At 45.8% G+C, this 144,179-nt stretch overlaps 1 protein-coding gene across 2 annotated transcripts; it reads right to left on the bottom strand.

The window, feature by feature from the left end:
* Positions 1–25,691: 25,691 nt before the first annotated feature.
* CDC14A (cell division cycle 14A) lies at positions 25,692–126,909 on the bottom strand. 2 transcript variants are annotated; one of them, XM_040408040.1, is made up of 16 exons: positions 126,732–126,909; positions 123,951–124,041; positions 110,688–110,763; positions 84,343–84,435; positions 76,741–76,820; positions 67,574–67,640; positions 65,525–65,587; positions 61,288–61,375; positions 59,367–59,597; positions 54,501–54,639; positions 52,260–52,419; positions 42,734–42,843; positions 42,258–42,305; positions 40,388–40,516; positions 33,046–33,325; positions 25,692–26,156 (listed from the first exon to the last, which is right to left on the bottom strand). In XM_040408040.1, the coding sequence occupies exons 1-16, from the start codon at positions 126,778–126,780 to the stop codon at positions 26,127–26,129; spliced, it is 1,734 nt and encodes a 577-aa protein (XP_040263974.1). In that variant the 5' UTR covers positions 126,781–126,909; the 3' UTR covers positions 25,692–26,126. The 2 variants fall into 2 exon arrangements, with proteins under 2 accessions (XP_040263974.1, XP_040263975.1); XM_040408041.1 differs by lacking the exon at positions 33,046–33,325.
* Positions 126,910–144,179: the final 17,270 nt, after the last annotated feature.

Below are 144,179 nucleotides of genomic sequence, written 5' to 3'. Positions count from 1 at the left end.
TCAAAAAAATAATGGGAACACTTAAACAACACAATGTAACTCAAAGTCAATCACACTTCTGTGAAATCAAACTGTCCACTTAGGAAGCAACACTGAGTGACAATCAATTTCACATGCTGTTGTGCAAATGGGATAGACAACAGGTGGAAATTATAGGCAATTAGCAAGACACCCCCAATAAAGGAGTGGTTCTGCAGGTGGTGACCTGACCACTTCTCAGTTCCTATGCTTCCTGGCTGATGTTTTGGTCACTTTTGAATGCTGCTGGTGCTTTCACTCTAGTGGTAGCATGAGACGGAGTCTACAACCCACACAAGTGGCTCAGGTAGTGCAGCTTATCCAGGATGGCACATCAATGCAAGCTGTGGCAAGAAGGTTTGCTGTGTCTGTCAGCGTAGTGTCCAGAGCATGGAGGCGCTACCAGGAGACAGGCCAGTACATCAGGAGACGTGGAGGAGGCCGTAGGAGGGCAACAACCCAGCAGCAGGACCACTACCTCCGCCTTTGTGCAAGGAGGAACAGGAGGAGCACTGCCAGAGCCCTGCAAAATGTGGGGGTTTTGCTTACAGCCCAACACCGTGCAGGACGTTTGGCATTTGCCAGAAAACACCAAGATTGGCAAATTCGCCACTGGCGCCCTGTGCTCTTCACAGATGAAAGCAGGTTCACACTGAGCACATGTGACAGACGTGACAGAGTCTGGAGACGCCGTGGAGAACGTTCTGCTGCCTGCAACATCCTCCAGCATGACCGGTTTGGCATTAGGTCAGTAATGGTGTGGGGTGGCATTTCTTTGGAGGGCCGCACAGCCCTCCATGTGCTTGCCAGAGGTAGCCTGACTGCCATTAGGTACCGAGATGAGATCCTCAGTCCCCTTGTGAGACCATATGCTGGTGCGGTTGGCCCTGGGTTCCTCCTAGTGCAAGACAATGCTAGACCTCATGTGGCTGGAGTGTGTCAGCAGTTCCTGCAAGACGAAGGCATTGATGCTATGGACTGGCCCGCCCGTTCCCCAGACCTGAATCCAATTGAGCACATCTGGGACATCACGTCTCGCTCTATCCACCAACGTCACGTTGCACCACAGACTGTCCAGGAGTTGGCAGATGCTTTAGTCCAGGTCTAGGAGGAGATCCCTCAGGAGACCGTCCGCCACCTCATCAGGAGCATGCACAGGCGTTGTAGGGAGGTCATACAGGCACGTGGAGGCCACACACACTACTGAGCCTCATTTTGACTTGTTTTAAGGACATTACATCAAAGTTGGATCAGCTTGTAGTGTGTTTTTCCATTTTAATTTTGAGGGTGACTCCAAATCCAGACCTCCATGGGTTAAAAAATTTGATTTCCATTTTTTTTTGTGTGTGATTTTGTTGTCAGCACATTCAACTATGTAAAGAACAAAGTATTTCAGAAGAATATTTAATTAATTCAGATCTAGGATGTGTTATTTTTGTGTTCCCTTTATTTTTTTGAGCAGTGTATTTACTTCAGGCAGGGGCGTAGCTAGAAATGCATGGGCCCCATAGCAAAAAAAAATTATGGGCCCCCCCCCCTCTGTGCCATCCACAGATCCCCCTCCCCTAAATAGTGCCATCCACAGATCCCCTTCCCCTAAATAGTGCCATCCACAGATCCCCCTCCCCTAAATAGTGCCATCCACAGATCCACCCTCCCCTAAATAGTGCCATCCACAGATCCCCCTCCCCTAAATAGTGCCATCCACAGATCCCCCTCCCCTAAACAGTGCCATCCACAGTATCAGGTGCCTCCCCCCCCTTCCCCATGTGCCAGTATCAGGTCAGGTGCCAACCCCCCTCCCCCCATGTGCCAGTATCAAGTGCCCCCCCCCCCCGCTCCCCCCATGGCAGTAACAGTCAGGTATTAAAAAAAAAAAAAAAAAAACACTTCTATTTACCTCCATGTCAGCGATGCGATGCAGCCTCTTCCTGTGTCCCTCCCTGTATTGTGTCCCGCCCTGTATGTCCATATATGGAGTCACTGCTTGTATTTCAGAAAAGGTTTCTGCTGGGATTCGAACCCACGACCTTCTCTATCAGAGGCAGAGCACCTAACCTCAAGACCATAACAGCTGCCTTGCTGCTGACTGAAAAATTATGAGACTTCTACTGTCATAGCTGGCTAAGTGTACATCTATACACATGGCAGCTGCTCATATATAGAGATATAGCAGAGCTGAGTGTGCTGGGATAGCTGTCATATAGAGATATAGCAGTGCTGGGTGTGTTGGGGCAGCTGTCATGTGTATAGATGTACACTTAGCCAGCTATAATAGTAGAAGTGTCAAATTTTTTTTCAGTCAGTTGCAATGCCTCCTTTATGGCTTGCCTCTGATATACTGATACATTGGAGGTTGTGGGTTCAAATCCCAGACACATCAGGAGACTTTTGAATACAGTAAGATTAGAGCACATTAGCGAGGGGGCCTGAACATTAAGACCGCTGCTGTGAAGGGGCCCTGAACAGTAAGACATCGATATTTAACTAACTTGAAAATAAACTGTCGGGCCCCGAAGCAGCTGCTTCCCCGGTAGTTACGCCACCTTCTGGCTGCCTGTGTGTAGTGTCTGTGTGTGTTAATAAAAATAAAAAAAAAATAAAAAAAAAATGAATGCGGTCGGACGGGCCCCCTAGTGGCGTAGGGCTCCATAGCCACTGCTATGGTTGCTATGGCGATCCCTACACCACATAAAGGGGTTTGAATTAGGCATTTGAAATACAGCCTTTTTGTGCAAAGATATATTTACTTCAGGCCTACACAGGTTCAGACCGTGTGAGATACCCCCCTACATACAGGGGTTTGAATTAGGCATTTGAAATACAGCCATTTGGAATACAGCCTTTTTGTGCAAAGATATATTTACTTCAAGCCTACACTGATTCAGGGCGTGTGAGATCCCCTCTATACATACAGGGGTTTGAATTAGGCATTTGAAATACAGCCTTTTTTTGCAAAGATATATTTACTTCAGCCTACACAGGTTCAGACTGCGTGAGATACCCCTCTACATACAGGGGTTTGAATTATGCATTTGAAATACAGCCATTTGAAATACAGCCTTTTTGTGCAAAGATATATTTACTTCAGGCCTACAGAGGTTCAGGCCCTCTGAGAAACTACCTCTACATACAGGGGTTTGAATTAGCCATTTGAAATACAGCCATTTCAAATACAGCCATTTTGGGCAAAGAAATCTTTAATTGAGGCCTAGTCTGGTTCAGGCCGTGTGAGATACACCCATTACATACTGTCGTTCTTTTTTACTATTAATTAAACACCCATTTAGGGTAAGATCATAAATTCAAAAAATATGAGGAGAGCGTCAAATAAGGGACGTGGCCCAGGTTGTGGTGCTGCTGGTGGAGTTCCTGTTGCAGGGAGAGGACGTGGTCGATCTGTGTCAGCTACAAGCAAAAGTGAAACCCCTTCCTCAGGTGCGAGTAGGCGACAAAACCTGCAGCGGTATTTGGTCGGGCCTAATGCTGCTCTACGAATGGTGAGGCCTGAACAAGTACAGGCCATAGTAGATTGGGTTGCTGACAGTGGATCCAGTTCCTTCACATTGTCTCCCACCCAGTCTCCTGCTGAAAGACCACAGTTGGCACCTGCAGCCGATTTTCATCAGTTTTTCACCTCACCCCCTTTGCAAATCAGCTAAGCAGTCTGAGCCCCAAGTCATGCAACAGTCTCTTCTGCTTTTTGATGACTCTGTTAGCAGGGTTTCCAAGGGCCATCCACCTAGCCCTGCCCCAGAAGTGGAAGAGATTGAGTGCACCGATGCCCAACCACTTATTTTTCAAGATGAGTACATGGGAGGAACATCGCAGCACGTCTCGGATGATGACGAAACACAGGTGCCAACTGCTGGGGCTTTCGAAAGCGTGCAGACCGACAAGGAAGTCCGGGGTGAAGACTGGGTGGAAGATGATGTGGAGGACGATGAGGTCCTCGACCCCACATGGAATCAAGGTCATGCGAGTGACCGATGTAGTTTGGAGGAAGAGGCGGTGGTCGCACAGAGCCACCAGCACAGCAGAAGAGGGAGCAGGGTGCAAAAGCGGAGCGGCCATCCTCTAGACAGTACGTCTCCTACTGCCCAACGCAGCAAGAGACCGAGCACACCAAAGCCAGCTCCAAGGAGTTCCCTGGCGTGGCAGTTCTTCAGACAATGTGCTGGCGACAAGACACGAGTGGTTTGCACGCTGTGCAATCAGAGCCAAAAGCGTGGCCAGGGGCGGAATGAGCGGAGGGCCCGGCCGGGAAGGGGGCCCGCCGGCTGGCCTTTGGGGTGTGCGGAGGGCGGAAAAAAATGAATGACCTTTTTTTTTTTTTTCTTTACCTCACTTGCTCAACGCGCCTGCAGCTTCCCGAGTCCCGCCCATCCCCAGTCTGCTGCTTGTGATAGGTAGCCTGGCCGCCACTGGCACTGCCCTCTGCCTCAGCAACATGGGCTCAGGGCAGGCCACGGGGGCGTGACGAGCGGTGCCGCGGCGGCGGGAAGCAGGAGACAGGAGTGCAGCCGCAGGTCCTACCTAGAGGTGAGCTGACTGACTGTGTGTCAGCCGCCCTCAGCCAGAGCCCCAGATTGAAGATGCTGAACGCAGGTCACATAGCCAGCAGCAGGAGACAGCTGGACAGGAGAGTCAACTCAGGACAGCTGTTAGGGTAGGTGGTGACGTGGTGTGATGATGATGAATCATACAGTGTCTCAGATGTCTGAACTCTGGACTGGAGTCTGTCGGTGATCTTCTAAGTTGTAAATTATGAGAGAAGTCTTCCATTAAATGCAGGCAGGCAGTGGCCTAGCTAGCAGCCATGAAAATGTACTAAGGGCCTGGGCAGGCACAGCAGCATCCATTAAATGCAGGCAGGGGGGCCTAGCTAGCAGCCATGATAAAAATGTACCAAGGGCAAGCACAGCAGCATCCAACTAAGTGGCCTAGCGCTCATCTTCTCAGAGAAGATGAGCGCTAGGCCACTTAGTTGGATGCTGCTGTGCCTGCCCTTGATACATTTTCATGGCTGCTAGCTAGGCCACTGCCTGCATTTAAGGGCCCATTCAGACGGCCGTATGAACGGATCCGTAATTTTGCGGAACGGGTACAGACCCATTCATTTCAATGGGGCCGCAAAATATGCGGACAGCATGTCTTATACTTGTCCGCAAAAGAATAGGCATTCTCTATATAGAGCCGGCCATGTGCGCTCTTGCAGAGGTCAGCAGGGAGACCATGACCGGTCTGTGGGCTATACAGCCCCATACAGCAAGTCATGATGCCTTGTGATGTGTTCTTCTTAGGCCACGGCCGCCTAAGAACACACAAGGCATCATGACTTGCTGTAGATGGGGCTATATAGCCCACAGACCGGTCATGGTCTCCCTGCTGACCTCTGTGAGTGAAGACCCTAGACCAAGTTCCAATTTTTTGGTTCTATTTTAATAGTATGGGCATTTTCGGTCGGGGTGATACCCATGATGTTTATATTTTATTGTTATTTAGGTATTTATATTTTTCATTATAGCCAGCCCCAGCCCCAGAGCCAGTCAGCCCCAGAGCCAGCCAGGCCTCAGGCCCAGTCAGAGCCAGCTAGGCCCAGAGCCAGCCAGGTCTCAGGCCCAGTCAGAGCCAGCCAGGCCCAGAGCCAGCCAGCCACAGGCCTACAGCCAGCAAGCCCACAGCCTGCCAACCAGCGAGCCCACAGCCAGCAAGCCCAGAGCCTGCCAATCAGCAAGCCACAGCCTGCCAGCCACCAACCGTAATTAAGGTAGGAGCCAACTTGGCCTAGGTATCAGTGAGCTATGTTGTGTTGTTATATTGTGAATAGGAACCATAGTGTTGGAGAGACCCCCCTCCAGGACCCATTAGACGCCATTGTAGTCTCTAATGTGACCTGGGGGGGACTCTTTCTAAAACACTCTCTGAGATGTCCTCTGCCAGAAAGGCCGCCCTTGATGGCCCATTAGAAAGAGTCCCCTCCGTTGTAGTCTCTAATGGGGGCTGGAGGGGATTATTTCTAATGGACACTGAGATGGCCTCTGTTAGAAAGATCAGGAGACTTTAGAATACAGTAAGATTAGAGCACATTAGCGAGGGGGCCTGAACATTAAGACCGCTGCTGTGAAGGGGCCCTGAACAGTAAGACATCGATATTTAACTAACTTGAAAATAAACTGTCGGGCCCCGAAGCAGCTGCTTCCCCGGTAGTTACCCCACCTTCTGGCTGCCTGTGTGTAGTGTCTGTGTGTGTTAATAAAAAATAAAAAAAATGAATGCGGTCGGACGGGCCCCCTAGTGGCGTAGGGCCCCATAGCCACTGCTATGGTCGCTATGGCGATCCCTACACCACATAAAGGGGTTTGAATTAGGCATTTGAAATACAGCCTTTTTGTGCAAAGATATATTTACTTCAGGCCTACACAGGTTCAGACCGTGTGAGATACCCCCCTACATACAGGGGTTTGAATTAGGCATTTGAAATACAGCCATTTGGAATACAGCCTTTTTGTGCAAAGATATATTTACTTCAAGCCTACACTGATTCAGGGCGTGTGAGATCCCCTCTATACATACAGGGGTTTGAATTAGGCATTTGAAATACAGCCTTTTTTTGCAAAGATATATTTACTTCAGCCTACACAGGTTCAGACTGCGTGAGATACCCCCCTACATACAGGGGTTTGAATTATGCATTTGAAATACAGCCATTTGAAATACAGCCTTTTTGTGCAAAGATATATTTACTTCAGGCCTACAGAGGTTCAGGCCCTCTGAGAAACTACCTCTACATACAGGGGTTTGAATTAGCCATTTGAAATACAGCCATTTCAAATACAGCCATTTTGGGCAAAGAAATCTTTAATTGAGGCCTAGTCTGGTTCAGGCCGTGTGAGATACACCCATTACATACTGTCGTTCTTTTTTACTATTAATTAAACACCCATTTAGGGTAAGATCATAAATTCAAAAAATATGAGGAGAGCGTCAAATAAGGGACGTGGCCCAGGTTGTGGTGCTGCTGGTGGAGTTCCTGTTGCAGGGAGAGGACGTGGTCGATCTGTGTCAGCTACAAGCAAAAGTGAAACCCCTTCCTCAGGTGCGAGTAGGCGACAAAACCTGCAGCGGTATTTGGTCGGGCCTAATGCTGCTCTACGAATGGTGAGGCCTGAACAAGTACAGGCCATAGTAGATTGGGTTGCTGACAGTGGATCCAGTTCCTTCACATTGTCTCCCACCCAGTCTCCTGCTGAAAGACCACAGTTGGCACCTGCAGCCGATTTTCATCAGTTTTTCACCTCACCCCCTTTGCAAATCAGCTAAGCAGTCTGAGCCCCAAGTCATGCAACAGTCTCTTCTGCTTTTTGATGACTCTGTTAGCAGGGTTTCCAAGGGCCATCCACCTAGCCCTGCCCCAGAAGTGGAAGAGATTGAGTGCACCGATGCCCAACCACTTATTTTTCAAGATGAGTACATGGGAGGACCATCGCAGCACGTCTCGGATGATGACGAAACACAGGTGCCAACTGCTGGGGCTTTCGAAAGCGTGCAGACCGACAAGGAAGTCAGGGGTGAAGACTGGGTGGAAGATGATGTGGAGGACGATGAGGTCCTCGACCCCACATGGAATCAAGGTCATGCGAGTGACCGATGTAGTTTGGAGGAAGAGGCGGTGGTCGCACAGAGCCACCAGCACAGCAGAAGAGGGAGCAGGGTGCAAAAGCGGAGCGGCCATCCTCTAGACAGTACGTCTCCTACTGCCCAACGCAGCAAGAGACCGAGCACACCAAAGCCAGCTCCAAGGAGTTCCCTGGCGTGGCAGTTCTTCAGACAATGTGCTGGCGACAAGACACGAGTGGTTTGCACGCTGTGCAATCAGAGCCTAAAGCGAGGCCAGGGGCGGAATGAGCGGAGGGCCCGGCCGGGAAGGGGGCCCGCCGGCTGGCCTTTGGGGTGTGCGGAGGGCGGAAAAAAATGAATGACCTTTTTTTTTTTTTTTTTTTTTTTTTCTTTACCTCACTTGCTCAACGCGCCTGCAGCTTCCCGAGTCCCGCCCATCCCCAGTCTGCTGCTTCTGATAGGTAGCCTGGCCGCCACTGGCACTGCCCTCTGCCTCAGCAACATGGGCTCAGGGCAGGCCACGGGGGCGTGACGAGCGGTGCCGCGGCGGCGGGAAGCAGGAGACAGGAGTGCAGCCGCAGGTCCTACCTAGAGGTGAGCTGACTGACTGTGTGTCAGCCGCCCTCAGCCAGAGCCCCAGATTGAAGATGCTGAACGCAGGTCACATAGCCAGCAGCAGGAGACAGCTGGACAGGAGAGTCAACTCAGGACAGCTGTTAGGGTAGGTGGTGACGTGGTGTGATGATGATGAATCATACAGTGTCTCAGATGTCTGAACTCTGGACTGGAGTCTGTCGGTGATCTTCTAAGTTGTAAATTATGAGAGAAGTCTTCCATTAAATGCAGGCAGGCAGTGGCCTAGCTAGCAGCCATGAAAATGTACTAAGGGCCTGGGCAGGCACAGCAGCATCCATTAAATGCAGGCAGGGGGGCCTAGCTAGCAGCCATGATAAAAATGTACCAAGGGCAAGCACAGCAGCATCCAACTAAGTGGCCTAGCGCTCATCTTCTCAGAGAAGATGAGCGCTAGGCCACTTAGTTGGATGCTGCTGTGCCTGCCCTTGATACATTTTCATGGCTGCTAGCTAGGCCACTGCCTGCATTTAAGGGTCCATTCAGACGGCCGTATGAACGGATCCGTAATTTTGCGGAACGGGTACAGACCCATTTATTTCAATGGGGCCGCAAAAGATGCGGACAGCATGTCTTATACTTGTCCGCAAAAGAATAGGCATTCTCTATATAGAGCCGGCCATGTGCGCTCTTGCAGAGGTCAGCAGGGAGACCATGACCGGTCTGTGGGCTATACAGCCCCATACAGCAAGTCATGATGCCTTGTGATGTGTTCTTCTTAGGCCACGGCCGCCTAAGAACACACAAGGCATCATGACTTGCTGTAGATGGGGCTATATAGCCCACAGACCGGTCATGGTCTCCCTGCTGACCTCTGTGAGTGAAGACCCTAGACCAAGTTCCAATTTTTTGGTTCTATTTTAATAGTATGGGCATTTTCGGTCGGGGTGATACCCATGATGTTTATATTTTATTGTTATTTAGGTATTTATATTTTTCATTATAGCCAGCCCCAGCCCCAGAGCCAGTCAGCCCCAGAGCCAGCCAGGCCTCAGGCCCAGTCAGAGCCAGCTAGGCCCAGAGCCAGCCAGGTCTCAGGCCCAGTCAGAGCCAGCCAGGCCCAGAGCCAGCCAGCCACAGGCCTACAGCCAGCAAGCCCACAGCCTGCCAACCAGCGAGCCCACAGCCAGCAAGCCCAGAGCCTGCCAATCAGCAAGCCACAGCCTGCCAGCCACCAACCGTAATTAAGGTAGGAGCCAACTTGGCCTAGGTATCAGTGAGCTATGTTGTGTTGTTATATTGTGAATAGGAACCATAGTGTTGGAGAGACCCCCCTCCAGGACCCATTAGACGCCATTGTAGTCTCTAATGTGACCTGGGGGGGACTCTTTCTAAAACACTCTCTGAGATGTCCTCTGCCAGAAAGGCCGCCCTTGATGGCCCATTAGAAAGAGTCCCCTCCGTTGTAGTCTCTAATGGGGGCTGGAGGGGATTATTTCTAATGGACACTGAGATGGCCTCTGTTAGAAAGACCCCCATCCAAGTCTATTAGACTGACTCCATTGTAATGGGGCCTGGAGGGGATTATTTCTAACACACTCTCTAAAGGACACTGAGATAGCCTCTGCCAGAAAGGCCGCCCTCGATGGCCCACGATCGTTGCCTCTGCCTTGTACCCCCCTCCATGTTAAATAAAGACCCTTTATTTACTTAACTGATCCCTGCGCCAATATCCCTCAGCACTGATTATTATTGCACTTTTGTTCTTTGTGTAGTGCGTGGCTGGAGGCGGGATAGGGGCGTGGCTGGAGGTAGGACATGGGCATGGCTGAAGGTGAGACATGGGTGGGGCCTGGAAGGGGGCCCTTGATTTATTTTGCCCGGGGCCCCTGAGGGTTCTCAGTCCGCCCCTGAGCGAGGCATAAACGTTCTCAACCTAAGCACAACCTGCGTGACCAGGCATTTAAGTGCAAAGCACGAGCTGCAGTGGAGTAGACACCTCAAAAACCAAGAAAGGTCTCTGGCTCCTCCTGCTTCCTCTTCTGCTGCAGTCGCGGCCTCTTCATCCACCTCTGGAGTGACAGTGCCACCTGGCACCCCACAAACAGAGGATCTGCCAGCAACACCAACACCTGGGTCACCAAGCATCTCCACAATGTCACACGGAAGCGTTCGGCTCTCCATATCCCAAACGCTGGAGAGGAAGAGGAAGTACCCCCCTAACCACCCGCGATCCCTAGCCCTGAATGCCAGCATTTCTAAATTACTTGCCTTTGAAATGCTGTCATTCCGTCTGGTGGAGACGGATAATTTTAAAGGCCTTATGGCGGTGGCTGTCCCACAGTACGTCGTGTCCAGCCGCCACTACTTTTCAAGGCGAGCCATCCCTTCCCTTCACAACCAAGTAGGGGACAAAATCAGGTGTGCACTGCGCAATGCCATCTGTGGCAAGGTGCACCTGACTACGGATACGTGGACCAGTAAGCACGGTCAGGGATGTTATATCTCCATAACAGCACACTGGATAAATGCAGTGGCGGCTGGGCCTGAGGCGGATAGCAGTTTGGCGCATGTCCTTCTACCACTGAGGATTGCATGGCACTTCAGTTTGCCTCCTGTTGCTTCCTCCGCCTACTCCGCTTCCTCATCCTCTACCAGCTTCTAATCTGGTCAGCGTAACACCTTCACCACTAACTTCAGCACAGCCAGAGGTAAACAAATTTTTAACCAAATTGAGTAAGGTTAACTTGGATGGGTTTGAATCAGTCACTTTGGTCTCATTTGATGTCACATCCCTATATACCAACATTGACCATCAGAAAGGTATTGAGGCTGTGAAAAGTATGTTGGATGTATCATCAATGACACCTGAAGCTTGTTCCTTTATTGTTTCACTTCTTAGGATAGTTTTGGAACATAATTACTTCCTTTTCCAGGACACGCATTATGTCCAGAAACGCGGCGTGGCGATGGGGTCCAATGTGGCCCCCCACGTACGCCAATATTTTTATGCGCCGGTTTGAGGAGGATGTCGTCTATGGCTCCCACCATGCCCAACACATTTTGGGATGGTGGCGATACATAGGCAACATCTTCCTCATCTGGTCAGGGTCAGAACAATAATTGTTTAATTTTCACCGATATCTCAATGGTATTGACGTTGATTTACAGTTCACCATCACTGTGACAAACTCCCCTCTTTTGAGGTTGCCACGAGTGCTTGGAGAGGACTATTTGCCAGCCTCTTACCCTGTGATTATGGTCCCATGTTGAATGCACCGGTTTTGTGCAGAAAAGCCATAAGTACAGCCAGGCCAAAGAGACTTGTACTAACTTTTGAATTCCTGGTCTAATTCGTGCCATTTTGGGATGTGTTAAATGTCTATGTGTATTGTAAAGGGTGGGACATTGTATGTTTGAGTAAGTGATGTCTGTTCCATTGTCTCTCTGTGTGTATTGGCGATTGTCCTCTGTCCTGGAGACAACCGAGTTGCAATTCGATTGTCTCTCAAGACAGAGGGCAATGTGTATTCTCCTGCCTGTGTTGATTATGTTAACTATGGTGTACCATGATTATATCACAGGCCGAGGGGAGGAGTCTATGTGGTTTGTAACCTTTGTGTTATGGGTTAATGTATGTTTGTTGTGGGTGTCTCCCTTGCATGGGAGCAGGGGATAAAAGCAATTGTATTTTTTCAATGTGAGGCCTTCCAGTAAAGTATTTCTAGCATTGAGCTTGGGCTAATGTATAGACTTATTTGGCGATACCGGCGATAGCAGCGATACTAGCGATAATAACGATTTATTGCTCTGTGGATTATTGGCGGTGCTATTTCAAGGGGAGAAGGGAATACTAGACAGTGACACGGATGATACCGTCACTTCACAACTGGTGGCAAGCAGCGGGATTTTCCCTTCTTTTTCCCTGCACAGAGGATTCAAGGAAGGCACTAGTGTATGGTGCATGGAGGGCAACGCTGGCACTCGTGCAGCGACCCTGGCTTTGAAGGAGCTCAATGGACAGAGCTAGCTACCGGGCAGCGTTCCTATCCACAGCAACATGGAAGAGGAGTTTCGCTGGAGGTTGCAGCAGTACTTGGCCCAACAGGATGGGCCTGTTATAGAGGAGGGCATACTGGACTACAGAGATGACACTCGAAAGGGGCTGTGGTATGACGCTTTGGAGGAGGTACAGCGGCATCGGAGAGAGAGTCTTCCCAGTGAGGAACAGAGGCTCCAGGTACTCGTGGCCCTGCGGTCACCCTTCCTAGGAAAGCAACCCTTGGCTGAGTGGGTGACGGAACTGTGGACCCTGAGTTGGAGGGAGTTGTGGCTGGACAAAGCGTACCGGGCACTAAAGTGGTATGCCACCCAGCGCAACCCATGGATGACTAACCACTATCTGCCGGAGGTAGAGGATTATAATGGTCCGGGCTTACTGTGGGAAGCCTTTGATGAGGGCAATGACTTTGGATGCCCCACAGAATGTCGGTTCTGGGACATCCACGACATCAGGGAAACCGAGCTGGACCTTCCCCGAGCGGACGACCTGGGGCCAGACCTGATTCATCTAGTCACCATGGAGTGGGAGCTGGAGCAGAGCTACCGTCAACTGTTCAACCTAGCTCAACCACTATCCCTCAGCCCAGAGGATTGCCTGGAAATTATACCCTCTTTTGCCCAACCAACCTCAGAGGTGAGCAACCTCATAGACTTGTCCTGGGAGGACCCACAGATGGCAGGTGGAGATGGGATCGAGGTCTCTCTACCAGCCCTACAGGGATGCTGGGCTGCCTGCCCAGATCTCCAGCGGCAGTGCATATCACAGGGAGAGGAGACAACCGGTCTCTCTCCCCAGCGGCAACCTGAGTTCCAGGGGGAGGAGATGCTGGGTCCCTCTGCCCTACAGCAACCAGAGTCCTGGGAGGATAGGCAACCGGCCTCACCTTCCAACAGAAGCCGGAGATACCGGGAAAAGGGGAACACAAACCCCTCTACACGGGCGCAGATGAGACCGCGGGCTCTGTGCCAGTCCTACAGGGATGCTGGACCGTCGGTCCAGATCCCCAGCCATCTCCGCAGGGATACCAGCAGGAGGAGGTAAGCGAGCCCTCCCCTTCCCAGCTACTTCCCAACCGAGTTCTGGGGGCAGGGGATGAGCCTGCGATGCCCACTGATCCCTCCAGCCGAGTTCTGTTGGCAGGGGATGAGCCTGCGATACCCACTGATCCCTTCCCAGCGGAAGAGCTGGCATCCGGGCAGAGCGCCGCTAGCCTTTGCTCCACCGACCCCCTTGTTACAGGGCTGGCTTGCACCCCCCTCACCCCAGCAGAAGAGCTTGCATCCGGGCAGAGTGCCGCTAGCCTCTGCTCCACCGACCCCCTTATTACAGGGCTGGCTTGCACCCCCCTCGCCCCAGCAGAAGAGCTGGCATCAGGGCACAGCGCCGCTAGCCTCTGCTCCACCGACCCCCTTGTTACAGGGCTGGCTTGCACCCCCCTCACCCCAGCAGAAGAGCTGGCATCAGGGCAGAGCGCCGCTAGCCTCTGCTCCACCGACCCCCTTGTTACAGGGCTGGCTTGCACCCCCCTCACCCCAGCAGAAGAGCTGGCATCCGGGCAGAGCGCCGCTAGCCTCTGCCCCACCGACCCCCTTGTTACAGGGCTGGCTTGCACCCCCCTCGCCCCAGCAGAAGAGCTGGCACCAGGGCAGAGCGCCGCTAGCCTCTGCTCCACCGACCCCCTTGTTACAGGACTGGCTTGCACCCCCCTCGCCCCAGCAGAAGTGCTGGCATCAGTGCAGAACACCGCTGGCCGCTGTTCCCCAAGTAGCCCCCGGTTTGCCTAGCTGCACCAGGGAGACTGAGGATGCGGAACTGTTTCACCACAACCTGGGACCTACAGACCAGTACAGTCCCTGGTGGGTGAGCTACCCTGTTTACCGTGGGTGGGCAACTCTACTAATGTTTCGTTGTGGGTGGGCTTCCCGACTAATCTAGGTACTGACCGACAGGAGGTCAGATACCTGTTTAGTCTTAACCCCAAAGGGAAGATATGTGACAAACTCCCCTCTTTTGAGGTTGCCACGAGTGCTTGGAGAGGACTACTTGCCAGCCTCTTACCCTTTGATTATGGTCCCATGTTGTATGCACCGGTTTTGTGCAGAAAAGCCATGAGTACAGCCAGGCCAAAGAGACTTGTACTAACTTTTGAATTCCTGGTCTAATTTGTGCCATTTTGGGATGTGTTAAATGTCTATGTGTATTGTAAAGGGTGGGACATTGTATGTTTGAGTAAGTGATGTCTGTTCCATTGTCTCTCAGTGTGTATTGGCGATTGTCCTCTGTAACATAGCAACATAGTACATAAGGCCGAAAAAAGACATTTGTCCATCCAGTTCGGCCTGTCATCCTGCAAGTTGATCCAGAGGAAGGCAAAAAAAACCCTGTGAGGTAGAAGCCAATTTTCCTCACTTTAGGGGAATAAACAATTCCTTCCCGACTCCAATCAGGCAATCAGAATAACTCCCTAGATCAACGACCCCTCTCTAGTAGCTATATCCTGTAATATTATTACACTCCAGAAATACATCCAGGCCCCTCTTGAATTCCTTTATTGTACTCACCATCACCGGCTCCTCAGGCAGAGAGTTCCATAGTCTTACTGCTCTTACCGTAAAGAATCCTTTTCTATGTTTGTGTACAAACCTTCTTTCCTCCAAACGCAGAGGATGTCCCCTCGTCACAGTCCTGGGGATAAATAGATGATGGGATAGATCTCTGTACTGACCCCTGATATATTTATACATAGTAATTAGATCTCCCCTCCGTCGTCTTTTTTCTAACGTGAATAACCCTAATTTTGATAATCTTTCAGGGTACTGTAGTTGCCCCATTCCAGTTATTACTTTAGTTGCCCTCCTCTGGACCCTCTCCAGCTCTGCTATGTCTGCCTTGTTCACTGGAGCCCAGAACTGTACACAGTACTCCATGTGTGGTCTGACTAATGATTTGTAAAGTAGTAGGAATATGTTCTCATCACGGGCATCTATGCCCCTTTTGATGCAACCCATTATCTTATTGGCCTTGGCAGCAGCTGCCTGACACTGTTTTTTGCAGCTTAGTTTGCTGTTTATTAAAATTCCTAGATGCTTTTCCATGTCAGTGTTACCGAGTGTTTTACCATTGTGGATTACTTGGCGGTGCTATGTCAAGGGGAGAAGGGAATACTAGACGGTGACACGGATGATACCGTCACGTCACAATCACCTATTCAGATACCGCCGTACAATTTATGGACACCAATGTATTATTTTCTAATGTGTCTCTTATTACACAACTCTATACCAAACCAACTGATAGAAATACGATGTTGAGGTATGAGAGCTGCCATCCTCGTAGTATGGTGAAACATTTACCATACTCACAATTCTTGAGGGCAAAGAGGATTGTAACAGATAATATCACTTTGGACAAGACAATAGATGACATGGTTACCAAATTTAGACAGCGAGGTTACCCTAGCAAATTGCTTACTGAACAAAAACACAAAGTTTTGGCAATGGATAGGGATTCCATACTTCAAGGGACTAGAGATAGGAATGTTCAAAGGAGAATTACATTCGTATCTACTTATTCTGAGTGTAGCGGCGAAATCAACAAAATTCTGAAGAGGCATTGGCCTATATTAGGCAGTTGTTTGAAAGCGGTACCTGAATTTAGGGTATTACCTATGTTTTCATATCGCAGATGTAAAAACATTAGAGATCAGTTAGTGAGAGCAGATGTAGGCCCCAAAACAACTATCAGACAGTCGACGTGGGCACCATCGGGCACTGGTTGTTTTCCGTGCTTGCACCTAAGGGTCGGAGTGGGTGCACCTAAGGGTCGGGGTGGGTGCACCTAAGGGTCGGGGTGGGTGCACCTAAGGGTCTGAGTGGGTGCACCTAAGGGTCTGAGTGGGGGCACCTAAGGGTCAGAGTGGGGGCACCTAAGGGTCAGAGTGGGGGCACCTAAGGGTCAGAGTGGGGGCACCTAAGGGTCGGGGTGGGTGCACCTAAGGGTCGGGGTGGGTGCACCTAAGGGTCGGGGTGGGTGCACCTAAGGGTCGGGGTGGGTGCACCTAATCGTTGGGGTGGGTGCACCTAAGGGTCGGAGTGGGTGCACCTAAGGGTCGGAGTGGGTGCACCTAAGGGTCGGAGTGTGTGCACCTAAGGGTCGGAGTGGGTGCACCTAAGGGTCGGGGTGGGTGCACCTAAGGCCTCATGCACACGACCGTATTTTTTTGCGGTCCGCAAAAACGGGTTCCGTTTTTCCGTCATCCGTGACCGTTTTTTCGTCCGTGGGTCTTCCTTGATTTTTGGAGGATCCACGGACATGAAAAAAAAGTCGTTTTGGTGTCCGCCTGGCCGAGCGGAGCCAAACGGATACGTCCTGAATTACAATGCAAGTCAATGGGGACGGATCCGTTTGACGTTGACACAATATGGTGCAATTTCAAACGGATCCGTCCCCCATTGACTTTCAATGTAAAGTCAGGAGTTAATATATTAATATACCATAGGATCGGAGTTTTCTCCAATCCGATGGTATATTTTAACTTGAAGCGTCCCCATCACCATGGGAACGCCTCTATGTTAGAATATACCATCGGATTTGAGTTAGATCGTGAAACTCAAATCCGACAGTATATTCTAACACAGAGGCGTTCCCACTAAAAGAACTGTGTACATGACTGCCCCCTTCTGCCTGGCAGGTGCTGCCAGGCAGCAGCCCCCCCCCTGTAGTTAACACATTGGTGGCCAGTGGGCCCCCCTCCCTCCCCTGTAGTTAACTCCTTGGTGGCCAGTGGGCCCCCCCCTCCCTCCCCTGTAGTTAACTCGTTGGTGGCCAGTGGGCCCTCTCCCCTCCCTCCCCCTCCTAATTAAAATCTCCCCCCCTATCATTGGTGGCAGCGGAGAGTACCGATCGGAGTCCCAGTTTAATCGCTGGGGCTCCGATCGGTAACCATGGCAACCAGGACGATACTGCAGTCCCGGTTGCCATGGTTACTTAGCAATTTGTAGAAGCATTATACTTACCTGTGGGCTGCGATGTCTGCGTCCGGCCAGGAGCTCCTCCTACTGGTAAGTGACAGGTCTGTGCGGCGCATTGCTTAATGACCTGTCACTTACCAGTAGGAGGAGCTCCCAGCCAGACACAGACATCGCACCTCGCAGGTAAGTATAATGCTTCTACAAATTGCTAAGTAACCATGGCAACCGGGACTGCAGTAGCGTCCTGGTTGCCATGGTTACCGATCGGAGCCCCAGCGATTAAACTGGGACTCCGATCGGTACTCTCCGCTGCCACCAATGATAGGGGGGGGTAGAAGATTTTAATTAGGAGAGGGAGGGGAGATGGCCCACTGGCCACCAACGAGTTAACTACAGGGGAGGGAGGGGGGGGCCCACTGGCCACCAACGAGTTAACTACAGGGGAGGGAGGGGGGGCCCACTGACCACCAACAAGTTAACTACAGGGGAGGGAGGGGGGCCCACTGGCCACCAACGAGTTAACTACAGGGGAGGGAGGGGGGGCCCACTGGCCACCAGCGAGTTAACTACAGGGGAGGGAGGGGGCAGTCATGTACACAGTTCTTTTAGTATATTCTAACCTGAAGCGTCCCCATCACCATGGGAACGCCTCTGTGTTAGAATATACTGTCGGATCTGAGTTTTCACTTCGTGAAAACTCAGCTCTGAAAAAGCTTTTATGCAGACGGATCTTCGGATCCGTCTGTATTAAAGTAACCTACGGCCACGGACACGGATGCCAATCTTGTGTGCATCCGTGTTCTTTCACGGACCCGTTGACTTGAATGGGTCCGTGAACCGTTGTCCGTCAAAAAAATAGGACAGGTCATATTTTTTTGACGGACACGATACACGGATCACGGTCTCGGCTACAAAACGGTGCATTTTCCAATTTTTCCACTGACCCATTGAAAGTCAATGGGTCCGCAAAAAAAAACGGAAAACGGCCACGGATGCACACAACGGTCGTGTGCATGAGGCCTAAGGGTCAGGGTGGGTGCACCTAAGAGTCGAGGTGGGTGCACCTAATCGTTGGGGTGGGTGCACCTAATGACTAGGGTGAGTGCACCTAAGGGTCGGAGTGGGTGCACCTAAGGTTCAGGGTGGGTGCACCTAAGAGGCGGGGTGGGTGCACCTAAGAGGCGGGGTGGGTGCACCTAAGAGGCGGGGTGGGTGCACCTAAGGGTCGGTGTGGGTGCACCTAATCGTTGGGGTGGGTGCACCTAATGACTAGGGTGAGTGCACCTAAGGGTTGGAGTGGGTGCACCTAAGAGTCGGAGTGGGTGCACCTAATGGTCAGGGTGGGTGCACCTAAGAGTCGGGGTGGGTGCACCTAATCGTTGGGGTGGGTGCACCTAAGTGTTGGAGTGGGTGCACCTAAGAGTCGGAGTGGGTGCACCTAAGAGTCGGGTGGCTGCACCTAAGAGTCGGGGTGGGTGCACCTAAGAGTCGGGGTGGGTGCACCTAAGAGTCGGGGTGGGTGCACCTAAGAGTCGGGGTAAGTGCACCTAAGGGTCGGAATGGGTGCACCTAAGGGTCGGAGTGGGTGTACCTAAGGGTCGGAGTAAGTGCACCTAAGGGTCTGGGTGGGTGCATCTAAGAGTCAGGGTGGGTGCACCTAATCGTTGGGGTGGGTGCACCTAATGACTAGGGTGGGTGCACCTAAGGGTCGGAGTGAGTGCACCTAAGGGTCAGGGTGGGTGCACCTAAGAGTCGGGGTGGGTGCACCTAATCGTTGGGGTGGGTGCACCTAATGACTAGGGTGAGTGCACCTAAGGGTTGGAGTGGGTGCACCTAAGAGTCGGAGTGGGTGCACCTAAGGGTCAGGGTGGATGCACCTAATCGTTGGGGTGGTTGCACCTAATGACTGGGGTGAGTGCACCTAAGGGTCGGAGTGGGTGCACCTAAGGGTCGGAGTGGGTGCACCTAAGGGTCGGGGTGGGTGCACCTAAGGGTCGGGTGGGTGCACCTAAGGGTCGGATGGGTGCACCTAAGAGTCGGGGTGGTTGCACCTAATCGTTGGGGTGGTTGCACCTAATAACTAGGGTGAGTGCACCTAAGGGTCGGAGTGGGTGCACTTAAGGGTCGGAGTGGGTGCACCTAAGGGTCGGGGTGGGTGCACCTAAAGGTCGGGTGGGTGCACCTAAGAGTCGGGGTGGGTGCACCTAAGAGTCGGGGTGGGTGCACCTAATGACTAGGGTGAGTGCACCTAAGGGTCGGAGTGGGTGCACCTAAGGGTCGGAGTAAGTGCACCTAAGGGTCAGGGTGGGTGCACCTAAGGGTCGGGGTGGGTGCACCTAATCGTTGGGGTGGTTGCACCTAATGACTAGGGTGAGTGCACCTAAGGGTCGGAGTGGGTGCACCTAATGGTCGGGGTGGTTGCACCTAAGGGTCGGGGTAAGTGCACCTAATCGTTGGGGTGGGTGCACCTAATGACTAGGGTGAGTGCACCTAAGGGTCGGAGTGGGTGCACCTAAGGGTCGGAGTGGGTGCACCTAAGGGTCAGGGTGGGTGTATGAGTGACAAACGTTTGCATTTTTCCAATAAAACTCTGTGGGAAAAAAAGAGGTTTTCGGGGGCCCGCCCCATGGGCCCGGAGGGTGGGATAACAAAGCACAAGCAAGATACTCGGGTATGTGCCGACCAAGAGTGCAAAGTTCGGTATTTATACTCCTAAATCTGTGGGAGGAGTAGCGTATAGAAAACACGGCTAAGAATAATAATAATAAGAAGAATAAGAATAAGCTGAAACGCATTTTGACAATCGAATAACAATATGTTGGCTTTTGCAAGCCAACATAATAACATCTTTGGTGATGCAACTGTCACAAAACTGCACCCAGATGAACACATTTCTTTTATAAATTGCTGTATGAACACACATGGACACTCCTGCGTAATACAATTTCACTTTATTAAATAAAATAGTTAAATCGAGAAAAACAGTTTGACGTTTTCCATTTGAAGGGGAGGTAGAAATAGATTTCCACTGCTGTACATTTATTACAAGCTCATGTATTAAGCTGTACAGAATGTTCCAGTTTCTTTATACACATTTTCTTTCTAACACTTCTTGAGTCCAAGCACTTCATAGCCTCCCAGGGAAACAAGATTGCTGTGACTCTGATTGCCAGATTCACATTTCCCAGATGTATAGATCCGTAGATTAGGAGATAATCCACATAATGGCTGCCTTTGTAGTTACGGCACCACAAAGTTAAAAGGCTGCATTTAAAGGGTATTAACACTTTGTAGGATCAAAACTACTTCCTATTCACCAGTCTTGGAAGGAATTTTGGAATGGAGGGTCAGCAGCCTGGCTATGACGCATGGGTGTACGCACAAACCATTAGCTCTAATGGTAGGCTAACAAAATGTTTTTTGCGTTCAGTGTAAATAGGGCTGGAGGGGTTAAAAAAAAAAATTATAATAATTTAACTCACCTCATCCACTTGTTCGCGCAGCCCGGCTTCTGATTCTTTTTTTCTTCTTTGCTGTTCAGGAGGAAAAGGACCTGTAGTGATGTCACTGCGCTCATCACATGGTCCGTCACATGATCCATCGCCATGGTGATGGATCGTGTGATGGACCATGTGATGAGCGCAGTGATGTCATCAAAGGTTCTTTACCCAGGTCCTGAAGAAAGAAGAGAAGCCGGGCTGCGCGAACAAGTGGATTAAGGTGCGTTAAATAAAAAAAAATGAACCCCTCCATCACCATTTTACTAAACATTCTGTATTAAGAATGCTATTATTTTCCCTTATAACCATGTTATAAGGGAAAATAATAAAATCTACACAACACCTAACCCAAACATGCAGATTTTTCTCACGCGCGTGCAAAACGCATTAAAATGTTTTGCACTCGCATTTTTCCGTGACGCACCCGCATCTTATCCGGCCCAAATCCATGACATCCGTGTGAAAGAGGCCTTAGGCTTTTATTGAGGAATGCTATGTACATGCGGGGATTTCAACCATAAGCGTCAGACTCTGAGGATAATGAAACGATTGGATAGCTATCCAAGTTATATAGCCACCTTAATAGTGTTACAAAAGTGCGACAGGTTACTGAAACGAATACTTCTTGCCCCTTGATGTGGGGACGGAAGGCGACATAGGAAAATTACCTCTTGTATTTTTAAAGAATATTTGGTGGTTACTTACTTTTTAATTTTCCATGTCACTAATCTATAAAATCCTGCAGTCTTTGCACTAGCTTAACAATAAGTGCCACTTCTTGGTCTGTAGGGATCACTTTTCAGCAGGCATTTCATTATCATCACAGGCAGGATTACAATGACCGATATCTACACAGCATCCACCATTCACAATAGGTCATGTTGTAAATCTGACTTGGAGATAGTCTTTTCCATGCCATCAGAGCACTTTCTCCTAGCGGTGATTACACAGTGGTTTTATTGCTGTGTTACTTTGGATTACTTCCAATACATTTATATCCATATGAGAATCACCTTTGAAGTGCCAGGTTCTCTGTGAATACTGCCATGGGGAATAGAGTCCTACAATGATGGCACAGTACTTCCTGGACAGGTGCTCAGGTAACAAGGGTATTGCCCCGCCGTGTGGCTATGGTGCGGGCGAGTACTGCGTGGCCCTACAAGCAGCATGATATCAACTAATTAGAACCATAATTGTTTATTCTAGGTTCCCCCGCAAAACTGTATGCCCAATAACAATGAACACTGAATAAACAATTCGGTTCTAATTAGTTAATATGATGCTACAGTTTGTACAGCCGCCGTCCCAACCGCAGTACAGCCATGCCGTAAGGCAGTACCCACAACATACAACTAAGCTGTGGACTACAAGGGAAGTATGTGTTTATTTGCTTTTAATACTGTGCATCTGGAAATCACATTCATAATCACAGAAACATCCCTACAAAATCTCACCCAAGGGATTGATCCCCTTACTTCAGCTTTATATTGCATGATTTGTATTGCTCTAATGTGGTAATATACAGAAAGCAAATATCCATTAGGCCCTTTTGAATGGAAGGGTGAGATCTGCAGAAAATCCGCATGAAATCCACACCAAAAACTGCAAGTAACACGTGTGGTTTTAGAGTGGATCTAGTACGGAAACGCACAAAAAAAAGTTTTTTTCTGTCTGGATTGTATCCGGATTGCATGCATTTTTCACGCAGGTGAAGAAAAAGTGAAGAATAACAATCTACCTCTCGTTTTTCAAGGAAGCCCCATTCACTTCCATGGAGCCAGGGCTGAGTGAACAACGCACAATATAGAACATGCTGCGATTGTTTTCCTGAACGCAGAGATGATGAATGAAAAAAACGACAGAGCCATTCAACTGAATGGGCCAGGATTCAGTCCGGATGCTATGCGTTCACTACACGCATCATATCCAAACAGAAACTCATTGTCAAACGGTCTGAAAACAAGGCAAATCAAAATAAAAATCCAGATAAAACTCTAATTTCACACGAGCGAGTTTTCCGTCCAGATGCGATTTGTGTGTAGTAAACGCATAGCATCCGGACTGAATCCTCACCCGTCCATTTTAATGGGTCTGTGCACATGAGCGTTGTTTTTCATGCATCATCTTTGCGGTCAGAAAAAATTGCACCGTGTTCTATATTGTGCGTTTTTCCCGCAGGTCTGGCTCCATAGAAGTGAATAGGGCTTGTTTGAAAAACGGACAGCATCTGGAAGCAATGCATTTTTTACTGATGGTTGCAGGGAGATAATGAGTGTTAGGGCTCATTCACACCACGAAGGTATGTGTTCCATTCCGTGCACTGGGGCCGCAATTTGCGGTCCCAGTGCACGGAGAACGTTCGTGAGGCCTCCGGGACGGATCCGGACCCATTCAACTTGAATGGGTCTGCATCTCTCCGTTCCGCAAAAAGATAGGACATGTTCTATCTTTTTGCGGAACAGAAGTACGGAACGGAACCCCCAGAAGCAATCCATAGTGCTTCCGTGGGGTTCCGTTCCGCATCTCCGGATTTGCGGACCCATTCAAGTCAATGGGTCCGCATCTGTGATGCGGAATGCACATGGAACGATGCCCGTGTATTGCGGATCCACATATGCCTACAGTTGTGTGAATGAGCCCTTATTCTGCAGTTTCTCTCCACGCGTCAAAAACTGATTGCATCCGCATTGAAAAAAATTACGCACTAAACACAATCGCAGACAAAACGTATTGAACTTGCAAGCAAAAACCATCAGTTTTTCCCTAAACAGATCCTGACACAATCTGTATCTCTCATGTGAAAGAGGCCTCAGGTCAGTGAATCACGGATGTGTGCTGTCCGTAGTCTCCACAGGCCACTCACGTTTCCATTGATTTTAATGTGTGTATTCACACATCAGGATACAGACCACTGTTCTAGCGAATACACATAAAGGGGTTGTATGAGATTAGAAAAACATGGCCCCACTCCTACCCATCGCCTGCAGTTCAGTTCAGCACCACTGAATTGTAATACCAGACCTAGCCTATGGACAAAAGTGGCGCTATTTTTGATAAAAGCAGCCATGCTCTTTTAATCTCATACAACCCAATAAACTTAATTTCTGCACATTATTAAATGGTACAGATCAAAACACATGATATATGGGAGAGCTGTTACCAGACCTATTTAATAACACGGTATGAATAGAGCACATGTACAGCATCCTATTAAAGACAATTACCTTCATTTTAAGCAAACAAGGTTGATCTAGGTTAAAAGTGAATTGGTTGCTAGGGCATTTGACCCATTTATATCATGTTATTAATTCAAATTTGCCTCTGTATGAAAAAATGTTGACTGGAAAGAGAACCGAAATAGGAATTCTACACTACCGCCAAATGACATGTCCCAAGATGCTCATCCTGGATCAAGATGAACATCTACGTTTATAACAATTCTATATATAAAAATCTGCACATAATCCTTCCACTCTCCAACAACCACTGGTTTCCAGGACACTCCTACCACCGCCCTAATAAGGTTATTCTAATATTGCATTTTTATAAAAATCTACCTGCACCAACAATGCAAGTAAAAAAATAATCCACAGCAAACATTATTATAAAAATATGATTCTAGACAGAAAAAATAGATCTTCTAATTTTTTTGGTTACAAAGAATTGCTAAAATTGAAAATATATATCATAAAGATATGTCGCTCTAACTGTCATCTATATAATGTATGTATATATACACATATACGAGTGTGTGTGAGTATTAATATATACTATATAAACCTACAATATATATATATAAATATACAATATATATATAGATATATAAATATACACACACAGTGACAAATAGTTCCAATGCCAGATTGTTGTGATCTAGCCTTTCAGGACATTGTACACATACACAGCCATCATAAGGGGGAGTGTAGCGCCTCTATTATATCCGCAATGAACCAGACAGAAATCATGATGATCTAAAGGGTCCTTTACACAGGCTGAGAATTCCATAGATCATCGCTAATAAGCGTTTGTAGTAACGCTCGTTAGCGATGATCTGGCAGTGTAAATAAATGTACTGCCGATTAGCGAAACGCTCGTTCATCGGGTAATCGGATCGTTTGTGTAAACACAAAAATCCTTGTTTCCCCGACAGTAGATTGTGCTGTGTAAACATAATCTGCGGCAGGGAAACAAGTCGTTATGGGGATGAGCAATGGCATTAGCGATCGCTCCTCCCCACCAGCAATCAGCAGATTGTCGGGAAGGAACGCTTCCTTCCTGACAATCTGCTGTAATATCATCCCGTGTAAAGGGACCTTTAAGTCAGTTTAGTCTGCAGCAGGTCCTTATATTCTGGCTGTAATACAGATGCTAAAATGTGCCCGTATTATGGTTGTGTAAAAGAGTTTTTAAGGGGTTACTGAGTTATCGTAAAACTTAAGATACGTCATAGAGACATATGAAAAGTTTTGATCGGAAAGGGTCTGAGAGGTGTCGATCGTGCGGAAAAGAAGAGAGAAGTGCTCGCATAGCATGCTCTTTCTACTCGCTGCAAAAGACGGAAACGAGACGGCTCAACAGACTTTCTATCGAGTCTGTCTCACTTCCAAGGAGAGAGAGCGCGATATGCAAGAGTTCTCTCTCCTCGTTCTAGCAATAGGCGGGGGTCTCGCCACTCACACACTGAAAACTTTAGATATGTCTCTTTGAAAACTCAGGGACCCCTTTAAGTGCAAAGTACTGGGGAGTGCTGTATGGACTCTCTTACACAGTATGTCGGAAAGATGCACTCCTTCCTATACCGCTAAGCTCCTTCCTTACTACATCTACCAAGGCTTTGCAGTAGGTGCATAAGTAGTATACCAGTAGGAAACCTTGGACCCTAATCAGTGGGGAAGTATTGGGAAAGTATTTTTCAGCATTTGTCTTCACACCACGCACTTGAGGTCTAACCTTCCCACTGCTATACTACACATGCCGTTGTAGACTTCCAATGGACTGGCAATCCAGCATTCTAGCTACATGGTCCTAAGCGGGCCAATTTACTATATATGTACATACGCCTAAATATACCTCAGTATTTTCCTATTCGCACATTCATATTTTCAAACCAAATATGTACAAACCACCGTTGAATTCTACAAAAAAAAAAAATTCTATATAAAATCCAGTTCATACGATAAAAATTAATCAGACGTGATAATAAAAAAAACAGTCAGTAGCAGGGAAGCGTATGTCAGTAGTGGGCAGATAGCACGCTTTCATTGGCTTTCATTAAGCTTCAAATGCTATCTGGACAATGGATTCCTTTTGTTTGCTTCACTTCCGTTTCTCCACGGCAAAGGATTCGTGACGGGGAAGGGGTTAACGGCTGCGTGGGAACCTTTAGAACTGAACAGATTCAGACTGAAGGGACTGGAAGAAAAGAGATGCATAGTCATTACTTAGCAGAACCACAATCAATACAGAAGTGAAGGTTGCAGGGGGACTTTGGAGGGAAGCTGAGGGAACACACTAATTGAACATTTTGGTCCAATGAAATGTTTAGGGTCCATTCACACGTCCGCAAAATATATCCGTTCTGCAATTTTGAGGAAGCACACAGTGTGCTGTCTGCATCTGCACTTCCGTTCCGTGGCCCTGCAAAAAAATAGAACAAGTCCTATTCTTGTCCGCAGACAAGGACAAGATAAGGCATTTCTATTATAGTGCTGGCCATGTGCAGTCCGCAAAATGCGGAACGCACATGGTCGGTGTCCGTGTTTTGCGGATCCGCACAGTTGCGGACGTGTGAATGGTCAGGACAAAAATGGAAGAAAACTCTAGTTGGTATTTAGTAGTTATAGAATACATGAGTTAAAGCAGTGCAGGTTGACATATCGTATGTTTTATCATTACATAGGTATGTTCTACCCATTATTATAAATCGGTTCCTACAACTGGTTTTTATGGGGTTGGCCAATTTGCACTGTAAGGCTAGGGCTACACGGCGACACTGGTTAGCGGCCAGGATCGCAGAGTAGTGGCGATCCCACAGAAGTTAAAGGGGTTCTACGGGAATTAAGAAAATGAAAATACTTAAATACTACTTTATTATAAATATATTCCCAATTACCTTTCATTATTTATAATGGCTCGTTTTGTCTAGGGAGCAATCATCATGGGAAACAAAATGGCCGCTGTCCCATTAGTTCACACAAAACCTGTCCTGATCACACATGAGGACAAGTTACTTTACAACACTGAGGAAAAGAGCTTCCTCATCCTCCTCCTCCTCTCTACTTGTCAGAGATTATGAACTTTAGCTGAAACTGTGGGGAATTTAGTTCATGAAGAGACATGAAGTACAGAGAGGACAGACAGGACAGACTGTGGTAATGGAGACTGTAAACAAGAGCTGCTGCTCATTACCCACAGCCTCACTCTCCTCTCATGTCTCCTCATCATCTCCATTCACACAGATTCACCTGTATTCAGGATCATGATTCCTGACAAGCAGAGCAGAGAGGAGGATGAGGCAGCACTATAGCTCATTGTGGTGAAGTAACTTGTCCTCCTGGGTGATTAGGACAGGTTTTGTGTGTACTAATAGGACGTCGGCCATTTTATTTCTCCTAATGATTGCTCCCTAGACAAAACAAGCCATTCTAAATAATGAAAGGTATTAGTGAATATATTTATTATAAAATAATATTTAAGTATTTTCATTTTTTGAATTCCTGGAGAACAACTTTAATTGGATAGCAGCACAAGTCGCAAAAAATCCAACAATGTTGGATAATTTGCAACTCAAGCTGCAATCCTATTAATTCCAATGGTATCATCGCTATTATGCGATCCTGGCCGTGACAGCTGTTGCATGACCAGTGTAGTTGTGTAGCCCTAGCCTAATTGGTCATAATTCCATATGCAGTCACGTAAGCTCTATATAAGCATACATGACTGTATACTCTACCCCAGCTGTCCTAATGGAGGGTTCCAGCTGCCCCGGTTAGAACTAAGCCAACATATTCACCTGTCATCCTCTGCGTTCCTGGGCTGCAAGATGGCAGCGATGGCTTTGTCTGGCTGCTCCTCCTACCTTCCATCCTTTTGGATGCATCCAGCGCATGCGCAGATACGGGGAATTCTGCTGCCTGTATCTGAGCATGTGTCGGATGCAACCATTTGCCATTCAGAACCTCCACAGAATAGAAGATACCCAAAAGCAGTTTGAGGAAGCGGTGACCACCACCTTGCAGCCCGTGAAGAGCGAGTACATTTAGTTCACTCAAACTGGGGCAGCCGGGGGCCTCCATGGAACAAACATGACTGTATATGGCATTTTGACCAAATACATTGCAAACTCGCCAACCTCTTTAAAGGGGCTGTGCAAAACTAGAAAGACATTGTAGATTTTTTGTTTTCCAGAAACAGTGCACACCTGTTCACACACTGTGGTATTGCAGCTCAGCTTCATGTACGTAACTTGGGCTGAGTTGCAATTCCACACTCACCCTGTGAACAGGCGAGGCACTGTTTTTTTTTGTAGGAAGTGCCCATGTAGTTTTCTAATCCCGCTCCGGAGGTTGTCCATGATCAGATAAACGTGGCTGCTCCTCTTAAAAAAAAACAACAACAGCGCCATGCCTGTCTATGGGTTGTATCTGGTATTGCAGCTCAAAATCCATTGGAGTTTTTGGAAGAAAGAAGCCATGTTTATTTAATTCTAGACAGCTCCTCTAATGATTGCCGACACAAGAATAAGAAGTACATGGGAACACCCTCTTGTATGTACTATCTACTAATGCTCAGTTATGTACTAAACCCATAAAAAAAATGCACCAACATAGAAAAATACGTATTCCCTAAAATATAAAACTAGAGAGTGTCATACTGGGTGAAAATGAAAAGCCATATATTTAGAAAAAATGGTAATTTCAAATTTAGTCTCAGTTATCATAAAGATTTGTTTTTTTACACCGTTCACTTGATGGGGTGGATCATGTGATATTTTTATAGATCCGGTCATTACGGACGCAACGATATCAAATATGTCTAGTTTTTTTTTTATTTTTACGTTTTATACAATAAAAACATTTTTAGAAAAAAAAATCATGTTTTTGTGTTGCCATTTTCTTAGAGCCATATTTTTTCCATTTTTCTAGCTATAGTCTTGTGTGAGGGATGGTTTTTGCGGGACGAGGTGACGTTTTTACTGCTACCATTTTGGGGTACATTTTTGATTGATTGATATTATGTTTTTTGTGAGGTGAGGTGAGAAAAAAAAACTGTTTTGGCATCATTTTTGTTTTTTATTACACCGTTCACTTGATGGGGTAGATCATGTGATATTTTTGTAGAGCCAATTTTACGGACGCGTTGATACAAAATATGTCTATTTTTTTATAAATTTCTTTACATTTTACACAATAAGAGCATATTTAGAAAAAAAATATCATGTTTTTGTGTTGCAATTTTCATAGAGCCATCTTTTTTTATTTTTCTGGCTATGGTCTTGTATGGGGGCTCATTTTTTGTGGGATGAGGTGACGTTTTTTATTTCTACCATTTTGGGGTACATACCACTTTTTGATTGATTAACATTATGTTTTTCGGGAGGTGAGCTCACAAAAAAAAAACAGTTTTGGCGCAATGTTTATTTTTATTTTTTTACGGCTCACCTGATGGGGTAGATCATATGATATTATAGAGCAGGTCGTTGCGGACGCAATGAAATATGTCTATTTTATAATTTTTTCTACTATTTTTTTAAATAATGCACTTGGGGGGATAATTTTTTTTTAAATGTGAAACTTTTTATTTTATTTTACACTTTGTGTCCCCCATAAGGTTATGGGGGACACAAAATAAAAAAATTAACTCACCTTCTCCTCTTGTTCGCGTAGCTCCCGGTCTCTTCTTTACTTCTCAAAAGATGAACTATCGGCTAGGACCTGTGGTGACGTCAGATCACATGCTCCAATCACATGGTCCATCACCACGGTGATGTACCATGTGATTGGAGCATGTGATCTGACGTCACCAAAGGTCCTTTAGCCGATAGTTCATCTTTTGAGAAGTAAAGAAGAGACGGGAACTACGCGAACAAGAGGAGAAGGTGAGTTAATTTTTTTATTTTTTTTTAACCCTCAATTGATCACCTACTATGCATTCTGTATTCAGAATGCTATTATTTTCCCTTATAACCATGTTATAAGGGAAAATAATACAGTTTATAGACTGTCACCTAGCAACCATGCGTGAAAATCGCACCGCATCCGCACTTGCTTGCGGATGCTTGCAATTTTCACGCAACCCTATTCACTTCTATGGGGCCTGCGTTGCGTGAAAAACACAGAATATAGAGCATGCTGCGATTTTCACGCAACGCATAAGTGATGCGTGAAAATCACCGCTCATCTGAACAGCCCCATAGAAATGAATGGGTCGGTATTCAGTGCGGGTGCAATGCGTTCACCTCACGCATCGCATCCGCGCGGAAATCTCGCCCGTGTGAAAGGGGCCTTACAGTGGAAATACACCCCCCAGAGAGGCTGTACAGCGATCTAGAAGGCAGCGACACCCAGGAACAGTCCGTGTCTTCTCCCTGCGGTGCCCTGCTGTAACTGACAGCAGGCCCCCCGCTCGGCAGCTGCAAGATTAGCTAAACTGACCGCCCAAGGACGTTTATAGTCAATGGGCGGTCGGGAAGTGGTTAAATTCCTAAATCTCAACATTTGTTAAAGGGCTTTCCAGTAATTTTTTTATTGATGGCCTACCCTCAGGATCAATATTTGATTGGAGGGGGTCCAACCAAGTCAGGCTCATCAACATTAAAAGTACCGAAAAAACCCTCAAAATTCCTAATATGTTTTCAATGGAAAAATCTTAATTTTAGTTTTCATTTTAGACATTGTGTAAAGTTGCTTTGCTGTCTTTTCCTGAACACGTTACTATTGTAAGGCTCAGGAAATCGGCAGGGTAGAGCCAATTTCCTACTCCACATGATGAAGTGGCCATCAGTTCTCATTGTGCAGCCTCCTTGGTTGTCAAATGAAGGAAGCGTATCCTTGAGATATCCATGTCACTGGACCCCGGGGAAATGAGACTTGATCCATGACGTAAAGCTTTCTAATACAACCACAATGTACAGCTGTTCTATAAGTATATATGGATACAGTCGGTATATTGGTATATTGGTTGGTGCTTTCTACTTAGGCTACTTTCACACTTGCGCAGAGGAATCCGGCAGGCAGTTCAGTCGCAAAACGCATGCAAACTGATGGCATTTTAAGACTGATCAGGATACTGATCCGTCTTAAAAATGCATTGCAGGAACGGATCAGTCTGTCTGTTTGTCATAAGGACAAACGGATCCGTCTAGATTTTTTTCACATTTTTACAGGTCTGCGCATGCGCAGACCGGAAGGACGGATCCCGCATTCCGGTATTTTGAATGCCGGATCCGGCACTAATACATTCCTATGGAAAAAAATGCCGGCATTCAGGCAAGTCTTCAGTTTTTTTGGCCGGAGATAAAACCGTAGCATGCTGCGGTTTTATCTTTTGCCAGATCAGTCAAAAAGACTGAACTGAAGACATCCTGATACATCCTGAACAGATTACTCGCCATTCAGAATGCATGGGGATAAAACTGATCAGTTATTTTCCGGTATTGAGCCCCTAGGACGGAACTCTATGCCGGAAAAGAAAAACGCAAGTGTGAAAGTACCCTTAAATAAGACATTTTACCATTTCATGAAACAATTTACTCATTTAAGACTTGTTGGCAGCAACACACCACAAAAAAGTTGGGACAAGGCCATGTCTACCATTGTGTAGCATCCCTTTCTCATTTAACAACAGTCTGTAAATGTCTGGGACATGAAGAGAACAATTGCTGGAGTTTTGGAAGAGGAATGGTTTCCCATCCTTGCCCGACGTAGGATTCTAGCTGCTCAACAGCCCTTGCTGGATTTTCGTTTCATGATGCCAAACGTTTTCTGTTGGTGAAAGTTCTAGACTGCAGGCAGGCCAGTTCAGCATCCGGACACTTCTGCGAAGCCATGCTGTTGTGATGGATGCAGTGTGTGTTTTGGCATTATCTTGCTGAAATATCCAAGGCCTCCCCTGAAAGAGATATTATCTTAATGGAGACATATGTTCTTCCAAAACCTCTCTATAGTGTTCAGCATTGATAGTGCCTTTCCAGAGGTGTAAGCTGCCCATGCCACAGGCATAACAAGCTGGATGGTTCCTCTCCTCTTGATTCCACAGGACACCGTGTCTGTGGTTTCCAAAAAGAATTTCAAATTTTGAAACAGTTTTGCCTCAGTCCATTTTAAATGAGCTTTAGCCCAGGGAAGACAGCAGCGTTTCTGGATCGTGCTGACATATGGCTTCTTTGCATGACACAGCTTTAACTTGCGGATTGTGGATTGCATGTTGAACTGTGTTGACAGACAATGATTTCTGGAGGTCTTCCTGAGCCCATGCCGTGATTTCCAATACAGAACTATGTCTGCCACCTGAGGGCCTGTAGATCCCAGGCATCCAAAACTGACTTTCAGCCTTGTCTCTTGCGCACATGGATTTCTCCAAATTCTCTGAATCTTTTGACACCATGTACAGTAGATTGTGGTATATTCAATGTCTTCACAATTTTACGTTGAGGAACATTTTTCAGAAATTTTCCACAATTTTTAGATGCATTTTTTGCAGGTTGGCAAATCTCTGCCCATCTCTGCTTCTGAGAGACGCTGCCTCTCTAACATGCTCTTTGTATAACCAGTCATTTGACTTATTAGCAAACTGCTCTTCCAGCTGTTTTTTTTTATTAGTACCACTTACTTTTCCAGCCTTTTGTTGCCCCCGTCCCAACTTTTTTGAGATGTGTTGCTGTCATCAAGTTCTAAATGCGTTCATTTTTTCATGAAACGGTTAAATGTCTTGCTTTCAACATCTGATATGTGTTCTATGACCTACTATGAATAAAATGTGGGTCTATGTGATTTAAAATCATTGCATTCTGTGTTTATTTACATTATTCACTTTTTTGAAATTGGGGTTGTATTTTTTAATATTCAGATGTGAAAATAACCATGTAGCGTATATTGCCTTTCCTGCTATGACTGGTCAGTATCTTCTCCTATTACTTTTGTCCAGATGAAAATTCAGCAGATGCATAAAACACATTGTTAAGTTAGCACCACAGCATGACTGGTTAGCTAAGAATAAACCCAAGGCAAGGAAGCGTTAAGCAGAGGCAGGAATGGGTACTGTTAGCCCAATGGTACTTAGCGCACAATATGAGGACACTTACAGGAATAGAGCGGCTCAGATAACGTGCAGTGGAAGTGAGGCCCGTGTATGAGGGTCGGAAGGATCCGTGTGAATCATTGCCAGCAGTAGACACATTCCAGTTACGGTTGTTGTTGAGCTCGCCTTGGCTTCGGCCAAGAGGACTGGAGGGGTACAAGCTGGAGGGGTGAGCCGGGGAGTAGCTGGGGCGGGAGGGAGGGGAACTGCGCGAGCTGTCTATCTCTTCCAGAGCAGAGTTCAGATTCCCAAGCGAGCCAGCAAACCGTGAACTTACAGAATAACTGAGAGGAGAAAACATGAGGGGATATCACCCTGGTGCACTGACACAGCTGAAGAACATGCAGGAAAATGACATGAATGATGACATGCTTACATAGGTCATGCTGGAGCTGGTACACAAGCAATTACTAAAGCACATACAGTACAACACAGCACAAATGTTTAAGTATTATACAGTTAACATGTGTCACCAGCATGCACCACTGGTATAATACCGTACAATGTTCTCCGTTCAAGTTGCTAGAAAACGTAAGCGAACCTTTGGATTTACCTTTATTTCTGCATTGACTACTAATAAAAATGCGGCCTGATTGGTATCCAAGTCACAACTGGAAACAGGTCATATCTTTTAGACATCCACAGTGCAGGAAGAAAAAGTAAGTGAACCTTTGACTGTAACAAGCACTAGATCACCCTTTAGCAGTAGCAAATTCTTCCTGTAGCTGCAACTAAGATTTGCACAGCACCGAGGAGAAATGTTTGACCATTCATCCCTTTGTTTAAGATCATGAACCCAGCTTTCAGTAGGGTTAGGGTCCATTCACACGTCCGCAAAATAGGTCCGCATTTTACGCTGGTCTATGATATCCTCTGTGCTGCTGGAAGATGCGTAATGGTATTTAAAAAGTTGCAAACACAGGGTTTGGGACTTTTGTACGCCAGTCTGGAGTGGTGGTAATGATAAATACCCCCAATAGTGCTTTACATTTGAGCTAAAAGGTCCATTTTTGTCTAATCTGTCCATAGAACATTGTGCCAGAAGGTGGTTTTGGGCAAACTTGAGATGGGCGTCATGAAAGACAGCAGCAGCATCCTTCATGGTGTCCTTCCCTGAACACCACTCTTGGTTTTCTAATAGTTGACGCATAAACAGAGGTTTTTGCAGTTTGTAGTGTCTTCTGTAGGACCTTTGCTGTTACCATTGAGTTTTTCCTCACCTTTTTCAAGATTGCGCATAGTGCTCTTGGAATGATCTCAACATGATGCCCACTCTTAGGGAGAGTAGCAACAATCCTGCATTGTCTCCAATTGTCAATAATTTGCGAACTGATGTACACCCAGGTCTTTAGCAATGCTTTTGTAGCTGTTCCCAGACTCATGTGTCTCAATAACACATCTTCTGAATCAAGGCATGGTTCACACTCACCAATCTTTCTTGAGAAGAACAGATTTGTCAGTAACCAAACTTTGTGTGCCTTTCTTTAAAAGGCAAAGCACCCGTGAAACCCACACTTCCAATCTCATCTCTTTAACTGAAAGATGTCTTGCCAATTAGTTCTTAGAGAAGTCAGTAACACAGGGGTACACTTACTTTTTCTCCCTGCAATGCAGATATTTACTTCATGTGCTCAATAAGACATGAAGGGTACAACGGTTTGTGTGTTGTTATTGCATTTGTCTAAAATTGGGACAAACAGGCCACATTTTATTAGTAATTAACCCATAATCCAGGTAATTCCTGTAAGAGTTCATTTACCTATTTTTTTATTCAACTGTATTCATGCAGTGGGTCAATTCTTTATAAATTAGCACAATATGGTGACCATTCTATCAACTCTGAGGAGGCATGTTGCCAGACTAACCTAATTTCACATAAATGCTGCTTCATTCCACAAAATGTCTATCGGCGCTGAGGCTGCTTAATAAGTCGGCATATAAAATCACAGGAAACATTATGTATACAAAAGAACAATATGTGGGAGAGTAAAAGTGTACAAATGCTTGTTATTTTTCTACTGACTGATGACATTTTGTATAAGCCAGAATTTCAGATGAAGTAATAAAATTTCCCTCCAGTGTGAAAATAACCTGTTCAATATCAGCAGTAAAATGGGAATTTCCAGGAAAAAGGAAGCAGTCAGCAGGAGAGCCTTTAGGGCTGCAGGAAGCATTTCTTTACCAGGCATGGCACAGGCTCAAGTTGCTGTCATCCAGAGACCTCGCGTCTCTATTCCCTGCTGGATATCTCCACATACCTCATCTACGGATGTGTTATTCAGTAGATGATGTCTAAATTTACTGAATTAAACTATTCATTTATTAACAGTTTTTTTTATTTACTGAAAACTATTGCAGAAAGTAATACAGCCAGTACACTGTGCCAACAAAAGGTGGCACATTCTACAAGGAGAAAATGCTGCCAGTCTTAGCTTTGGTTGTGTTTTTACTTCTAAGCAAACTACACTAATAATGGATTTCTGTGTAATTGAACACCCGCTGCTTCCATGATTTGCACAACCTTACGGCTTGTACATCTTGGTGCTGCACATTCAATGTTGAGGAGTGTATAAATATGTGTGTGTGTATATATATATATATATATATATATACACACATACATATACACACACACCGTATTTTTTTGCCCTATAACAAGCACTTTTTCCCCTAAAAAAATGGTTTATAGGGCACTAATGAGAGCTTCCATGAGGATGTAGGCGCTTTGTGATGTCATGTTGTGCAATGCCTCAAAAGAGGCAAACTGGAGAAGTGAGTTGACTTATATTTTTGTCTGATCTGAGGTCTGATTAACATTGGGGGTCTGATCTCAGGTCTGACTGGGAGTCTGATTAACACTGGGGGTCTGATCTGAGGTCTGATTAATATTGGGGGTCTGATTGAGGGTCTGATTAACATTGGGGGTTTGATTAACAGTGGGGTTCTGATTGGGGGGCTGATCTGAAAATATTTTCTTTTCTTATCTACCTCCTCTAATACTTAGGTGTGTCTTATGGACAAGAGCGTCTTATAGGGGGAAAAATATGGTGTGTATATATATATATTTCTTCATACTGGCAGATGATACTTCTTGCTGAGAGTTATTAGTACAGTGACATTAGTATTGTCAAGTGTAATTAAATATTATCCCACGCAACAATTTAAAAAGTCAGAATCTAAGAGCACAAAAAGTGTTAACTTCTTCATGACAGACATGAGCTGTAACCAAGGCTTGTGCTTTTCATTCCTTAGACAGATGGCTCTTGAACTTGGCAGAACCATATACAATATGGGCCTATAGATTTCTATAGGTGCCATAGTACAGTTCTGTAAAACTCTGAAGTTGTATGGAGCCATAATACTCCTGTACACTTGAGCCCTGACAATATTTTCAGCCCCCATCACTTTTAAAGGGATTGTCCGAGATGTCCGCAGCCTGCCTCCACTAGGGAAGGAACCAGAGTTACCTGCTCCCCCCTGCTCTGGTCCTGCCCGCTGGCTTCCATGTGTCCATCTCCTGGTCCATGGCCTGTTTACTTCCTCCCTGACATGGGCATGATCATCTGCTCAGCTGCAGTCATTGACTGGCTTCAGCAGAGATGGGTCATTTGTGGGGAGCAGGTAAGTAGGATTCTTTCCCTAGTGGAGGCAGGCTGCAGGCATCAGGGAAAATTACATTATTTCTTCCCCCTTTAATCACTCGCATGGTAGTATTCTCTTGACCATCTTTCTATCTACATTTACAGGCAAATGAATGGTATAATGACAGTATCGTTATACCTCTCATATTTACCTTACCTACCTATTGTATCCTACTCCATCAATACTCTATAACAGCCATAATGAAAATCTATAAATCAATGTTAGCTATCTAGAGATTGATCATATGTCTATACTGGCTATTTATGAAACCGATTATTATCTATGTATAATATCCATCAGTTCTTTTAGCCATGACTCCATCTAGTCTACTGTCTCTGAACATGAAAACTGTACCACTGATCAGCCATAACATTAAACCATCTGCCTAATATTATGTAGGCCCCGCTAATGGTGCCCAGACAGCTATAACTCATTGAGGCATGGGCTCCCCTCTTAAGGTGTCCTGTAGTGTCTGGCACCAAGAGCTCGCCAGACCACCTTCTTCCGTTGCTCCATGGTCCAGTTCTGTTGCTCCTATGTAGAAGGTTTCGGCAGCGGTCAGCATAGGCATAGTGACCATTCTTAAAGGGGTTATCCCATTTACTAAATACATGTTTTAATCGATTCCTCCTCCTTTCCTCTCTATTTGCATTTTGCATTTCTTCCTCTGAGTTGTGTACATGTGGTTGCCAATGGTTACGGCCACCGACGCGACACTGCCGCGGCGGCCGCACTTGTGTGGTGTCCTCCTCTCTCTTCTTGTAGGCTGGATGGCCAGCTTCATGGGATTGCGCATATCCGTGCATGCGTGGTCAATCTCTTGCCTCCCTTCGTAAGTTTATTCCTCTCGCATGACCGCGTATGCACGGTCAAACCCATTCATCCTGTCATTTCTTTAGCTGTTAAGTCAGCGCATGCGCGGTCTCTCTGTATCGTGCGCCTCTGCCACTCCCGACTCAGACGTGAGCGCACACACATGCGGCAGGGGGATTAGGTCAGCAGATTCGGCTGTCACGCAATAGGAAGGTCAACGCCCCCTGACTTAGCAGTCTGCCAAGAGGAGAGAGCAGGGCACGCAAAATCGAAGGTGGGATAACCCCTTTAAGCTACGCAGCCCCATACACCATGCAATGCATTCTGACACCCTTCTATCATAGCCAATAACTCTTCTGTGGGATCAGACCTGCCATCACTCCCCATGTGCATCAATAAGCCTTGGGCGCCTATGACCCTTTGACAGTTCACTGGTTATCCTGACCTGAAGAAGGGATGTACACCCCAAAATACATAATCATTGTGACATAATAAAAGATCAATACGTATTTGCTACCTCTGAGCCGATGGGGTTTCTAACTGCAAAAGGGAAGTACAATATCCTGGATTTTTTGGGAGAAACCCACCTCTTGCATTTTTACTTTTGGTAGGTTCTAACCACTGCATACTGGGAACACCCCATAAAACCTGCCATTTTGGAGATGTTCTGGTGCAGTCATCTAGCCATTACAATTGGACCCTTGTCAAAGTCGCTCAGATCCTTAATTTTGCCCATGTTTCCTCCTTCCAACACATCACCTTCAAGAACTGACTGTTCACTTGCTGCCTAATACATCTCGACCCCTGACAGGTGCCATTGCCATGAGATAATCCATGTTAATCGCTTCCCCTGTCAGTGGTTTAAAAGTCATGGCTGATCAGTGTATATCTTAAAGGGGCATTCCTATCTTCCAATGGTGTTGGGGTCCTCTGCTGCACTCCACTTTCTGCTCCTGCTCTCAACATGGCAGGTAATGGCGCTCAGCCGGTCAGTGGCTGAGGCAGTTCATCGCTGCAGACCGTGGGGTGCAGCGGAGCGGAGACCCCGGTGGGGATCAGTAAGGTGAGCATAAATTTAGTTATTTTACCACAGCATGTGCAGCCCCTGGGACAGCCTTTTTCTCGCACTGGAATACCCCTTTAAAGAGCCACCTCCATCACACATTCACATATGTAATTTTTTTTTCTATAAAAATGGGTGGATGCCTTTCTGGATATCATTTTTTGAAGTCACTCCACGTATACTAGTTCCTGTCCAGAATCTTTTCTCTCTGTCTAAACTTTTAGCATGGCGGAGAGTGTCAAAGGAGTTTTCTACAAGATCTTTTCAATTTTTATTTATTTATTGAAACAGCCTGGGCCCTTAGACGTGTACTTACCTTTCCTGGCCCCTCCGATCCAGCAACACCTCCCCGTCATGACATACCGTACAATGGTGGATTCAACCACTGGTCTCAGTGATGTATAGCCTATGACCAGGTCAGTGATTGGCTGCAGCATAGCTCATCACTGCGTAGGTGTACAGGACATCACTGCTGCAGCCACAACAATTCGATGCTGACTGCAGCCTGGGAAGAGGCCCAAGTAGTGGCATTGGATCTGAGGTGCCGAGGAAGGCGAGTGTCAGTGCCTTTTTATTATTTTAATCAGGGCTTTGGTTATAAATTAATAAAAAAATAATGTTGGAAAACCCCTTTAGCACTTTTCGTCAGACCAGGGAAGAGCGAGGGGTGGTCGCTCAGTCAGAGTAGTGTGGCTGATCAGTCCTACGCACATTACATTTACTTTGCACATGTAGTTCTCAAACAACTATGTCCCACAATGACACTGGATTTCATGCAAAATTGTAGGGCAAAGTAATAAATAATCATTACAGAACCTTAGATATTTTACTGCTTGATTCCTCCTCATGAGCTTTTGGGATTACAATCTACTAATTACCATATTTTTTGGTTTATAAAAGTGGGGGGAAATGGCTGTGCGTCTTATAAAGCAAATACTAGTGAGCGCTTCCATTATGGAGTAGGGAGTGAAACGCTGCAAGCGCTTGTAATACTCACCCTCCCGGTCTTCATTCCTGGGGCCGGCGCTGCACTGTCCTGACCCCGTAAAGCGTCAGGACGTAGTGCACGCACTATGACCTGATGCTGCACTCAGTCAGGTGACAGTGCAGCGCAGGCCGGAGAAGACATGGGACCGCGACTGCTGCAGGGTATGGAGAGTAGCCGCGGCGCAGGAGAGGTAAGAGAAGTTTTTTATTTTATTCTGATGTGAGGTCTGATGGGCGTTCTGGCAAGGAACTCTGATTGGGTGGGGGGGGGTCTAACAATGAGGGCTGATCTGAGGTCTGAAGGGGGGGGTCTGACAATGAGGGCTGATTTGAGGTCTGATAGGTGTCTGGTCTGAAATAAAGGGCTTATCTGAGGTCTGATGGGGGTCTCACATTAAGTGCTGATATGAGGTCTGATGGGGGTCTGAAATAAAGGGCTGATCTGAGGTCTGATGGGGGTCTCACATTAAGTGCTGATATGAGGTCTGATGGGGGTCTGAAATAAAGGGCTGATCTGAGGTCTGATGGGGGTCTCACATTAAGTCCTGATATGAGGTCTGATGGGGGTCTGAAATAAAGGGCTGATCTGAGGTCTGATGGGGGTCTCACATTAAGTGCTAATATGAGTTCTGATGGGGGTCTGAAATAAAGGGCTGATATGTGGGTCTGATGTGATGTCCTGATATGGGGGTCTGATCCGATGTCCTGATATTTATGGGGGTCTGATCTGAGGATCTGATAAACATTATTTTTTTTTCTTCTTTTCCTCCTCTAAACCTGAGTCTTATCTTCGGGTGAGTCTTATAAAGAGAAAAATACGGCAACACATTGTGACACTTACCTTTTGATCTTGCTGCTTGAAGACCCTGAACTCTGCGCCACTCTTCTTGCAACTGCTGAGGTGGACGCAGAGACTCTAGATGACTTCAATGGGGACATAGAGCCTTGTGAACTGTTAGAGGCGATTATTCTAATTTAAAAAAAACTTAGCTTATCAAAGTGAAATGATATGAGGAGTGGTAAATCATTACTTGCTACAGAATGTGTGAAATAGACTACATTTAGCAGCCTATCACTAAGACCACTTTTAGGGCTCATGCACACAACGGTATCCATAAAGGATCTGCAAAACATGGATAACTGCTGAGTGCATGCATCCTACAGAAATATCCTATCCTTATCCGTAAAACAGGCAAATATAGGACATGTTCTATATTTTTTGCGTGGCTGCAGAACGGACATAAGGATGCAGACAGCACACGGTGTGCCGTCTGCATCTTTTGCAGCTCCATTGACATGAATAGGTCCGCATCTGATATGCAAAAAATGTGGATCATATGCGGACCGAACATATGGTTGTGTGCATGAGTCCTTACTTAGAGAAACAGATGCGCTAATAAAAACAAGCTAAGGGGCGCTCCTAACCCATTGGCCAGGCTGTCTAATTATCGCAGAAATCATCAGATACTGACGGCTATTCTTGTCGAGCTGAAGTTTTAAATTGATCTGTGCTGGAGTGGTTCTGTAGGTGAACAGTACTGCAAGTGTCCAGCAGGGGATTCACCCTGCTCACTTTAGGGCACATGCACACAACCGCGCTGTGTTTTGTGGTCCGTAAACTGCGGATCAGCAAAACATGGTTGCCGGACATGTGTGTTCCACAATTTGCGGAACGGGTGGCCCTTGATAGAAATGCCTATTCTTATCCATAAAACAGACAAGAATAGGACATGTTCTATTTTTTTTTTGCAGGGGCCACGGAATGGAGCAACGGATTCGGACATCACACGGAGTGCTGTCCGCATCTTTTGCGGCCTTATTGAAGTGAATGGGTCCGCATCCGAGACGCAAAAGAGGCAGCTCGGATGCGGACCCAAACAACGGTCGTGTGTATGAGCCCTTATAGATATAGGTTAATAACTACAAGGCAAATAACCTTTAGTTTGTAGTTGGTTAGGATGCAGTCTTTGGCTATAGGGAGTGTCACAGTTGATACATACAATAGAGTGGTCACTAATAACCTAAACTGAGAATATAAAGTCTTCTGACAGGACCAATCTACAGCCAGTCTACAATAACTAATCACCTAAACTGAGAAGATAAAGTCTTCTGACAGGACCAATCTACAGCCAATCACTAAGAACCTAAACTGAGAAGATAAAAAGTCTTCTGACAGGACCAATCTACAGCCAGTCTACCATAACTAATAACCTAAAACTGAGAATATAAAGTCTTCTGACAGGACCAATCTACAGCCAATCACTAAGAACCTAAACTGAGAAGATAAAAAGTCTTCTGACAGGACCAATCTACAGCCAGTCTACCATAACTAATAACCTAAAACTGAGAATATAAAGTCTTCTGACAGGACCAATCTACAGCCAATCACTAATCACCTAAACTGAGAAGATAAAGTCTTCTGACTGGATCAATCTACAGCCAGTCTACAATCACTAATAACCTAAACTGAGAATATAAAGTATTCTGACAGGACCAATCTACAGCCAGTCTACAATCACTAATAACCTAAACTGAGAATATAAAGTCTTCTGACAGGACCAATCTACAGCCAGTCTACAATAACTAATAACCTAAAACTGAGAAGAAAAAGTCTTCTGACTGGACCAATCTACAGCCACATGAAAAAAAAACGATTTGTACAATCAAAGGTAATAAAACAAAGGAGGAGGAACCAAATTTAAGCAAATCACCTGAAAGGCTGGGATGTTGATCTGGTGTGCGGTTTCATTTCCTCTAGCCTGTAATAAAAGATATATTCTTCCATGAGTTAGGAATATAAACCTGAAGCACATATAGTAGTGGGAGAAAATACATTTTCAAGAAGCTGCTCTGGCCTTAAAGTCTATGGACATCTATGAATGATTTATTTATTTTTTGTTACTGTTTCTGAGCGGGTGCACCCTGTTCACTTCAGGGGTCCCGTTCTGGAGATAGGAGCAGGTCCCAGATGTGAGAACTGCAGCTATCTGGCACTGATGTCAGATCCTAGGGATAGGCCACCAGTGTCCCAGATGGGAATAGCCCTTTAAGCAAACAATTAAAAAATATGGAGAAGAGATGAGATGCTAAAATGTGCAATAGAAATTGGGCATACAGAAGGTCCGATAAAACAGCAACATTACCACATAATAGAGCCTACTGTGATGTTAACGCTTGGTGAGGTTACCGTAGAGCTCCTGTCGTAGCCGACCTTGGCTGTCTTCTGCTTTTTAAGGTACGTAATTTGTCTCCCTGCGTTAATCCATTTTTCTGTTCCAATTCATCCTCAGAATCAATCTGCAAGTGAAAACATGGTCTATTTAAAACCTCGTATAATACAATTATTAAATTAATGGGGCAGCAGATTATCTTCTGAAGATGAGAGTGACTTTCAGATTCGAAAGAGAGTGCACATGAAAAACTATTGGCGCAAATAAATAAAAGCAAAGCACAGTAATGGAGGGGATGTGGTCATTTGAAACGTCAAAAATGGTCACCAGTTAATTACAATTATTACAACTGCAGGAGCTTCATGAAAAGCAGAGAAAGAATAAAAGAAGAAAGCGGTGAAAGTAGGAAAGGTGAAAACTGAAGGGGAGATTTTTCATCTCCATACACTAGAAAACTGGCATTATAGAGTCACCAGCCCTGGGTTTGCTACTTTTTAAACACTATTTGTACAATTATTTTTTTTGCGCAAATGGCATTTTACTACTGCCCTTATGGGTGTGACGGGAGTGTGGTGAGGGCAGGGTCATTGGCCCTGGCAGATTTATCATCATTTATGCCATCTCTGATCTTTGATAATGGAAACCTACTCCAGCTACGAGTTTGTGTAGATTTCATTCTAGGCTAATGGACTGCTGGAGGGTGCGCTTAATTTAGGACGAGGCTTGTGCCAAAAATATGTAGAGTGAATGGTAACTGTACAAAAACAGATCCATCATGGCTGCCATGGCTGGATTTTTGGGGAAGTGTTCAAAAATGAATCCATCATGGCTGCCGTGCCTCCATTTTGAATGGAAACTTTGATACTATTGTGAATGGAACCACAAGCATACAAATTTTCATTTCCATTATGCTCACCATAACTGTGTTGCCTCCATGCACAACAGACTTTTACAGGGACAGATTTCTGCCTGTGTAAAGAAGGCCGATCAGTGATATAGCATGCCGACTGATCTGAGTTTATTCCCCATACAAATGGCCACATGAACAACTGGACTGTTCGTGGGGCCGTTCACTTGCATTATTGACGTTACAGGGCATGATGTGTTATGGACTATTTTTCTGTGAGTATAAAAGATTCGATCAGTTGACTGATCAGGTCAGACTTTTGCATGGTCCAGTGATTATCAAGGAATGTTCATTTTTTCAATGTAAACGCCCCCATAAAGCAATCTGAATGAACCTTCCACCCTCTCGGTCCATGAACATTTGCTGAGGATACCACAAAGTAACAGTATGTTATTAACACCTCGAGAGAAACCAAAAGCTGAGGTGGACATGACTTCTACAGGGTTCTTCAGCTGTGAGAAGCAGGTATAAGGAGAAGTCCATACCTCCCAACAGTCCTAAATCCGGAGGGACAATCCCGGATTTCACCAGCTGTCCCGCAATCCTGGGAATGGGTATGTCCCGATTTAAACCATATCTGTATCCTCAGGATGTAGATATAGTTGAATGCAAAGGTGAAGCAGGGAGCATTCCCCAGTGGTAGGCACAAAGTGGTGATGTCATCACACCTGCAGATCTGAGCTGGAGAGTGCAGAGGCCAAGGATCATTTCCCGCTAAGGTAGTGATGCTCAACCTGTGGCCCTCCAGCTGTTGTAAAACTACAACTCCCACCATGCCCTGCTGTAGGCTGTCTGGGCATGCTGGGAGTTGTAGTTTTGCAATGGCTGGAGGGCTGCAGGTTGGGCATCCCTGCGCTAGGGAATCGACCTACCCACTCTACAGCTTAGCAGTCAGCACATCGTGCCTGCTGCTGGTGGAGGGTAAGATTCATGAATTCACCAGGGGAACAGGCCTAGGTGACTATTACTTTTAAAAAAAATTTGGCTAGCACTACTGTAGGGGTAGGGGCTAAATCACATGCGCAGTAAGAACTTTCTGACATCACGGGGTCATATGACATTCTGTGCCTCACCAAACACAGCATCATTAAGGTTAGTTATTATTATTATTATTATTATTATTATTTTTATATTACTAATCTTTATTAGTGGTGAGCATTGGAATTAGCCAGTGCCCTGCTCCTGAATCCTAAGTCTGCTTCAGAGCCTCATGACTTTACAGTGTCAAGTGACCCTGTGAAGTCAGAAGGTCCTTATGGCACATCGGATTTAGACATTACCCTACTATAACGGGGGCAACTTATTGTAAGGGGGCATAACTACTGTGTGGGTGCACCATGGGGGTATAACTAATGTGGGGGGGGCACAACTACTGTGTGGGGGCACTAAGAGGGCATAACTACTATGTGGGTGCACCAAGGGGGTATAACTAATGTGGGGGAGGGGTGGGGGGGCACAACTACTGTGTGGGATACTAAGGGAGCCATAACTACTGTATGTGGGGACTAAGGGGAAGTAATTGCTGTGTGGGAGCACTAAAAAGGCCATAACTACTGGGTGGGGGCAATAAGGGTAACTAATTGATGTGTGGGGGCACTAAGAAGACTGGGCGAGATTGGGTGTGTATAGGTGGGCTTAGAGTTGTTGTCCATCTTTAGGATTTTCAAAGGTTGGTTGGTAGGAGAAGACAGCTGAAATCATTATGAGGGCCCAAGAAATGAAATGTACAAGAGCGCAGCTCTGGGAATGTCTGTCATTAGGAGGGATAATGGCTCCATTATGTTACCTTTGAAGGAAAATTCTTCTTGTCAGGACAAAATAGGAGTGATTAATATGAGACAAGCAGAGCTTTTCCATAAAGCACTTTGTGCCCCCGCACGACACTTGTTAGCAGCCCCAGAACACTGAAATAACAGTTCTCTACAGATCCAGAGCTCTTTCACATGAGCATGCTAAAAATGGTAACCCCAGAAGAAGCTAGCTGTTGGTCCAAAACGCGTTGCGGTCTGAGAAGTACCGCATGCTGTATCTTCAAATAGAGGGTGGTAACTACCGTATAGATCAATTGTATGTGAGTACAATGCTTTTACTTAAATTACTATTTTCAATCATGTGAATATGATCTAGTTGTTTGACTGCGTACAGCAGCAACCTCAATACCATTATAGAATTCATTATTACTAGATCATGTCAATAGGATTTATTTAGTATATAACATCACACTTCATCTGCTTACAATAGATTACTCTACATCGTAGCATTGTATACCCCCTAGATATATAACATAACTATATTAGAATTATATGTAGAGCATGGGCTGCTTCTGACAATGTTTTTAATGGATTTTTGTGTCATCGTAATAATAAAGTTTTATATTTGATATTTATGACTGAGGTTTTTAAAATATATATTAGAGGGATTTACTATTCGGGAGAATATATAGGTGTTGATTGTATGAGGAGTCTCTCGCTGAATAGAAGGTGTATCTGTTATACAGGTATTGGTATATTAAAAACAGTCGCAAAAGATGGATGATGGCCTGCACGGACACAAACCTGGTGACAGTCGGAGACACTTGTCTCTAGGCCCGTGTGTCAGGAGGCATCATGCAGAATAGCATATGCCCTGAGTTTCACTGCAGAGACCCTCGGTAGGAGCGGAAAATGAGTTGGTGTGAAGAGCACCACTTAGTTCTATGGGTCAGTGTGCATTCCGGAGAACAGGCAGCACCCCGATGGGAACTACGCATGTGTGTAGCACCCCAATACACAAGCCGAACATATATACAAGATTAGTTTTAACCCCTTAAGGACTCAGCCCTATTTCACCTTAAGGACTTGGCCATTTTTTGCAAATCTGACCACTGTCACTTTAAGTGCTGATAACTTTAAAACGCTTTGACTTATCCAGGCCGTTCTGAGATTGTTTTTTCGTCACATATTGTACTTCATGACACTGGTAAAATGAAGTCAAAAAAATTATTTTTTTTGCACAAAATAATACCTAATTTACCAAAAAATTTGAAAAATTTGCAAATTTCAAAGTTTCAGTTTCTCTACTTCTGTAATACATAGTAATACCCCCAAAAATTGTGATGACTTTACATTCCCCATATGTCTACTTCAAGTTTGAATTATTTTGGGAATGATATTTTATTTTTTGGGGATGTTATAAAGGCTTAGAAGTTTAGAAGCAAATCTTGAAATTTTTCTGAAATTTACAAAAACTCAATTTTTAGGGACCAGTTCAGCTCTGAAGTCACTTTGCGAGGCTTACATAATAGAAACCACCCAAAAAACTACACCCCTCAAGGTATTCAAAACTGATTTTACAAACTTCGTTAACCCTTTAGGTGTTGCACAAGAGTTATTGGCAAATGGGGATGAAATTTGAGAATTTCATTTTTTTGCCTAATTTTCCATTTTAACCAATTTTTTCCACTAACCAAGCAAGGGTTAACAGCCAAACAAGACTGTATCTTTATTGCCCTGACTCTGCCGTTTACAGAAACACCCCATATGTGGCCGTAAACTACTGTACGGCCACACAGCGGGGCGTAGAGTGAAAGGTGCGCCGTTTGGTTTTTGGAAGGCAGATTTTGCTGGACTGGTTTTTTGACACCATGTCCCATTTGAAGCCCCCCTGATGCACCCCTAGAGTAGAAACTCCATAAAAGTGACCCCATCTAAGAAACTACACCCCTCAAGGTATTCAAAACTGATTTTACAAACTTTGTTAACCCTTTAGGTGTTGCACAAGATTTAATGGAAAATAGAGATCCAATTTCCAAATTTCACTTTTTTGGCAGATTTTCCATTTTAATATTTTTTTTCCAGTTACAAAGCAAGGGTTAACAGCCAAACAAAACTCATTATTTATGGCCCTAATTCTGTAGTTTACAGAAACACCCCATATGTGGTCGTAAACCGCTGTACGGGCACACGGCAGGGCGCAGAAGGAAAGGAATGCCATACGGTTTTTGGAAGGCAGGTTTTGCTGGACTGGTTTTTTGACACCATGTCCCATTTGAAGCCCCCCTGATGCACCCCTAGAGTAGAAACTCCAGAAAAGTGACCCCATTTTAGAAACTACGGAATAGGGTGGCAGTTTTGTTGGTACTAGTTTAGGGTACATATGATTTTTGGTTGCTCTATATTACACTTTTTGTGCGGCAAGGTAACAAGAAATAGCTTTTTTGGCTTTTTTAGTTTTTTTTTTTGTTATTTATAAAATTCATCTGACAGGTTAGATCATGTGGTAATTTCATAGAGCAGGTTTTCCCGGACGCGGCGATACCTAATATGTATACAATTTTTTTTATTTATGTAAGTTTTACCCAATGATTTCATTTTTAAAACAAAAAAAAAGTTTTAGTGTCTCCATAGTCTAAGAGCCATAGTTTTTTCAGTTTTTGGGCGATTATCTTAAGTAGGGTCTCATTTTTTGCGGGATGAGATGATGGTTTGATTGCCACTATTTTGGGGTGCATATGACTTTTTGATCGCTTGCCATTACACTTTTTGTGACGTAAGATGACAAAAAATGGCTTTTTTTACACCGTTTTTATTTTTATTTTTTTACGGTGGTCACCTGAGGGGTTAGGTCATGTGATATTTTTATAGAGGCGGTCGATACGGACGCGGCGATACCTAATATGTATACTTTTTTTTAATTTATGTAAGTTCTACACAATGATTTCATTTTTGAAACCAAAAAAATCATGTTTTAGTGTTTCCATAGTCTAAGAGCCATAGTTTTTTCAGTTTTTGGGCGATTATCTTAAGTAGGGTCTCATTTTTTGCGGGATGAGATGACGGTTTGATTGTTACAATTTTGGCGTACATGCGACTTTTTTGATCACTTTTATTACCTTTTTTGGGAAGTAAGGTGGGCAAAATCTCAATTTCATCATAGTTTTTTATTTTTTAGTTTTATGGCGTTCACCGTTCGGGTAAAGTAACATGACCGTTTTATAGATCAGGTCGTTACGGACGCGGCGATACCAAACATGTGTAGGGAATTTTATTTTTTTCATTTTTATTCAGTGATAAATGTGTTTTTTGATTTTTACTTTTTTTCACTTTTTTTAACTTTTTTTTTTTTTACCCAGACCCACTTGGTTCTTGAAGATCCAGTGGGTCTGATGTCTGTATAATACAGTACTGTACTCTATATAGGGTACTGCACTGTATTTTACTTACACTGAACAGATCTATGCTTTCAGCACAGATCTGTTCAGCACCATGGACAGCAGGACGCCTGAGAGGCGTCCTGTTGCCATGGGAACCTTCCCCGTCTGCTCAGAACTTCGCAGACGGGGAAGGGTGAGCACGGGGCTTCGGGGGGCTGTCTGGGGGCTCTCTCCCTCTCCATCGGGGGGCTGCAAAGGCACAGCAGCCCCCCGATCGGAGAGGGAGGGAGCTCCCTGAGCTGTTAACCTTTTCCATACAGCGGTCCGTACGGACCGCTGTATGGAAAGGGTTAAACGGCTGACATCGCATCACCGATGTCAGCCGTTTATACCAGGGTGCCAGCAATGTGCTGGCACCCTGGTATACCCACTGTACACCAACGATCATTCAATGGGAGGCGGGCGGGGGATCGCGATCCCGCCTGCCGCACCGCCCGCCTCCCGCACCGCCCCCACCGCCCGCAACCCCCCCCCTGCACCTCCCACCGGGCTAAAATCATTCAGAGGTGCAGGGGGGGTGATAAATATATATTTTTGCAACACTAAAGTTTCTGATCGCCGCGGTCAGGGACCGCAGCGATCAGAAACTGCAGAAAGCGCAACAAACCGCAGGTCTGAATTGACCTGCGGTTTGTTGCGATCGCGGACATGGGGGGGTCACAGGACCCCCCCGCGCATTTAGCCGAGGTGCCTGCTCAATGATTTGCGCAGGCACCGGGTTCCGATCACTGCCAGCCGCACGGCAGTGATCGGAACAACACATGACGTACCGGTACGTCATGGGTCCTTAAGGACTCGGGAAACATGCCGTACCGGTACGTCATGCGTCCTTAAGGGGTTAAAGGGGTTCTGCAGTTTTTTTAAACTGATGATCTATCCTCTGGATAGATCATCAGCATCTGATCGGCGGGGGTCCGACACCCGGGACCCCCGCCAATCAGCTGTTTGAGAGGGCAGCGGCGCTCCAGCAGCGCCGCGGCCTTCTCACTGTTTACCGCAGGCCCAGTGACGTCACGACTAGTATCACTGGCCTGGGCGCGGCTAAGCTCTGTTCCCTTGAATGGATCTTAGCCCTGCCCAGGCCAGTTGATACAAGTCGTGACGTCACTCGGCCAGCGGTAAACAGTGAGAAGGCCGCGGTGCTGCTGGAGCGCCGCTGCCTTCTTAAACAGCTGATCGGCAGGGGTCTTGGGTGTCGGACCCCGCTGATCAGATGCTGATGATCTATCCAGAGGATAGATCATCAGTTTAAACAAACTGCAGAACCCCTTTAATGATCCAGGGCCTGTTATCTCTTAATGTCAGGATAGAACTGTGCATAAACAGATAACAAAAAGGGGGAAAAGGATACCCCTAGATGAAAAGTTATCGCCCGTAAAAAAAAAACTGTTTAACCCGTTATGTTGGGGGGCCAGGGGAGGTGTTTTGGGTTTTTATGCACTGATAAAGATTTCACCTTCAGAAATGTTGCAGGGTGATTTACGCTTTTTTTTCCATCTACCCAAAATGTTTTGTTTCTTTCATTGTAAGACACTTCAAGACCAAGCCAATTTTGGAAATTACTTTTTGGATTTCGACTGCTTTCCAAGGGCCATAACTCTTTTCATGCTAAGAGTCATATGAAGGCTTGTTTTTTTTTTTTTAGACCAGTTGTATTTTTTTCAATGTTACATATTAATGTATTGTGAAACTGTAAATTTGCAGAGTGAAAAAAAAAACAAAAAACACAATTCCACCATTGTTGTTTGGATTTCGTTTGATGGCGTTCGCTGAGCATGGCCACCTTATTCTGCAGGTCAGTATGACTACAACAATAGCTTTTATTACGTTTCACTAGTTCAAAAAGACCTTTACATTTTACTGCATTAGAGCTCATTCAGACGACCGTATGAATGGGTCCGCATCCGTTTCACAATTTTGGAAAAGCAAAAGGTATGTTTATTAGACAAGGAAGGAGCACTAGAAGGCATTGGGCTCAGGGCAAGTTTACATTTCCGTTGGAGGCTCCATTTGGGGCTTCTGTCGCAGATTCCGGTAAATGCATGCAGGACTTTTTTGTCCAATAAAAAATAAAAATAGAATTCCGAACAAAAACTGAGACTCCATTGTAGTCAATGGAGTCTGTTCATCTCCGTTTGGGACATGTGTCCTATCCGGCACTACCCTTATTTCTGTTGTTCTGCACCTCTAAAGGAAGAAAGAGAAGGAGTTCAGTGCCAGGCCCCCTCTCATCACTGGTTCCAGTGACAAGATCTCTATCCATGGTGAGTATACAACTGCCGTGACATGACTATTGGATGTACCTGAAGCAGGCTGGCTGTTTGGGTGCAATAGCTAAACCAGCCTTATTCTCTGTCTCAAAATCAGCTGTGAAATAGGCCGTGTCTGGCAGCCAGCCGCTTCAAGGACATCACTAATGAGGTGCTAACACAGGGGGGGGGGGGGGGGGGGCTCCCTATCAATGTCGGAACAAAGCAGGAATTGGAGCAGGACTGATATCACAACATGTGGCAGCTATCAGTGCAGTCTCAATAGTTTAATTAGAGCCCGCTGCAGCACTTTCGGCGACGTGGTACCTAAATGCAGAATGTCCACGGAAGGGCGGATTTGGAACTTAAAGTGGCCCTGGAAAAAAACTAAAAGTGGCCCCATGTTGTAAGCAGGTCCAAAAAGACAGAAGGCAGGGCCAACACAAATAGGAAGGGACAACAGAAGTAGGCCGCGCCTGCAATACCATAGTGCAGCACAAAATACAACCTCAACAGAACCAAATACCACCGTGCTGCACAAAATACTGATGCCCTCACCGTAGTATCACTATTCAGGGCAGAGATACAGCAGAGTTCAGGAGGGCACCTGCAGCAGCTGGCATAATAAATGCTGAGAACATCAGATCATTATATACCCAGCTGGCAGCCATGAGGAGAGCTCAGGCGGTTCCAAGGGCATCAGCCCACTAAGAAATTTCCCTATAAGGTCTATGGTCAAACCGCCCCTGCTTCCACATCACAAGCGCCACATGACCGTGCCATGTGGTTGTACCCTCACACTTTGGGGCACATTTATTAAGATCTGCATTTTAGACACCGGTCTTAATAACCCCAATACCTGGTGGTGGATCCGCCGGAGTTATGAAGAGTCGCCAGTCTTTACATAACTTCGGCGGATCCTCGGCCACTTCTAAATGTAAGACAGCTTCCTATATGTCTTACATTTATACAATTTTCTACGCCTAAAACAGGCGTAGAAAATGGTAAATGAGACGGCCTGGCGGCTCAATCCCTTCCCGCTCATGCCACGACCACGTTATTGAGACCTGGACCTTTGCGCCACAATCTGCGCCAGAAATACGCCTAATTTAGGCTTGTTTCTATTTGTTAAATGACCCCCTTTGTGTTTCCAGGAGTTCGAATTTAGACACTTCAGTGACCATGGACACACTAACCTCCCCTGATCTGTCCACACTGTGATGGCGACTGAGTCTGTTGCTGACAGACAAATCTTCAAATTCAGATAAGATGCGGTTCACTGTCCCATCTTCCAGTTGGATCTGTTTCTGTTTACTCCTGTGGAGATCGCCCTGCAACCACAGCCACGCCTGCTTCCTAGAAACGTGGCAAGCAAGAGATTATTCTTATATACAGAGTTATAATCAAAAAACACATAGATTGTTCTATTTGCCCTAGAGCAATGCTATTTAAAGGCTACGAACACCTTTGGCAGCCAATTTTTTTATCATTCCATTTTACTGATTTTGGGTTAAAAATCTTTTTTTTCGACTAGTCTTTAGTAAAAAAAAGAAATTTTACAGTTTAATCTATAGCCTTCACTTTCAATGTATCTGCAAACCATTTCTTTCTGTTTTAAAGTGAATCCTTCAGGGAGCTGCTCTGACGGCTTGATCTGTAGCCCTTATCTCTGAACTCCTGACAGGCTTAAATGAGTGTCAGGAGTTCAAAGATAAGGGCTACAGATCAAGCCGTCAGTGCAGCTTCCTGAAGAATTCAGTGTAAAGCAGAAGGAAGTGTCTGCAGATACACTGAAATTTGAAGACTGTGGAACATAAACTGTTGAAACTTCTTAATAAAGACCAATTGAAAAAAAGTTTTTTTTGTGAAATATTTATGGAGATCTGGTTTCGGTGCTGGTCCCAGAAGTGTAGCTTTTGCGGTCGTTTTGACACAGGCAGAGTGCTTCCCTCCTCTGTGTGTTGGAGACATGCTAATAGGCTGGCTGTCTGGTTCATATCATTAACTAAGCTAGCTCCCTTCTCAATCTCTCTGCATCAGCCGTGACAGAGAAGGGAGCTGGTTTAGCTATTGAACCGAGCAAGACACCCAGTCCCTTCATCAGGTCACCAACATCGAGGGGGAGAGACTCCCTGCCTGTGTTGAAACAGAGAAAACTACACTTCTGGTACTGAACACATAGTTTTCTATGGCCTCACTTTAGTGTCCACTGGCATCACTTTTGATAAAGGACATTGGCCACGTTTCTCTGTCTAACCTGGGACATCACAAAAGTATATAACTTTGTCTTCAGTTATGTCCAGCTCAGGCATAAAATAACTGGCAGGACATAACGCAAACTAAAAAATTGGAACCAAAGTCACTTGTGAATCTTCTCAAAAGTCTTATCTCAAAAACTGCCGTATCAATGAGATTTCCTGGTCAGGAGAGAAGCTGTAAAGGCCCTATTAGTATGCCTGATTTCAGGCCAGTTATCAGGAATATGAACTCTTGTTCCCAATAATTGGCCCGTATATTCGAGCAGCCGATCAGGCTGATGGGCATCTTTCATCAGGATGAAAGATGCCCAATTATCGGCGGAACATCTCCCTGTGTAATCAGGGATGTGCTGCAGATCATCTATAAGAGAGAATGATTATTATCACAGTTACAGTGGTTTCACAAACAGCATTGTTTTTGAAACAAGCCACATTTTTTGTTGTTTTTGCAGCCAGATGTTTACTAAAAGGGATTATGAAATGAACTTGAAGCATTGTGTCTTTGTGCCATTTTTTCACTCTTTTGGTTCAATACGCTGCTTGCTGTAGGTACTGCACCTTTTACAAGCCCAAAAAACTGACACAAACAAACTCTGGACCATAATTATCAATGTTTTTGCACTTTTTTTTTCCCAAGCATATCTTACTCCAAGATTGTGTCCTATCTCCTGCAGGACACATTTTATTAACCATTTGTATCATGCATGTCGGTTAGTAAGTGGAGTGAAAAGTGGGCAAAGCTTGCTGCTGGGCCAGGATTCTGACAGAATATATTTTCGCACATTTTCACTCCATTAGGTAGGAGGCATAAATTGAAGAGACGTCTCTAGACGTATCTAAAGCTGTGACCCAATAAATCAACATTCTGCGACATTCTGATAAATTTGTGGCAAATAAAGACAATGTTACCTCCAGTAAAACTGACTTTAAAATAGTTAGTAGAATTAGAATTACTGTGGATTTTGCAGTGTTACAGTATCTTCAATCTCATCTAACCTAACCCTAATTTTTACTGCACATTTTAGCCCTTTTAATGTAGAGGAGTGAAAACCATGGTAAAAGCTTCAGGAAAATCCCTATGTTATATAAGTGGATTCACATCAAAATCCACTACCGGATTTACAGCAGAAATACTCCTGTGTGCAGCTATCCTAAAGAGTTAAAAGGTAAGTAACTTACTCTTCCAAAAAGTGCTGCTGGGGTCCAATGATGGAACCAGGTCGACATATCCTAACCCAAGCGATTGCTTCAGCATGGGTGAACCTGTAGTGCTTCATGATATAACAGGCAATCAGGGTACCTGTCCTGCCGAGGCCAGCTGTGGGGAACAAGGAAGGAAGACAATGAGTGAAGGATGAAAGCAGAAAGCCATAAGTCTAGTGATGCAAACTCAGCTTGGACACACCCTCAGTGCACTTAACTGCTCATTTGCATATGGATTGAAAGTACCTTGATTTGTAGGTGAAAGGAATCCATACATTCAGTTGAGCCCTACAAGGCACTGTGTTCTCCAGGACCGGGAAACCCCTTTTCATATGGCTAGGCAGTGTGCAGTCTACACGCATTACACGTCTACCGGCCAATCAATGGCCTCCGCTAGGATGTGTGCAGGCACAGCACACAACCACTGCTGCCGCCGAGGCCACTGCGTATACACGCCACACTTCTGGTCCAGCAGGGACTGGACACGGAGAAGAAGGGAGCCAGAGTCATGGTGACAGGGGAGTCTTTGCACCCAGCCTGGCCATATGAGAAGGGGTTCATGGTCTTGGAGCCTTTATAACAGTGAATTTCCTGGTAAACAAATTCCCTTTAAATGGTTGTCCAGTTTAGAAAACCCATTTTCAAACACCCTATTAAAGAGGTCCCTTTGGATGAACAGATATATTTGAGCCTTACATAGACAGCCCACAGATCAATGAGAATTGGGTCATGCTCCATTTCACTTGTCTTACGGTAGTTCTGCAGAACTGAAAACCTGCATGCTAGGATCCACTACAGATTATAAAGGATCACAGGGGTGAGACACTTGTGATCAGCTTATAGAATAAGGATCCATTTAACAAAAAGGATCAGTCCAAGGTATATTACCCTGTGGTAAAGTGTACGCTAAAGTCCTGGAAGGGGTGTATATCCCACCCAGGTTCTTTAACTGGGTGAGGTAAGTAAAATCCAGGAAGATGGCACAGGCTTCAGCAAACGTAGTTGCTGGAGCTTTTTTTTGTTAAAGTTCAAGGGGCTTGATTTTATTTGGACTGGGAAGGTAGGTTTGGTAGTGAGACCACCCCAGTCCACCCCCATAATTGCTGAAGTGCCATAAAATAAAGCATCGCTTGGACTTTAATCCTTTTGTCTGCAAAGGAATATGTCATCGCCGCCCTGCTTGAGAAGCAATCCCTTACACCCCTTTAAATAAACTGGATTTTTAGCAGAAGTTTAGTAAAAGTCTGATATTTGAGACTGCTCTGCTACAATGCAAACATCACAGTGAATCCACATGTCAGTAAAGGGGAACTCCAGTTTATTTATTTATTTTTATTTGCTTATAAAATAAGAAATTATACAATTGTCAAATATGCATGTATATGTAATTACTTATTTTGCTTTCATACCTTTCTTATATAAGGTTCTTGACACCTATCAGCACAGCAGAATTGTATAGCCCGTTAATCAGTCCTGTGTAATGCACCCATGGCCTCACTGAAACATGGCATCAGTCATGTGACACCCCACTGACATTCAGTAAGAAACACTGTTATATGACATACATTTGCTGGGTTACAACACATGACACTTCCATACATAGGAGTCATTGTGGAAACTATTGTGACTATTACAACAACTACTTCACTGTATGTGTCTTTAAATATTAAATGCCTGCAAGCAAAGTTTTAAATACATGTATATTACAAAATTGTAAAACTGCCTATTCTGTAAGCAAATAAAATCATTAAAACCGGAATACCTCATTAAATAAAACATATGATGTGTTCACCATTTGCTTCAGCAGAAAACCTACTTTGTTTTCCTTAATTGCCAAAGACTAGAAATCTAATGTCTGGCAACTAAAGGGTTACAGAAAACTGTACCGCTCCTGTGCTCCAGAGATTCTAGAAAACCATTCACATTTACTCTACAATGACTATAATTATTTGACTTCAAGCCAAGGAGTGCGTTAAGTGCACATTAATTACCGCCACAGAAATAGAAATATTTACATGAACGGCCTCTAGAGGCAGCTGATAACGTCAAGACTTTACATGAGGCAACACAGCATCACCTGCTGGACAAAGATGGTAAAGCAGTATTTAAAGGGGCTTTTACAGTTTTATGTATATAAAGAGAATTATGGTATAATGATTAATAGTTCTGTACAATAAAAATTTAGCAACTCTCTAAAATACGTTGTGTTTCCAAGATCTTCAATCTCTTGTTGAAACTGGCTGAAAACAATAATTGTTTATATCCGGAAACTGAAAACCTTTTCTGATAACATTATATAGAACTGGAGAACCTCAATAAGTCGTCCATTACCAGGACAGGTGCTCACCCACTGGATGCTCCTCTTTCATAACAGGACCATTTTAAAAGGCTATGTACACCTTTGGGGGAATTTTTTTTTTTTACTGCATTGTACTTATTTTGAGATAAACATCATTTTTTATGTTGGTCTTTATTAACAATATGGAACTCTTTTTTCTGTACAGAGCTGAGATGCTCTAGCAGCAGCCTGTGGATTTTCTGTCTTTTCCGTCAGTTGGGTTGTTGACGGGCTCCTTATCTCTGCTCTCTGACATTATAAACTCATTATAGCTCAGTTCTTATATTACTGATTAGAATGTGACTGATTAGAATGTGGCTGAGAGGTGTTTATGACCTCTCAGTAGTTTAGAGAGAAGGTTTATTAGATGACCAGCACAAAGTGAAAGTACCAGTCACACTGCTAGAAAAACAGTTAACCCTTTGTGACAGATTGGCTCAAAAGGCCAATTGAAAATATGATTTTTAGCCAAAAATGAGTAAAATGTAATCACAAACAAAAATTGCCTCCAAAGGTGTACATAGCCTTTAAATAAATTAAAGGGGTTCTCCATTTTGGACAAACTATATGTTTGAAGGGTCCCTTTACAAAAAGCTGATCAGGATGGGTCCTACCCTGCTGTGACCTCCCCCCAGCAAACTTCTGTAATCTGTGGGGAAGCCAGACAGTAGATGTTTACCATCCTTGCACCACGGGTGAAATTAAGCATCCATTTAATGTATAATGCAGCATAGGGCAGCTCCTCTGCTCCCCATTCTGGCCAAAAGATGAGGGTCTCCCTCAATGACCTCAGGATATACGAAAACCCCTTTAAAAGGGGTTGTCTTACTTGGGCAAGTGGCATTTATCATGTAAAGAAAGCTAATACAATCTACTTCCTAATATATTGTTGCTATCCATTTTGCTTCCTTTGCTGGCTGGATTCGCTTTTCCATCACATTATACACTACTCATTTCCATGGTTACGACCACCCTGCAATCCAGCATCGGTGGCCGTGCTTGCACAATATAGGAAAAAGCACTAGCATATTTGCGCTCCCACGATCTCGGCCACCAGAGAGGCCAGCACTTTTATCTTTAGTGTGCAAGCACGGCCACTGATGCTGGATTGCAGGGTGGTCGTAACCGTGGAAACGAGCAGTGTGTAATGTGATGGAAAAATAAATCCAGGGGGCAAAGGAGGCAATATGGACAATCACAATACATTAGTAAGTGGCTTGTATTAACTTCCTCTACATAATAGATGCTATTTGCTGAGGTGAGAAAACTCATTTAAGTTTAAAAAGCCTTCTCCTTGGTTAGATGTACGCTTGTCACTGTCAACTGCTCAGGGCTGATCAAAGGCCGAGAGGTGTGAACAAAAACCAAAGTAGGATAAATGTTTTTGACAACAGATGTCACAAAATAGCTTAATTTACATGTAAAGACTTACCTGGCAGCAGAGCTCCAGAAGCAGTACTGGCCTGCCATCTCCTCTGCTTCTGTTCCTCAGTGGACCAGAAGTGTGATCTGCCATTTACACGCATGTCAGTGCTGACAGCCAATCAGAGGCCTCAGTGATGGCAGCAGTCACGTGACATGGCTGCACACATCAACGATGAGGGCACTGATTGGCCGGAGGCAGACACATCCATGTAAACGGCACATCACACCTCCTGTCCAGCAGGGCCCCAGAAACAGAGGCGATGGTAGCTTGGCACTGGAACCGGTGCACTGGTGAAAGGGGAGGATTTTTTTAATCCCTGTCTGGCATCTCGTTATGTAGCTGAAGTTTAGCTTTCTGCTCATTCCGACAAACAATTTCCCCCCTATAGATGCTCAGAAGCAAGACTTATTAACTCTGGTGAATGGGTCTGAGAGAAAAACAGACTGCGCATGGACAGTGAGCGCGGTCCACTGAAAAACGTGTCCGGACAAATGTAACACCGTTCATCTGAAAAAAGGTCTAGCACATGTCTAAACCAGCCATATCAGCATTAGGCAGTGAAATAACTCATAAATCACCTGTGATGAACCTGGAGAGGAGACCAGTGGAACGAGACGCATGCGCAGAGCGCAGAAAAAGCAGAGGTTAGCACACATCACTTTACTGCGCATGCGCAAGGGCAGTACACCTCACATCACCGTGCATCCTTGGCTTCATCTGCACAACGTCCATTTGGCCGATAGTGCTGGAGTCATCTCCGGACTCATCTTGGTTCATTTATAAGTTCTTTTACAGCTGGTTTTGACAAGGACATGCTTAGAAAGGTAACCTCCAGACGTAAAACTCTGTATAATGCTAGTGGATCAGCGGCCCAAACCTAATGCCAGAAGGGAGAGTCCCTGGACTTTATCCTGGTTATGGAAACCAAAAAGCAGTCCGTGCCCCTGCACAGTTGCTCTGGAATAATGGTTCCATGAACTGTACTGCCAGTTTAGATATAATGTCAGGTATTCTTTGCAGCATCCACATCAATGGGAGGAGAGACTCAGATATGCCACCGCTCAGCAGACTAACATACCTTTACAGTGAACAGCAATAGCCCCATCTGTATTCTCACAGAGGTTCAGGAATCGCCGTACTATGCCATCGCTGGGGGTGCTGCCATCTACAAAGAACAGGTCGTAGTGGTCAAAGCCAGCATCTGTAAACCGCTTGGCGTCGTAAATCTTCTTGTTGAGTCGGATGATGGCGGTGATGTTGTGTTTTCTGAAATATGGGAAGTATGCTTCTGGTGCATGGAGGGGATAACCTGGAAAATGAAAAGAAAGTGAACTGTTCACTTCTCAACCATATGTAAGAGGCTACATTTCATGGGTTCAGCAAAAAATCCCAAATGTGTAGGAGCTGTTAAGGCAGCAGTCTGTGCCCACCACTGCTCCTCTTCTGCTAGTAGACACGGTTGCTGCCTTGGCTCCAGCGTCCCAGGCCGAACAGCATCTCTCCCTTCCTTTCCGGATGTACCAGCCTCCTTCCACATAGGCTGAGGCCTGTTTTCAGCCAGCCATGCCTTTCTCTGCCCTAATTTTCTCCAGCCAGTGGCTGGTTACCCTGGGGTACTTCAGGTTCTAGTTCACTAGTTTCCTGCAAAATTGTGCCGTTTGTTTGCCTGTTCTGTGTACCGACTACTGCCTGACTTCTTGAATTGAACCTTCACTGCCTGACCTCACTCTTGCCCAATCTTCGTCCTGACCTCGGACTGTTTATCGGATTGTACTTACTTTGCCTGCCCTGACCTTGACCTGTCCCTTACTACGGTTTTGCCCGATTCCTTGGTGCTCCACACTAGTATCCCTTGACCCCTGTGGGACATCAATCACTTGAACAAAGACTACTCCAATAGGTTGAAGCCTGGTGGTTCTTCTGCAGTGGCGTTCCGATCCCCCTTAGATAATGCTCTTTGGAGTATCCCCAAGTGTGACACAGCGGATCCACATCTGCTCCACTACTGCAGTATGGTACAGGGTCAAGTGTCCCAATAAAATATTTTATCTACTGTAGTGTCCACACATTTGGTATCGTCAATAGTATGTGATTAATGTAAATTACTGTACATTGGTTACACTACCAGATCTTTAAGAAAGCATATTTCGGAACATGCAAGAGACATCTAAAAGCTTATGGTTGTGAAAAAGTCTTCTGACCATTTGAAGGGTTGATTGGAGGCATAAAGTTCACGCTAGGGAAGCATTTTGGATACAGCAAATGGAAACAAGGTTTCCAGAAGGCATCAAACGGGTCGAGCAGTCATAATATTCATGACCTATCCTCAGGATAGGTCATTAATATCTGATCGGTTGGGGTCCGACTACTGGCACGCCCCACCCCCACCCCCGATCAGCTGTTTGAGGAGGCAGCGATACTCAAGTGAGAGTTGCTTCCGCTTCGATTTTCTATATCTAGATGGCATGCAGGTAAACACTGAAGAGGAAGCACCACGGCCTCTTCAAAGAGCTGATCGGCAGGGGTGCCCGGTACCAGATCTCCACCAATCTGATACTGATGACCCAGGCTGAGAACAGGTCACTGCACAACCCCTTATAATCTACATTCTGACATAATGAGGGAGATTTACCAAGACTGGTATTTCTAGCACCAGTCCATGACCGTGATTATGTGAGATGGGCCAAAATTATTAAAGGAACTGGTCTAGTTTTCAGGCATTACTTGTGCCAGAAAACTGGCATAAGTAACAGAAATGTGCCAGTCCACTAAGACCTCGCCCCTCCCAACCACTTTAAACAAAAGAGAAGGGGAAAAAAGTTGCAAATTTTTGAGCAAAACATGGCTTGTGCTAAAAATGTGAATCATTTTGGAGCCACAATTCTGGCGCAGGGGATATGATTAGTCCCCACAATAGTATTTTCATTGATGGAACAGGTAAACCCCCTATTTCAGGCAAACATGGTGTGACTATTTTTCTTGTTTTATGCTGGACTTACCGTTTTCAATTTTGCTTTTTGGATGAGGGCCACTGAATGCCAGAAATTTCCCAGGGACAATCCAGTTGAAATCCCCATTTTCCACTCTCTGGGAACACAAGAAAGCGTTACAGACCTAGTGTCATATGGCCTCACATTTACATGTCTGTCACAGAGACTACAAAGTCCTACAGTGGGTATTATGAAAGGAACATACGGTATTCATTTTTTAAAATATTTTATGTATCGTCACAGTTTTGGTGCAGTTTTTCACCATTAATCTTACAGGGAGTGCAGAATTATTAGGTAAATGAGTATTTTGACCACATCATCCTCTTTATGCATGTTGTCTTACTCCAAGCTGTATAGGCTCGAAAGCCTACTACCAATTAAGCATATTAGGTGATGTGCATCTCTGTAATGAGAAGGGGTGTGGTCTAATGACATCAACACCCTATATTAGGTGTGCATAATTATTAGGCAACTTCCTTTCCTTTGGCAAAATGGGTCAAAAGAAGGACTTGACAGGCTCAGAAAAGTCAAAAATAGTGAGATATCTTGCAGAGGGATGCAGCACTCTTAAAATTGCAAAGCTTCTGAAGCGTGATCATCGAACAATCAAGCGTTTCATTCAAAATAGTCAACAGGGTCGCAAGAAGCGTGTGGAAAAACCAAGGCGCAAAATAACTGCCCATGAACTGAGAAAAGTCAAGCGTGCAGCTGCCAAGATGCCACTTGCCACCAGTTTGGCCATATTTCAGAGCTGCAACATCCCTGGAGTGCCCAAAAGCACAAGGTGTGCAATACTCAGAGACATGGCCAAGGTAAGAAAGGCTGAAAGACGACCACCACTGAACAAGACACACAAGCTTAAACGTCAAGACTGGGCCAAGAAATATCTCAAGACAGATTTTTCTAAGGTTTTATGGACTGATGAAATGAGAGTGAGTCTTGATGGGCCAGATGGATGGGCCCGTGGCTGGATTGGTAAAGGGCAGAGAGCTCCAGTCCGACTCAGACGCCAGCAAGGTGGAGGTGGAGTACTGGTTTGGGCTGGTATCATCAAAGATGAGCTTGTGGGGCCTTTTCGGGTTGAGGATGGAGTCAAGCTCAACTCCCAGTCCTACTGCCAGTTTCTGGAAGACACCTTCTTCAAGCAGTGGTACAGGAAGAAGTCTGCATCCTTCAAGAAAAACATGATTTTCATGCAGGACAATGCTCCATCACACGCGTCCAAGTACTCCACAGCGTGGCTGGCAAGAAAGGGTATAAAAGAAGAAAATCTAATGACATGGCCTCCTTGTTCACCTGATCTGAACCCCATTGAGAACCTGTGGTCCATCATCAAATGAGAGATTTACAAGGAGGGAAAACAGTACACCTCTCTGAACAGTGTCTGGGAGGCTGTGGTTGCTGCTGCACGCAATGTTGATGGTGAACAGATCAAAACACTGACAGAATCCATGGATGGCAGGCTTTTGAGTGTCCTTGCAAAGAAAGGTGGCTATATTGGTCACTGATTTGTTTTTGTTTTGTTTTTGAATGTCAGAAATGTATATTTGTGAATGTTGAGATGTTATATTGGTTTCACTGGTAAAAATAAATAATTGAAATGGGTATATATTTGTTTTTTGTTAAAGTTGCCTAATAATTATGCACAGTAATAGTCACCTGCACACACAGATATCCCCCTAAAATAGCTAAAACTAAAAACAAACTAAAAACTACTTCCAAAAATATTCAGCTTTGATATTAATGAGTTTTTTGAGTTCATTGAGAACATGGTTGTTGTTCAATAATAAAATTAATCCTCAAAAATACAACTTGCCTAATAATTCTGCACTCCCTGTAGTTTGGAAATATTGTGCCCACATGTAAAAACACGGATTCGTTTTTTTTACGGAGAGGTATTTCTTGTAACGTGTCTTGGATCAGTTTCTTTAACATCAATAACTGTTCTGCGTTCCCATTATACAAGCATACAATACATGCAGTAAGGTCCGAAGCTTCCAGGCAGCCAGAGTCATACGTCTATGTCCATCTTGGGGAGGTCAATCACTGGCTACCGCAGTGGTATGTAATTACACCTAGACGTTGCCACAGTATATTAAAGGGGGCTCTCCTAGAGGTTTTAAAATTCTGCAGGGAGGAAGTGGCTGTGTAAAATTAAAAAAAGACCTTACTCGCTTATAATGACCAGTGGCTCCCTCTCCACCTCCCTGATCCCCACTGGGCTGCAGTGGTCACAAGCCGTTCATGCACTGGCTGCAGCAGTCACTTGAACAATGAAGGTGAAGCCATCACAACTTGCCCATTTTAAGGGTGCATTACACATGACCATAGGTATTTTGCGGTCTGCTAAACGCAGATCCGCAAAAAATACGGATGACGTCCGTGTTGCATCCGTGTTGAAATGAATGGGTCCGCATCTGATCCACCAAAAATATGGTCGTGTGAATGGGGCCTAAATGTAAGAGTTTTTTTGCTTTTAATTTTACACAGTCCTCTGCTACCTACCAAATTAAAAAAATCTTGAAGAACCCCTTTAAGGTAAGGCTCTGTTCACAACTCCATCAAAACTTCTTCTTTTTCTGCTTCATCATAGGAGCAGTAAAATGAAAATAACAGTTATGATGGACACCTACGCATCCTACATGGACCTTATAATGAAGTCCACTGGGGTTGTCCATCAATGTGACAGGGAGAATAGTACTGCATGCTGCACTACTCTTTCTGTCAAATATTTGAATTTCCTGACAGACTCCTGATGGAAGTGTGAACAGACACTGAGGCAGGTTTCAGAAGGCCGTGTACAGTCCTGGAAAAACTGACCGTGGCTCCGCTGACTGGAACTCACTGCGTCATTAGGATCTATGATGCTGTGAGTTCCAGCCCAACCTCGTATCTACCGTTCAGCATTTACAGCATCATTTGAGTACAGCAGATGCCTGGTCAGGCTGGAACTCACAGCCATCACTGATCACTGTGGTCATTCCAGGAAATATAGCCATCACATGGAGTTATTTCCTAGACCGCACACAGCTGAACCCGGCCTGCGTATTAAAGGGATCATCCAATAGTACAAATACCCTCCACAATCCTGGGCCACTCCTATACACGATACTTACCCGTGTCCTTCCGGATCCCTGCATGGCCACCGCTGCATCTCCCCATCGAGCGGATCAAAACATCATAGCCAATAGCAGGCCGCAACGGTGACCAGCCCTTCTAGCGTCATCTGCGATGCTAGGGAGGCTGGTGACCGTCGCAGCTTGCCATTGGCTGTTCCCTCCGACCCCGGATGTTTTGATCCCATCGATGGGAAGATGCAGCATTGGCCATGCAGGGATACAGAGGGACGCTGGTGTCGGGGACCGACTAAGTATTGCCTATACGAGGGGTCCAGGCATTGCGGGGGGTATTTGTACTATTGGATAACCCCTTTAACTTATAGTTTTATCTGAGCCTTAAAAGGGGTTCTCCGGGAATGAAGAAAATGAAAATACTTAAATATTAGTTTATTATAAATATATTCCAAAATACCTTTCATTAATTATAATGGCTTGTTTTGTCTAGGGAGCAATCATTAGGGAAAATAAAATGGCTACCGTCCTATTAGTACACACAAAACCTGTCCTAATCACACAGCAGGTCAAGTTACTTCAGAACACTGAGCTAAAGAGCTGCCTCATCCTCCTCTTTGCTCTGCTTGTCAGGGATTATAATCCTGAATACAGTTTAATATGATCTTCAGCTGAACCTCTGTAGGAATGGAGTCCATGAGGAGACATGAAGTACAGAGAAGATGGACAGACTGTGGTAATGGAGACTGCATACAAGTGCTGCTGCCCATTACCCCCACCCTCCACTTTGTAGTTCATGTCTCCTCATGACCTCCCTTCCAACAGAGATTCAGCTGAAGATCATATTAAACTGTATTCAGGACCATAATCCCTGACAAGTAGGAGAGGAGGACGAGGCAGCTCTTTATCTCAGTGTACTGAAGTAACATGTCCTCCTGTGTGATTAGGAAGGTTTTGTGTGTACTGATAGGACGGCAGCCATTTTATTTCTCCTAATGATTGCTCCCCAGGCAAAACGAGCCATTATAACTAATGAAAGGTATTTTGGTATATATCTATAATAAAGTAAATATTTGAGTATTTTCTTCATTCCCAGAGAACCCCTTTAAGAAAGGAAAACAGGAAAAACTCTTCAATATTCTTCTCCTTGTACAAGAACAATGCAAGAAACCCACCTCATAATGTTCATATTCATCCACATCGAAGTTTTCAAAGTTAAAAAACCCGAGATGGAGCGCCTACAAAGAGACAATCACACACTGGTATTATCAAATTCATAAATACACTGGTATTTTTTATAGAAAACTCCATCCATATAAAGCGGTTCCTTACTAACTACAGTATATGGCAGCTTTATTTATATTAGGCCTCCTGGTCCTGTGAGTGACATTGATGCACAAGGTGCTCGCCCCAGGGATCAGCACCTGTGCAATTAGCCAAGTACACTACAGCTGGGCACACTGCACAGGCACCGAAAAGGATAGATGACGGCGCACGCGCAGAATTTCAGGTGCATCAGCTCCCACGGTCCCGGCCACCAGAGAGGCTGGCATTTTTCTTATATTGTGCAAGCACGACCACCACTGATGGATTACAGGGTGGTCGTAACCATGGAAACGAGCAGTGTATAATGTGACAGAAAAATTAACCAAGCCAGCAAAGGAGGCAATATGGAGAATCACAATACATTAGAAAGTGGCTTGTATTAACTTTCTCTACATGATAAATGCCAATTACTGAAGTGAGAAAACCCCTTTAATGGACGAAAAAAAAAAAAAACTGTGTGGAAGCACCCAAAAGGTTTCACAATCAGCATGGGAGTAGCTTTACCAGGTGCAGAGGTGGCTGCAGCATTTAGGGCTCATGCACACAAACGTATTTTCTTTCCGTGTCCGTTCTGTTTTTTTCAATGGGTCCGCAAAAAAAAAAAAAAACGGAAGTTACTCCGTGTGCATTCCATTTCCGTATGTCCGTATTTCCGTTCCGCAAACATGTCCTATTATTGTCGGCATCACGGACAAGGATAGGACTGTTCTATTAGGGGCCAGCGGACCGCAAAATATATACGTTCGTGTGCAGGAGCCCTTAGGGTACTGGCAAGAGCAGTTTTGCCTCATCACAGGGGTTTAAAGGGAACCTGTCACCAGGATTTTGTGTATAGAGCTGAGGACATGGGTTGCTAGATGGCCGCTAGCACATCCGCCATACCCAGTCCCCATAGCTCTGTGTGCTTTTATTGTGTATAAAAACCGATTTGATACATTTGCAAATTAACCTGAGATGAGTCAGAGCTTGAAAATATGACTCTTCTCTGGTCACACAAGTAAGATATGACTCTTTTATGTTAATTTGCATATGTATCAAATCGTTTTTTTACACAATAAAAGCACACAGAGCTATGGGGACTGGGTATTGCGGATGTGCTAGCGGCCATCTAGCAACCCATGTCCTCAGCTCTATACACAAAATCCCGGTGACAGGTTCCCTTTAACTTTACATTTTTACACAGATTCTCCACTTCTGCCTCCACAGTGTATAGTATAATAATAAAATGGCAGCATTCTAGACACACAAATTAGCTTCTAGCTCAGTGAAGGGCTTAAAAAAAAGGGCAAAGTAAAAACTACAACCTGTTATATTTTATTATGTAATTAGAAACACTTTGGTCTTTTTTGGGAGTGTTGTAGTAACACTTATATCCTCTGGGTGGCAGCATCTGCCTACAAAATAAATAGCTCCATGCCATAGTATTCGTGGAAATGATTAAACGGCGTGTACATTTGTGCTGTATTTAGAAATGATTAAAATCAGCATCTATGTATAAATGCAATACTAGGATCCCGGCAGCTGCACGAGTAAAGGGAAGCTATGACAGAGGATAAAGCAGAAGGCTTAGCGGCCGATATCAGACCCTGTATAATGATCGTCATCTCCAGACAGTTTGTGCCTGGCTAAGGGTAGGCCCACACAGAGATTTGTGGACGAGGTTTGGGGGCAGATCTGCCCGCAGGATTTTCAGCCAAGGCCAGAAGTGGATCCACCAGGAAAGAGAAGAATAAATCCTGCCTTTATATTTCCGATTCCTTTCAAATCCACTTCTGACAAATAATCCTGCAGGCAGATCTGCATTAAAACCTTGTCCAAAACTCTGTGTGGCCGTAGCGTAATGCTCCCTAACATATATAGGATACTGAAACGTGACATTTAGATACAGCTGCATTTACCTTGCGGAGGCCCTGCAAACACTCCAGGATGGTGAGGTTGTAAGTGCAGTTTCCAAAAGAAGCATCTCTGCAAAGAGACAGATCATACACAGTGAGTGAGGGAAGTCCATCAGAAGCAGGCTCTTAGGTGTGTGATAAAGGCTGTGTTCACATCGGAGCTGGAGGTGACTGCAGGAGCCACTGTCGCAGACTGTTGTATTTGCCCCGCAGCCAGCACTATTTCCCATCACAGAGATGGATCCTTCTGTGATGCCTAATGGACTTCAACTTTCAAGTCAGAGAAGTCTGTTGGGCGTCATTGATATGAGTCGAGGGATGGATCCGGCAGAGAATTGTGGCTTCTGTTATAACAAATGCCACCAGTCCACCAAGGTTACTGCAATGGGAGCAGCACTGCAGTAATCAGCTCTATCTACTACACAATGAGCGGTGCCTGCGTCCAGCGCTGGAGCCACCGCAGAACAGCGGATCGGCAGGGGTGCAAGGAGTCCGACTCCCACCAATGGGACAGTGATGACCTATCTGAACGATAAAGTCCCAGAGGAGCTGTCACCTCTCTTGACATGTCTGTTTTAGTAACTACTTTTATTCCCCATGAAATAACAATTCTGGAGCATCTGTTCTTATGATCCTATGTTGTACCATTCCCTTATTATTCCAGCTGGAAGTTATGAATAAATTGCTGGCAGTTTGCATTGGAGGTCCAGATGGGTGTTACCCCGGTTGACGGTCTGACACTGGCAGCACAGAATACATAGAGTCAGACTGTGCAAGGACACACTCCCAGCTGGTAACACCCCCCTGGACCTTCACTGTAAACTGCTAGTAATCCATTCATAACTTCTAGCAGGAATAAAAAAGGAATGGTACAACATACAGTCAAAAGAATTGATGCTCCAGAATGGGTATTACATGAAGAATGAAAGTAGTTCCTAAAAGGGACTTTTCAGGAGAAGTGACAGGTCCTCTTTAAAGTGGTCCTCTGGGACTTTTTTTGTTGGCCTACCCTTAAAGGGGTTCTCCTGGCTTTTAATATTGGTGGCCTATCAACGGGATAGGTCATCAATATCAGATCGGCAGGGGTCTGTCACCCGGCGCCCCTGCCAATCGGCTGTATGAGGAGATGACGCGCACACTCTTTCTTCCTGCTGCTGTCAATGCGATGCAGAAGAAACAGCCACAGCTCCTCTTTACATATCATAATGTAACTATATGGTTCTAGTTATTCAAGACAACCATTCAGCTACTTGGTTTCAGATTTTATTCATATTCATATAGCTAAGCGGACATGCCACTCAGGACTCTAAAGTTGCCCATACACCTGCAGTGGCTTTTGGGCGAAGACGGTTGCAGCCCACAGCCATCTCTCCCTACTCCCCAATACACGTCTGTGTTCTCAGTGGGGTGAGAGGAGAAAGCTGCTGACACACACCAGGAGGAGTCGGGAGCCCCCCTTACACAACGGCAGGTTCAGTAAACAACAGTTGTGTATGGGGGCCTTAAAGGGGATTACTATGGTTTTTAACAGACATGCTCGTGTAGTTGCTTACCTCATGTACATCTTCCCTGTGCTTTTCTTTTCAATTCTTACCCAATTTCACTATGTAAACCAATCCCTCTGGTTTGTTTCCCTCTGTATCCAACCAAACCCATGATGCAGTTCTCCTTCCTCTGCCACAGCTCCAGCACCGCCCCTAACCACGCCCAGCTAGTAAATAGCTCCTCCTAGTTACATAGACACTCCCCTATCACTGCCCCACCCATGGACATAACATCACAGGTAGGGATGAGCGAATCGACTTCGGATGAAAACTACGTTCTAATACCATACGGAGCAGGAGCCCCGTACAGTATTAGAATGTATTGGCTACGAGGAGCCGAAGTTATTGCTTCGCGAGACTTTAGGTAATAACTTCATAAATTAATTTATACTTTTCCCGAACTCAGGTTCGGTTGCAAGGTACCATTTGGAACCGAACCGGAGTTCGGGAAATGTTTTCTTACAGTACAAATTAATTTGTGAAGTTATTACCTGAAGTCTTGCGAGACTTTGCGAAGCAATAACTTCGGCTCCTCGGAGCCAATACATTCTAATACTGTACGGGGCTCCTGCTGATTGAATTGATTGGTGGTATTAGAACGTAGTTTTCATCCGAAGTCGATTCACTCATCCCTACCTGTGATGTTATGTCCATGGGTGGGGCAGTGATAGGGGAGTGTCTATGTAACTAGGAGGAGCTATTTACTAGCTGGGCGTGGTTAGGGGCGGTGCTGGAGCTGTGGCAGAGGAAGGAGAACTGCATCATGGGTTTGGTTGGATACAGAGGGAAACAAACCAGAGGGATTGGTTTACATAGTGAAATTGGGTCAGGTGGGTAAGAATTGAAAAAAAAAAGGTTTCATCTGAAGTTGATTCACTCATTCCTAATCACAGGAAATCAGAAAGATCTGCATGGACATGGTCATGTGATCACAGCTCGGATCGAGAGATGGGAGCAATAAAGGTAAAAGACATACATTACAGAATTACAGCGACCTCCATAAATGATTATTCTAAAGTATTTTAATGCAAAGCAGAAAACCCCTTTAGGCCCCATTCACACAACCGTATTTCCTGTCCACATTTTTTGTGGATAGGGTGCGGACCCATCTGTATGTCCGTTCTGCAGACGTGCAAAAAAGATAAAAACATAGGTACTGTTACAATGGGTCCACAACAAAAATGGGTTCAAAACAGACATCCTTACGTGCGAACCCACATTTTGTGGACCCAAATACATACGGTCGCATGAATGCACTCTTAAGGACTTACAGAATATGTACTTGGGTTCTTTATCGATGCATCATGATTGAAAGAAGAGTGGACAATTAAAATACACTACCTGTCCCCAAAAAATGTTGCCACCAAAAAAAAAAAAAAAAAGGTCACACACTCTACTATTTCGTTGGACCGCCTTTAGCTTTGATTACGGCACGCATTTGCATTGTTTCGATAAGCTTCTGCAATGTCACAAGACTTATCTCCATCCAGTGTTGCATTCATTTTTCACCAAGATCTTGCATTGATGATAGTAGAGTCTGACTGCTGCGCAAAGCCTTCTCCAGCATATCCCAAAGATTCTCAATGGGGTTAAAGGGAACCTGTCACCAGGATTTTGGGTATAGAGCTGAGGAAATGGGTTGCTAGATGGCCGCTAGCACATCCGCAATACCCAGTCCCCATAGCTCTGTGTGCTTTTATTGTGTAAAAAAACAGATTTTATACATATGCAAATGAACCTGAGATGAGTCCTGTACGTGAGATGAGTCAGGGACAGGACTCATCTCAGGTTAATTTGCATATGTATCAAATCTGTTTTTTTACACAATAAAAGCACACAGAGCTATGGGGACTGGGTATTGTGGATGTGCTAGCGGCCATCTAGCAACCCATGTCCTCAGCTCTATACACAAAATCCCGGTGACAGGTTCCCTTTAAGGTCTGGACTCTGTGGTGGCCAATCCATGTGTGAAAATTATGTATCATGCTCCCTGAACCACTGTTTCACAGTTTGAGCCCAATGAATCCTGGCATTGTCATCTTGGAATATGCCCGTGCCATCAGGGAAGAAAAAATCCATTGATGGAATACCCTGGTCATTCAGTATGTTCCGGTAGTCAGCTGACCTCACTCTTGGAGCACATACTGCTGCTGAACCTAGACCTGACCAACTGCAGCAACCCCAGATCATAGCACTGCCCCCACAGGCTTGTACAGTAGGCACTAGGCATGATGGGGGCATCACTTCATCTGCCTCTCTTCTTACCCTGATGCGCCCATCACTCTGGAACAGGGTAAATCTGGACTCATCAGACCACATGACCTTCTTCCATTGCTCCAGAGTCCAATCTTTATGCTCCCTAGCAAATTGAAGCCTTTTTTTCTGGTTTGCCTCACTGATTAGTGTTTTTCTTACGGCTACACAGCTGTTCAGTCCCAATCCCTTGAGTTCTCTTCGCATTGTGCGTATGGAAATGCTCTTTCTTCCACTATTAAACATAGCCCTGAGTTCTACTGTTTTTCTTCGATTTGATTCCAAACGTTTAAAGGGAGTCTGTCACCACAATTTTCCCTTATAGACCACTTACATAGCACTGTAGCATAACTATAGATCAGTCAAATGGTACCTTTGTCTTTTTGTTTGGATGTTCACCAGGGGCAAAAACTGAGTTTTATTTATATGTAAATGAGGGCTCGCAAGTGCCCAGGGGCGGCGTTCGGGCTGTAAGTGCCCAGGGGTGGCGTTCGGGCTGTAAGTGCCCAGGCCGCTCTGCCTTCTTCTCGCATAACCCCTCCCCAGCCTGTTTCTTGGCCCGCCCTGTAAGCCTATTACATCATCCAGTGTACTAGCCGATATCCCGCCGGCGCATGCGCACTGTGATGACCATTGTGGGCAGCAGCATCATTCCATGCAGTGCGCTGGCGGGATATCGGCCAGTACACTGGATGACGTAAGAGGCTTACAGGGCGGGCCAAGAAACAGGCTGGGGAGGGGTTATGTGAGAAGAAGGCAGAGCGGCCTGGGCACTTACAGCCCGAACGCCGCCCCTGGGCACTTGCGAGCCCTCATTTACATATGAATAAAACTCAGTTTTTGCCCCTGGTGAACATCCAAACAAAAAGACAAAGGTACCATTTGACTGATCTATAGTTATGCTACAGTGCTATGTAAGTGGTCTTCATTCAGGATTTTTTTCCTGAGACATTTCTTCATCGAATACGATGGGTCCCCACTATCCTTCCAGTTTTTAATAAAATGTTGGACAGTTCTTAGCCCAATTTTAGTAGTTTCTGCAATCTCCTTAGATCTTTTCTCTGCTTGATGCATGCCAATGATTTGACCCTTCTCAAACAGACTGACATCTTTTCCACGGCCACGAGATGTGTCTTTCCACATGGTTGTTTAAGAAATGAGAAGCAACTCATTGCACAAGTTGGGGTTAAATAACATCTTGCCAGCTGAAAGATAATCGCCCATGCAGTAATTATCCAATAGGAGGCGACTAACTATTTGCAGTGTAGTGTATAATTCCGCATCTAGTGTAGGCGTGTGACAAATATCCAACCAAATACAGCGCACATCTATAACCACACTGTAAATACCTGAACAATAGCCACCCGGAAACTATAAATTCCGGCTGAGGACGCAGAGGAGAGAGGGTTCAGTGTGGGATAGAAAGCGTAATATGAGCTCACAGCCATAAAGATTTATCATTGACAGGCGGACAGGTCGGGGGCAGTACAGAGGTTACAGGATGGATGATTCCCGGCAGCAAGAAGACTAAATAACACGAGAAAAAATCATCCTGCGCCTTCCATTGGTTATCACAGTAAAGATGGAGGATGAGAGGATACCCTCCTAAGGCCGGTTCCACATAAGTGTAATGTAATACGTGTGCATTGGCCTTTGTTCACATCTCCGTTAGAAAAGATCTAGCAGCCCGATCCGGCATAAATGCCGGCTGTTGGCCGGACAAAAAGCGTCGCATGTAGCCGTATTTGTCCATCTGAAACACAGCATTTACGGTATGTCGGAAGGTAGCCGTATCCATGCCGGATCCCATTACAGTCAATAGGGATATAGCAGTGATCTGTTGACTCCAGTAATGCTGGATCCGGTGAGAAGAGACGTCTAAGGGGGGACAGGATTACCCTATACAAGTATATAAATGGGCCGTACAAAAAAATACAGTGAAAAACTGTTCCATGTAAAATGTGCTCAAAAGATAAGGGGGCACTGCCTCCGACTGAAGAGGAAAAAGTTCAGTCTCCGGAAGCGTCAAAGTTTCTTTACTGTAAGAACAGTGAATCTGTGGAATAGACTTCCTCCGGACGTGGTCACAGCATGAACAGTGGATGGTTTTAAAAAGGGTTTAGACGAATTCTTGAAAGTAAATGACATTAATGCTTATGAAAACGTGTAGAAATCTGAGTCTCACTTCCTTCTGGGATTCCCGTCCCCACCTATCCCTTGGTTGAACTTGATGGACTTTTTTCAACCGTATTAACTATGTAACTATATAGATCTTTGCTGCGGTCTGTTCGGTTGGGATGGGACGTGTGGGTGCACTACAGGTGCAAAAATGTGTTGTATTACGCTCGTGTGAAACCGACCTACGAGGCTATGGACAGACCTACGCGGAGAGCATCCAAAACATATCCCGACAGGACGTCTCTGTCACAGTACTCTCTGACCAGAATGTGGCCTCCTGCCCCTCCTTTCACATTCAAGAAGAAAAGTTAAAGGGGTTCTGCAGTTCTTTTAAACTGATGATCTATCCTCTGGATAGATCATCAGCATCTGATCGGCGGGGGTCCGACACCCAGGACCCCCGCCGATCAGCTGTTTGAGAAGGCAGCGGCGCTGGCAGTAGCGCTGCGGCGTTCTCGCTGTTTACCGCAGGCCCAGGGCGCGGCTCAGCTCCATATAAGTGAACGGAGCCACACAAGAGCAGCGGCACAGACGTGAGATCGGGGCCGGGCGACATGTCCAGCTCTGTCAATAAAGTGGTGGGGGGGAGCCTCTCACAGCTGAAGAACCCTTTTTTGAGGAACAAATTGACGCACTAATCTCTATAATAGATTTCAAATCCACAAAATGTCATTTTCGGCTGCAGATTTCACCTTTGTGTGGCAAAGTCCATAAGTAACACATGCAGATATTGCTACAGATTTGCAAAAGAAAAACTGCAGGGGGATTTTTGCAACAAATTAACCCAAGTCTGGCTGCGCCCTAAGCCTTCACAGTGATAGAATAAGGCAATATTATACGTGTACACATTCATAGATATAAAATTACAAGTGATAACACGAGAGAACAAGCAGTCCATGGATTAGATTTGAAGACATACTACAGCTTATTCTAGGTATGGAATCCCCTGAGGTATGAGAGACACGTGGAAGACATTATATATAATGCTGGAAGCAAGGGTGAGCTGTAGCATCTGCCTTTCAGGTCAAACCCTCATTCAAACCCAAAGTTCTTTTTAACAACCTCCCTGAAAACTACAAAATGGTTAAAAATCTCCATTAATGGTAAAAGAAAAGGCTGCTAGTTCACTTCTGACTAATTGTTATACAGGTGGTCCATGACCACGCAACTTCACTTCTCCCTCTGATCACAGCCACTGGTCCTTCATTCCATGGCCCTAGTTGAACGAGCCCACCAGAAAATACCTGCCCGGGTTTCTCCAAAGCACTGCTCCATCACTCCGCACAGGCTGTAGCCTTCCCCTTGTTGCTTCCTGCCAACTCCACTTTGGAGGGTGCCTGAACAGGTTCTAATACTTTAGTTTCCTACAAAGATGTACTGTTTCCTCTTTGTCTGCCCATGTACCGACTTCTGCCTGATCTCTGGATATGACCCTTCCCTGCTGACCTGACCCTTGGACTGTCTTTGGATTGCATAAACTCATACTGAACTGAGCTCGGCTTGATCTTGACTATGGTTTTACCTGATCCTTTGGTGCTCTGCACAGGTGTCTCTTAACCCCCATGAGTCAGCATTCTACTGAACAGAGACTACGCCAAGAGGTAGCAGCCTGGTGGTTCCCCTGCAGTGTAGTCCAGATCCCTGTACAGGGATTAAAGTGTGAAGACCAGAGGGCCACTGTTCAAATGACACAGTGGATCCACACCCGCTAATGTAATTGCATATAGAGCAGTACATGAGGCCTCCAATTTTCTAATATAGATAGTGCTAAAATGTAGTCGATGAGTTCTAAATTCAGTACGGCAGTCCTTATCTAATCTGGGTGCCACATAGATATAAAGGGATTGCAACCACAGATGTTCTCAAGCTAAAGTACAAAGTTATACAGCTGTGACATAAACAATAGTGCATTTATCTGGACTCGCAATCCGTATTACAGCCTCTCCCCAGCCTAAAATCACTCATTAAGGTTAACAATAAATTCCTTTCAACGCCACAGCAAGTAGAGACAAGTTCAGTTTTAGGTTAAGTGCCCCTTTAACACAATCAATACTTGTGCTCTATAGGTTGCACCTAATTTACATAAATCTATAGATATTCATATCTGTACAGCACTAAAACAAAACTAAGGTACTGCAGGTGGAAAAAGTAACAGTCCCTAGATAACGCATAACAGAAGTCCCGCCAGTCCTAAAGGGATCGCCCGGCAGGTAAAAAAGTTTAGACTTGGCTCAGAGTAAGGGCTCATTCAGACGGCCGTATGCTGTCCGCAAAAATACTGAATGCTATCCGTTTTTTTGCGGATCCGCAAAAAAAATGAAACATGTCCTATACTTGTCCGTGAAAATCAGGACATGGCCCCATTGAAGTCTATGGGTCCGCAAAAATACTGAATGCTATCCGTTTTTTTGCAGATCCGTTTTTTTGCGGATCCGCAAAAAAACGGATAGCATTCAGTATTTTTGCGGACAGCATACGGCCGTCTGAATGAGCCCTAAGAGTTAAAAAAAAAAAAAAAAAACAGCAATACTCAATCCACCAGCGCTCCTGTTCCAACACTTTCTGTCTGTCTTTATGGTCCCTCTCGATGCACCGGATAGTCACCAGGGTGGACAGTGACAGGCTGAGCAGTCCTTTGTGTAGAGAGGGACTAGTAAGCAGAGACTGGCAGGGGACCCGGGAAGTGTTGGAACAGAAGGGGTTCTGTTCTGGTGAAGTGAGTATTGCTTAACCCACCGCGAGTCTTCTATTGTGCCTCACTGGGTGGCATCCCTTTACCTTTTCCTCTAGTAGTCCCTAATTTTGTTCTTTGTCCTGTATAGATATGAATTTCCCTAGATCTGGACCTGAAAAGTGTTGGAATGGGATTAGTGAGGCGAGCATGACAATAAAAAAAAATTTAAACCATTCTTAGCCTTTTGTAAAAAAAATGTTTAGCCATCAGACGACCCCTATAAATATATTACTGGGGATGCTGGTGTAAGTGAATAGTGCCTAATGCCTATAGGTATGCTCCCATCTTCAGGCAGTAAAGTAAGATGAGGTCAGCTCACCAAACTTGACTAACCACCTGCAATGTGACGGAGTCCTCACTCGATGTATAAATGAAGACGAACCTCAAAACCAACCATACCTTTCATTGCCTTCGGCCTATTCTATATGGGTGGAAAACATTGTATTCTGTAAACCACTTACCTGAAAGGAAGATACTGGGGGCTGGAACCGCTTAGTAGCGACCTATATGCTTCTTCTGGGGTCTTCTTCAAGTAGATGACCTAGATTCCAGAAAAAAAAGAAATAACATTAGTATTCACAATAATTATCAGTACAAAGAAAGGAAGAGATTTATCAAAACCGGGGGAAAGGAAAACTGGCTCAGTTGCTTATAGCAGATTCCACCTTTCATTTTCCAAAGGAGCTCTGAAAAATGAAAAGTGGAATCGGATTAGTTGCTATGGGCAACTAAGCCAGTTTTTCTTTACACCAATTTTGATAAATCTGCCCCATGACTCCTAATATTTTGGGGAATTTGATGACTGACCCTCTACTCTACTGCTCTGAACTAAATGTCAGACCCAACTACCCAGCAGAACAGCAAGTGACTAGGTGAACAGGTCAGAATACGGTAGAATATGGTTAATGACCAGGAAAACCTCTAAATCCTCCGTAAACCTCTCTAAAATGTAATCCAGGGTTTTAAAATATACAAACGAGAAAATAAAAAGAATGGAAATAGCTTACTGCTAATGCGAGTATAAAAATCACACGCAATAACGTGCCTAGTAGGGGAGCACACGCCACTGTGCCATGACGGCTGGGACTGCGGGGGTGAAAATGAGATTAAAAGGCTGGCGGGCACGCATTCATGGGATGGTTTCAGCCTTCTACGTACTAGGAAATCCACTCCACATTTATATCGCCATGGAGGTCAAACGGAATAACTCTCTGCAGAGGACAGGCTACACAGCTGCAGTACTGTGTATGCATGGCAGTGTACTATATGAATGGAGAGTAACATCACACATTGACCAAGGCTGTCAATTCTGCCTCCAATGTGGCCGATCGGTCACTATCTATTGGTGAAGTCCCTTTACAGGACGCTACTGATCTACAGCTTGGTTCCCTAATGGAATCACTAATAGGGTTAGAAGCATAAGCCATGAAGCTAGTGTGAACAGAGCCTTATACCGTCATCTACTGGCTGGAGTGCGGTAGGAACGTTGGCAACTACAGAGAGAACATCAATATTCCAAGCAGCTGGCTCCCATGGGCCTGGTACTGGAAGATGGCAGTACTAACCAGTGAGCCATCATGGCGTCCACTTAGTTCAGTAATCAGTGATGTCAATAGTCAGTAGCAGCTTGATGGCGTCAGAGTGAACGTGTAGAAGGCTACTTTTACACTTGCGTTGTTAATTCCGGGATTGATATCCGGCAGGGAGGGGGATTAAACGGATCCATTTTGATTTTGCACATCAGGATGCATCCGTTCCGATGCGGTTGCGTGAAATCAAAAACGGAATAAAACAGATCTGTCACTGAATACATTGAAAGTCAATGGGTGATGGATCCGGTTTTTTAAGCTCCTAAAAAAAAAAAAAAAAAAAGATCCGTCACCATTGACTTACATTTTTATGACCGGACACAAAATTGCAGCTTGCAGCGGTTTTGTGTCCGGTCCCAAAACGGAAAGCTGGTGGAACGGAAGACATCCTCATGCATCCTGAACGGGTCTCTTTCCATTCAAAATGCATGAGGACTAAGTGGAAACATTATTTTTTTCCGGTATTGAGATCGTCTGCCGGATCTCAATATCGGAAAACAATAAACGCAAGTGTGAAAGTAGCCTTAGCCGTATATAGCAACATTAAAGGGTCAGCCTTTTTCTAGTTAAAGGGCTATTCCTATCAAGGAAACTATGCCCTATCACTAGGAAATGCCATCACTTTCTAATCAGTGGGGGTCAGTCTACCAGGATCTCAACTGAAGAAGCCGCAGCACTGTGGAACCTTCCATGTACATCGTGGCTCCCGCCACCAGCTGTGCAGGGAACTGAAGCGTGGCCACAGTCATTTAAAGGGGTATTCCAAATAATAATAGCTGCCCACTAAAAATAACGCACTAACATGACAGTCACATGGAAGTGAATGGAGAGGCGGTCACGCATGCAAACCACCCCTCCAATTTATAGGGGAGCTCCGCTTTCAAGATCAATGGGGGCCCCAGAGATCCTGAGGATGGCGGACATGTGTTGTTAGCGGGAAAACCCCTTTAATTGCAGCTCCCGGCACAGCAGGTGGCTGCGAATGTCCGCAAGCAGGGAAAAACTGAACAGGACAAAGCACCAGAGAAGCTAAGCGACAGCTTTATTCTCAGGTGGCCCTACAAAGATCAGAAAGCAGTGGGATACCTAGCCATATGCCATCACCTTCTGTGATAAAATAACCCTTTAATGGCCTTTTCTATCAGATATACAGCTTTTACACCATCAGTTGAGTAGTCTCTATTCCATTTTAAAGAGAAACTGTCACCATGAAATCATGTGAGCCGCAAGCCACACGTTATAGAGCAGGAGGAGCTGAGCAGATTCAGCAAAACTTAGAACTTATACATTTATATTAGCTCTTTCTGAGCTCAGTTGTACATGGGGTCGTCTTATCAGTGACTGGCAGCAATCTCTGTATATGCATTTACACAGCGAATACTATCAATCACTGATAATAACCAAATAGGCCACCTTGAGCTCAGAAAGAGCAGAGATTTCATTACTAGAAGGCACATTTGGTCTATGGGAACATGAAAATAATTATAAAGCAGGAGGAGCTGCACAGATTGATTTATAGTTTTGTGGGAAAAGATGCAGTAAAATTCCAATTTATACATTTATATCTCTGCTCTTTCTGAGATTAGTTGTACATGGGGGTTTTCTTATCAGTGATAGATATCTCTGTATACAAACTTACACAGAGAATGCTATCAATCACTGATCAAATGCTATCAAAATAATTATTCTTGAATGTGCTACTTCATTAACCCTTTCTATATTTCCTTTATAGGCGCATGAAGAGAGTTTCTTGCTCTGGACCCCAGCCTTTTTTTCTTTACAATTATCTTTTTATTAAGTTTTATAAAAAGGTATATAACAGATGAAGCAGGTCATCTAACAATAGTAAGCATACAAGGTATATGACTCAGTCGTATTAGAAGAGAGGACTTGCAGAGTCCCCTCCAGGAGTAGTTGTCACTACATACAACGATTGTTCAACCTGCTATTAACTGAGGTTAGAATACCTACAACTGGTGTAAATAACAGAATAAGGAAAGGGAGAGAGGGGTGAGGGTGCGATGGACATGTATAGACCTACTTTAATGGCTAGCTGTGTTGACTATAGGCGAGATAGTTTCGGAAATTTTATTGAGGTACGTGTTAGTCTTCCGAAATGTTACCCAGTCTGCCCAGATCTTTTGGAACTTGAGGTGCGTCCTGGATTCCCAAGCGGACAGCTCCTCCATGTGGTATATATGATCTACCTTCTGTAGCCATTGTGTGGGTGAAGGGGCAGTCGGCTGATTCCAGTATTGTGGAATCCAGGATTTGGCAGCAGAGGTTTTAACTGAGGATAGATCATCAGTTAAAACAAAGTGCAGAACCCCTTTAAGTAAAAAACAAGTTTCCTCTTCCTGGGTGTTATCTCTTGTAATCTAATGTTTAGTAACACTGAAACCGGAGAGTTTTGTATTGAACATTTGTTTTTAATTGAGCTCAAAACCTCTGTCCAGAACGGCTGTAGAAGTGGACAAGTCCACCACATGTGGAAATAGGTGGCCTGTGATTGGGAGCATTTCCAGCAGATATCCGAGCCAAGACACCTCATTTGTTCAAGTCGTACCGGAGTGAGGTACCATCTAGTGAGAATTTTGAATGAATTCTCCTGTAGTCGGGTACATCTGGAAACGCCATGTGAGAAGCGATACATTTGCTTAATGTCTAATTGTGACCATTTTGTGTCTAAGTCTTTGCCCCAGTCCAGGGTATACTCTGGACCCCAGTCTAATTACTGTAGCAGAGATCCATTGCAAAGAGTGTCTACCTCGTGTGCCCAGTCTTCACTTGAGGTGAATGCACTATGCCCGTCAAAGCAAGGCACGAAAAGTGCTAACTTCCATTCCTAATTGGCTCTATAGCAGGGATGCTCAACCTGCGGCCCTCCAGCTGTTGCAAAACTACAACTCCCAGCATGTCCTAAAAGCTGTAGGCTGTCCAGGCATGCTGGGAGTTGTAGTTTTGCAACAACTGGAGGACTGCAAGTTGGGCATCTCTGCTCTAGATATAAAGCGATGTCCTCATGTAGAATCACTGTCTTACTGACTACAATCTCCTCTCGGTTTAGATTTAACCTCGGTGACAATGTCTGGTAACTCAATATAGACTATGAGTAAACGGAATTCGCTCCAGAGAAGAAGCCCTTTAATACCATTCAGGCTGAAAATAAAGCCCCCTTTAAATCGGTGACATTTCTGCACGGCTTGGTTTGCTGCACATAGTGTGATGTCTATAGAAAGTTCACAAAGGCTGAACTGGACCCTGACACATGAGACCCGGTCTATTTATTCCTGTCCTCTTGTAAAATATTAACAAGACAGAATGAGAATCTCTCAGACAAAAGGAGGAACAGGTCAGGGACTTATCACTCCTCACACACACAGGTGACAGCTCTTTTCTCCTCTGTGACAGATCGGTCAGGGTTCTTGGTGTGTGACAGCCCTCTCCTCCTCTGTGACAGAACAGGCAGGGTTCTTGGTGTGTGACAGCCCTCTCCTCCTCTGTGACAGAACCGGCAGGGTTCTTGGCGTGTGACAGCCCTCTCCTTCTCTCTGACAGAACCAGCCGGGTTCTTGGCGTGTGACAGCCCTCTCCTCCTCTCTGACAGAACCGGCAGGGTTCTTGGTGTGTGACAGCCCTCTCCTTCTCTGTGACAGAACAGGCAGGGTTCTTGGTGTGTGACAGCCCTCTCCTTCTCTGACAGAACAGGCAGGGTTCTTGGTGTGTGACAGCCCTCTCCTCCTCTCTGACAGAACCGGCCGGGTTCTTGGTGTGTGACAGCCCTCTCCTCCTCTGTGACAGATCGCACAGGGTTCTTGGTGTGTGACAGCCCTCTCCTCCTCTGTGACAGAACCAGCAGGGTTCTTGGTGTGTGACAGCCCTCTCCTCCTCTGTGACAGAACCGGCAGGGTTCTTGATGTGTGAGAGCCCTCTCCTCCTCTGTGACAGAACAAGCAGGGTTCTTGGTGTGTGACAGCCCTCTCCTCCTCTGTGACAGATCGCACAGGGTTCTTGGTGTGTGACAGCCCTCTCCTCCTCTGTGACAGAACCAGCAGGGTTCTTGGTGTGTGACAGCCCTCTCCTTCTCTGTGACAGAACCGGCAGGGTTCTTGGTGTGTGAGAGCCTTCTCCTCCTCTATGACAGAACAAGCAGGGTTCTTGGTGTGTGACAGCCCTCTCCTCCTCTGTGACAGAACCAGCAGGGTTCTTGGTGTGTGACAGCCCTCTCCTTCTCTGTGACAGAACCGGCAGGGTTCTTGGTGTGTGAGAGCCTTCTCCTCCTCTGTGACAGAACAAGCAGGGTTCTTGGTGTGTGACAGCCCTCTCCTTCTCTGTGACAGAACCAGCAGGGTTCTTGGTGTGTGACAGCCCTCTCCTCCTCTGTGACAGAACAGGCAGGGTTCTTGGTGTGTGACAGCCCTCTCCTCCTCTGTGACAGAAGCGGCAGGGTTCTTGGTGTGTGACAGCCCTCTCCTTCTCTGTGACAGAACCAGCAGGGTTCTTGGTGTGTGACAGCCCTCTCCTTCTCTGACAGAACAGGCAGGGTTCTTGGTGTGTGACAGCCCTCTCCTCCTCTCTGACAGAACCGGCCGGGTTCTTGGTGTGTGACAGCCCTCTCCTCCTCTGTGACAGATCGCACAGGGTTCTTGGTGTGTGACAGCCCTCTCCTCCTCTGTGACAGAACCAGCAGGGTTCTTGGTGTGTGACAGCCCTCTCCTCCTCTGTGACAGAACCGGCAGGGTTCTTGATGTGTGAGAGCCCTCTCCTCCTCTGTGACAGAACAAGCAGGGTTCTTGGTGTGTGACAGCCCTCTCCTCCTCTGTGACAGATCGCACAGGGTTCTTGGTGTGTGACAGCCCTCTCCTCCTCTGTGACAGAACCAGCAGGGTTCTTGGTGTGTGACAGCCCTCTCCTTCTCTGTGACAGAACCGGCAGGGTTCTTGGTGTGTGAGAGCCTTCTCCTCCTCTGTGACAGAACAAGCAGGGTTCTTGGTGTGTGACAGCCCTCTCCTCCTCTGTGACAGAACCAGCAGGGTTCTTGGTGTGTGACAGCCCTCTCCTTCTCTGTGACAGAACCGGCAGGGTTCTTGGTGTGTGAGAGCCTTCTCCTCCTCTGTGACAGAACAAGCAGGGTTCTTGGTGTGTGACAGCCCTCTCCTTCTCTGTGACAGAACCAGCAGGGTTCTTGGTGTGTGACAGCCCTCTCCTCCTCTGTGACAGAACAGGCAGGGTTCTTGGTGTGTGACAGCCCTCTCCTCCTCTGTGACAGAACAGGCAGGGTTCTTGGTGTGTGACAGCCCTCTCCTCCTCTGTGACAGAAGCGGCAGGGTTCTTGGTGTGTGAAAGCCCTCTCCTTCTCTCTGACAGAACCGGCCGGGTTCTTGGCGTGTGACAGCCCTCTCCTCCTCTCTGACAGAACCGGCCGGGTTCTTGGCGTGTGACAGCCCTCTCCTCCTCTGTGACAGAACCGGCCGGGTTCTTGGCGTGTGACAGCCCTCTCCTTCTCTGTGACAGAACAGGCAGGGTTCTTGGTGTGTGACAGCCCTCTCCTTCTCTGTGACAGAACAGGCAGGGTTCTTGGTGTGTGACAGCCCTCTCCTCCTCTGTGACAGATCGCACAGGGTTCTTGGTGTGTGACAGCCCTCTCCTCCTCTGTGACAGATCGCACAGGGTTCTTGGTGTGTGACAGCCCTCTCCTCCTCTGTGACAGAACCAGCAGGGTTCTTGGTGTGTGACAGCCCTCTCCTCCTCTGTGACAGAACCGGCAGGGTTCTTGGTGTGTGAGAGCCTTCTCCTCCTCTGTGACAGAACAAGCAGGGTTCTTGGTGTGTGACAGCCCTCTCCTCCTCTGTGACAGAACCAGCAGGGTTCTTGGTGTGTGACAGCCCTCTCCTCCTCTCTGACAGAACAGGCAGGGTTCTTGGTGTGTGACAGCCCTCTCCTCCTCTGTGACAGAACCAGCAGGGTTCTTGGTGTGTGAAAGCCCTCTCCTTCTCTGTGACAGATCGGTCAGGGTTCTTGGTGTGTGACAGCCCTCTCCTCCTCTGTGACAGAACCGGCAGGGTTCTTGGTGTGTGACAGCCCTCTCCTTCTCTGTGAGAGAACAGGCAGGGTTCTTGGTGTGTGACAGCCCTCTCCTTCTCTGTAACAGAACAGGCAGGGTTCTTGATGTGTGACAGCCCTCTCCTCCTCTGTGACAGATCGGGCAGGCTTCTTGGTGTGTGACAGCCCTCTCCTCCTCTGTGACAGTTCGGGCAGGGTTCTTGGTGTGTGACAGCCCTCTCCTCCTCTGTGACAGAACCAGCAGGGTTCTTGGTGTGTGACAGCCCTCTCCTCCTCTGTGACAGAACCGGCAGGGTTCTTGATGTGTGACAGCCCTCTCCTCCTCTGTGACAGAACCGGCAGGGTTCTTGATGTGTGACAGCCCTCTCCTCCTCTGACAGAACGGGCAGGGTTCTTGGGTTCTCCACTTACTGCGTAGGCACCAATCAGGAAGGCCGCGTTGGCTCTTTTCCTCTGATCATAGCTTGTGTAGTGGACAATTTTCTTTCTTGACAAACTGAAAGACTGAAAAAAAAAAAAAGTCACGTAAGAAAATGAACTGAGCAGATCACACATGTGGAAACACGTAGCCTTCATGAGGAAAACCTGACAACTAATGGTGGATGCTTTGCTGCTGATAAACACATGGAATAATTCATCTGACTTAGGAAAATTCTAAACATCAATGCTCACTCTAAGCCACTAACACGTTGTCAGTATTTTTCATCAGAATTTGTAAGCCAAACCTGGAAGAGTCACAGACTTTCCACTTCTGGTTTTGGATTAAAAAAAATAGGGGTGCAACATACTGAGTGTCCGTGACAGGAGCTCACAGCATCTATGATGCTTTGAGTTCAGTTCAGTTAAAGGGGTTCTCCAAGACTGCGGACCTTTTGATATTGCCAGGAACAATGCTGCCACCGCTGAGGTCACTGACTGTCCAGCAGCAGTAACGTGCTCGTGGGTGCCACACTTCCAGTCCAGTGGTAAACCGAAAAAAAAGGAGGGAGCTCAACATTGGAATGGTAATAGGTGAGTTTTTGTTTTAATCCCTGTACCCTACCTGGGAGTATCAAAACGGGTTCCCGGTCTTGAAGAACTCCTTTAAACCCAATGGTTGGGCCACGACATGCAGATGTAATATGTATGTATTATACATCACGTTCCAGTGAATAGTCCCTAAAGCTCAGATCAAGGTTAGGATTGGCCACAATGCGATTAGTTGTACGTTGGGTCATTCGCACAAATGATCTGACTATAAACATGCCAAATAGAAGTAGAAAATCAGGAACAAAGGGGGGAATTTATCAAAGACGTTTGATATCCCCTGCTCCGCTAGAGGATGCCCTTAGTCTATGACAAGGCGCATCCTCTGGCAGTCCATTCACCTAAAATGAAATCTACGCCAGAGAACTGTAGATTTCTGGTCTCATTTACGCCAGAAAATCGGTCTAAATTATGATATTTGAGCTGGAACAACCCCCTTTTGGAAAGTAGCGAGAGCAGTGTAGAATCACCACTTCTACCTAAATTTACAATAAACGATTTTAAAAAACTGAATTGGGGTCATTTTATAAAACTGGTATAAAGTAGAACTTGTTTAGTTGCCCATAGCAACCAATTAGATTCCACCTTTCATTTTAGACAGCTCCTTTAGAAAATGAGAGGAGGAATCTGATTGGTTGCTACGGTCAACTAAGCCAGTTCTACTTTACTCGTTTGATAAATGACCCTAAATGTGCTTACACATCGTGGCAATGGGCCTATCATGCCGTACTGACATCCAGATTTCTGCCTGGCGTTTATGGCCTGTTAAGTGGTAAAAATTACTACTACATGTCCTTGAGCTGTCTTTTTAACTTGGTCACACTGTAAAAAATTCCATTTGTTTCTATGTAATGTGTCTCTAGACGACAATTTCGGGGATATTCTTTCCATCAAAGGACGGGCACCATGATGAAAACAAGACAGACCCATTTTTAAGTCTATGGGGTGCATAGGGGCGGTTGGTGTTCGCCACAGGACTGATCCAACACTCTGTTATTTTCCTATGGATCAGAAAAACTGAAATATAAGGGAAGTGTGAAAAGAGCTAAAAAGAGCTGGATGACAACCAAAAAGGGGACACCGCTGTCCTGGGGCGGCCACACAATCTATGTCAGCTTGCAGTTATGAGTGATTTTTATATTCATGGGAGACTAAATAAAATATCCGTATTTCTAATTTTCAGATATTATGGATATTTCCCTGCACACAATAATTTCTGACTACTGCCTGTGATCATAGGTAAGCGGATCTTAGCTAATGCACCTGATAAAGAACTGGACACAGCAAAAATGAAATCCTCCCCCTCCAGGTGCCTTCGGCTCACAGATGTGTATTAATCAGAGACCGTCCATTTTTATCAGAACACCCACTACTGTGCCGAACAAGCTGTAAACGTATCCACGTGCCTCACAGTCAAAGTAGAGTCACGTATCGCCTTCATCCAGCACAGGGGATCAGATTTGGTTGGGGTCCTACCGCAGGGACCCCCACCGATCACAAGAACCCCGTGGAGCCCTCCTGAAATGGAGAGAGCGGCTGGTCAGAAAAGTCTGTCATTGCGCCATTCATTTGTAAGAGAGCGCCAGAGATACCCGAGCGCTGTGACCGGCTATCTCCGATGCCAACTCTGCCGCTCTAATCCCAGAACCGTTATTATGCTGCTCTAATAAGTCCCTGAGGAGCTAGCAAATATTAGCGAAACGCGTAGCCCTAGAATCAGGCGTATAGTAGTAACGGAGGTTTAGGTTTCTGCGCCGGCCGGGTCGCTCTTGTCAGAGTGAGTGCTCCGACTATGCCGGAGGTCGGTTAGTCTTTGAGCACTCAGCTAGTAGGAAGGGCAAAGCTAGACTCAGGAAAGTGGCACCAAACTAGTCACATTTTAAAAGTGGCGTGCGCCTTATGATATATGAGGTGAAGCAAATCACCAATTTTGATTTGTAATGTTAGTATTTTTCTGGCACAAATGACACCATTATTGATAAATGTCGCCCAATGGGTATATGCAGACCAACAGTCACATAAAAGATAAAACCAAAGCATGAACTACTTTGCATCTTCTTCCATACCAAACACACCCAATCAAGTCCATACGTCATGGAAAACCTTGGACAGCATATGGATGCCATGCACGTTTGGTCTGTTTTTCGCAGATCATTGCTAGGAAACACCGTAGGATGGGCCAAAATGGCCTACACCAGCTTTTTTCACACGTGAAAAACAGATGACACACGGAGGGCAGAAAATGGACATATGGAACAAAAACTGATGCATCACAGAAATCATTACGGATGAAAAGAATGGACTGTTAGTTCGTGGACAGAAAACAGACACTGACGTGTGAAAAAGGCCTGAGATAAAAATAAGGGGGTCATTTATCAAACTGGTGTCAGGGCCGGCGCTTCTATAGAGGCAAGGAGGGCAATTGCCCCCGGGCCCCCGAGTCCTTAGGGGCCCCCTCGCGCCGGCCCGCAACTAACTATAGGCAGGACAGTCAGTGTCACATGGAGATGAGCGCTTCCATTGTGGAAGCGCTCATCTCCAATCATCTGTACAGATGGCTGTGCAGCAGGGCAGGCGTGTCCCTTTCCCTTCCTCTGATAGGCTGCAGGGTGCAGGCACTAGGCCGGCAGCCTATCAGAGGCCGGCGCAGGCGGCGCGATGACGTCACCGCGCCGCCTGAGCCGTACAGCGCGGGACACAGGCCGGAAGAGGCCTGCATCGCATCGCTGCCAAGGGGGTAAGTATAAGTGGTTTTTTTTGTTGCTGTTGTCAATACTGGTGGCTACTGGCACATGATGGGGGGCTCAGGCTACTGGCACATGATGGGGGGCTCAGGCTACTGGCACATGTTGATGGGGGGGGCTCAGGCTACTGGCTCATGTTGATGGGGGGGGCTCAGGCTACTGGCTCATGATATAGGGGGGGCTCTGGCTACTGGCACATGATATAGGGGGGGGGCTCTGGCTACTGGCACATGATATAGGGGGGGGGCTCTGGCTACTGGCACATGATATAGGGGGGGCTCTGGCTACTGGCACATGATATAGGGGGGGGGCTCTGGCTACTGGCACATGATATAGGGGGGGCTCTGGCTACTGGCACATGATATAGGGGGGGCTCTGGCTACTGGCACATGATATAGGGGGGGCTCTGGCTACTGGCACATGATATAGGGGGGCTCTGGCTACTGGCACATGATATAGGGGGGGCTCTGGCTACTGGCACATGATATAGGGGGGGGCTCTGGCTACTGGCACATGATATAGGGGGGCTCTGGCTACTGGCACATGATATAGGGGGGGCTCTGGCTACTGGCACATGATATAGGGGGGCTCTGGCTACTGGCACATGATATGGGGGGGCTCTGGCTACTGGCACATGATATGGGGGGCTCTTGTTACTGACACATGATGGTGGGGGGGCTTTTATTACTGGCACATGATTGGGGGACATCTATGGTGCACATTATGGTGGGTACTATGGGGAAGGGGGGAGAGGAGTACTATGGGGTCATCTACGGGGGCACTGAGAAGGGGTATTTTATACTTACAAATTATGGGAGACACTGAGGGCATCTACTGGGGCACTATATATGGGGCATTTTATACTGGTACATTATGGGGGGCACTAGGAGGGAGGGGGAGAGGAGCACTATGGGGGCATTTACTGGGGCACTATATAGGGGTATTTTATACTGGCACATTATAGGGGCACTATGGGGACATTAGCTCAACTGGGGGCATTACAAGGGGGTATTTTTTTGCACTGTCACATTATAAGGAGAATTATTTCTACTGAAGGGGGGGGGGCATTATGGTGGGCTTTATTACTCCCCCATGGTATGAGCCCCCTAGTAGCAGCACCAGCCTCTCCCTGCTCTGCTATCCCTCTGCCCCTTCTCCAAATCCTTATTATGAAATCTTTCTCATTAGGATAAAACACAACATCAGGTCCGCCGACCCCCCGGCCAAGTGTTGAAGTGGTGTCCGAGATCCCCAAGAGCCAAGCAACTAAGTTTTCATATGAACTATGTTTATGTTATACACATACAGCATCCACTGTGCCACACAATATACAGTTTCTTCTGTAAAAGTCATCAAGTGTCATGGGGGAAGGGGGGGGCCCTTATTGTTTTTCACCCCAGGGCCCCATTTCACCTAGAACCGGCCCTGAATGGTGTAAAGCAGAACTGATTGCCCATAGCAACTAATCAGATTCCACCTTTCATTTTTGACAGCTCCATTGGAAAATGAAAGGTGGAATCTGATTGGTTGCCATGGGCAACTAAGCCAGTTCTACTCTACACCAGTTTGATAAGTCTCCCCCTAAGAATCTAACCAATCATTTGTAATTTTTCTATTTTATTTCATGTATCTTGAAGATTTGTGCTAGTCTTATGTGTGCTGAAGAATGTTCCTATGAAGAAAACACGGCATTGATGCAGTATTTAAGCCGCGGGTCCCAGCAGGGCTACCATACTGGGCAGATTATCCCTGACCATGTGACAATAATAAACTCATAATAGTGACCACGCTATAGGGAATCGGTCACCCTGTCTGAGGGCAGCATGAAGTGTAAGGGTGGGTTCACATCACGTTTTTGCCATCCGTTTAAAGTATAAGTTGGGGGGGGAGGATACCACGCTTTTGTATCCTGCAGAGTCCCATAAAAAAACTTTATTACATACGCTATATATGCGTTAACGCATATGTATTTTTTTTTTTTACAATGAAACTCTATGCTGAACGGACGCCACTATATGGCAGATTTCTCCCTATTTCACTAATAAAGGACTCCGGGTCACAGTGCGGGCCGTGCATTACAATTATCAAATGCTGCATATTCACAAATTACTGATGCACTGATGAAATCTGGTTTTCTGTTACTAACAGTGGTGTAGCAACTGGGTCTAGAGAAGGGGGACTGCCAGGGGCCAGCGCCAATTCCCCAAAAAAATTTAAGCCACTGGTTCCTTGCCACGTCCCTCTTGCAGAGGTTCAAAAGCACAGGAAGGACTCCAGCGTCAGGACATCATTTTATCACAATGCCTGCGCTGGGTTGATGGCATCAGAAAGAGGACTAAGATGCTAGTCGTAGGAAATGGGGAGGGCGCTATATATAGGGGCACAAGAGATCCTCTGCTGTGTGGGGGCACAACCATTGGTATTGGGTAGGGGGACAAGGGGGGCGTTATTATCTTGTGGGGCACCAAGAAAAGCACTATTACTAAGTAGGACCTAAAGGGGGCACTATTACTGCTTGGGAAGGTACTATCACTGTGTGGGGCACAAAGAGGGGAATTATGGTCTGGGCATAACTACGGTACATCTATGAGTTTGTTTTCAAGTGGGAGAAATGTAGGGAGGATGCTGGAAACACAAAAATCCAAAGACATCTACACAAAATTATGCAGAGATGAACCGTGATTGGAAGAAGTGGTCATGGTGGTCCGGGCCAAAAGATAAAGAAAAGGAAAGAGAGCGTCTACAATTAGAGATGTCCCCGGTGAGTTACTATATTTAACTGTACTACATTTATTTATAAGGTCTGCGGACGGTCTCTGAAAATTAGGGACAGTCCCTGCAAATTCGGGGCTGTTTGCTATTATGTTTAGGACATGCCACTTCTTTGATAGCTCACACCTGCTTTCCTGCTAAACTACAACTCTCATCAAGCGTATTCTTTTTTTTCATATTTGTCTCATAAATGTTTAAAACTGAAAGATACATTTTGTGCCAGGAAAGCTCAAAATTTTGGTGCATTTTACACCAAATTCTAGGCACGTTCACATTAGTAACTGTGGGCTTCTGTGTTAGGCCTAGTGCAGGGCCTGAGGGGAACTGTGCATGATGCAGGCAGTCTATCTTTGGTGTTCTGTGTCATAAACCAGTCCCCTGGACCTGAACAAGGCGATTTTCACGCATCATTTGTGCAACACAGGCCCCACGTGGTGAGCGCGATTACGTCACCAAAGGTCCTTTTGCAGGTCCTGAAAGAAGACGATGCCGGCTGCGCGATCAATTGGAACAGGCAAGTAAATTTTTTTTATTTTTTAACACCTCAATCCACATTTTACTAAGCATTCTGTATTAAGAATGCTATTATTTTCCTTTATAACCTTGATATAAGGGAAAATATTAAAATCTACAGAACACCAAACCCAAACCCGAACTTCAGTGAAGAAGTCCAGGTTCGGGTCTGGGTACCACAGTCAGTTTTTTATCACGCACGTGCATAAAAACTGCACATCGGAACGCAATCGCAGTCAAAACTGACTGCAATTGCGTACCTACTCACGCGATTTTCCCTGATCGCAGACGCAACGTATCCGGACACGCTCGTCTGCAAGGGGCCTTACAGCTTGTATTATATTCCAGAGCTGCATTCACAAATCTGCAGGCCTCAGAGCTAAAATCTCTTTCAATTTCTCTCTGACTCAAGGCCTGCACTGGTGGTCAAAATTCTGGGAAGTCTCCAGCACTAAACTGTAAAGGGATGCAAGTTTTGAGATACAAATATTAAAGTGGTGTAAAGCTGGACATACCCTTTAAATATGCAAACTCCATTTCTGAGAATCTAATAATTCAAATCCAAATCATCAATCCACAGGTTTCTTAAATAAACGTATGTATATTGTATGCAATCACAGGAAGCTTATGGATGTTTACTTATGAAAAATGCACCGATTCAGGAAGGGAGCAGCGGCCGGATGACACCAGGATAAATGGTTCTTTTCTCAATATTCACTTGCGTTGTGTCAGTTCCCTCTCTGTTTCCTGATACAGAAGGGTCACCCGCTTCTGTCTATTCATACGTGGATTTTCCATTTATCCACCCAGTGTGCTGTCAGATAATATTTCTAAGGTGACCATTCCCTTTGGTACTCTTGTCAAGTCTTGAGTGACATTCCTAGCTAATGGCAAGTGAAAAATATATTATTTTGTATGTCCAGGAGTATGAAGAACACTAATATTAAAATCACAGATGATGATTTTATTTTTGTACTGTACAAAGTCTTCATTTTACTGATTTCATTAAGAAAGAATGTAGTGATTACTTGGCTTTACTTATGATGATCACAAGTTGCTTTGTGCCCTAGGACACGTTCACACTTGGCAGTTTTCCCACATTCTGGATGCTGCGATATTGTACTGAATACACAGATGTTATAATTTAGTCATTGGTTTATAAAACTCCTGTTTTTAACACAGTATTGGTTTGATGGGAGGAGCAGTACACAGAGTACTTGCAGTAGAACAGATCTGCCAACCAATCAGATGTCTCAGAGGCGCTCTGGAAAATAAAAGCAGCACCCTAAATAATAGATATGGGCAAGTATTCTTCTTTTCCTGTGCAATAATTTTCACCTAACTGTATGTGTGTGTGTGCAGGAGGCGAGGAGGAAGTGTAGACGTGAATGCCTACAGATGGACGGAGCAGTGGAATAGAGCACCTACAAAAGAGAATAAAGTACCACCAGAAGGGAGGAGCAGAAGAATAAAGTACCACCAGAAGGGAGGAGCAGAAGAATAAAGTACCACCAGAAGGGAGGATCAGAAGAATAAAACACCACCAGAAGAGAGGATCAGAAGAATAAAACACCACCAGAAGAGAGGATCAGAAGAATAAAGTACCACCAGAAGGGAGGAGCAGAAGAATAAAGTACCACCAGAAGGGAGGAGCAGAAGAATAAAACACCACCAGAAGGGAGGATCAGAAGAATAAAACACCACCAGAAGGGAGGATCAGAAGAATAAAACACCACCAGAAGGGAGGATCAGAAGAATAAAACACCACCAGAAGGGAGGAGCAGAAGAATAAAACACCACCAGAAGGGAGGAGCAGAAGAATAAAACACCGCCAGAAGGGAGGATCAGAAGAATAAAGTACCAACAGAAGGGAGGAACAGTAGAATGGAATACATACAAAAGAGCATAGCAGTTGAATAGAATGCCTACAGAAGGAAGAAACAGCAGAAAAGAGAATCTTCCAAAAGAAGGAGCAGTAGAATAGAGTATCTACAGAAGGATGGCATAGTCCATAGAAGGAAGGGATGGTAGAATAGAGTGTCTACAAAAGGCAGGAGCAGTAGAATAGAGTATCTACAGAAGGATATAGTAAAATAGTGTGTCCACAGAAGGCAAGAGCAATAGAGTAGAGTGCATGCAAAAGGCAGGAGCAGTAAAATAGTGTGTCCACAGAAGGAAGGTGTAGTAGAACAGACTGCCTATGCCTACAGAAGAGCAGTGGAATAGTGTGTCTATGGAAGGTGCAGTAAAATATAGTGTCCAATTGTCCATAGAAGGAAGGAATGATAGAATAGTGTCTACAAAAGGCAGGAGCCGTAGAATAGAGAACCTTCCAGAGGAAGGAGCAGTAAAATGGTGCCTACAGAAGGCAGGAGCAGTAGAATAGTGTGCCTACAGCAGGCAGGAGCAGTAGAATAGCGTGCCTACAGCAGGCAGGAGCAGTAGAATAGCGTGCCTACAGCAGGCAGGAGCAGTAGAATAGCGTGCCTACAGCAGGCAGGAGCAGTAGAATAGCGTGCCTACAGCAGGCAGGAGCAGTAGAATAGCGTGCCTACAGCAGGCAGGAGCAGTAGAATAGCGTGCCTACAGCAGGCAGGAGCAGTAGAATAGCGTGCCTACAGCAGGCAGGAGCAGTAGAATAGCGTGCCTACAGCAGGCAGGAGCAGTAGAATAGCGTGCCTACAGCAGGCAGGAGCAGTAGAATAGCGTGCCTACAGCAGGCAGGAGCAGTAGAATAGTGTGCCTACAGCAGGCAGGAGCAGTAGAATAGTGTGCCTACAGCCGGCAGGAGCAGTAGAATAGCGTGCCTACAGCAGGCAGGAGCAGTAGAATAGCGTGCCTACAGCAGGCAGGAGCAGTAGAATAGTGTGCCTACAGCCGGCAGGAGCAGTAGAATAGTGTGCCTACAGCAGGCAGGAGCAGTAGAATAGCGTGCCTACAGCAGGCAGGAGCAGTAGAATAGTGTGCCTACAGCCGGCAGGAGCAGTAGAATAGTGTGCCTACAGCAGGCAGGAGCAGTAGAATAGTGTGCCTACAGCAGGCAGGAGCAGTAGAATAGTGTGCCTACAGCAGGCAGGAGCAGTAGAATAGTGTGCCTACAGCCGGCAGGAGCAGTAGAATAGTGTGCCTACAGCAGGCAGGAGCAGTAGAATAGTGTGCCTACAGAAGGCAGGAGCAGTAGAATAGTGTGCCTACAGCAGGCAGGAGCAGTAGAATAGTGTGCCTACAGCCGGCAGGAGCAGTAGAATAGTGTGCCTACAGCAGGCAGGAGCAGTAGAATAGCGTGCCTACAGAAGGCAGGAGCAGTAGAATAGTGTGCCTACAGCAGGCAGGAGCAGTAGAATAGTGTGCCTACAGCCGGCAGGAGCAGTAGAATAGTGTGCCTACAGCAGGCAGGAGCAGTAGAATAGCGTGCCTACAGCCGGCAGGAGCAGTAGAATAGTGTGCCTACAGCAGGCAGGAGCAGTAGAATAGAGGGACTTCTTAAGAGTAATGGTGAAAGTGCTAGTGCTAGATATACCAGTGTGAAATAAATGACATTCCAACATAAATAGTTTTTGCCTATAATCCCACACAAAATCTGATAGAACACAAACAACTCCAAACACAAGGCAATATGCCTAGGATGTGAACAGGGCTGAAAGAAGAAGTCAGAAAAATTTATGACATAACAACTAGCAGCGGTACTTACTGAGTCTGACGCATTTTGCAGTAATTAAAATTATTCGTTTATAGCACTAAAGTCATAAAAATTCCTTTGCTTATGCCAAAATTCAGACATCAATGTCTACCGCTGTGATTGCTACTTTTCTATATCTCCAGTTCTAAGAACCTTCAAAAGGTTGGACAAAAGCGTTTGGACAAGACTGCAGGTTTAGGGGAATGGATCCAATTCATATACAATCACACGCGAGGTAGGTCTAATGTCATCCAGGTAAAAAGTGGCATCACTGTTTCTTCATAGACTCCCCTGGGATTGTTTTGGGCAGCTGTTACGCCAACCCCATCATCAGAAGAAAGGTGCAGGATGGTGCAACCACTTTGGACCGTAAAACACCCCCTGAATTTGGCCTTAGCTGACACACAATCTGATCACTAATATAGAATTAAAGCTGCATTAAACCTAAATTCTTATTCACTTTGAAGATCTGTGAAGCAGCAAAAATGTTACTTAGAAGAAGTCAATGAAAATAAAAGCCTGCACACAACATGCCAAGAGTAGAGAGATGATTCCAAGGGGTTCTCCGGGGAACATAGCCTTGAAAACCGGAGCCCTAGTCATCCATGTTTCTAATATACTGACCATCATGAGACCAGACCGAACTTCTACAGTCATTACATTAGGCAGGCGTGTCCCATAGATATTAAACTGCCATTTATGTGCCCAGTGAACCCCTTTCCTTGTTAGATAGCATTCTCGGCTCGGAGGAGCAGTCACACGTTGGGCATGCTTAAACTGGAGATTTATTTCCGTTCGCAGCCAACACTTCTGATGTTTTTTGCACTAGAGGAGGAGTTGGGTGCAAAACTTGAAATCCCATAGAGTAGGTTCACACAGATTTTTTTTAGCAGGTTTTGAGGCACATTTTTCTGCAGGTTTTTCAGCCAAAGGCAGAAGTGGATCCGGCAGGAAGGAGGAGTAGAAGTCCTTCCTTTAGATTTCCAATTCACTTCTGACTTTGGCTGAAAAACCTGCAGGAAAACTCAGTGTGAACCTACCCTAAACAGTTTCCTTGACGCCAAAGCATGCAGAGGCTTCTTATCAGCAGCTGAGGCTTCCTCCCATTACTCAGGGCCGTGGCCATGCTCTGCCCATTTCCTTGGTGATCTCTGGGCAACACACACAAGCCAAGCAGCTTTCAAAGGAGCACCTTTACCTGCAGCTTCCTGATTAACGGACAGGATCGGCAAACATTCTGCACAATGAGACCCAGTCACACAAGGTGCCTCTTCACGGCTCGTGATGACAGCTTTTCAGTTAGATCTCGACAACTCAATATTCAATCAGTGTGATTCCAGTCCAGAGGGCAGCCGGAGCTTCCATTAGATGGACTGGGCAGATGAGAGGGTTTCCATTTTTTTATGCAGAATTACACTATCACAAAAAAAATTTAAGCTTTCTATTATACACATTTTTTCAATTTTGAAACAGTTTTAAAGAGCACCTATCAACAGGATCAACCCTATTTAACCAGTCATACTGCCTTGTAGGGTTGATCCTGTTGATTAAAATGATACCCGTTTGCATAAATAACAAGTCTTTTCTTTCTTAGGCCTCGTGCACACGACCGCTGTTCGGGTCCGCATTCGAGCCGCAGTTTTTGCGGCTCGGGTGCGGACCCATTCACTTCAATGGGGCCGCAAAAGATGCGGACAGCACTCCGTGTGCTGTCCGCATCCGTTGCTCCGTTCCGTGGCCCTGCAAAAAAAAAAATAGAACATGTCCCATTCTTGTCCGTTTTGCGGACAAGAATAGGCATTTCTACAATGGGCCGCCTGTTCCGTTCCGCAAATTGCAGAAGGCACACGGGGCGGCTTCCGTTTTTTGCAGATCCGCGATTTGCGGACCGCAAAAAACGGAACGGTCGTGTGCATGAGGCCTTAGGAACACCGCTACTGATTTTCACATAACAGTATTAATTTTATTCAGAAGAATCAACACTACCAGCCTGTATGCACGATTGATCTTGCTAAAAAATGCTCTTTAAGATTTCTGCTTGCTATCAGTGAATAGAAGTAGGTTTGCTTATATCCAGGGCCGAAAAATTTGAACAGACCCACCTAAATATCAGTTGAATGGGAGCTGCAGTATGCACAGTGGTTGGAGCCTTCTGCTTCTGACTAGGGATGAGCAAATCGACTTCGGATGAAACATCCAAAGTCGATTCGCATAAAACTTTGTTCTAATACTGTACGGAGCAGGAGCGCCGTACAGTATTAGAATGTATTGGCTCCGATGAGCTGAAGTTGTTGCTTTGCAAAGTCCCACGAGACTTTGCGCAATAACTTCATAAATGAATTTGTACTGTAAAAAAACATTTCCCGAACTCGGGTTCGCTAAGCCCTACTTCTGACCACTGATTTGTCGACGGCTGTAGCCAAAAACTGCTGAACGTTGGTGGTGCTGGATGTCAGACCCCCAACAATCCGATATTGATGACCTATCTGGACTGTCTGAAGAGTGGAAAATCCCTTCAATGCTGCTCACAGCTGAGAATGTGTTAAAGTGTATCTGGTCTAGGTAATCTTAGGCAAAGTTCACACTAGTAATAAAGGGGTTGTTTTATTACTGTTTTAGGTGTTTAAAAATTTGGCAAAGAGCAGGAACATGTATAAAAAGAACCATTACTCACCCTGTAAATGTACTGGCACTCTAGCAGTGCATCATTCATGTGACCACTGCAGCCAATCACTGGCCTCAGTGGTCATATGCCTTTCATGCACAACTAACCATTGATTGGCTCATGTGAACAATGAATGTGATGTCACTACTGCAGGACCAGTGGGGAGCAGAGTGGCGGGACAAGGGTGAGCAATCCTATATTTTCTTAATGCAGTTTTCTGCCAATTTTTCGAAAATCTTGGACAACCCTTTTTGGATACGATATGTAAAATATCGGAAACTATCATCGATGGAAGCATTAGAGCAAACATGCAACTATATGTCCCCTTGAAGATCAATGTAGTAAAACACCTCAAGGCAAAGACTGGACGACATTACCATTAGGATGCCTTCACACGCTGCAGAGTTTATGGCAGAAATTTCCACAACTGAAAATCAGTTCCACTGATTTTTAATGGGGCAGCAAGTGTATGGATTTCTGCAAGACGCAGTCAGCTGAATGGAACGGATTTTCAGCCAAGGAAATTTCTGCCACAAAATTTGCAACGTGTGAAGGCACCTGTCATGAAAGGGTAGGGAACAGTGCGGCCCCGTGCTCCACCCGCACCGCTAAGTGCAGGGGCCTAAACCAAAGTGGGAGAATAGTAGTAAGACATAAAGAGGAGAAAACCAGACAGGCAAAACCAGGACCGGATCTAAATCTAAAATAGATACAAATACACAGCAAAGCGAGACAGGAGAAAACATCAGAGATCAGCAAGAAGTCAGCAAGCAAAGGAGAGGTCACAAACTATTAGAGTATATTACCAGGAGGTCACATCAGAGGCAAAATTAATAATCAGAGGCTATGCCAAAATAACAGGCAAAAGGTCAGTGATCCAGAGTAGCAAACACACAACTAGGTAGTAAGGCTTAGTAACCAATCACAGGCACCAGTGGTCAGCAGCCGCAAATAGTCCTCCTCAGGAGGCGTGTGATGCCGGTACAGAGCCGGATTGGTCCAATGTCCTGGCTCCCTGAGGGGTCAAGCAGCCCCACTGTCAGCCATACTTACCGTGGGAGCGGAGACAGGTAAGTACGTGATAGCACTCATACTGTGGACACAACCTCACTGAAGCCTGGAGTATACACAGGCGCAAATGGAATGGAAGGGATCATTGCTACAGTTTTGACAGCAGGTATACATCACATCTCATTCTAAAGGCGGCCATAAGCATTCAATAGCTGCCGACTCCCTCCCGGCTTCCCCACACACATACATCCATGTTAGGCTCGGCAAATGTGTCTGTGTATTCTATGGGGAGAGCAGAGGAAGCTGCTGCCCCAGAGGTATGGTGGTGGCTTATCTTCTGGGAGAACAAAAGAATCGGGCGAAAATTTTCATCCTCTGTCGAAGGAGAGTCGGGAGCTCCCCACACATTAGAGTGTCGGCCATACCTGCCGTTCTCTGCAGGTTGGTCCGAAAAAAAGACTAATGTGTGTGGCCAGCTTCACAAGCCTAGTCTATATGAGGGTTATGACTAGAGGTGAGCGAAGCGTGCTTCATATGTTACATCAATACTTCAGAATAATACTGTACGGAGATCCGTCTCCGTACAGTATTAGAAAGTATGGGCTCCAATGAGCCGAAGTTAGTTATTTGCGAAGTCGGGCGGGACTTCACTAAATAACTTCTGTAATTGATTTTTAAAGTGGAAAATCACTTTAAAACTGAACTCAGCTTCGGTACCGAAGTTATTCAACGAAGTCTCGCACGACTTCGCAAATAACTAACTTCGGTGCATCGGAGCCCATACATTCTAATACTGTAGGGAGATTTAGTACATTTATAAGGTGCACCAATTCCCGTACAGTCACTAGCATCTAATGTCACGGAAGCCATAAAGGAAGCTTTACATGTGGCAATTATCTCCTATGTCACAGTGAATTTATAGGTCCCCATAAATATTGTCTCAGCCTACATAATGCATGTCTCCGCTCTGTGTAGGTTCGACGTGACCTTAAAGATCAATGTAGTAAAAGCACTAAAGGAATTCTGCCTCAATACAGTAGAAAACCAATAGCCTCGTCAGTGAGCACTGCAACGCTTTCATTTATTAAAGGAGCTGTCCATGATTAGAAAAAACATGGCTGCTTTCTTCCAGAAACAGCACCACACCTGCCCAGCTTCACTGAAGTAAATGAGGCTGAGCTGCAATACCACACACATCCTGCAGACAGGTGTGGTGCTGTTTCTGGCAAAAGTAGCCATTGTTTTCTAACCCTAGAGAACCCCTCTATACCCGCGACTTATATAATCTCCTGATTTCTTGACGCAGTCACACAGTCAGGTTTTTTTCATGCAGTTTTGGAAGCCAAAATCAGGAGTGGATCATAAAAGGAGAGAACGTATTCAGTGGTGGAAAATGCTGGCCTTGGGATTTTTCCTTTTTTTCTCTAAGTATAAGCTAAATAAATCGGCCCAGATTTACTAATATGTCTGCACCACAAATCTGCCCAAAAAAAAAAAAGTTGTGCAATTTGGCGCATCTAGGGTTTCTACACTTTTTTATGACACTCAATGAGAGGGCGGGACTTAGCAGAAAGAGGGTGGGGCTTCATCAGAAAAGGGGCCTAAGATGTGTCATTTTGCTCCAAAATTGCCCCACAATTCTGGCGTAAAAATCTGTCTGAAACTACGCTAATAGGGTCTATTCCTGCACTAGAGTTCTAGCCTGAGCCCCGCAATAGATGTGGTGCAGGTTACGCCATCTTTACCGTAAAATGGCTAGGCAGCGCTAAAGCCCGCCCATCAGTGACATCACCAGTGCCAGTGACATCACCGGGAACACTGCTAGGCAGAAGCCTCTGCCTAGCAGTGTTAAAAATATAAACAAACAGCCCTTGCCCTGCGCAATACAGCGCAGGGCAAGGGAGAGCATCGGGCATGAAATGCTCCGATGCTCATGTCAGAGGGGCTGAGTCGGGGAAGGAGGAGATCTGCCTGGGTTCACCTCTGAACCCGGACAACCCCTTTAATTTAACACTCATCGGGCAATCGTTTGAATATGAAAAAAATTGGATCGCAACTCAGGTGACGGCAGTGTTTGGCATAGACGAGTACAGCTCCTCCATAGTAACACGTGTGTTGTGCTCTGACCGTTTGTACACAGCTAATTACTGGTGGGCGTTGTAATTATCCAATTATGATCCTAGATACAGAAGCCTTACATACAAGGGGCCTTGAGGGAATGTTCGAGATATTGTGCCAACAACTAGAGTCCTTCAATACGGCAGATATTTTGCGATCAGCGATAACAGCCTGTGGATCGGCACTGACTCGTCACCTGCATTTATATCCAGGAATTAGCACTAGTTTTCATTTGTCGGGTACCAAAAACAAGCAATTTTAAGGGTACAGCCACACGGTCAGGTTTCCAGATGCCGTTTTGGAAGCCAAAATCAGAAGTGGATCATAAAAGGAGTAAAAGTCTAAAAGGACAGGTACAACTTCTCCTCTTTTTTGAATCCACCTCTGATTTTGGCTTCCAAAACCTGACCATGTGGCCGCAATGCGTCCACCTTCAAAGGAGCATATTCCTGTATGTCAGATAATGGGTGGCATGTATACATGGGGCAATGATTGGGCATTTATGTTCTGACAATTCTAAAGGAAACCATCTCACAGAGAATAATATTCAGACAACGCTCTTACAGGTGGAGGCACGTTTTCCTCCAGATATCGCAGCCTGGCGTGACTACTTTACAATGCGAAGAGGATGATATTTCTCAGTGTATGGCGTTTGCTTTGTAGCATCACGGTGGTCTGACAGCCCACTGTTCCCGTACCACTGCTCTGTTCCCGGCCACTTCCATTCCCTGCAGGATTGGAAGACCGGAAGTGGCTCAGTCCCATGACCACTGCAGCCAATCACTAGCCTCAGAGGTTACATGTACTTGAATGGCACGTCACTAGCAGTCAGGCTGCACTTGGCTCTATCTTCTACACTCCCATAAGGATAGAACAGAGGTCGCACATGTGCACTACCAGTCCATTCACTTCTCTAGCACTTGGCTCTATCTTCTACACTCTCATAAGGATAGAACAGAGGTCACACATGTGTACTACCAGTCCATTCACTTCTCTAGCACTTGGCTGTATCTAATACACTCCCATAAGGATAGAACAGAGGTCACACATGTGCACTACCAGTCCAATCACTTCTCTAGCACTTGGCTCTATCTCCTACACTCTCATAAGGATAGAACAGAGGTCGCACATGTGCACTACCAGTCCATTCACTTCTCTAGAACTTGGCTTTATCTCCTACACTCTCATAAGGATAGAACAGAGGTCGCACATGTGTACTACCAGTCCATTCACTTCTCTAGAACTTGGCTCTATCTTTTACACTCCCATAAGGATAGAACAGAGGTCACACATGTGTACTACCAGTCCAATCACTTCTCTAGCACTTGGCTCTATCTTCTACACTCCCATAAGGATAGAACAGAGGTCACACATGTGCACTACCACTCCATTCACTTCTCTAGAACTTGGCTCTATCTTCTACACTCTCATAAGGATAGAACAGAGGTCACACATGTGTACTACCAGTCCATTCACTTCTCTAGCACTTGGCTCTATCTTCTACACTCTCATAAGGATAGAACAGAGGTCACACATGTGCACTACCAGTCCAATCACTTCTCTAGCACTTGGCTCTATCTCCTACACTCTCATAAGGATAGAACAGAGGTCATACATGTGCACTACCAGTCCAATCACTTCTCTAGCACTTGGCTCTATCTCCTACACTCTCATAAGGATAGAACAGAGGTCGCACATGTGCACTACCAGTCCAATCACTTCTCTAGCACTTGGCTCTATCTACTACACTCTCATAAGGATAGAACAGAGGTCATACATGTGCACTACCAGTCCAATCACTTCTCTAGCGCTTGGCTCTATCTTCTACACTCCCATAAGGATAGAACAGAGGTCACACACATGTGCACTACCAGTCCAATCACTTCTCTAGAGCTTGGCTCTATCTCCTACACTCCCATAAGGATAGAACAGAGGTCACACACATGTGCACTACCAGTCCAATCACTTCTCTAGAACTTGGCTCTATCTCCTACACTCCCATAAGGATAGAACAGAGGTCACACACATGTGCACTACCAGTCCAATCACTTCTCTAGAACTTGGCTCTATCTCCTACACTCTCATAAGGATAGAACAGAGGTCGCACATGTGCACTACCAGTCCAATCACTTCTCTAGCGCTTGGCTTTATCTCCTACACTCCCATAAGGATAGAACAGAGGTCACACATGTGTACTACCACTCCATTCACTTCTCTAGCGCATGGCTTTATCTCATACACTCCCATAGAGATGGAGCAAAGGTCACACACACGCACACTACGCAAAAAAACTAGAAACTGTAAAAAACACCATTAGCCGAAAAAACGCGTGGTCTCCGTTTCAAAATCCCCACAGACATTTAGCTAACATCTGGAGTATGTAAAAAAATAAGCCAAAAAATAAGCGCAATAAAAACTGTGTGAATCCAGCCTAAGGAGCTAGCCACTGACATGGGGTCTTTTGCAGGCAGAATTTGGTGCAGATTCAGCAGACACTGCCTCCCATTGTGGTCAAAGGAAGGCCGCATCGCCATTCCTATCACCCTATGCTCATTCATCGGTTAGTCCTGACGTTCTGTTGATCCTGATAGTTCCTGCGCAGCAGATCTTTTTGTGAATAATAACTATGGGGACAAGCGATAGCTAGCCTCCATACAGCGGAGGAGATCGCTGCGTGTAAATGCAGCCCTCATCTCCGCAGATGATCTGACAGATATCGGGAACGTCTGAAGTGTAATAGGACTCTCAATTACAACATGCTTTGTAATGATCATCTCATGACCAGGACAGATTCTCACCCTATGGAAGTTAAAGGAAATGTGTCATCAGACGACGCAAATAACCGCCTACAATCCATACACAGGGTGTATTCGAAAACTGCAAGACTGTACAATGACTAAACTTATTTAGTTGAAACCGGACTACCCCTTTAATCACTGCAAGCCACATATTAATACTATGAAATAGAGCCCCCTAAAAAAAACACATTGGGGGTCATTCACAACGCACCTGTACGCCAGAGACTTTTTAAACACCATGGCCCCTAAATTTAGATTTTTAATTTCTACTTCGCCCCCACGCCACTTTCTAAAACCAGCCCCCAGCACATTCACTATCATTTACGCCAGTTTAATTGCACCTTGTTATAAAATGAAAGCGTCACTAACCTTTCAACAAACTTCGGATCAAACATTCATTTCTATGGGGCCGCAAAAAAAAGGCAGACAGCACACGGATGTGTCTGTCCCGCAAATTATAGAACTTGTCTATTTTGAGAACAAGAATAGGCATTTCTACTATTGCGCTTGCAAAAAATGACACATGTACACGGCCGGTATCTACATTTTTCGGATTAGATGTTTGCGAACCTCAAAATACACATGGTCGTGTGCATGAGGCCTTGTAGGGCTACCTCAGCTGAACCTAAGGATACACATCACTTAGAGATTCCTTAATTCATTCTGGAATAAAAGTGCCGAGCAGTTAAAGGGGGTCTCCAGGAAAGATTTAAAATGGCCGCCAGCGACCTGTCCTAGAATGTGAGCAGGGCTGGTTGCCTCCACTTGCAGAGCTGCATAGGAGGGAGAGGTGGCGGGGGATCAATACTCTCTCTGGCATATACAGTTTTCCTGTCAGGCTGCTCAGCCATGTTGGCATATTGTAGGCAGGATGGCATACTTATCCTCTATTGTAGAGTAGTGCAGTGTGTAGTGAGGCCTCACCCCCCTCGGCAGCTCTGCAAGTGCTCTGCTCCCATTTTAGGACAGGTCCATTTGAAATTTGTTCCCGGAGAAGTGCACTGAGGGTGGGCCCGAGCCATTCTGTACACCCTTACTCCTTCTGCCAGCCCTTCCCTCTCCTTCATGACAGGGCCAGTTTCCTGTAAAGTCACCTCACCTGGCCCTGTCAATCAAGGAGGAGAGGAGGGGGCTGGCAGAAGAAGCAGGAGGAGCACGGGTGCACAGAGTGACTTGGGCCCGCCCTCAGTGCACAGAAATTCTCATCTGCATATGAATTTGAAGTACTTTTTCTCCAGCATAAAGCAATTTACCACTAAAAGAAAGTTATCGTTACATTCAGCCCAGCTAATCCTACAAGGCATGGTGTCTGGTTTATCAGTGAATTTCCTGGTGACACACTCCCATTAAAGGGGTTGTCCAGGATAAGAAAAACATGACCATGAACCACCCCTGTCCGTGGGTTTTGTATGGTCTTGAAGCTCGGCTCCAGTGGAGTCAATGGGGTAAAGCTGCAATACTGCACACAACCTGTGGATAGCGGTGGTGATGTTCTTGTTTTTGGGAGAAAGCAGCCATGCTTTTCTAATCCTGTACATTCCCTTTAAAGGGGTTATCCCATGATTAATGTAAAACTAGTCCATGACAAGCTCTTTCTAAAAAAGCTAGAACCAGCCCTGTACAGTACATGGATCCAGAGATCTCCCCATTCATTGCTGTGCTAGATTTTTATCAAGCTGGCAGCTCAGGGGGCGTGTCTTTTCTGCTGCAGCTCAGGGGGCGTGTCTTTTCTGCTGCAGCTCAGGGGGCGTGTCTTTTCTGCTGCAGCTCAGGGGGCGTGTCTTTTCTGCTGCAGCTCAGGGGGCGTGTCTTTTCTGCTGCAGCTCAGGGGGCGTGTCTTTTCCGCTGCAGCTCAGGGGGGCGTGTCTTTTCCGCTGCAGCTCAGGGGGGCGTGTCTTTTCCGCTGCAGCTCAGGGGGGCGTGTCTTTTCCGCTGGAGTTCTCTCCCTATCACAGCTCAGGAGGCAGTTGAAGGATGAAACTGAGCATGTGCGACCATCTCAGTGAGCAGGACAAAGAAATAGAAGAAACAGCAGGTGGCACTATACAGATATATTTAATTGAGTACCTCAGTGGCTATACAGAATTTTTTATTACACGCAATTACAAAAGTATTTAGATCCAGGTGCTGGAGAACCCCTTTAAGACATGTGGAGCAAACTGAACTACTGCAGCTCCCTAGTCTACAAGCTTTTGTGAAAGCATGATGTTACTACAGAACAGGGTTCTCCCTGAACAGGACGGCCCGGGCTATGCTATGCACTAACACACAGCTGATGGCTACGCAGAGAAGGCCTCATAAATAAGTAATAGCTCAGCCGCTCCATTAAATGGCTTCAGTCGCGCCATGTCAAGGAGAAAGGGGCACCTGCCAGGAGCCGGGGCAGGAAGGGTGCACATTCAGCAACATTTACTTGCTGCACAAGCAAGCTTGTTAAGAGATTCTGCTCGGATTTCACAGCCGCCATACAGACATGTCCTTTGTGCCGAGCACACGGATCTCGGGTTCCTTGCACAATCAGAATGAGACAAGGAGCGGTAGATTATTCAGTGGGGGAGGGGAGCACTAACACTGTCTCATTTAATTCTAAGAGAGCGGCCGCCTTAATGCCAGTTCATCTCCTGGATACTGACGGGCAGCCTCATAAATAGGAGAAACCGCCCGCTGTACTGGCAGACAGGCCTCATCAGATCAGGTCAGCAAAACCGCCGCCTCTGACATCTCAAGTGGCTCAATCTCTGCTCTTCACGCTGAGCTACATATCCCAAAAAGTTAGAGCACCCATCATCTTTTCTGACTTGTAACACTTCTGGAGCCCCTTTCTTTACAACTATGTGTTGTGCCGTTCCTCTGTTATTCCCCTGGAAATGTATAAACAACCTGACAACAAGGTGTTACCGTCCCCTTTGTCACCGGCAGGTGTCAGACACTGCCAGCAAGGAATGGACAGTGACAGGGTGTGTAGGACCACTACTTCCCTTTGAAAGTGAAAGGGATGACAATTTATTCCAACATTTCTGGGAGGAATAACAGAGGAAGGACACCTCAACATTGTAAGATAAGATGCTCCAGAGTTTATGAGGAATACAAGTATATACTACAACAGACACATCAGGAGAGCTGATGGAACCTGTTTAAAGGGTTTCTGTCACCAGAATTAACCCTATGCTCCTAGAGGCTCCGTTCTCCAACCTCTGGCCACGACTTGCTACACTAGATTGACAGGGCCAGGCAGCGTTGGTCTCCTACTGCCGGCCCTGTCTGCTGTGTAAATTTCGCGCCTGCGCCGTCCCGTTCAGTATTCGGCGCAGGCGCAGTGAGTGAAGGGCGCTCCTCACTGCACCTGTGCCGAATACTGAATGGTGTGAGATTTCCCCAGCGCACAGGGCCGGCAGTTGGGGGTGAAGGCTGCCTGGCCCTGTCAATCTAGGAGCAGGAACAACGCCCCCCCCTGCACCAAGAGGCTAATTAGCATATTATTAAGTTATATTTCTGGAGTAACGGGGGCATAGATAAAAGTAGGAATAGGCTAGTTAGGTTCAGCTGACATCAGCACATCACTAATGTCAGCTAGTTTAATAGGGTTAATTCTGGTGACAGAAACCCTTTAAAGAGGAGCCGTTACCTCCCCTGACAAAAACAACTCTGGAGCATCTATTCTTATGACAATGATGGGCCATTCCTTTATTATTCCTGCTAAAAGTTATAAATGAATTACTGGCAGTTTTCAATGAAGGTCCAGCTGGGTGTTACCATTTTGGGGTGTGTCCTTGCACAGTCTAATACTATCCAATCAGTGCTGCCAGTGTCAGACTGTGCAGGGAAACACCCCCAACTGGTAACCCCCCATGCCCCGACCTTCATTGCCAATCGCTAGAAATGTATTCCTAACTTCTAGAAGGAATAATAACGGAATGACACATCATAGAGTCATAAGTATAGACGCTCCAGAATTATTATTACATGGTGGATGCAAGTAGTTATTAAAGCAGACATGTCAGGAGAGGTGACAGGTCCTCTTTAAGAAGTCAGCTGTACTAATGTTGTAAGGCTACTTTCACACTTAGGCCTCATGCACACGACCGTTGTTTTATTCCGTGTCCGTTGTTCCGTTTTTCGTGATTTTCTGCGGACCCATTGACTTTCAATGGGTCAGTTGAAAACTTGGCTAATGCACCGTTTGCCATCCGCGTCCGTGATCCGTGGTTTCAGTCAGTCAAAAAAATATAACCTGTCCAATTTTTTTCACGGAAAATGGTTCGCGGACCCATTCAAGTCAATGGGACCGTGAAAAAACGCAGAGGCACACAAGATTGTCACCCGCGTCCGAGCGTCCGTTTTTTTCCTATCATTTGCATGGCAAACTTGACTTAGATTTTTTTTTACTTTCCTTCATGTCTGGTGATCCTCCAAAAATCAAGGAAGACACACGGAAACGGATCACGGAACAACGGAACCCCATTTTGCGGAACGGAACACAACAACGGTCGTGTGCATGAGGCCTAACATTAATGTTTTCCGCTATTGAGATCCATCATAGGGTCTCAATACCGGAAAAAAAAACTTCAGTTTATGTTGACACTGTACCACATAAAAGGTTAGTATATAAAATGAGAATGCTCGGACTGGGAGAAAACATCTGTATGTGGGTAAGTAACTGGCTCAATGATAGAAAACAGAGGGTGGTTATTAACGGTACACACTCAGATTGGGTCACTGTCACTAGTGGAGTACCTCAGGGGTCAGTATTGGGCCCTATTCTCTAATATATATTTATTAATGACCTTGTACATGGCTTGCACAGTAAAATATCAATTTTCGCAGATGACACTAAACTGTGTAAAGTAATTTACACTGAAGAGGACAGTATACTACTACAGAGGGATCTGGATAGATTGGAGGCTTGGGCAGAGAAGTGGCAGATGAGGTTTAACACTGAGAAATGTAAAGTTATGCACATGGGAAGGAATAATGCAAGTCACCCGTACATACTAAATGGTAAAATACTCGGTAACACTGACATGGAAAAGGATCTAGGAATTTTAATAAACAGCAAACTAAGTTGCAAAAACCAGTGTCAGGCAGCTGCTGCCAAGGCCAATACGATAATGGGTTGCATCAAAAGGGGCATAGATGCCCGTGATAAGAACATAGTCCTACCACTTTACAAATCATTAGTCAGACCACACATGGAGTACTGTGTACAGTTCTGGGCTCCTGTAAACAAGGCAGACATAGCAGAGCTGGAGAGGGTCCAGAGGAGGGCAACTAAAGTAATAACTGGAATGGGGCAACTACAGTACCCTGAAAGATTATCAAAATTAGGGTTATTCACGTTAGAAAAAAGACGACTGAGGGGAGATCTAATTACTATGTATAAATATATCAGGGGTCAGTACAGAGATCTATCCCTTCATCTATTTATCCCCAGGACTGTGACTGTGACGAGGGGACATCCTCTGCGTCTGGAGGAAAGAAGGTTTGTACACAAACATAGAAAAGGATTCTTTACGGTAAGAGCAGTGAGACTATGGAACTCTCTGCCTGAGGAGGTGGTGATGGTGAGTACAATAAAGGAATTCAAGAGGGGCCTGGATGTATTTCTGGAGTGTAATAATATTACAGGCTATAGCTACTAGAGAGGGGTCGTTGATCCAGGGAGTTATTCTGATTGCCTGATTGGAGTCGGGAAGGAATTCTTTATTCCCCTAAAGTGAGGAAAATTGGCTTCTACCTCACAGGGTTTTTTTGCCTTCCTCTGGATCAACTTGCAGGATAACAGGCCGAACTGGATGGACAAATGTCTTTTTTCGGCCTTATGTACTATGTTAGTATGTCCCCATTCATTGTCAATGGGGACAAAACGGAACTGAACAGAACGGAATGCTCCAAAATGGTAACAACATTGAGGGATCATTAAGAAGGAGCGCTTAAAATTGCATATTCCAATACCCGGCTTTTGAGTTAACCACTCACGTCTAAAGACGACCTGAGTCTCCGCCTGAACTTTCAAGTCACATGACCTGGCAGTGAACCACGTGGGACGCCACGTAGGTCCTTGCAGGTCACAACGGTGAACTGCGCTATACCGCTGTAACATACTCCTAGGAGCGGGGAAGTTTCATCTACAGGTCCTCGCAGACGATAGCGGAGACACACGCCACTCTGCATAAGCAGACCGGTCTCAACAGACGAAGAAGCGGTAACGTAAAATACCGTAAAATACCAATAGAGTACCATTAACTCCCTGTGGCTCACAATATATGCGAGTATATGATCCTGATGTCTAGTTTAGGCTACTTTCACACTAGCGTTCGGAGCGGATCCGTCTGATGTTTCATCAGACGGATCCGCTCCGATAATGCAGACGTTCGCATCCGTTCAGAACGGATGCGTCTGCATTATTACTTAGAAAATTTTCAAAGTATGAAAGTAGCCTGAGCGGATCCGTTCAGACTTTACATTGAAAGTCAATGGGGAACGGATCCGCTTGAAGATTGAGCCATATGGTGTCATCTTCAAGCGGATCCGTCCCCATTGACTTACATTGTAAGTCTGGACGGATCCGCTCGCCTCCGCACGGCCAGGCGGACACCCGAACGCTGCAAGCAGCGTTCAGGTGTCCGCTCACTGAGCGGAGCGGAGGCTGAACGCTGGCAGGCGGATGCATTCTCAGTGGATCCGCCTCCACTGAGAATGCATTGCGGCCAGACGGATGCGTTCGGGGCCGCTCGTGAGCCCCTTCAAACGGAACTCACGAGCGGACACCCGAACGCTAGTGTGAAAGTAGCCTTAACTGAGTGGATACTATTGTGACACATACTTTATTCCCGATTGACTTACCTTAACGCATTGGGTTACGTACCTTAGGACATCCATCTAAGATTGCGGTATTTCAAGTTTTAAGTTTCGGTGTAATATGACATGTGTATGATTTGTAGGTGATATGTTTTTATCTATCATAAAGGTTTTATTTTGGATATAACTTGAGCATATGTCTGCCTGATACTGAGTGACCCCCTACCCAATTTTCTATTTCATGTTGTAGTTTTCTTTCCGTCCTGGGATGCGGAGCAAGATGGATCCGGCATGACCCAATGCAAGTCAATGGGGACGGATCCGTTTTCTATGACACAATCTGACAATAGAAAACGGATCCGTCCCCCATTGACTTTCAATGGAGTTCATGACGGATCCGTCTTGGCTATGTTAAAGATAATACAACCGGATCCGTTCATAACGGATGCAGGTGGTTGTATTATCAGTAACGGATGCAGCCGGATCCAGTAAATACGCTAGTGTGAACGTAGCCTTACATCAGCTCCTCCCCTTTAAAGGCATTATTGGGACTACAGAATAGCTTCAGCGAACCCTCTGATCAACTTGGAAAGGAAAGGAAAAATCCAAGAAGCCATTGCATATTCGCTCACCTTGAGTTTCTTGTTGAGTTTGCAGCAGTATCTGTAGAGCAACGCAAGGTTCAAAGGCCCAAAATCTGCATAGAAGCTGAAAGAGATAAAACAGTGTTCAGACTAAAGCGAGGTGGAGAGCCCGCGAGGCCGGTGACGATAAAGGGGTCTGATGCAGGACTATATAGGCCTTCTTTTAGATTTCCCATCCATTTGAATCCACTTCTGGCTTTGGGTCGGAAAAAAACGGCAGTCATTTACAAACAGATATACGCCCTTTTTGGCGTATATCTGTCGCAGATTGCGGCGCAATCTCCAACTTATTCCCCTTTTCCACCACTCACGCCGGGTCTAAAAAAGGGGATGTGGCATGGGCAGGAAAAAGGGTGGGCCGGCGACCCGGCTCATCTATCATTTTGTGCCCATGTTTCAGGGGTAGGAAATTATCCAAAATCTATGCCAGCGAGGGAGTTGGCGTAGATTTAGACAGGCGGTGGATACGCCGCATCTGCCGCCAGCTAAAGGGGTGTTAGGACCAGCGCCTATACCTGGATTGTGGCGTACACTGAGCCAATCAAGGTTTAGAGAAATGATCTGCACCTCTCCCGACATGAGGGCGTGGCTTCACTTAAAAGGGGTGTGGCTTCACTGGAAGGGGACTGTCCTAATATGCAGCATTTAGCGCCAAAATTGCGCCATAATTCTGGTGTATTATCCTGTCTCAAATGAAGCCAACCAATAGGTGGTGTAAAGACAAAATTGTTTATCTCTACACCAAATTGATCATCCAGCCTGGGCCCCTGTGATAAATCGGTGCAGATCTAGACAACCGATCCAAGCTTACCCCAGCTACAGGACTAGTAAATCTGGGCCTATGTGTGTGTGAAACAAACCAACGTCTCCTGACATGTCAGCTTTAGTAACGACTTGCATTCCCTATGTAATAATTCTGGAGCAACGATTCTTACAACTCTATGTTGTGCCGTCCCTTTATTATTCCTGTTATAAGTTATGAATGAATTACTAGCTATCTGTAATGAAGGTCCAGATGGATGTCACCAGTTGGGGGGGGGGGGGTAGAGGTCTCTGCACAGTCTGACATTGGCAGCAGTGATTTGATAGTGTCAGACTGTGCAGGAACACACCACCAACTGGTAACACCCATCTGGACCATCAATGCAAACTTCTAGCAATTCATAACTTTTAGAAGGAATAATAAAGGAATGGCCCATCATAGAATCATAAGAATAGATGCTGCAGAATTGTTATTACATGGGGGATGAAAGTAGTTACTAAATCACACGTGTCAAAGGAGAGATTGCAGGTCCTCCTTAGACTGACCCTCTAATGTGTATGGGGGCCTACTGACAGCAGACGTCCAGGGTGAAGGATCAGGCTGCTGGACTTCAACACCAGAGGTGTCTGGAAGTGGCTTCCTATTGGGAAAACAAGCATGCGTGTGTATGGTGGGCCGGGAAGAGCTGCCGGTCGTGTATGTTGGCGGCACATCCCCTGCGTACATGGGGAGAACCGCTGCTGACAAAAGAGGATTGGTATGCCGCCATAAAGGGTTCTATTACATTAGTGGCAATCGCTAGAAGAGAAAATGTATCAACGTCATAATTCTGTAAAATTTATAAGAAAACAATATAATGATACATTATTATTAGAATGATAATATTGATATAAATAATACGCTGCTACATTCTCATGTACTGCAAGGTCCATAGGAGGAGATCAGACACAGATAAGGAAGGGAGGGATGTCTAATCAGAGGAAGTGGAAGAGAGGAAATCTGACAAGGTGGGGAGGGCGCCGGACCTACGGTGTGGTTTTGTCAGCTCCCTTTGGTTACGGCACATACTGCCTAGCAATGTATTCCCCGGGCCCATTACACTCACTTGTCACATTCCCCACACACAGGAGCAAACGTCAATCTATGAACTGATGGGAACCAGACCGGTGGGCTCAGTTGTACTATTCAGGATGCATCACAAGGACGTGAAGATATACCGCACGGTGACACATGTACACAATGACACGAAGATATACCGTACGGTGACACATGTACACAATGACACGAAGATATACCGTACGGTGACACATGTACACAATGACATGAAGATATACCGCACGGTGACACATGTACACAATGACACGAAGATATACCGCACGGTGACACATGTACACAATGACATGAAGATATACCGCACGGTGACACATGTACACAATGACATGAAGATATACCGCACGGTGACACATGTACACAATGACATGAAGATATACCGCACGGTGACACATGTACACAAGGACATGAAGATATACCGCACGGTGACACATGTACACAATGACATGAAGATATACCGCACGGTGACACATGTACACAAGGACATGAAGATATACCGCACGGTGACACATGTACACAATGACATGAAGATATACCGCACGGTGACACATGTACACAATGACATGAAGATATACCGCACGGTGACACATGTACACAATGACATGAAGATATACCGTACGGTGACACATGTACACGAGGACATGAAGATATACCGCACGGTGACACATGTACACAATGACATGAAGATATACCGTACGGTGACACATGTACACGAGGACATGAAGATATACCGCACGGTGACACATGTACACAATGACACGAAGATATACCGCACGGTGACACATGTACACAATGACATGAAGATATACTGCACGGTGACACATGTACACAATGACATGAAGATATACCGCACGGTGACACATGTACACAATGACATGAAGATATACTGCACGGTGACACATGTACACAATGACATGAAGATATACCGCACGGTGACACATGTACACAATGACATGAAGATATACCGCACGGTGACACATGTACACAATGACATGAAGATATACCGCACGGTGACACATGTACACAATGACATGAAGATATACCGCACGGTGACACATGTACACAATGACATGAAGATATACCGTACGGTGACACATGTACACGAGGACATGAAGATATACCGTACGGTGACACATGTACACAATGACATGAAGATATACCGTACGGTGACACATGTACACGAGGACATGAAGATATACCGCACGGTGACACATGTACACAATGACACGAAGATATACCGCACGGTGACACATGTACACAATGACATGAAGATATACCGTACGGTGACACATGTACACAATGACACGAAGATATACCGCACGGTGACACATGTACACAATGACATGAAGATATACCGTACGGTGACACATGTACACAATGACACGAAGATATACCGCACGGTGACACATGTACACAATGACATGAAGATATACCGCACGGTGACACATGTACACAATGACACGAAGATATACCGTACGGTGACACATGTACACAATGTCGGCACATACAAAGGGTTCACCATCAGCCCCCATTTATCACTACAAGCAGCTAGTTATAGAGGCAACTGAAAGATGCCCATGAAGCATTAAACTAGATTAAATCTGTGCTCCACTAGGCCGCTCCTTGCAGTATGGAGGCTGTGCCTGGCATCCAGCTAAAGAGGACAGTATGAGCACATTACTGGAATTGTTCTCAGCAATGTGATTTGCAGCTGACTCCACAATGCTCCCCCAATTTGCCCTTTTAAACTGGCACAATATACGGTCCCTAAACTCTGGCCCTGGAAGCTGAGCTATATAGCAACAGCACTTAATGGTTTATGAGCATCTTAACAAGAACTTCCCCTCGTTTATGGTAGAGACATTAAAGCGACCTCCCTATCGGGCTGTTTGGATAGACACATGGCTGGGGTTCACCTGATTAAAGCTTTGGTTTTCTTTTGTTGATCCGAGGCCCTGTTCCGGAGTTATGATATATTTTTTTTATATGCAATTTAGACCCTTGGTGCAATGAGGGTGTCACAGTTGCTCTTAGTGCACCCAAGCTCCTCTCATTTCTGTGGCCAGTCTGTGCTTTGATTGACAGGCCAGGCAGGGGTAATGCAGCCAGGGAGGGGCTGGCCACAGAAAGGAGTGGAGCTTGGAGGCAACGAGAGCAAAGTTGACGCCCTCATTGCACCAAAGGCCTGATCTGCATATTAGGAAAAAGGATCATAACTTGGGAATGGAGCCTCAGATCAACAAAAGAAACACCCGCACCGGCGCTCTCAGTAGTGCCGCGGCCTTCTGACAGCTTTGCCTAGGACACGTGACATCACATTAATCAGTCACTTGGCCTAGGAGCAGCAGTGAATAGGGCTGAGCTGTGATACCAAGCACGGCCGCTATACAATGTACGGCGGTGGCCGCTGGCCTTCTCTAACAGCTGATCGGCGGGGTCCCAGGTGTCAGACCCCCACTTATCCAGAGGATGGGTCCTCAGTATATAGTAGATTGGATTTACCATGAAGTGTCTATAGGAGCCCATACACATTAGACCAGGGGTGCACCCAGGATTGCAATGCCATTCTGTGCGCCCGCAATCATCAGAGAGGCGAGTGACATATAATGTGGAATCGGGAACAGGTAAGTACTAATGGTGCCCTGTGTGGCCATCTCTGGGACCCACATAAAATGGCAGAATGGGCATCTTCTGATCCCCCCCCTGTGTGGCACTCCAGAACGGGGCGAAGAGGTTTATGGAAATAGAGAAATCCTCATATAAACTACAGTGGAGAGGAAAGCATGTGATGGGCAAACTCAGGAGAAGGGGACACGTTCCCCAATAGGTGGGAGTCTGGGAGGTGGCAACTACCAGGCATTCATGGCATACACGTTTGGATGGTAATACGCTCGGTGGTATTGGTAATGGTTCACTCTGACAATGCGGCGTTCGGACAATGAAAGGTTGTGTATCCCTTCATTAGACCGCAAAGTGTACGAAAATCGATGATTTCACCCATAACTAACATTCATCAGATGGAAATTAATGATAACCACCATGATTGTCTGGAAACAAGTCGTCGTGGTTGTGGTATGTGCAGCCAACGTGAACTATATGTGTATGGCTGCACGCACACCGGACGGTCGCTCCATCAATGGCTGTTCAACTATTAACCTACTTCTGTCTAATGTGTATGGCCCTTTAAAGGGGGGGGGTTTAGAGGCCTTTGTGCCAAACCCCACACCCCCAGAGAAAAGCATACTTACCTGCTCCCAGGTCTCCGACTCCTTTGGTTCCCCGCCACCACTTTGCTCCGGTCTCAACATCCTGTTTGACTCGGGTCATATGGCCGCTGCATCCAATGACTGGCCACATCGGTGACGTCCCCCCCACCCCCCCAAGTCACTGGTTATAGTGAATGAGGCCGGAGCGGACTTCCGGCAGCACGGTGGGCTAGCGTTACCACGGATTCGGCAGGTTGTTCCCCCGCCGGAGCAGCCTGCCCGACCCTGCTACCGCAAGTGTGAGAGTAGCCCAAGGGTACTTACACACTTGCGGCAGAGGATTCCGGCTGGCAATCCGGACGCAAACGGATGCATTTGTGAGACGGATCCGGATCCGTCTCACAAATGCATTGCAATACCGGATCTGTCTCTCCAGTGTCATCCAGAAAAATGGATCCGATATAAAAAAAATTGCATTTTTAAAGGTCTGCGCAGACCGGAAAGCCGGATCAATTTTGCCGGCACATAATGCCAGATCTGGCACTAATACCCTTCAATGTAAATTAATGGCATTCCGGCAAGTGTTCAGTATTGTTGGCCGGAAAGAAAACTGCAGCATGCTGCGGTATTTTCTCCTTCCAATAAACGTAAGATGGACTGAACTGATTCCTCTCCATTCAGAATGCATTAGGATAAAACTGATCAGTTTTTTTCCGGTATTGATCTCCTGTGACGGAACTGAATACCGGAAAACTTTAACACAAGTGTGAAAGTACCCTAAGGCCCCCTTCACATGGGCGTCATGGGTGAGGGCCAGATGCGTTCAGGGTGCATTGCGGGAAACTCGTGCGAGTAGGTACGCAATTTCAGTCAGTTTTGTCTGCTATTGCATTCCGATGTTCAGTTTTTTTTCCACGCGAGTCCAATGCGTTTTGCATGCGCGTGAGAAAAAACTGAATGTGGACCCAGACCCGAACCCGGACTTTTTCACTGAAGTTCGGGTTTGGGTTAGGTGTTCTATTCATTTTATTATTTTCCCTCATAACTCCCCTCATCCTCTTGTTCACGCAGCAGGCATCTTATTTTTTCTCTCTCTTTCAGGACCTGCAAAAGGACCTTTGATGACGTAATCGCGCTCACCACGTAGTGAGTGCGGTGACGTCAGCGCAGGTCCTGCTGAATGAAGATAGAAGGATCTTCTATCTTCATTCAGCAGGACCTGCGCTGACGTCACCGCACTCACCACGTGGTGAGCGCGATTACGTCATCAAAGGTCCTTTTGCAGGTCCTGAAAGAGGAAGAAAAAATAAGATGCCTGCTGCGTGAACAAGAGGATGAGGGGAGTTATGTTTTTATTATTTTTAACCCTCAATTGACATTATACTAAGCATTCTGTATTAAGAATGCTATTATTTTCCTGAAAGAAGAAAGAAGAAGAAAGAAGAAGAAAGAGGAAGAAAGAAGAAGACGATACCGGCTGCGCGAACAAGAGGATGAGGTGAGTTAATTATTTAAATTTTTTTAACCCCTCCATCCCTAATTTACTAAGCATTCTGTATTAAGAATGTATTATTTCCCCTTATAACCATGTTATAAGGGAAAATACAGTGATTAGACTGTAATGGGGTTGCTCATCCCTATCCTCTCCTAGCAGCCATGCGTGAAAATCGCACCGCATCCGCACTTGCTTGTGGATGCTATGCATTTTTTACGCAGACCCATTCATTTCTATGGGGCCTCCATTGCGCGGAAAACACTGAATATACAACATGCTGCAATTTTCACGCAACGCACAAGTGATGCGTGAAAATCACCGCTCATCTGAAAAGCCCCACTGACGTCAACGGGTCCGGATTCAGTGCGGGTGCAATGCGTTCACCTCACGCATTGCACCCACATGTAATTCTCGCCCCTGTGAAAGGGGCCAAACCCGAACTTCAGTGAATGAAGAAGTCTGGGTTCGGGTCCGGGTACCACATTCAGTTTTTTATCACGCGCCTGCAAAACGCATTGCACCCGCGCAATAAAAACTGAACAATGCAATTGCAGTCAAAACTGACTGATATTGCGCGGGTTTCCTGCAATGCACACGCGACGCATCCGGAGCAAATCCGGGACGCCCGTGTGAAAGAGGCCTAAATCTTTAGATCCCTGGTCACACCATTTATGACTGGTTCTTGGGGCTCGGGTAGCACTACGCTGGGGCAGTAAGCTGGCGGTATGTGATATTTTTTCAGTTTCATATGTGAGTTATTTCAGAATACCAGTAAACACATAAATCAGCTCATGCTCAAAAAATAACAGCAAAAAAAAATGAAATTGTAATCAGTCAGCCACAACTCATCCCCTTGACGCCAGACAATAAAAGACAACTTAATTATACGGTTTCGGATTCCTTCACACCACTGCTTTTAAAGTGTGGGTGTAAACTGTTTAATATAAAAGTGTTCCCGAGTGGAATCAATGCTAAACATATAATAAAATGTAATACACTCTAAAAAGAGATGGACATACCAGATGTGCAACGGGACGGAGGGCTCAATGCACCTTAAAGGGGTTATCCAACCCTGAACAACCCCCCCACACACACACACAATGCCCGGAACCACCATACTGACAATACTTACCTGGTCCCCAAAGCCGGTTTCCTTCCGGATCGCTCCACGGCCGTCTTTGCATCTCGCGTGCAGATAAAAACATCCGTCAAGGTCAGTATCGTCAGTATGGCAGGTTCGGCCATTGTGAGGAGGTTGTTCAGGGTTGGTTAACCCCTTTAAAGGGGCTTTCCGAGATGTCTTAACTGCCCCCGCCATCAGCCCTCACAGTAGTGCTGCAGCCTTCTCTCAGCTTTGCCTAGGGCTAGGCCATGTGATGTCACCTTCATTGGTCACATGGCTTACGCACAGCTCAGCCCCACTAAAGTGATACCAAGCACAACCAGTATCAAAAGGACGGCGCTGTGCTTGGTGAGCAGAGAGAAGGCCGTGGCGCTACTGTGAGCACCGATGCCTTCTCAAACAGCTGATCAGTGGGGTCCCGGATGTCGGACCCCCACCGACCAGATACTGATGACCTGTCCAGAGGATGAGCCATAAGTATAAAAGTCTCGGAAAACCCTTTTAAAGAGGTTCAATTAGAACAGGTGAAACTACAGAAAAATGCCTCTGTCTCCACTTATCAGACTACATTCCTAGTCCGCCTGCCTTCTGCACTGATCACACACGGTCACCTCAGTGGTAAAATCCATCATCAGTGAAGATGGATTAGCAACTCCCTGAGAGATCTGGTTACAACTGCAGCCCACAGAGAAGGGAGGAGAAGGAGCTTTTGGAGAGAGACAGAGAAACACACACACAGATGCTGCTTCAGCATCTAGTAAGTTTTCTATCCCACCCCAGTGCTGGATTGACTGCTACATTGCTCATTACTGCTGTCTAGTGTCCTTTATGCTGCTACTTCTGAGAGTGTGCTACAGAGAGACAGGGGAGCAGGATCTCCTCTCCTCTCTGTGTGTGCAGTGTATGGGACATATCAGAGGTGCTAGACTTCACCCACTGACAGGCAAAACAGGCAAGGACTTGAGACACTGAATGTCATGGCTCCTAAATACTGGCAAATTGTAAGAAATACATACAGGGATGCTCTATGATGAGCTATTGGAGAGCAAAGGGCTCTTATACAGGTACTGCACAGGGACCCTCATCAGTCCATGTCCGCCTCATACTCTAACCTTGTTTAAAGAGGGAGAGGGATCAGTATCCGCATACATAAACTTATCAACTGACCTTCATCTGTCACATGTAAGGACCACAAACATTAATAGGTTTTCTCACTAAAACGATTCTATTTTCATACAAGTGCCTACGTGTAGATCTGAAAACTTTTGTAATTGCATGTAACTAAAAATGTAGTGTGACCAGTGAGCTATATGTATAGCACCACCTGCTGTTTGTTCCTTTCCTCATTTTTCCATAACACCTCAGTAACATTGCTAAGGTGGCCGCACATGGTCAGTTCCATCCTTCAACTGCCACCAGCTCTATCTACTGCTAGAGACTGTGACAGAAAGGACACGCCCCTGAGCTGTGATAGGGACATAGCTGCAGCAGAAAGGAAACACCCCCCTGATTCGTGATAGAGACAGAGCAGCAGCAGAAAGGTCACACTACCTGAGCTGTGATAGTGAGAGAGCTGCAGCAGAAATGGTACACCCCCCCCCCTGAGCTGTGGCAGTGAGAAAACTGCAGCAGAAAGGGCATACCCCCTGGGTTCCTAGCTTGAAATAAATTCAGCAAATCAGTTGAAGCAATGAATGGGGAGATCTCTGGATCCATGTGAGGTACAGGACTAGTTCTAGCTTTGTCATGTACTATATGATGCCTGATTTTAATTTTTTACATTAAGGCCTCTTGCACACGACCGTATGGCTTTTTCAGTGTTTTGGGGTCCGTTTTAAATGGATCAGTTTTTCAGTTTTTTGTTTCAGTAGTGTTTCCGTTTAGCTTCCGTTCGGTTTCCGTTTTTGCGGATCGCAAACGGAAACATGACATATACAGTATACAGTAACAACATAGTAAAATTGGGCTGCGGATAAAAATTTAAATAGATGGATCCGCAAAAACGGAACGGATACGGAAGACATACGGATGCATTCCGTATCCATTCCAGTTTTTTTTACAGCCTCATTGGCTTAAATGGAGCCACGGAACGTGATTTGTGGGCAATAATAGGACATGTTCTATCTTTGAACGGAAAAACAGAAATAGGGAAACGGAATTCATACGGAGTACATTCAATATTTTTTTTGCGGACCCATTAATATGAATGGTTCCATATACGTAACGCAAACGGAAAAGAAAAAACATTCGTGTGCAGTAGGCCTTAAGGGATTATCCCATGATTAATGTAAAAAATTAAAATCAGATTTCATATTCTACAATGTCTTTCTAATAAAGCTAGAACCAGCCCCGTACCTCACATGGATCCAGAGATCTCCCCATTCATTGCTCTGCTAGATTTATATCAAGCTGAAAGGTCGGGGGGGGATCCTTTCTGCTGCAGCTCATGGGGGTACGTGTCCTTTCTGCTGCAGCTCATGGGGGTACGTGTCCTTTCTGCTGCAGCTCATGGGGGTACGTGTCCTTTCTGCTGCAGCTCATGGGGGGCATGTGTTCTTTCTGCTGCAGCTCATGGGGGTACGTGTCCTTTCTGCTGCAGCTCATGGGGGGTACGTGTTCTTTCTGCTGCAGCTCATGGGGGGTACGTGTTCTTTCTGCTGCAGCTCATGGGGGGTACGTGTTCTTTCTGCTGCAGCTCATGGGGGGTACGTGTTCTTTCTGCTGCAGCTCATGGGGGGTACGTGTTCTTTCTGCTGCAGCTTATGGGGGTACGTGTCCTTTCTGCTGCAGCTCATGGGGGGCATGTGTCCTTTCTGCTGCAGCTCATGGGGGGCGTGTCCTTTCTGCTGGAGTTCTCTCCCCATCACAGCTCAGGAGGCAGCTGAATGATAAAACTGAGCATGTGCGGCCTTCTCAGTGAGCAGGACAAAGAAAATATAAGAAAAAACAAACAGCAGGTGGCGATATACAGATACATTTTATTGAATGACTCAGTGGGTATGCTAAATTTTTAATGACATGCAATTACAAAAGTATTCAGATCCAGGGGCTGGTTTGGAAACTGTAGAATATTTTTATGTGGGAACACCCCTTTAACCATGGGATAATCCCTTTAATCCTTGTATATCCTAACTATACATGGCAGCGTGCCATTTCTACAGTTCCCAATTACGAGACTTTTGACGACTACGTATTATTATGCCCCAAACACTTTATCTGCTCCTATGGTTTCCTTTTCTTTGTCCGCTATTTACTAGAGTAATGTTCTCCGCTTCTAATTTCGGGGGTGGGGTGAACAATGAAGGTACAGCCAGACCCTCCTGAATGAACAATGGTGAGGCCCCTTTTCGGAGAAGTAGGTCAGCGCTGTGTGACCACTTCTTCACTAGAGCAGAGACTGTCACGCTGCCTCTGAAGCGCTAGATCCAAGTCTTTACGCAGTTTCCACTGCCGAGTCTCCTTCTCGTCACCTCCAGCCATACAAAGAACTGCAATCCTTTAGATTTTATCACAAAGCACACTGAATATAAAAGGTGGGGTTCCCCTACAATCGGTCTTCTCTGTCGAACTAGACAAAGTGTTAGGCTCAAATCACACATGACATTTTGATGCAGATTTCGTTGGAGCAGCTTTTTGAGCCAAACAAAAGAGGGGAGAAGTACAAGGTTATGTTTACAGGGCAGATAACAATCCGACCTGTATTTTCCGAGGCTCTCTACCACCGACGTGCCGTGGTTCGCAGTTTGCACTGCCAAGGATCCGCACAAGAATTAGCTTCATTGTCCTCGGATGGGGCCAGTCTTCACGGTAGCCTTTTACCCTTTATAGATAGCAATCTATAATCTACAAGCTTCTCTTGTAATAGCCCTGGAGTTACAACCTTTATTTCAGACCAGAGCTGAATTCAGACGGTTGTCATTGGAAACAGTCAACAAGCTTGTCAACACACACACACTCTTCCAACAGCTTAGCCGAGCTCCTATATTGCGGAGAGAGCTGGTTTATACTGCCGGAAGTGAAAATGGCCCTTTCCGAAATGCAAACTACCAAAACTTGGTGGAGACAGCAGGGAATGCAGGGAGGTCTCAGCTCTGAAGCCTGCACAATGGTGAATGCAGCTCTTACAAGATCCAGACTGTAACTTGTAATTAGTACAATGTACTTGCAAAACAGTACAGCACTTTTTTATATAAACTGTGTTTAAAGATGCAAACTCCTTAAACTTAAAACCCCATTATACTCTAAGAAATGTAGTAAAGAGTAACGGGAATAAGACTTTAAAGGGGTTTATGAAAGTCATTAATATCTGATCAGTGCGGATTGGACTCCCGGCACCAAGCCAATCAGCTGTTAGAAAAGGCTGCGGCCCTCCGGTGGGCGCTGCGGCCTCTTCCTAGACCAGTAATGTCATGCTCATCGGTCACGAGGACTCAGTGCCATTCAAGTGAATGAGCTTGGGCTGTAATACCAAGCACAGCCACTATATAATAAATGGCGCTGTGCTTAGTATGCTGGGGGCGAGGCCACAGAGTTCTCTGGAGAGCCACAGCCTCTTCAAACAGCTAACTGGTGATGGTTACGGGTGGCAGAACCCCCCACCAATCAGATATGGATAACTCCCTTAACCGATTCCCAGCCACTGCTGTCCAGGTGCTTCTCCGGTCCCTGCTGCTCTCCACTCTACAGGAAGTAGCTGGAAATGCCCGCTCAGCCAATCGCTGGTCACCACTGTGGTCACTGGGGCATCTCCAATCATTTCCTGTGTGTTGGACCAGGACCAGGAAGTTGTCACCAATATTTTCCTCCTAACTAAACCATTTCCTGTGTGTTGGACCAGGACCAAGAAGAGAAGAGCAGCGTCGCAATGGCAGAAGCGGAGAATCGGTGAGGTTGAGTAATGCCTATTTTTAACCCGCTCTGCCCGTTTTTAAAACAGCCCCCCCCCCATCCTCCTCTGAAAAACCCTTTTAACACTAACCGTGATGACTATAGAGGAAATTTATCATTCCCCCTATGCTTTTTTGGCATTAGAAAGTTACAAAACCCCTTATAAATGCCATTACAACTTTTTTTTAGTTGCAACTGGCATATATAGGCCACCTTCGCCAGTTTTTGAAAGGGGGCAGGGTGTGGGAAAGGCCGTCAGCACAGGTTCATTCATAAAAACTGGCGTAAATAATGGCTGAACTGTACGGCAGCTGTGGTTTTCAGCCTCCCCGCACGGACTGCCGGAGGAGGCATTTCAGTTATGCTCCTTGACATGCCTCTCCGGCAGTGCAGGCTCCATCCATCCACTCCTGTAAAAATTAGGGTCAATATCAGGGATCAGCAACGTTTGCCACTCCAGCTGCTGTGAAACTACAACTCCCAGCATGTACACTTCTTCAACTGAAAGGAGGATTCTGGGAGTTGCAGTTTTGGAACAGCTGGAGTGCCGGCGGTTGCTGATCCCTGGCCTACGTTATATGTTCATTTTAGCAGTAGGTGAAGTTACCCCAACACATCCAGCACCTGATGTGATTGGAAAGAGGACATAGAAAGGAGCCGTACTTACTTCTCATACACCAGCTCCTCGTCAGTACAGAAGTAGTGCGTGTTTATGGTACTTTTTGGTTTGTTCCTCAAGGTTGCAAAGTACAAGCGATCTGGAAAGAAGAATGGAACATGGCTCAGTGCTGGCTTAGTTCCCCGTCCCATAGTAGTGTCACCAGACAAGGCCGTGGTCACTGCTGCAGAAAGGACACGTCCCTGATCAACCATTACTAACATACTGATGACCGGCTCGACAATATCAGACTGTGAATGGCACAATGGAACCATTTCACCTATTTCAGAAGACCACCCCAATCCAGACCAGATTTCCCACGGCACATTATCAAATCTACCATATTTTATGCAGATTGGCCATTTTCTTTGAGAAGACCCCCCCCACCCCCCACCCCTTCCTAGAAGACCACAAGTCAATGCAATTTCGGGTGGTCATCTCAAAGACGATTTACTGCATTTAAAAAACCCCTTCACTGAACTCTTATGTGTTATAAACTAGATTGTGAACCCGTTCCTTCACGATGGATACTTTCTTGGGTATCTGATAAATACTGTATATGGGGGGATCCATTAGATCTCTCAGCTGACTGACCATCTTATGGGGGCCCCCGGACTCTACCTGACCGCTGACACTGGAGGAGATAAGGACCTGGCACGTAGGATTTCAACTGCATGATCCTCTTGCTGGATGTGTCTGGCAGCAGCTTTCTCCCCATTCACTACAGATGCATGCTCGGCTAAGCCAAGCATGCATGTGTATGGGAGGATCGGGAGAGACGGGCAATTATCTCAGGTGTGGCGCTAGACTTACCGGTAGGTGCTTGTGTCAAGCCTCCACATTTCATGACATCTTTGTCCCATTTTCCACACTTTGATGCTTTAAGAGGTTATCCGAGACTAAAAAATGTCCCCCATATGCACGGGTCCCTCACATTGAATCTACTTACCTGGCTCCCCGCGCCGCTCCTGGTCCCCGCACCGCCGCAGCTGCTTCTCCCTGTGCACGAATGAAAACATCCAGTGTTGGGGGGAGAAGCCAATGGCAGGTGGGGACGGGACGAGCCTCCCTAGTATCGCGGGTGACACTAGGGAGACTCGTCCCCGTCACCACCTGTAACCCCCCTCCTCGGCACTGGATGTTTTCATCCACACGCAGGGAGAAGCAGCTGCGGCGGTGCGGGGACCAGGAGCGGCGCGGAGAGCCAGGTTAGTAGATTCAGTGTGAGGGGCCTGGGCAAATGGGGGCTTTTTTTTGTCTCAGATAACCCCTTTAAAGAGGACCTGTCAGCTGATAATTGTGGATGATCATTTCTTATATACCTGTGTTGTGCCATTCCTCTATTATTCCTACCAGAAGTTTATTAATGAATTTCCTAAAGTCTACAGTAAAGTTGTAAACATGCACCCCCAACTAGTTACACCCATCTGGACCTTCACTGCAAACTGCCAGTCATTCATCCATAACTTCCAGCAGGAATACTAAAGGAATGGAACTACAAAGAGTCCTAAAAGTAGGTGCTCCAGAACTATTACATGGGGAATGCAAGTAGTTAGGCTCTGAACTCCAGCAGAGGAACATCCGCTCTCCGACTACCAAGGGATCCGGTGGTCACTTTCTGGCACAAATGGCAGCTTTTAGCCAGACAAAAAGTCCTGCATGCGTGACTTATTGTCCGAAAGCTGGCATTTCTTCTGGAACGGGAACGGATCCCCGGTGGATCCCACTCTTGTCAATGGGAATCCAGCGGAGCACAGCATTATTTGGCTATGCCGCATACGGTGAGCTCCGGCAGGACACAGCCTTACTACAGATGTGAGGAGAGGGGACGTGTCCTCTGCGAGCCCTGAAATCTTCATGAGTATGGGCGTCCTCACTACTATTCCCCCTATGGCCTCAGTCTGTCTGTGTACTGCTATCTAGTGTGACCGGGGTGAGCGCCGGCGAGGCTGCTCTTGTGAAACACTGGAGTGTGTGGTTACTATGGGGACAGAGAACGTATCACCACAAAGACACACAACCTAGGAAGCGGGCCGAGGAACAATGCTCCCGAATAGTGATCAGCGGCGTCCAAAGTTCAGGTTGGGGTTCTCGAAGAATCCCGTTATGGTCCGTGGTAGCAGAATCCATAACGGGATCCTTCAATAACCCGAACCTTGGACGCAGAACTTAAAACACAAGTTCGCTCAACACTAGTCCCGAAATCAGGTTCTGGAAGTCTGAAAGAAGACTCTGCACTAATATATATATATATATATATATATATATATATATATATATACACCCAAAATACAAGCTTCTAGTTATATATACACCCAAAATAGTCTCCGATATCACTTCATCTCAGACAGGGAGAGATCGCACCAGATTTAATACAATAATCTATGGCATGAAATAAAGGGGTCCCCAATAAAAAAAAAAACACACTAATCCTAACTTGTGAAATGATATGGGGTGAAGCACCGGCCCAGGACAAATCCCTGTCCATAGACTGTCAGCTCTTGGGGGCAGGGTCCTCCACCCTACTGATGTGCAGAATATGTCAGCGCTATAGACTTACAGAAGATCCTTCTTATTTCCAGCAATAATGATCAGAAAGAACCCGAGGAGCAGAGACCTTTCTAAGTTCTGATAACTTCTAGGAGGCTGCATCTGGGACAGTCACCTCCTATGGAGAAGTATCAGCTTCAGATATCCACAGGTGTATGTGCGCCATAGATCTGGGAATCTGTAGGTACAGTCATTGTGAAGAAGACGCATGGCCGCGGTGTAGTGTGCATGGTGTCTTACCCTTGATAATCTCCGCTGCGCTGATCAGCTCCTGGTTCTCCATCCCCATATCACAGGGAGAGCGCCGCTTGCTCTGGCATCGCCCCCGCCGGTAATCCTCTTGTCCCGGTCCCCTCTCACATTACTCTCCCCGTCTTGCCCCAGTGGTGTCAGCCTCTCCCCCAGCCCCAGCGCTCTGTGTCCGCTCTCTTAAAGTCGCACGTCTTGGTAACCGCCAGCCAATCCACGGCCGGCCTCCGTTACTAAGGCTTTGTGTCTCCCGGCCAATCAGGGTGGAGGAAGGAGCTTAACCCTTGTCGTGTCTGAGCACTGCTGACAGGAGGAGGCGAAGCCGTGGCTTTACTCCCGCTAGTGTGTAGTAGAAACGCAATCCGGTGGCCCCTCCTGCTCACACAGTGGACTGCGGTTCTTTTTGTCCACTGTGTCACGTGGTAGAATAATAATAAACTGGTACAAGAAGTGTCATAAAGTTGTACTGGACAAAAAGGTGGCATTCAATTGGGTACTGTATCACCAGTGTGTGCCCTACACTGCAGGGCTGACATTCACAGCGCCCCTTGTGGACAGTTCAGGTGGTGCTGCAGTCAGTGGCCAATAACATGGGGCCTAAGCCCCTCTGTGGGCCCCAACCCGTCCACCTGCCACCCACCAGTGCATGCCTCCCAAGTGTCCCTCTTTTTGACCCCTGTCCCTCTTTTTGACCCGGGAAATTAATGAATAAATGTGCATTAATACATTTACTAAATTGCTCCTTACTAAATTATCTGTATGGCTTCTGCCTGTATATTAGACCATCACTTCATTATTTTGTGCATTGTGGACCGTAAAATATCTATAATCTGATGATTTATGTGCTAATATTTAAAGGGATATTGAAGTGCAAGAAAAAAAATTGTCCCGGGGGCTCCACATGCTGTAAAAAAAATAAAAGGAACTTGTACTCACCTATCGGACCCCCGGCTGCTGCAGTTCTGACGGGGTCATTAATTATGCTCTGGCCGGAGTATGAAAAAAACTTCCGTGATGCGCGCCGCACATATTGTCCCTCTTTGCGAAAGTTCGGAGGAATGCCAGTGCTGTATGGCAATTTATAAATGATGGGCATGGTGCCCTCTAATTCACTGCCCCTGGCACCCACTACATATATGGCCTGAAAGGCTACATAAAGATCCTACTATTCCTCTTGTGTTCAGATCAGTGGGTGTCTCGGCTCGGGAAGAAATATGACGGCCTTCTACTGGTGACCACTAAATATACAAGACTGATGAACATACAGTTGCAATAAAAAGTATGTGAACCCTTTGGAATGATATGGATTTCTGCACAAATTGGTCATAAAATGTGATCTGATCTTCATCTAAGTCACAACAATAGACAATCACAGTCTGCTTAAACTAATAACACACAAAGAATTAAATGTTACCATGTTTTTATTGAACAAACCATGTAAACATTCACAGTGCAGGTGGGAAAAGTATGTGAACCCTTGGATTTAATAACTGGTTGAACCTCCTTTGGCAGCAATAACTTTAACCAAACGTTTCCTGTAGTTGCAGATCAGACAAGCACAACGGTCAGGAGTAATTCTTGACCATTCCTCTTACAGAACAGTTTCAGTTCAGCAATATTCTTGGGATGTCTGGTGTGAATCGCTGTCTTGAGGTCATGCCACAGCATCTCAATCGGGTTGAGGTCAGGACTCTGGGCCACTCCAGAAGGCGTATTTCTTCTGTTTAAGCCATTCTGTTGTTAATTTACTTCTATGCTTTGGGTCGTTGTCCTGTTGCAGCACCCATCTTCTGTTGAACTTCAGCTGGTGGACAGATGGCCTTAAGTTCTCCTGCAAAATGTCTTGATAAACTTGGGAATTCATTTTTCCTTTGATGATAGCAATCCGTCCAGGCCCTGACGTAGCAAAGCAGCCCCAAACCATGATGCCCCCACCACCATACTTCACAGTTGGGATGAGGTTTTGATGTTGGTGTGCTGTGCCTATTTTTCTCCACACATAGTGTTGTGTGTTTCTTCCAAACAACTCAACTTTGGTTCCATCTGTCCACAGAATATTTTGCCAGTACTGCTGTGGAACATCCAGGTGCTCTTGTGCAAACTGTAAACGTGCAGCAATGTTTTTTTTTTTGGACAGCAGTGGCTTCCTCTGTGGTATCCTCCCATGAAATCCATTCTTGGTTAGTGTTTTACGTATCGTAGATTCACTAACAGGGATGTTAGCATATGCCAGAGTCTTTTGTAAGTCTTTAGCTGACACTCTAGGATTCTTCTTCACCTCATTGAGCAGTCTGCGCTGTGCTCTTGCAGTCATCTTTACAGGACGGCCACTCCTAGGGAGAGTAGCAGCAGTGCTGAACTTTCTCCATTTATAGACAATTTGTCTTACCGTGGACTGATGAACAGCAAGGCTTTTGGAGATACTTTTATAACCCTTTTCAGCTTTATGCAAGTCAACAATTCTTAATCGTAGGTCTTCTGAGAGCTCTTTTGTGCGAGGCATCATTCACATCAGGCAATGCTTCTTGTGAAAAGCAAACCCAGAACTGGTGTGTGTTTTTTATAGGGCAGGGCAGCTGTAACCAACACCTCCAATCTCATCTCATTGATTGGACTCCAGTTGGCTGACACCTCACTCCAATTAGCTCTTGGAGATGTCATTAGTCTAGGGGTTCACATACTTTTTCCACCTGCACTGTGAATGTTCACATGGTGTGTTCAATAAAAACATGGTAACATTTAATTCTTTGTGTGTTATTAGTTTAAGCAGACTGTGATTGTCTATTGTTGTGACTTAGATGAAGATCAGATCACATTTTATGACCAATTTGTGCAGAAATTCATATCATTCTAAAGGGTTCACATACTTTATCTTGCAACTGTATGGCATCATTGGGCTTTAGGGTACTTTCACACTAGCGGTAGGACGGATCCGACAGGCTGTTCACCCTGTCGGATCCGTCCTGCCGCTTTTTCGCTGTGCCGCCGGACTGCCGCTCCGTCCCCATTATAATGGGGATGGGGTCGGAGCTCCGGCGCAGCACGGCAGTGCATGGCGAAAGGCCGCCGGACTAAAAGTCCTGCATGTCTGACTTTTTAGTCCGGCGACCTCTTGCTGTGCTGCGCCGGAGCTCCGCCCCCGTCTGCATTATAGTCAATGGGGACGGAGCGGTGGCACGGCAAAATAGCGGCAGGACGGGTCCGACAGGGTGAACAGCCTGTCGGATCCGTCCTGCCGCTAGTGTGAAAGTAGCCTTAAAGGGGTTGTCTCACTTCAGCAAGAGGCATTTATCATGTAGAGGAAGTTACAAGGCTCTTACTAATGTATTGTGATTATCCATGTTGCTTCCTTTGCTGGCTGGATTCATTTTCCATCACTGCTCATTTCCAAGGGTTGCAAAGTTGTCTTCAACTCTACCCACAAGTGTTCGATTGGGTTGAGGTCTGGGGACTGTAGGGGCCAAGCCAGCACCTCTACTTCGCTGTCATTGAAACATTTCTTCACCAATCTCGACATATGCTTCAGGTGGTTGTTCTGCTGGAACACCTTTTCATACCCATAGTACTCGAGTGTACGAAATAACTAGTCTTGTAGGAGACTCACATATAGCTCAGCATTAAGATCACCATCAATCCTGGTCAAGTATCCAACGGCTTTGGCTGTGAAACAACCTCATGTCATCAGGCTTCCTCCACCGAACTTGACAGTTCCTTCAGTTTCTCGATCCGTTAGCCCCTTTTTCCCTTTTTTCTTCCAGACCCATTTGCACCCATCAATTGCCAGTCTATTGTCTTTCATCTCATTGCTCCAAATCTCCCGTTTCCAGTCTTGAACTGTCCACACTTTTGTGCAAACTCGAGCCGACGCTTCTTATGACAATATTGAAGTCTAGGCTTCTTCACCTATTTTGGGCCACCATTCCAGAACTTGTGTAATGTGCTTCGCGCGTTGCTTGCATGGACGTCTGATCTCATATGACCCACCTCCACTGTCGTGCCAGAACTGATAGACTTTGTGATGAGCCGACTTGTTGACGACTTTATTTTGCCTGGACGTCCACGTCTTGGCTTTAGAAAGGATGGACGGACTTTAATTTGTATTCTTCCAACTGTCAACTGTTTTCTTGGCCGAGATACCGCTATCGATGAGCTGGATGATGCGGTTTCTCTTTTCTTGGGAAATCTTCTTCATGGCTGCTCCTGGATTTGAACTAGTGACCTTTCACTTGGGATTCAACCTAATAACACACTAAGCGATTAGGGAATGTGAGAGCAGGTTGTAATTTGTGGTATATAAGAAGAAAAAGGTTGTTCCACCACCAGGAGCAAAACAGTAACAATGCAGTTACATGACAAGAATCTGCAGAACTAATCATATGCTAAATAGCTGAAAGTCCAATTTATTTATGAGATAGCCAAGAGATGGTCTATAAAGGGATGGTAGTCTCATGTTCGAAGCTGTAGTGGATGGTGAGATATAGAGCCTGAAAGTCAAAACTTCAAAACATTGTTACCCTTTTGCTCGCCAGTGTAACTCCAAAGTCTGCAATCACAGTAAGGGGAACATGAATAGCATGGAGGTCAAGCATGCTTGATGTCGCTCCATTCATAGTGTATGTGGGACTGACAGCCAAGTACATGCCACACCATTCAAATTCTTCCTTACTGCGGTCACGGAGTGAGAAGAAACCTTTGTGCGGCTTCTCTGCTGACAGATGCCCTACAAAGAATGAAAACCAGGGGACTGCCAGGATAATGCATTTAGAAACATCCCAAAGCCAAAATGGTTAGGCTACATCACTTATTCGTTAAGGAGAGCCAGCTGCCTGGTCTGGTGCAAATGCTGGCTGTTGTCCGGACAAAAAAACATTGCATGCAATGGTGACGAAGTAGAGAATCTGGCAATGCCAGATCCTGCAAGATGTGGCAGGCTACTTTGTGCCAGAACAACATGCCGGATCTCCTAATGGAGATATGAAAAGGCCTTAGTTTGCACAGGGTGTCCACACTGACTGCCCGTTACATACTGAATCCCATGAGAGAACAGCTGGGATGACTCCATGTGTAGCCCTTATCTCTGAACTCCTGGCAGCTCATAAATACCCATTGTAGGTCAGTTCATATCAGATTCATAAGGGTTTAGCCATAATGAGTGTCTATGAGCTGTCAGAATTCAGTATAATCAGAAAGCCTGCTGGTCTTAAAAAACACTTAAAGTGAAAGCTGTGTCAGAAAAAATGTTTTTATGGTGTTGTTATAGACAATCGGGGCATATCGCTAGGATATACCCCCATTGTCTTATAGGTGTGGGTCCCACAGCTGGGACCTGCACCTATATAGAGAACGGAGCCCCGGAAGGTGGTGGCTGGAGGACTCTGGTCCGGCCACCACCAAGCCGGCTCCCCATAGAAGTGAATGGGAGCATACCGCGCATGCATGGTTCCCGTCCCCATTAATTTCTAGGGTGCCAACGGAAATAGCTGAGCCAGCGCTCGGCTATTTTCGCCAACCCCAAAGAAAATTAATGGAGAGTGGCTGCACATGCACAGTGCGCCCTCCTTCACTTGCGAGGCTCCGTTCTCAATATTGGTGCAGTTCGGTCGGCCCCAAAGAAATTAATGGGAACGGGAGCCGTGCATGCGCGGTACGCTCCCATTCACTTCTAAGGGGAGCCAGCTTGGTAGTAGCCGGACCGGAGTCTTCCAGCCACCACCTTCCGAAGCTCCATTCTCTATATAGGTGCAGGTCCCAGCAGTGGGACCCACACCTATAAGACAATGTGTTCATATCCTAACGATTTTGTCACGATAGCTAGGGAAGGGAACAGCAAACTGAAAGAAAAAATAAACAACGGACTAGGACCCACAAGCTAGGGAAAAACAAGGTCACCTCTTAGCAATCCCTGACACTTTCCCTAAGACTATAACACACTAAACAGACCCTCAGCAATAGGGGAAAAGAGTAAGAGACACCCGAAGGCGCTAGCATCCCCACTAGAGGCCTAGACATAACAGAAACCAAAAGGGAAAAGAGAATGGAAAATACTTATCTGATACTAGAAAGAGCAGACGATCCGCCAAGCATCCAAAGCTCACACAAGGTAGAACTATAACCTGCAAAGGCTATAGGGAAAAAGGGAGGTACAAATAGCTTCACTAATCACCAAAAGAACACCACCTGGGAGAAGGTGGAACTGTGCTCAAACCCACAACAGTAATCGGATGAGTAGCCCCTTCCAGCCAATGACGCCACTCTTCAAAGGCCAGTTTGATGGCCAACAACTCTCTATTCCCCACATCATAATTTCTTTCGGCGGCCGAGAGTTTCTTGGAGAAAAAAGCACACGGACTCCATTTGCTGGGAGAGGGACCCTGCGACAAGACTGCTCCGACACCTACTTCTGATGCATCAACCTCCACAATGAAGGGTTGAGACACATCAGGCTGCATCAGAATTGGAGAAGAAGCAAAATATTTCTTAATAGCAGAAAAGGCCTGCAATGCCTCCTCTGACCAGACAGAGACGTCAGCGCCCTTCCTAGTCATATCTGTCAAAGGTTTGACAATGGTGGAATAATTCAGGATGAATTTTCTGTAGTAATTAGTAAATCCTAAAAACCGCATCAGGGCTTTCTGATTCTCCGGACGATCCCATTCCAGTACCGCACTGACCTTTTCGGGATCCATGCGAAAACCGGAGGGAGAAAGCAAGTACCCCAAAAACAGCCACTCCTGAACAGCAAACACACATTTTTCCAACTTAGCATACAATCTATTCTCCCGAAGGATCAATAACACTTGTCTCAAATGATCCTGATGGGTCTTCATATCGGGAGAATAAATAAGTATGTCATTGAGGTAAAAAAACACAAATCTCCCCACCAAATGATGAAAAATGTCATTGATAAAGCACTGAGAGACTGCAGGGGCATTAGTTAAACCAAAGGGCATGACTAAATTCTCAAAGTGTCCCTCAGGGGTATTGAAGGCCGTTTTCCATTCATCCCCTTCCCTGATTCTGATCAGATTATAAGCTCCTCTTTAATCCAATTTAGAAAACACCTTGGTAACCGACAATCTGATCAAATAGATCCGGAATCAAGGGAAGGGTATAAGGGTCCCGAACAGTAAGGAGATTCAGTTCCCGGAAATCTAGGCAAGGGATCCATCTTTCTTCTTTACAAAAAAGAAGCCAGCGGCCATAGGAGACTTAGATGGTCTAATATGACCCTTTGCCAAACTCTCAGTAATATACTCCCGCATAGCTACTCTTTCCGGTTGAGAAAGATTATATAACCCAGACTTAGGCAATTTAGCGCCGGGGATAAGGTTGACCGGACAATCATACTCTCGGTGAGTGGGCAACTCCTGAGCTCCACACTTCGAGAATACGTCCGAAAAATCGGAAATAAACTGAGGCAACACCATAGTGGATACCCCCGAAATATTGAGACAATTTGTCTAGTTTGCCAGTCAATGGTAGGGTTATGTTTTATCAACCATGGTAAACCCAGAACCATCGGAGCGGGCAAACCTTTCATAACAAAACAAGAAATAAACTCAACATGAGAATCACCCACCCTCAGATGAATATCCTGAACTATATGAGTTAGACTTCTTTGCGAGAGAGGGGCGGAATCTATAGAAAACACTGGTATCTCTTTGCTTAAAGCGCTAATTTTGAAACCATGACTCTGGAGAAATTGAAAATCATTAAGATTAACCCCTGCACCACTGTCAACAAATACCTTTAATTCAAAATTTCCCAAGTCTAGCGCCACCATGGCAGACAGGAGAAATCGGGTACTGCAGGTAGGATACGAATATGCCTGCTCTGACTCCCCTATCACGCTACCGAGCGTAAGGGAGTTTTTTTTTCTTTTGAATTAATCCCCTAATTGTTTTTCATTACCAGTTAGCGGTTTAATAAAGGGGCATACACTAATGAAATGACCTTCATTACAACAGAAGTAACACAGTTGATTCAGCTTCCTAAAATTCCTATTACCAGTGCAAGAAGTAACCTGAAACCAATTGCATAGGCTACTCTCCAGCCCCTAATTCAGGTGTCAAAGTACCCCGAGGGACAGGAGGGACTGATTCCCCACCAGACAGCACCCCCTGTCCAAAGGGAACCTTGCATCTCTCCCTAAAACATCTATCAATCCATACGGCCAAAGACATGGCCGCCTCCAAAGAATCAGGTTTTTCATGAAATGCAAGGGCATCTTTTAATTTCTCAGATAGCCCCTGACAGAACTGACTACGGAGTGCAGGATCATTCCACTCAGAGTCAGTCGCCCATCTTCTAAAATCAGCACAATATGACTCAGCAGTGCGTTCTCCCTGGCACAAGCTGCGCAACTTAGATTCAGCCACGGAGACCCGGTCAGAGTCATCATAAATCAGGCCCAGGGCTCCGAAAAATTCATCCACCACTCGGAGGGACTGAGAAGCGGTCGGCAGAGAAAAAGCCCAGGACTGAGGTCACCTTTTAGCAGAGAAATAATAATCCCTACTCTCTGGTTTTTATCTCCAGATGAAATCGGATGCAGACAAAAATATAATTTACAGGACTCCCTGAACCGGACAAAGTTATCACTTCCCCGGAAAACCTATCAGGGAGAGCGACCTTAGGTTCCAGGCAGACCTGGTTTCCCCCGGCGGCACCAGACGCCAAAGTACTCTGACACCGTGCAACCAAATTGCGGAGGTCAGCTACCTCCAAAGACAATCCCTGCATGCGATCAACCAAAGCATCAATAGTCTCCATTTTGCAAAAGATGACGGTAGGGCAGGTTATAATGTTACGATAGGTAGGGAAAGGAACAGCAAACTGAAAGACAAATTAACAATGGACTAGGACCCACAAGCTAGGGAAAAACAAGGTCACCTCCTAGCAATCCCTGACACACTTTCCCTAGGCTGCTAAACCCATGTGCATACCTCAATGGTAGATATACACATGTCCCCGTGCCTAAGACTATAACACACTAAACAGACCCTCAGTAATAGGGAAAAAGGGTAAGAGACACCCAGCGCCTTCTACCACCGAAGGCGCTAGCGTCCCCACTAGAGGCCTAGACAAAACAGAAACCAAAAGGGAAAAGAGTAGGGAAAATACTTATCTGATACGAGAATGAGCAGACGAACCACCAAGCATCCAAAGCTCACACAAGGTAGAACTATAAGCTGCAAAGGCTATGGGGAAAAAGGGAGGTACAAATAGCTTCACTAATCACCAAAAGAACACCACCTGGGAGAAGGTGGAACAGTGCTCAAACCCACAACAAACAAACTATCAGGTCGAGTCACGTGCAGCAATTCTGACAGATCTCCTCAAACCACCCACAGGGCAGGGCCTGACAGATATACCCCCATTGTCCATGATGAGACAACCCCTGTAAACATTTTTTAATAAAGAACAATTGTAAAAAAGGATTTTTAGACCAACATGAGTAAAATGCAATACTTGAAAAAAATTGACCCCAAAGGTGTCCATAGCCTTTAAAGGGGTTATCTAATATCTGAAACCCCCCCCCCAATGCACGGACCCCTGGTATGAATTATACTTACCTGTTCCCCGGCACCTGCATCGCCCTGGATCCCTGCACGGCAGCCGCTGCATCTCCACGTCTCTCGGATCAAAACATCCGATGATGGGTGGAAGCAGACAATAGCAGACTGCGACGGGGACGAGCCCCCTTGAGGCAGGTCACTGTAACGGTCTGCTATTGGCTGAACCCCCCGTTGCCAGATGTTTTAATCCGAGAGACGGGGAGATGCCACTGCGGCCATGCAGGGATCGGAGCAACGTGGGTCCCGGGGAGCAGGTAAGTATAATCCATACAAGGGGCACGGACATTGGGGGGGATATTTTAGCTATTGGATAACCCCTTTAATGCCCAGTGTGGCTCCATACCACTGGTAACACCTGAAAGCGTCTCACAAGCTAGAAAAGTTTGGGGACCTCTGGGTTAGTGAATGCAGCTTATTTTATGCAAGACAACAATGATGACCAAGAGGAAGGGACCCACAAATCATCATTAAATTTCATCTAGGGTCACTTTAAAAAAAAAAAAAAAGCGGAGTTCATCGTCAAGCAGTGACTGTGACATTTCTAGGCTGGCATAATTTGATGGAGTGCATACAGATCACTACCATTTCATGACTTTCCGTTATTTGGCACCACTATGTCAGAAAGATAAATGAATACGGCATTACATCAGCGTTACTGCTGCTGTTCAGTCCACTGCTGACTGCAAACCAGACTGTGCTGCGTTCCATTATACATCCCCATTACACCCCTGCCATAGCAGAATGCCACAGGCCCACAGCATAGCACCTGTGCCCCTAGGAAACGCACATTTTCATCGTGTTGGCACTAACAGGAACAAGGATAATTTCTTTAGCTTTTTCTCCTATTTTTGCAAGCTTCACAAAAGGAACTTTACAAAGGATTATGTAAAATACAATGAAATTAAAATGCAGCGCGACAAGAGCTGCTTAGCATCACACATAAGTAAGAGCGCCTAACAGAAGTTAAAATATCTTCAAATATTTTAAAAAAATATGTAGATCCCTAATAATTATTTATTTTAATAAAATAATGAAATCCATATTATCATGTAGCAGCCCAGTCTATGAATGATCCCTGCTCCGCCTAATACTAGGTTTTACTCCAGCTCGTCATCCTACAGTCTAGGGCTATTTTTGACCCCACACCACCCCCTCCAGCCAAGGTGTTGACTTTCTGATTTTCTAGGGTAGGAGAAAAGCCTAATGCTAAACAGGCAGAGCTGAAATAGTTAAGTTCACAAATTATTCAACACAAAGAAACTTCCCTGTGGATTATATGATTTATTCATCATTCATCTTATTTAACACTGACTGATGCCATTTGGGTCACTTTGTGGTTTTAATATACCGTACTTTGGATTGTTTATGAAAAAAAAAAGAAAAAAATCTGAATCAACTACTTGCATTACAATTGTTATATTACGTTATAATATTATAATACATTGTGTATTAAAGGGGTTATCCAATCCCTATAATGACCCCCACAATACCCAGGCCCCTCGCATACATTATCTTTACCTGCTCCCCGGATCCCTGCACGGCTGCCGCTGCATCAAAACGCGATGCTTTGTATAACGCTCATTCATCAGGTGATCGTGTTGTCCTGCCGGGACGGAAAATCATTGTTCCTGTAGATGACGTAACAGTGATCAGGAGCGTTTGCCTTGTTCCAGATCATGTGTCAAATAATTGGTCCATGTCGCAGGACCCTTAGTTTTTACATAGGGAGCGATGGGAGGAAACACAGCTGAAGATCACAGTCCACAAACAGGGTTAACAGTCACGCTAAGATTACCATTTAAATATGAAAGGTGTAGAAGAAAAACAGTTGAAAATTTTTAAGACCAGTTGAAAAAAAAAAAAAAGATTTCAGTCCAAATGAGTAGAATGCAATAATAATAAAAAAAATTGCACCCTAAGGCCTCCTCCACCTGAACGTGTGTGCCCCGTGGCCGTGCTGTGACCCGCAAATTGCGGGCTGCAATACATGAATTCCGACCGTGGGGCAGCCGCAGCGGATCGCAGACCGATTCACTTTAATGCATCCTTCGGTCCAAGGGGAAAACCAGGTCGGTACCTCTTGAGGAGGATAGGCACAGGTCCAGGCGAACCAGGAGGTACCTGAGAAAGGTACCAGAGGTACAGGCGTTGTCAGCAGGCTGAGTCGTAACCAGGAGCAATAGTGTAGGACCGAAGGATGAGGCAGAGGCGAAGTAAGACAGGCAATAGGTCAAGGCAGGTGGCACAGGTACAGGTCAGGCATTCCGGCTGGGCGAGAGGAGAGTCAAGACAAGCAGGCAGGGATCAAACAGGTAGCAGAGTCCAGGAATACAGGTACGAGTCAGAAACACAAGCAGAAACCAGGAACCTTAGCAGGACACAAGGACCTTGACACTGAGGCATCTGGGAAGGGGGCTGAGCCACTTATATATGTGCAGGTGGGCTAGAATTTGTTGGCGAGGTCACATGATCCAACCCATAAAACACAGGAAGTGACGCGCGCCGGCCCTTAAGGAAGTGCTGCAGGAAACAAGCAGCAAGCATGCTGTGGCCAGAGCTGAAAATCAACACTAGCTGCAGATCACCGCATAACACGGCGCCCAGGACCGCGGCGATAAGCAGGGGAACAGCGGCGCACAGCAGCCGCTGTTACAGTATGTATATGTAAACATGTGTTGTGGCGCCGTGTGTCCGCTGTTGAGTAGGGAACCTGTTGTTAAAAATTTGAATCCCACCCCTGCTTACCTGATGACTCTAGTGTTATGTGCATTCAATAATAAAGACGTTGGGCAATTCAGTCATGTAACCATATCATGAGACCCACCGCTGTACCCACCAACTGGGCACGTCTGGATAGTAGAAGAAGGAAGGATGAGACCTCACAGTCCTCTCCTTATTCATAATATCAGTGGCCTGAACTTATCCTTTGCTCTTCTCTTATCTGACCTTTCCCATGGCCTTATTATCTTCCAGGACACTTTTATGAATGTCCACAAATATGTGACGAGGAAGACAAATGAAAAGATGATCCGATAGAGTGGAACTGGGCATGTGTGTGTAACACCCCAGAGTTGTGTTACTACATGCCTCTACCCCGCTACTGTTTTCTAAGAGCTTTTATATCGTCATCTGATGTAATTTACATTATGTCTTCACAAATGTGCACCTAAACCATGTTAAATACAATTGTTTCCTTGTCATTTTCCAGGTCTACCAGCAGGTGGCAGCAATGCATTGGCCAGGTACTAGTCCTAGTTTAGTATATCTAGGCTGGAATGGATTACTCCAGCTTAGCTCCCCCTCTGTGGAGGTGTGGACTGTTCCCACATCCTGCAGTATGGGTGGAGAAGGAAGTTAGAGTCAGTGTAGTCCACCCCCTGCTAGGGGTAGGGTGTATGTAGGAGTCCCCCTGCATAGGGAAAAAAGCCAGGATCTTGTCTCAGCTGAGACATTGGTCATATTCCCAGTCTGAGACCTGCAGCCTCAGCTAGATGAAAAGAAAGCAGACAATCTCCAGAGTTCCAGGACGAAAGCATTCCCTGAGAAACCATCTGAGAGTAAGTCCAGAGACCTAGGAGAAGCGATTCCTCCTCAGCTAGTCTGTCCCCACAAAGCAGAATCTACAGAAAAGTGTAGAAGATTAGTTCCTGCCACAGTTACAGAGCTACCAAGCAGTTGAATTATCCTGCAAGCTCCAGATTTAAAGTGCAGAAGATTTATTCCTGCCAATGATTGCCAAAACCTGCTGGGACCAGAGACCAAAGCTGTATACTGCTTGGATACAAGTTATCTTCAGTAAAGAAAAGTTTGAACTTCATCTAAAGGTCCGGACATAATTTCTGCTGCAAAATTCCTCTATTACTCCTACTATCACTACACTCAAATTTATTGCAAGTGAGCCAGGAGCCAGGAATCCAGCCGTACACAGGTAGGAGACACCGTTGACACAATTATCACCACCTATAGAGACATTATAGGCCATTACACCACTCTGGCATTCCTAACCTGGGACGTGTGTTATAACACATTGGGAGGGCCCTGTGATAGTACCCTGTGATAGTACCCTGTGCACGCTGCAATTGGCATCACAAACAAACTATAGACTATTAACCACCCATATCCTGACCCACTGCATAAGTGGCGTCAGCGTTACCCCAAATCCTGCTCATTGCATGTGTTAATGTGTCAGCGGTGAAGACTCTTGGCTTTGCCAGTTCACAGACTTTTGATACAGTGATCAGATATTTTGCTGTTGGGCATGCACACATGTTTCTCAGCTATGCTTCATGGACAACAGCTCAGCCATTCTGCACTTTATTTCTGGATTGCAAATGCACCACAACAGAGCTGTCCAGCTATAGATTCTCTGTGCAATCTATCATGGACACATACACTTAAAGGGGTTATCCCATCATAATGATCACTGTTAAATCAGTTAATGATTTGACAGTGATCATTTTTGTAAATATACTTGATTAACAAATTTCCACCGTTTAGGATAAAATTCATCCCCACTTACCTTATTGTTGTGACTCGGTCTCCCCTGGTTACGGCCACCACTCTTCTCCAGAATCCCGATGGTCGCGCTTGCTCAGAAGACTCCTTATTTTCTCCCGGCCGGGCCGCTTGCTGTCCTGAACGCGCACGCTGCCGCGCACGCGCGACGGTGACTTCTTCCCGGCCAGAATAGTACGCGCACGCCGGCTATGTACTATACTGGCCAGAAATAAGTCACATGGCGCATGCGCGGCAGCGTGCGCGTTCAGTCCAGCGCGCGGCCCGGCCGGGAGAAGACTTCAATCAAGATGAAGCCCGCCCCCAGCCAGAATCCAGGAAGTGAACGGCGCGGTGGCAGCAGGAAAGTATAAAAAGGCGAAGTGGGATAACCCCTTTAAGGGCTCATGCACACAAACGTATTTTCTTTCCTTTTCCGTTCAGTTTTTTTTGCGGACCATATGCGGAACCATTCACTTCAATGGGGCTGTAGAAAATACAGAAGTTACTCCGTGTGCATTCCGTTTCCGTTTGTCCGCATGGCCGTTCCGCAAAAAAGTAGTGCATGTCCTATTATTGTCCGCAAATCACGGTCGAAGGCCCCATTCAAGTCAATGGGTCCGCAAAAAATATGGAACGCACACGGAACACATCCGTATGTCATCCGTATTTTGCGGATCCATACTGTAGAAATGCTATGCCCAGCCCATATTGCTCATGTGTTTCTATTTCCGATCCGCAAAAAAACGGATCAAATACGGAAACCATACGGATATGTTTTGTGCAATAACGGAACGGAAGAGGACCTAAATCAGAGAAAAAAAAATCTCAGATACAGAACAATCGATCCGTGAAAAACGGACCGCAAAACAACAATGTGCATGAGCCCTAAGGCTGTGAACAATTTTTTGGAGCTTTTACAGTATATGGCACCCACAGCACTCTATGGCGCCCTACTGTACTTGGCTACCATTTCATATGGGGTCATATATAGGGTAATTTCTGTTGGATTCCCTTTAAATCATGGCATGTAGGCTTGAGCGAAGCGAGTTTTGGATCATAGATCCAAAGTCAATTCGTTCAGAATTTTCGTTTTAATGCTGTTTCCGTGCAGCATTAAAATGTATTGGCTCCGTGGAGCCAAACTTTGTCTTGGCCAAAGTGGCGCCAGACTTCGGTGAATTACTTCGGTATTCACACATTGCATATTGAAAAACATTAAAATAGGAATCCGAAGTGGGCTTTGGTACCGGCTGGTACCTTGTTACCAAAGCCCACTTCAGATTCCTATTTTAAGTCTCGCGCAACTTCGGCCCAGATGAAGTTTGGCTACACAGAGCCAATACATTTTAACGCTGTATGGAAACAGCATTAAAACGGAAGTTCTGAACGAATCGGTTTCGGATCTATGATCCGAAGCCTGAATCGCTCATGCCTACATGCCATGATTTGAAGGGAATCCAACAGAAATAACCCTATATATCCCCCCATATGAAATGGTAGCCAAGTACAGTAGATGCTGTATAATGAAGATATCAGACGTCATATGGCACATGAAGTAGTGGCATAAGAATTCGTTAGCGGCAGTAATGCCAGTCCTTCTATCCTTCAGTAGATGCATCCAGCACCTCGGGATCTCAAGAATCAGGGCCACCAATGTATACCCAATGAATGTAAATGAGGTTCAGTTGCATCAATTCCATACAAGCAAGGGGCGTAACTACCATAGCGGCAGACCAGGCGACTGCTATAGGGCCCGGAGCAAGGGGGGCCCAGTCTTAGTTGGGATCCTCTCCTCTTCTACTGGAGGTGAAAACTTGGTCTCCTCTCTAAAGGAACTACTTTTAGGAAGTGAGGCAGTTCTAAAAATGGCCCAAGGGTCATTGAAGAGGGTTTAGGCAGAAACCCTTCTGTTCTGTGGGGGGGCTGGTTTGATCCTTGCTATGGGGCCCTTATTTCTCTATGTACGCCACTGCCTACAAGCACTGTCTTTTATGGATGTATCAAACATTTTTATACTTTACATTATATTACACCAGGGTCAGCAACCTCCGGTTGTTAAACTACAACTCCCAGCATGCAGCATTCACTTCTATGGGAGTTTTGAGAACAGCTAAGAAAATGTGCATGCTGGCATTTGTAGTTTGACAACAGTCGGCATGCTGGTTGTTGTTGAACGCTGTACTACGTCATCAGAAGGGACATTTGATGGTGGCATTGTATATCCAAACATTATTTGTGACAATAACTATACTGTCCTCTGTCTGAAAATACTGAAATTCTGGTGAGCGATATAGATAGTAGTTCCAGCTAATACATCTTCCTAGCAGTCTACAAGGTATTGGCATCTTACAAAGCTCAGTCCTAATTTCAAAGCTGAATGAATCTTGAAGACCAAAGATAACATCAATGAGACCTCAACAAGTGACAAGAAGAAATGACAATGCAGGACGGGGGAAGGGCAGCATCTAGGAATCACACAAACTATTGGATTGGAGCAAATGTAGTTGTACCATGTACACTGCATGCAGAATTATTAGGCAAATGAGTATTTTGACCACATCATCCTCTTTATGCATGTTGTCTTACTCCAAGCTGTATAGGCTCGAAAGCCTACTACCAATTAAGCATATTAGGTGATGTGCATCTCTGTAATGAGAAGGGGTGTGGTCTAATGACATCAACACCCTATATCAGGTGTGCATAATTATTAGGCAACTTCCTTTCCTTTGGCAAAATGGGTCAAAAGAAGGACTTGACAGGCTCAGAAAAGTCAAAAGTAGTGAGATATCTTGCAGAGGGATGCAGCACTCTTAAAATTGCAAAGCTTCTGAAGCGTGATCATCGAACAATCAAGCGTTTCATTCAAAATAGTCAACAGGGTCGCAAGAAGCGTGTGGAAAAACCAAGGTGCAAAATAGCTGCCCATGAACTGAGAAAAGTCAAGCGTGCAGCTGCCAAGATGCCACTTGCCACCAGTTTGGCCATATTTCAGAGCTGCAACATCACTGGAGTGCCCAAAAGCACAAGGTGTGCAATACTCAGAGACATGGCCAAGGTAAGAAAGGCTGAAAGACGACCACCACTGAACAAGACACACAAGCTGAAACGTCAAGACTGGGCCAAAAAATATCTCAAGACTGATTTTTCTAAGGTTTTATGGACTGATGAAATGAGAGTGAGTCTTGATGGGCCAGATGGATGGGCCCGTGGCTGGATTGGTAAAGGGCAGAGAGCTCCAGTCCGACTCAGACGCCAGCAAGGTGGAGGTGGAGTACTGGTTTGGGCTGGTATCATCAAAGATGAGCTTGTGGGGCCTTTTCGGGTTGAGGATGGAGTCAAGCTCAACTCCCAGTCCTACTGCCAG

The sequence above is a fragment of the Bufo bufo genome, chromosome 9 (genome assembly GCF_905171765.1).
Source record: "Bufo bufo chromosome 9, aBufBuf1.1, whole genome shotgun sequence".
Taxonomy (NCBI): Eukaryota; Metazoa; Chordata; class Amphibia; order Anura; family Bufonidae; genus Bufo; species Bufo bufo.
The sequence above is the reverse complement of the archived record's forward strand: the minus strand, read 5'-3'. Positions and strand labels throughout refer to the sequence as shown.

Bases quoted from the DNA above. Each gene is read 5' to 3' on its own strand.
- CDC14A (XM_040408040.1), bottom strand. From the start codon at position 126,780: ATGGGGATGGAGAACCAGGAGCTGATCAGCGCAGCGGAGATTATCAAG. The intron at 124,042-126,731 runs GTAAGACACCAT...TCTTCTTTCCAG, and splicing joins CGCAGCGGAGATTATCAAGG to ATCGCTTGTACTTTGCAACC. The intron at 42,844-52,259 runs GTTAGTGTGTCC...TTTCACTTGCAG, and splicing joins GTGTGGACAGATCAGGGGAG to ATTGATTCTGAGGATGAATT.